The sequence below is a fragment of the Puma concolor genome, chromosome D1 (assembly GCF_028749965.1).
Source record: "Puma concolor isolate L17-30 chromosome D1, mPumCon1.1.hap2, whole genome shotgun sequence".
Classification (NCBI taxonomy): domain Eukaryota; kingdom Metazoa; phylum Chordata; class Mammalia; order Carnivora; family Felidae; genus Puma; species Puma concolor.
In genome coordinates this window covers 115,428,566-115,571,522 of record NC_141676.1, presented here as the reverse complement: position 1 = coordinate 115,571,522, position 142,957 = coordinate 115,428,566, and the positions used below count along the sequence as shown (strand labels likewise).

At 46.7% G+C, this 142,957-nt stretch overlaps 4 protein-coding genes across 5 annotated transcripts in view; all 4 read right to left on the bottom strand.

The window, feature by feature from the left end:
* The window catches only part of MMP1 (matrix metallopeptidase 1), a 7,159-nt gene extending 494 nt beyond the window's left edge, over positions 1-6,665 (bottom strand). Inside the window, exons 1-10 of the mRNA XM_025929007.2 lie at positions 6,507-6,665; positions 5,842-6,086; positions 5,600-5,748; positions 5,246-5,371; positions 4,929-5,084; positions 4,681-4,798; positions 2,514-2,647; positions 850-1,012; positions 225-328; positions 1-44 (exon numbers count right to left, since the gene is read on the bottom strand). The exon at positions 1-44 is cut by the window's left edge and continues 494 nt beyond it. Coding sequence (XP_025784792.2) covers positions 1-44; positions 225-328; positions 850-1,012; positions 2,514-2,647; positions 4,681-4,798; positions 4,929-5,084; positions 5,246-5,371; positions 5,600-5,748; positions 5,842-6,086; positions 6,507-6,617 — 1,350 coding nt within the window. The 5' untranslated portion in view covers positions 6,618-6,665. The remainder of the gene's footprint in view (positions 45-224; positions 329-849; positions 1,013-2,513; positions 2,648-4,680; positions 4,799-4,928; positions 5,085-5,245; positions 5,372-5,599; positions 5,749-5,841; positions 6,087-6,506) is intronic.
* Positions 6,666-24,861: 18,196 nt separating this feature from the next.
* On the bottom strand, positions 24,862-32,885 carry LOC112866153 (stromelysin-1). The gene is made up of 10 exons (XM_025929196.2): positions 32,635-32,885; positions 31,626-31,870; positions 31,386-31,534; positions 31,136-31,261; positions 29,402-29,566; positions 29,068-29,215; positions 28,044-28,177; positions 27,458-27,617; positions 26,285-26,388; positions 24,862-25,014 (listed from the first exon to the last, which is right to left on the bottom strand). Exons 1-10 carry the CDS (start codon positions 32,737-32,739, stop codon positions 24,914-24,916), a joined length of 1,437 nt encoding a protein of 478 aa, XP_025784981.2. The 5' UTR covers positions 32,740-32,885; the 3' UTR covers positions 24,862-24,913.
* A 14,977-nt stretch (positions 32,886-47,862) lies between these two features.
* Positions 47,863-93,015, bottom strand: MMP12 (matrix metallopeptidase 12). 2 transcript variants are annotated; one of them, XM_025929199.2, is made up of 10 exons: positions 60,547-60,681; positions 59,144-59,391; positions 58,359-58,507; positions 58,146-58,271; positions 55,703-55,864; positions 55,063-55,186; positions 50,678-50,811; positions 50,153-50,312; positions 49,315-49,418; positions 47,863-48,413 (listed from the first exon to the last, which is right to left on the bottom strand). In XM_025929199.2, the coding sequence occupies exons 1-10, from the start codon at positions 60,649-60,651 to the stop codon at positions 48,313-48,315; spliced, it is 1,413 nt and encodes a 470-aa protein (XP_025784984.1). In that variant the 5' UTR covers positions 60,652-60,681; the 3' UTR covers positions 47,863-48,312. The 2 variants fall into 2 exon arrangements, with proteins under 2 accessions (XP_025784984.1, XP_086532572.1); XM_086676446.1 differs by lacking the exon at positions 60,547-60,681 and adding an exon at positions 92,831-93,015 and having other exon boundaries at positions 47,864-48,413.
* An 11,693-nt stretch (positions 93,016-104,708) lies between these two features.
* MMP13 (matrix metallopeptidase 13) lies at positions 104,709-118,679 on the bottom strand. The gene is made up of 10 exons (XM_025929197.2): positions 117,333-118,679; positions 117,004-117,245; positions 115,929-116,077; positions 115,643-115,768; positions 113,527-113,688; positions 111,658-111,775; positions 110,510-110,643; positions 109,414-109,573; positions 107,206-107,309; positions 104,709-106,048 (listed from the first exon to the last, which is right to left on the bottom strand). The coding sequence occupies exons 1-10, from the start codon at positions 117,447-117,449 to the stop codon at positions 105,948-105,950; spliced, it is 1,413 nt and encodes a 470-aa protein (XP_025784982.1). The 5' UTR covers positions 117,450-118,679; the 3' UTR covers positions 104,709-105,947.
* Between the last annotated feature and the right edge of the window lie 24,278 nt (positions 118,680-142,957).

Genomic DNA, 142,957 nt, shown 5'->3' with positions numbered 1-142,957 from the left:
ATCAAATTCGTATTGCCTTGTTCCATGAAAGAAATAGAAAAATCCTAGAAAGAAAAGAAAAGAGACTTACTATGTTATACAAATGGTTTCTAGGCTTGACTTGAATTCTTGAAAAATCCTGTCATTTGTGAGAATATTTTTGGCGTCTGCCATCCCCCAAATAACAATACTGATGTTATTCTATCACAACAACATAGAGGAAATATATTCATATATTCACTTACCATCTTTCTGGAAAACAGCATCAACCTTACTTCCAATTCCAGGAAAGTCATCTGCTATCATTTTGGGATAACCTGCATCCATGGATTGTTTATATTCATCATACCTGGTCAAAAAATAATTGGAGGCATCAGAATGCATCAGATGTGTAGACTTCGCAAAGTCATCACAGGGAATTTGGCAGCAGGAGTGTTTTAAGAACTTTTAACTGCAGAGATGTTGTGTGGCATAGGGGAGGGTGACATGGGATGCTGGATGGAAAAGATTTATAAGGTCCCTCTGAACGCCAACCACTAATTTTAATTCTCCGGGAAGTACCACACGACATCCCATTAAGGCAAACTGCAATCAAAGATACATTTCTACTGGTGGAAGGGCCCTGTGAAGATAAATGCCCTCCTTCTTAGGTGTCCTTTTTCAAATGTAGCCCCACGTGTTCCCTGGATTCCCAGTATGGGTGTTGCACAATGATCTCTTAAGAATAGCCTTGGATGCTTGCTACAGCCATTCACAGAAACGGCAGCTAGTCAAGGCAGTAAGAGACTCCCGTGGGCACGGTTCAATCTAGAATGTTCCCTCTGTGTAGAAAGAGCTGGTGCACTACCACTTTCTGTCCTCGGTCTTTACCTCCAGTACTTGTTACCGACAAAGAAGTACGTTTTCCCAGTTTCTTCCTCAGACACAGCAGCATCGATGCTCGTCACGGTTCTGGGGAAGCCGAAGGATTTGTGGATGTTCCTGGGGTATCCATACAGCATATCCTGCCCCCGGACAGCCCAGTACTTATCGCCTGCCAGTCAAAAAACAGAGATGAAAATACTTATCCAGGGCGCCAGAAGACGGTAGGCTGATTTCCAGCTAAGTTCTCAGCTACACATGCCAGAGCAGTGTCTCACCTGTACGTTAGAACCATCCGGGGAGGTTTTTCAAGACGCCTAAGCTAATTTTGTGCCCAAGGTCTATTAGGTCAGTATGTTTTTTAAATATCTGCATCTGCAGCAAGCTTGGAAATGGCCCAAGCGTTCATTGCACCACCTCCGTGACACCAGGCTCGCTTCTGCGGTTTCCCCTCGACTCTGAAAGTTCCCGCCAATGGCTTCCCAAAGGCCAGAGTGTTGTAATGACTCACAGTCTGTAATGACTTGCAGCCTTTGTCACCAAAAACCATTGCATCTGGCTAGAATACAGTTCCAAACACTCATTTATGCTGTGTCCAGATCTATATATTTAGACTTAAAAAGCCCCATGTCACATAACACTGGTCTTCCACCTTGAAGCCAGGATTATTCTCATTGCACAGATATGCTCATTGACCCCTTATGAAAAAGCAGCTTGAAACTTTGTGCATCTGACATCCTACTTAAGGGGCACCTGGGGGCTCAGTTGGTTGAACATCGGACTCTGGATTTTGGCTCCAGTCATGATCCCAGTGTTGTGAGATCGAGCCCTGCATTGGGTCTGTGCTGAGCCTGGAGCCTGCTTGAGAATCTCGCTTCCTCTGCCCTGCTCCCCTTCTCACATACACACACCCTCTCTAAACATTAAATAACTAAATTAAATTAATTGATTTCCTATTTAATTTCATGATCTGAGGGATAGAAAGCCGGTTTCCAAGTTTTCTGTCCACCTAAACTGCATTCGATCCTTTGCCTTGAGTGTACGACCGGGTCAAGTACTTTAATGTCTGCGTATATTATTTGCAGAAATAGTGATGTTGGCCACAGTGTCTTCAAAGCCAGGAGCCCATCATTGGATCACGTTTCATTCTGATAGAATCAAAGAAGCTTGTCGCATTCAATTCATGATGATTCAGGACTTCTCATCCCTTAATGTACACGGCAGCTGAAGGACGTGGACAGACCTTGAGGATGTCAGGCTAAACGAGAGTCTGTGGTCTTAACAGACTCCTCAGGGATGTCCACGATACCTCCCCCTCCCTTCATGTGTCTGTGCTATCCTCTCTCTAACTTTGGCCTCAGTCTCTCCTTTTCATTCCTGAGCACCTCCAGGGGAGATTTGTAAAGAGCCCCACACAGAAAACATTTTCAAAATTCCAGGTTCATAAACCAGCAGAACACGGATATCTGTAGTCACATGCTCTTCATGGAAAACAACTCAGAGCTGCACTGTATCGTTCTTAGCTACGGTGATGAGCTCCCACTGGTGTGAGAAGCAAGATCGTCAGATTTCCCAAAGTGCGTGGAGAGAAAGTAGCTACAACTGTCTTCTATCTCAGCCCCGAAGCGGCTGAAACATTAATCCACGGAACGGAACCATCGCAGAAACATTACCTTTGAAAAACCGGATTTCGTCTCTCTCTGCAGCTTCGTAAGCTGCCTCAAGTCCATTTGGCAGGTTTGGCCAGAAAATAGAAATGAAATTCTGCTCAACGTCCGGGGAGTAGTGGCTTATGCGCATGTAGAACCTGATGATTAGAAAGTAAAGAAATTTGAGCTAATGGGGAGCAAGCGTGGGCTGACATCTAAGGGAGTTTACTGCCGGCCAAGCGGGTCCTGGTGAATGTTGAACGTCCGTCGTCCGGGCTGGGGTCCGGGCGGCGGTGGGGAAGCCTGGCCCGTGGTGTCCACTCCCTTGCACGGTGACAGCACCACGGCAGAGTCCTGGGGCTTCCCAGGAGCGCACTGGTAAGTCCAGAGCATTGCTGCCGTCCACGCACGTCCGGCACAAACAACCTCAGGAACCTGGACAGTCAACTGCAGTAGAGTGACTACACAACCATCCGTGTCACTTATCTTTAGTGGCTTTGGTATTAATATGATTTAAGTTACTCAAATGATGGCTGTGATTGACAACCAGCTTGCACCAATTCCGTCTGACAGCTAGCGTCGGAGCCGCGAGGAGCCTGTGGCAGAACACAGCCACGTCCGTGCCCCTGCCAGCCCAGGCCCTTTCCCCCGTCACGCCTTTCCTCACAAGACCCTACGAGAGTGTGCTGCTCGCACCTCACAGAGGAGAGACAGGGGTCAGGGAGGGGAAGGGAGGTGTCTAAGGCAAAAGTCAAGTTTAAACTCAGAGCTGGCTGCCGGTCCCGTTGTCCCCTTGGGCTGTTGGCTCACACAGTCGGTCCTACAGTCCGCAGGGACTGGGTGATGGAAAAGCATAGACTGTAACGCGGCCGCAGAAGAAGGTTCTGGACCGCAGGCCACGGGGAACGATGGGCCCGGCAGTCAGGAGCCCAAGTGGTGGTCCGGCCCCACCTCTGCCTGGCGGTGAGGCCCTGGGCAAATCCACTGCCATCTCCAGCCTCCCACAGCTTCCTGCTTTGGTGCCACTTAAATGACAAAGGACACAGGTAGAGGAGTTCCTGCAAATCCTAGACTTGCTCCTGTTCCTTGAAGAAATCCCTCAAACACTTGCTTTGCTAGGGGTGTCCTGCTCTATTCAGAGCTTTCCTTTAAAGCCAGCTGCTTCCTTAGCTTTCAGCCACACCCTATATGGTTTGCGTGCAGCCTTATCTATAGGGGAGAAGAGAATGGAAAGCATTTGGGACCAACACCCTGCATTCTGGGGTGGATGTGACCACAGAGCAGTCAAACAGCACGGGCATGACTCTAGCAAGAGCGGCTGAGAAGTGAGCCCATCAAAGCACCCCAACTTTCTGTGCCAAAGCCCTGGTCCTTCCTCAGGGCTGTTCTTTCTGTGGACTGCATCATTCAAAAAAGGACTATGTTATACATTTACACGGTCCTTTAGGAATCAGGATGACACAGAGAGCGGGCCTATTCCTTGGGAGGGAGCCCTGGATGTTTTGAGGCCACACACCGTACTGGGGGGTCCAGGACCCTGCTGTGAGGAGAGAAGCATGTCGTGACCCCACATATGTGCTCGAGGGAGGGCTCTCGTGAACTCTGGGGGATTTTCCCCACAACGGCTCCTTGTCCTTCCCTAGGTCTCTGGGGATCGCAGGCTTTGGGGGGGCATCTTTACTAGGATAGAGGAGTGACATTTAAGGGTGGCTACAAAACCCCCATCAGCATAACGGTGCTGTGGAAACCACTGGCTTCTCCTACCAAAGTGCTAACGTGAATCTCATCACGAGAGTGGGCATTAACGAAGAGAGCTCGTCAGTACGAGCCAGCTCAGTTGCTTCTCTGTCACCACTCCGTGCGCCGCAAGGATCTCTTTCCTTCTCTCTGCCTTACTTTACTGATCTGCAAAATGGGACTATATTTCCTGAATTTTCGACTTCAATGTTGTTGTTGTTGTTGTTGTTTTTTCTGAGCCCCAAACAACAGAACGCATGTGGGGGGAGAAGTGGTCATAAGTTCATCACATTGTGCAAATGTATGTAATCGCTTGCACTTAATCAAAATTCTAATTATGCATGCAAGCGTAAGACAAATAACATGTGGGGCAGAGTATAGCGCATGGGTTCCCCTAGTCATGAGTGTTGTTGTGGTTACAGACACAAAACACAAAGAGGAACTGATGTCCTACCTGTCTTTAAAGAACATCACTTCTCCCCGAATCGTGGTGATTGCGTCAAAGGTTAGCTTGCTGTCACACGGTTGTGGGGTTTGGGGGCCTGTTGGAGGGATGGGATTCTGGGAGGGTCCTAAAGGAGAAAGAGATCTGCAGTTAGTTCTGCTGGAAAGCTGCATGAACCACAAAGCCAGCTTCTTAAAGGTCCCCACTGACGGCCTCTCTAACGGCCCCTCGTCCCCAGTGTTGTTCTGTACACTCACCATATATGGCCTGGATGCCATCGATGTCATCCTGAGACAGCTGGACGTCACCACTGTAGATGTAGTTGGGGTACATCAGAGCCCCAATGTCAGTCGAGTGAGAGAGTCCGAGGGAATGACCCAACTCATGAGCGGCCACGCGATACAAGTTGAAATCTAAAAGTTCCAATAGACCCTGTTTGCAATTCTTTGGGAAGGGTGTTCGTAGTGGAAAAATACATACTTCTACTAATGCGCCTTTTCAGTTAAGCCAACCAGTATTACAATGAACTGAGGAGGGGTGGGGGGATCAAGAGAGACAGGATTAGCTGGCTCACCCCTGAAGTCGTCGGTCCACCTTTCGTCTTCATCGAAATGGACATCTCCGCCAAGATTTGGGCCTGGTTGGAAAGCATGAGCGAGGTTCCCTCCAGGTCCATCGAAGGGAGAATTGTCATGGTGATCTGCCGGAAACAGAATTCAACAGGTGTCCCTCCTGGCTCTAACTCCGGCTAACCCAGGAGGGTCAGCTTTGCTGAGAGGGCAACAGATTCCCACCCAGTGTGGCATAGTCCCTCCTTCAGCCTGTAAAAGCAACACTCCTCTTGAGCAAGGTCCTCCAGCAGCTGAAGGGATCTAGGGTCAAGGCAAAGGGAAGGTGAGAAGAGTTTCCTGCTACAAGAAGGGCTTACCTCCCCACACAAAGGATAGCATTATGTCCGCTTGACCCTCAGAGACCTTGGTGAAGGTCAGGGGTGAGACATCACTCCAGAGTTGAAAGGCTTTCTCAATGGCACGGTCCACCTGTGCTCTTGACAGATCTGGTGTGTAATTTTCAATCCTTCACGTGAAATAAAAGAGAGACATGTCAGACCTCCTCTGCCATGGCTCTGATGGGGAATAGAGTCCTCGCTCTGGTGCCCGTTCTGGTTACCTGTAGGTCAGGTCTGTGTGCTCCCATCGAGGGTTCCCCTCAGTGAGGACATAGGAAGCCACGTCGGGCACCCCACACCTGGCCTGCTGCATCACGTGCAGGGTCTCAGCATCTGGCCGCCCAGTCACCTTCAGCCCAAAGAATTTCTGCATTTGCTTCAGCTTCTCAACCACTGGGCTATGGTTTCTCTGCTTTACCATTTTCTTCCCGTCGTCCTTCAGATTGTAGTAGTTTTCCAGGTATTTCTGATGAAAGATAAAGGTACTGAAACCACCAGATGAGAACTTTCTCTTCTCTGAAGATTGACAATATGAAGTTTTCACAGAAGTGGAGAGCCACTTTTAAAGATTGTGCTTGGATTTCAGGGTCCTTGTTATTGGTGGAAACTAATCTCAGAGTAGGAATCTCCTGACCTCTCAATAGCATGAAGTCAGAATTACAATTGGCTCCTTTAGTTCCCTCCGACAGGAAAAGGGAAAAGAATCTGTTCTGGGGAGAGGACCCTTCCCACCACAAGTTTCTCTTCGTAAGAAACCCACCCTTTATTTATTAATAAATAAAGCTCATTTCTTAAGCCCTTTTATGCTACTACTGCTTCTCTATAAAGCCATGGGAAAATGCAGATAAAGGCTCTTCGTTTCTGGCATGTGAAATTCAGCATTTACCTGGACCATCTCCACATCTTTCTCTTGTGTGTCTGAGGTCACTGCTGGGAAACCGTGGGACCCCACGCCCCAGAGCAGCAGCAGCAGCAGCAGCAGAGGAAGGCTGGCCATGCTGACCTTGGCTTTTCTTCTCTGGTGAAGGCCTCTGATTGCTCTCCACCTGCCTGCTGTTGAAGTACCTCAACTAGGAAAAGCTCCCTCTTTATATAGTCTGTGTTTCCAGAAAGCTGGGGGCTGGCTGGCTCACATTGCGTAACATCCTCTTTGATTAGTGATGAATACCTCCGGCAATTATCAGAAACGGTGACGCCACACAGATTATTTGGATCCACTCGGTGTCGCAACCTTATGATTAATATCAAACAGTCCGTGTGTGTGAAGGAGACACATTGGTTTTCTCCAGTTCCTGTCTGTCCTTTTTGAACAGGGCCTTGTCAGAGATCGTAGAGTAAGTATTCCGTGATCATGTGAAAAGCTAGGCTTTGCTACCTTTTGCCTTTGCCAAACTGTCTAGTATACTATTTCCACAGCCCACGGTCTCCGTCTTTACGTGGGCCCAGGATTTGAGAACCTTGGCTCAGAAGCCCTCATCCACAGGTCTGGTGAGATAACTCCCACCCTGTGCAGACACTGCCCATTGCCATCATAGGAGAAATATGACCCTTCTCTGAAACCTGTCACAACGTACCAGAGGAGGCAGGGGCTGGCCAAAGACCAAGTCTTATTGTCTTATTTTGAGTCTTCTGGGGCAGAGAGAGAGAGAGAAGTGGGGTTCACCTGATGGGTCAGGGGCGTGGGTCTCAAGCTCATCACCTGCTAGACTCGAACTCACGAACCGTGAGATCATGCCCTCAGCCGAAGTCCGATACTTAACGGACTGAGCCACCTGTGGCCCCTCTGCTGTCTTATTTTTAATCATCCTCATTCCCGTTGATGCGAGCACATGCTCGTTAGGGCTGGGCTGCAATTATTCTCTCATGTATGCATTCGTTCACGTATCTTTGCATTCATTCATCCACATGATCGTATTCAGCATCTTCTGGGCACCAGTTCCCATGGGAGGGAGTTAATTAGTAAACAGACATCGTATGAGATATCTTAAGGTGGCTTTAACAGAAGTCCATACAACGCTGCTCAGATTAGATTTACCAGGAAGTGCCAGGATGCACGAGACTATAGAGCTGGTCCTACCCTAAATTTCCTAACGTTCACTAACCCTCCTATCTCTATCATAGTTTTTGCCAAATCTTAGTGCCACCTGGAGTATTACTTTTGTATTTTTCCTTAAGTTACAGTTTGCCTCATTATAGGCTATCATGTCTGTAAAAATCATCGTTTAATGGTTATTAGTTTTGTATGCATATTGAAATAAATACATGGCTATGTCATGAAAATGTTCATTTGTGTGTCCATGTGGGAATATGTGTCTTGGGGGCTGTCCTTCTGGCCCTTGGTGAGAAAAGCTGATCTAAGTCCGTGGATTCCTCTGCTCACACCCCAGCCTCCTTCCTCCAAAGTGTTTAATGAGATACGAAGCTGAGAAACACCTGTGTCCTCTTTCCCCTCCAGCACCTGATGGTGCCCCCTGCCTTTCCCACCCTGGCAAGACAGCTTTCTCTGGGCTTTTCTCACCGTACCAACTTCTGCTTTCCTCGCCACACTAAGAACAACACCTTGTGTATAAATATTGCTTCAATATCTTTTGGACTGACGTGAAAGGGCTCATTTTCTCCCTAATTACCTAGCCACAACTTCCTCATAAGTGGACTAGTATGTGAGTTCAAGACCGTGAGAGGAATTGGAAGAAGTTCTCACCAAGGTCAAAGCCTCTCCTTCTCATGGGCATCAGATGAAGGGGGGGGCTGAGACCAAAGAACACCAACGGTTGAACTGACTTCAGTACAGGCAAGGAAAATACTGGAAGAAGCTTTTATGTCAGAGGTTGTGTGCACAATGTCAAGGGATAGCACATCCCCCCTGACTCCTAGGGAATCTGGTCAGTGTGAAGAGGATGCACCCCACCCTCCGGGCCAGTGAGAAGCAAGGGTCACGAGGTTAACTCGAGAGCATGTGACCTTCTGGGATTGGGCAAGGCATTACAAAGATATCACCCAGGACGAGTCTCATGAAATATTCAATGTGGCGAGAGCTCACGTACCCTATGGTCCACAGGTTTCCCCACTTTTGTAAATGACAGTATCCTTTAAACAAAATCCCTTCTGGGAAATCTGAGGGACACAGAGCCTCACCTGCCTCACTCCCACCTGGTCCCCTGTCTCCTCTCCACTAGCAAAGCCCCGACGTCTGTGCCACAGGGAGGATCCAGTGGAACGAAGTTCAAAAACCACGGGTCTAGCCCAGCACTCTGGTCTTCCCCACAAGACCCTGGGCAGCAGGGAGGTTGCCCACAGGCCCGCGGCCATGGCTCTGAAGGGACAGGGGTGGGGGGAGGACCTGGTCGGAGGAAGCACGTAGAGCTGGGACTCAACCTTCTGCTCCTGGTCTGGGTGCAGAGCTCCCGATGTAAAAGCCGTGTTTTTCCCTCCAACTTCAGGAATGCTGACGTGGATCGGACACTGGTCACTTAAAATAGCTTTTTGTTACATCTCTTCCCAAAACAACAACGAGTTTTAAATTAAGTTTCAGTTCAGCAGACAGCTTCAAAGACTCATGGTGTCCTGAATCTTGAAATTTCCAGTTAGGTATTCACAGCAGAACACATGAGCTCCTTGGCTAGTGCCGGCATGTGAGAGATTTGAAAGTGGAGAGGAAAACATACAAATTGGGACCAGAAAGCTGGGGATTAAATCCTACCCAAAGCCTAGCAATGCCGAAACTTTGTATAGTTTCCAAGAAGCCCAAGACGTGTTAGAATTTTAGTGCTTTTCATGTCTGAATGTTTTTTTTTTTTTTCCTCTGGGAGCTTCTCTTTCCCCCATAATCCCCTTTCGGATGTAGTTTTGTGGAAATGACTCCTCCATTGTGTATCCCCCGGGGGGAATGGCAGATTTAGGAGGGCTTTTGAGAGTGTGAGCACGTCAGCTGACTCCCGACTATTTCCAAATAGGCAAATTATTTCCAAGGTTTTCTTGGTCACTTCGTGCTGCTCTGGGCAAGGACTCAAGCATGTTTGTGTCTTTGCATATGAAGTTGAGTCTTGGAATATCCCTCTTGCTTCGTATTTTTTATGCTTGGAAATTCAGCCTCTTTCATTTTATAATTAAATTTGAGTCTCATTTTTTTTTCTAGTTTTTTGCTCCTACAGGTCTTGAAGTGACCTTTAGCCAGAGGTTTAATGTTTTAATAATTTTTGTTTTGGGAGTGACATGAGGGAAAGCTTTGCCCCGATCCGTATCTTCTCCCTCCCCGTGGCCACATGGTGGCTTCACGGACAATCACTTCGTGTGTGCCAGACATCTGACAGACACGTTGCACCTGTTGGTTCCTTCAGACGTCATGGTTTCCTTCCGGGTAGAAATGATGGACGCATCAACCCGGAGGCACTTACTGTCACGAGTCTGTGCAACTCCAGTCCACCAACCTCCACTGTGCTCTGTCGCCGGATAAGTCACACACACACTCTGGGTATGGAGACTTGGCCTCCCTAATGGAGAAATGCTGTGAGACACCAGGCCGGTTCTGTTACTTGTGTCATGTCTATGATAACGTCTCCATGCCACCACCCAATCCCTCAGGCCTGAGAGAATCTTAATGGATCCCCGCAGACCTCTTCATATGCTTGACGCTGGGATGCATTTCTTTGTTCTCATAGGAAATTATTGTTGAAAAGCCGGTGATGTGGCACCATCCCTCTTTGCTGAAGCTGATGTTATGGTTCCCCTCCATGGTTTGGGGAAAGGAAACTAGGGATGTTCCCAGGCCATACAGCTTTCGAAAGGGGAGAATGTGTACAGATACGGTGACTGGGGCATAAAGGTCTTTAGGGAAATAGTTTCCAAAGAGAAGAGCCAGAAGCCCTTAGAAGCCTCTATCCTACAAGCTACGCAACAGAGCATTGGGGTGCTTTCTTCCCTGTCCTTGGAGATCAGCCCGAGATCACAGAGCCCCTCAAATCCCCCGGAGTCCTCTGCCCTCTGCCAAGGTTGCAAAAGCAAGCCTACATCGTCATTTATACCACGGGGTTAGCACAGTCTCCGTATAAAAGGGGACCAGTGTGTTTTGCATATTTTATATATATGTGTAGATATATATTGATCTTCATGACTCGGTATCTATAAATATGCAAACCTGTGTAACTTTATATACACAGATATACTTAGCACAGTGCCTGCAAAAGAATATATACATACAATTCTATAGACAATAGATGTCATAGGATAATATATTGGGATGTAAAATTGCATTTTTTGTCTCATAGTTTGCCCTGACCTTGCCAAGAGCTCTGTATGCCCTAGTTCACAGGTGTCTTCAGGACTGCAATCAAAAGCGACTTGATCGAAGGCAAGATCTCTTTCCAACTGTGGAAAAACCTGAGAACACTTGGGGGAGGTTATGACAGGCATCTTTGGCGAAGAGGGGAAAGGAACCAGTTTTGAGGGAAGCATGAGACAGAACAGCAGTTCCCTTAAACGGGAAAAGGGAACGTTTGGTCAGTTCCACCAGGCGTAAAGACCCACGCTTGGCTTCCAGCACCCTGGAAGCTGCTGGGGTGGGGGTGGGTGGCCACAGGGAGGCTGGATGCTTCCACACTTTGGAGATGGAAACACACATCACCTCCTCCGAGGCACCAGCGTGTGGCTGTCCGTTTCCAAGATCAAAGTGCATTTCGACACCGGCGTTTGCTCACACAACAGTGGCTTCCTACTGTAGGAAGCGTGGACAGTCACCTTGTATTTGGGGAGGGTATGGATAAGAGAATTTTCTTTCAGGTCCCCTCCAAAAGGTGTGGTAGAAAAAGCACAGCATTTTGACTCAAACGACATGGGTTTGAATCACAGTTGAGCAATCTTGGATGTTATCATCTGCAAAAAGAAATTATAATGCCTAGCCCTTTTTTTTTTTCTTTTTACGATGTGATTGAACAGGCAGGTACTTTGTAAATTGAATGACTGCATATGGTAATTATCATTACCTCCCGACCTTTGAGAGTATCTGCACCATCAGGTACTACCTAGTGATACAAGTTAACCAGGGTTCACAGACCCGAAACCCATTTTCTGGGTCTGCAGTTAGTATTTTCTTGAAATACGAAGATAGATTTGCCCTTAGAATATTAACCAAAATGTATGCGTGCATTACAAACTCGATTGACTCCCACTGACTGACATTCCAGGCGGCTTGATCGCAAACGTAGACTTATAATAGATGTACACAGACACAGAACACAGACCCGGCGGCAGCACTGTGATGTGAAGGAAATCTAATCTCCACGTAAGGCAGATTTGAATTCAAAACTCAATTTCGTAGCTTTTTAGGCCTTGGGCATATTAACCTTTCCGATACCTCATTGTCTCGCATAGAAAATGCAAACAACAACATTATGATTTTCCGTGACGGTTTTTTGACGATACTGAATCCCCAAATACAAATATACATCATGCTTACTGTGTAATAGCTGCCCATTGAGCATTCATTGCTCCGAGAGGGAGAAGACACCTAAAATCATCTACGTTGGCCATTTTACATTGGACACGAGGAAATCGAGCCCCTACGTTTTTATTTGTTTTAATTCTTGGAAGCAAAACTGTTGCAATGATGAGTCCTGATGAGAACATGTCAATATGCCAAATATTGATAGTAAAAAACTATCTACAAATTAATTATGATTCTTGAAGAAATTGCTATTATGCAGTGACGTACAGCAAGTCAACGTCAACATAATTTTTGGCTACCTGCACATAAACTAACGCAGTGAGTTACCTCCTTTACTAATTTTGGAAGCTCGCCCGAGAAGCAGCCATACTCTAAGGTGTAATGTCATCGTCACCTTCACTGACACCGGCTAGATGTGATTCGAATAGTAAATGGCAAGGCAGCAAATTCGTTAGTTGCGTAAATCATGGCCAGGAAGCCATGTGTCATTACATACTCACCCTTAGTTATATCTCGGGAAAGTGAAACAGTTTCCTCTTAATCATGCTAAGGAGTTTTTATTAATAAATGCAGTTATGTTACGAATCAGCTGTTGTTCTGTGACCTGACACTTTTCAGGACCGTATCCCAGGGCGGGATTTCCCCCAAAGCAGCTTTTTTTCTCCTGACCAATATGGAGCGAATGATGGGTGTGGATCTTGAAACAGCTCTCTGGTGAGTCTGGAAGGCCCAGTACTTATCACCTGATTCTATGCCCCTGTTTTAATCTACTTCAGAAAGGCTTAGGAAATATACTGTGTGTGCAGGAGGTGATGCTTGCTGAAGTTAATAATTCAATGTATTGTTCATAGCCTGATGACTTCTCAAATGAATTTACTGCTGAATTATTCGCTGACAGAATTAATTAATATGTTTTGAGGAGTGTTTTCTCTGTTGTCACCCTTATTAGTTGAAATGCAATGTTTTCAGCTATGTAATAGCAAGTTGAATTCTTAATACTCTTCCCTTTACGATATAACTCAGGGAAAAAAATCTTTTCTTCGCTACAGTCCAACCAATTCTTTGTGATTGCCCAAAATGGATAAAGGTATGTCATTTTTACACCACTGCACATGCTGTTCCCTTATCCTCCATGAGTGGCCTGCTAGACTCCGACTGGCTGAAGAACATCTAGGATCAAGCATTGCTTCCTTCCCAAACTCCATTCATTCATTCAATAAAAACTTAATAAGCAATTGTTAAGAGGCAGGCATGGTGCTGGGCACTGAGGACAGTCCAACGTAGGACATGTGTGAGGATAGTTACTGCACATTGTGGATTACTGGGTACACATAAGAGGAAGACTGAACACAGCCAGAAGGCAAGGTGGACAGGTCAAAGAATGTGTTCCGGAGAAGGCAATCCCTGAGCTGGATCTTCAGGAGCAAGTCAGCTGGGAATATGACATCTTTGTTTTCATGGGGAACCATTTCATTGGAAAGAATGACTAACTTAATTAAGAGGAAGTTTATTTTAAAGAACCTGAGGGATCTCGTGAAATGCAATAATGAGAAGAGATTTGAAGGGATAAGTTGAGCAGGTAGATCCCTCCCAGCCCTCAAGTTCTCCATGTCCCCTGTCCTGTTATCATCCTGAGAACACCCCACTCCTGCTGACACCCAGGAGGGCAGAGCATCAAAGTGCTGTGGTTGCTCCCTTTAGACATTTTCATAGTTTGAATGTGAATCACAGGCTGGAAGGGCTTCTGGCAACAGAGTTATTTACTGTTTTCCCCTTATTTCCAGTAAGGAAACATGGATCGTAAAATATGCCTTTCCAGGTAGACTTTAGATGACAAGAAGTAACCAACAACTTCAGACACCTTTACTTTCCATCCCAAGACCCTAAAACTTTGCCCTCAGAGAGCCCACAGCTGGAGTTTCAGTAGTGGAACCAGCTGCTTCTTCTCCCCTCCAGGGCTGTTGGCTTCACCTTGACCAGACATTTTCCTCTGCCTTGCTGGGTCCCCACCACCAATTCCACACGTTCTCCGTGGTTTGTGCCCACTCCCACTTATGTCTAAGCCAAGAATCGTTGTGTTGGGAGGTTAATTCGAGTCGATCTACAATAAGAGGCTTGGGGACTCTCATGGAATACAATCTCGGGACAGCCTTCCTGAGGAATGGGAGGGTTCAGCCTCTCTGTCTCTGTCTCTGTCTCTCCCTCTCGTTCTTAGCCTGAGCCTGAATGTTTGCTGCTTTTCCTTTTTCCATAGACCAGCTTTGCTCCAAGGATGATGCTCCCCTATGAATCAGCCTGTGTAGGACTTTGAGCTACCATGGTCCTAATCCTGGTTCAACCCGAGATGACCTTGTAGACCCTGTGCCCAATGTGGGGACAGGAGGGCTGGAGGAGCCAGAGGAAACCGGCTTACATAGATAACTCCAAGCGGTTGGGTTTGTCTGGGGTTAGCGCTGAGGGCGGGACATGGTGAGATGGCAGAGGGCCTGAAGTTCTGAAGTTCCTGGATGCCATACTAAGGGGCTGACGCGGATAGAAAGCCGAGCTGCATCCCCTTTACAGCTTTGCACATGGTGTATGTACCTTGCACCTGGACGGGAACCCTCTTCCTCTTTGCTCAGGAAGTATTTACCTTGTGAGCTTCAGCTTAGAAGCACCTCCTCTGAAGGTCTTCCCTGACCTCCCCAAGCACGGTCAGTTGCTGTGTGTCTCCCCAGCTCTGCGTGATGCTCTGGGACGTGTTCACCGCCCACTCGGTATTCTAGCGGCCCGTTCACTTTTCTGTCTCTTCTGCTGGAGGATAAGCAGGAACCTTGTCTGAATGCATATTCCTCCCTCGCCCAGGGCCTGGCCATCTTAGACATTCAGTAAATATCTGCTTGAGGAACGAATAAATCACTGAACGAACGACACAAAAGAAGTCAAGTCAGGGTCGTATCCCTTTTCTGGCCTGAGGGCCAAGTCTGGCTTCACTTCCTGGGTGGACCGGCCAGACAGTTCTTGACCCCCGGTCCGTGGGGAACGCACACCCTCCTGCAGGTCTCCGGGCTCAGCTCTGGGACCCTGGACCAAAGTCCTCTGCAGACACCTCTCTCCTCTGCGTTCCTGACCCACTTCCTACAATACCGATCGAGCCTCCTTTCCTCACGTAATTCTGTCTGTTGTCACCTTAATCCGTTCCCTTCTTCACTCACGTTTGCCCAGTTTTCTCCTAGACCCGCTGAGACACTCTTACCCCCATCACCTGCTCATCGTTGGATGCTCCTTCAGAGTTTACAGGCTCCGGCCCCAAACTGCCCCTCTCCAGGTCAGACACACTTATGTACAGACAGTAACCCCGGGCTCTCACAAGTAGCAGGAGGAGGCAGCCTGTCATTGTAGATTACGATACACCTGCTGTATTTTATTGACGACTGTGATGCTTCAGGTCTGTCCTTGGATGAACACACACGTCGCAAGCGTAACACATGCCGGAAAGTGAGCCCGCGGCGTTCCCCCACAGCCTGCTCTGCCCTCGGCCCCCACGGCGTCCCAGGTGGTGCCAACTTGGTGGCCTCTCCTCCAGCTGCTTAGTCGTCCTGACCCTTCTCTTGTTCTCACGGTTCACAGCCTGTCCGTCACTAATCCTGTGGGCTCTCTGTTCATGTAAAGCCAAATACATGCCTTCACTTCCACGCTGCCCAGGCAGGAGCCCCCTCCCCGAGCTCTGGTCCCCTGCCCTTGGGGGACCCTGCCCCTCCAATCACATCCAGCACAGCCTGAGGACACTCTTCTGACCCCCCCCCCCCCCATGCCCTGCCGGTTCACTCAGAGTTAGAGCCAGGTACCCCCCCCCACCCCACCCCCTCGTGAGGTGCTCCAGCCCTGGCCTTACCTCTGACCGTGTCTTCTAGTCCCCCCTCCAGTCCCGGCTGGAAGTGGTTCTGTAACCCAACCATCCTCCTTCCTCGATTCTCTCCTGGGTGAGTCACGGGTTCAAACAGCAGCTGCCCTTGTCACACAAAGGACCATTTATTCTCAGCAAACAAGGAGACGGTGCGGAATGAGTCCCCGGATGTGACTCTCCGAGCAGGGGCACGGGGGGGGGGGGGGCCTCTGTCGCTCAGGGTTAGGGGCGTATGCGGAGAGGGGTTCGCCGTGCATGTACAGGTGGGCTGGTCGTGCACACGCACGTAGGACACGAGCCTGGACACGCACCGTGCGTGAATGAGCTTCCTCCTCGGGCACAGGCACCAACAGTGGAGCCAGGGGGTCACCGTGCGACACGCGTGGTCAGCCCAGCATGTGCGGTCCTGGCCCCTGCAGCCCTCCCTGGTTTTCGCCTCAGAAACATGAGGTTAACATTCCCGCGACAAAGCGGGGGCGGCAGGGGCAGTCCCTCTGGTGACGGTCTCCATCTCATGAACCCAGTGGGGCCTGGTTTCCAACCTGCAAAGGCCACCTGAGAACGCATGTGAGGGCAGTCTTCACTTCTGGGACAGCTCTGCGAGTTTTAGCACCGATGTACTGTCTCTGCTGTGGCTGGGCTACCTCCTGGCCACATAGAGACGGCTCGTTTTTGCATTCGCGGCTGGAGGGTTTGCTTTCCTGCGTCCCCAAAGCTTCCAGAAGCTTCCACGAGCAGCGCGCTGGGGGCAGGGAGGGGGAGCAGGGCAGCACAGGTCACGGACAGCGGCTGGGGGCCTACGGTGACTCCCTGTGTCCTGAAAGCCGGGTCTCGTCTTTCTACTTCCGGGGGAACAGCTCGCGTTGGCCACGCTCCTTACGTTGCCAGTCCTACAGTCCTACGGCCTGCAGCGCTCTGTGTTTGCAATTCCCTTCCCTCGTGGTTTTTCTTTTCCCCCCGAGCGCACTTCTCCTAAGGTCTGATACAGTGTGTTTACAGCCCATCATTCTGGTTCTTGTCCGCCTTCCCCCCGAGGGTCGGTCTTAAGCCAAACGTCTTCGTCTGTTTTGTTCCCTGACGGACGCAAGGTCTTTGCAGAAGGCCCGCACCCTGCTATCGCCCGCAGTGTGAACAGAGAAGCAAATGAGTAGCTCCCGTCAGGGTCTACCCTTTATGTTTGTCCCCACGTCGGCCCGACCGTCCCCACACCGGGAGTCCCAAAAGGGCAGCGAACATTTCTGTCTGTGCCTAGCAGAGCAGAATTCTGACCCGATGGCACGCACCCTGCAGTCTTGTGATGGTGGCTCCTGTCTTACGTGCATCCGCACAAGGGTGTAATCCGAGCCTGATTCATCACAGGACTGATGTGGGCTGAGAACATTGAGACAAACACTCATCTGCTTCAGAGTCAAATGGTGACAAATTAGGGCTTTGTGGGAAAAGAAATTCAAAACCAGTTAACGTACAGAAAAAAATACAAGAATTAACTTGTCATTTTCAGGCACAGAACTCAGGGGTATTGATGTGAGGTCCTGTGCCAGGTCTGTGAAATATTCTCTGGCTTCAGAAATGCACTTGTGGTTTCAGGAGTGTGGGGTCCCTCCACGCTGGGGATTTATGAGTCACCACATCTCTTCCTGTGGGTCAGGTTTTGCAGTGATTTCTTAATGAATTAATCCACTGACAAATGAGCAGACACTCTTGAATTATGAAACAGTTGCTTTATTTATTAATAACAGACCATATTCCTACTCACTTAGATGCACACGAAATACTCCACTACATGGCTTAACATTCCTCATCTAAATAGAAAATAGTAGCAGCACTTATCAGAACTTACAGGAACTTCTCAAGTTGTGAGCCCTCGACTTTTGAAACGTTTCAATGTCTGCATCATGTACCCACTCGTGGATCAGTCCGACCATCCCCTGTTGAGTCGACCTGCGATAAAGTGCCAGCCCCTTTGTCTCTCTTTTCCAACTCTGGCCCTATTACCTCTGTCAGTCTCGGCTCCGCTCTCTCCTTCTTGCTGTTAATCACGTTGGTAAATCAGTTCATGTCAACACTCAGAGAAGAGAGGCGGCAGAGAGGATCGAACATAAGCCTGGGGTCAGACAAGATGGAATCGACCCCCGGCTATGCCATTTGTCGTGTGCACGACCTTGGGGATGCGGCTTAACCTCTGAGAGTGACAGCAATCCTTCTGTGGGTAAAGTTGGTTTAATAATACCTACCTCGTAAATGAGAATTAAATGAGATAATATATGTAAGGGATTTGTGTCCTTTCTGCATTAAAATAGGATTAAGTAATATATGTCAGCCTTTCAGCTGGATTCCTTAATGTCTGAGGGCAGCATTTTTTGCATGCCCATTACTACAGTTTCACTTGTCTTATAATTACTATTCAGTTTATTAAAAACTTACAACTTACTTTTTTTTTTAATTTTTTTAACGTTTTATTTATTTTTGAGATAGAGAGAGAGACAGAGCATGAATGGGGGAGGGTCAGAGAGAGGGAGACACAGAATCTGAAACAGGCTCCAGGGTCTGAGCTGTCAGCACAGAGCCCGACGCGGGGCTCGAACTCACGGGGACCGCAAGGTCGTGACCTGAGCCGAAGTCGGCCGCTTAACTGACTGAGCCACCCAGGCGCCCAGGTTCTTAAGACTTTAAATTTAACTTTCTAATCTTGTTACTCTATCAATCTAGGAAATGTGCATAAAAATAATTATGATCACTTTCATTGGGTCTTTGATATTGATTCATATGGTTAAAATTGTAAAGTATCCTTAAACGTTTAATACTATTTGCACTCATAAATATTTTCATCAACACTTCAAATTACAATTATGATTTTAAAATAGCTGGTTCCTTCTAATAATCCAAATCTTCTTGTGCAGAAGAAAATCAAACAAGCAGAGTATTTGTAAGTATTTAAGTAACTCTTGCTAATATAATAAAGGAAAGAATTGAGTTAATTCTACCCAAAACCCAGGTTGGCAAGCTAAATTCTCTCTTGCTTTCACAGATGAGTCCTGCAGCACTGGAGAACATTCAGCGGGCTCTTTCGCCTGAGTCTCTTCACAGGGGGGCTGGGCTCACGACCAGTCTCGAGGTGGCTCTAGCCTTGACAATGGGCTTCTGGGATAGTAACCATCTGTACACCAGGTGCTGAGATTCTGTGCCTTCTTTATTTGTTGTTTTCTCACTGGTGTTCAATCCACCATTCTGTGGGTTTATCGCCAAGTTCCAATCTGGTTCCCAGGTCCTGCTTTCCTTCCCCCATCCCCCAAACTAGACTCACTTCCTGTAATGCAAATGTACTCTGAATTTCCAAGGCAAGAGAAATCAAGCCAGTTCTTGAACATCATCCTGGGATTCAGCGTCACGTCACCTTTAGGGCTGGGCTTGTCTTAACATGGGCTACAAGTCTGCCCCCCGGTGCTTGGCCTCCGCTTGGTGTTAAAAAACACGAGCGAATGGCTTGTGGGCACACAAGCACACTCCAGTCCTTCTGGAACAAGATTGCTTGGGGAAATTACAGAGGGGGGCAATAGCAGGTGTGAGGTCCCCCATTGTCCGTTATAATGTTGGATAGCACAGGGGAATTTAGAAAGGCCAGATGTCAGATGTAGATGCAAGAACCTTGGCCTTCGGGCCGTGAGGGTCTTAAATTGTAGGACTGAGGAAGAATCAGCTTCCTCTCTGTGGTCGTGCGGTATGATAGAGCACAACATCTAGTTCAGAGCGCAGTCTAAACTCAACGAGATATGGCCATCTGGGCTGGGTTATTGTCGGTTACTCTAAACAAAATAAGAACATGATCTTTGGACCAGGAAGAAAGGAAATCAGGTCCTGACTCTGCTACTTGCTCTGTGACCGTGGCAGAGTCCCTGAGCCGCTCTCAACTTGCGTTTCTGCACGATGGAAACACGGCCCCGACCCAACGGTCCTTACAAAGACTAAATGGACGCTTCACATCAAGCCCTGGGCAGTGCCTGGAAAATCCAGGCGTTCAGCAAACGAACAGTTGCTTGGTTCCAGTTCCCCAAACCAGCAAAGACACGCAGAAGGATGTGAATCGGGTCTGGTAGGACAAGGAACATGTGTATTGTTTCCCTCTCTCCCAGCCCAACTTCGAAGCATTATCTGTACGTAGTGCTTCCACTTTCTCACCTGTGCAAGCCTCTTTGTGGTGGATGGACAGAGATTTCTGCCTCAGTGTCTCCCCCGACCCCACTGCTGCGGCACCGTGGCTGGGTGAGATGGCTCTTCTTCACCACGGTGACCGTTACGGGATGACCCCACCATTACAAAAGATCCAAACAGGGGCGGCTCAGCAGTGTGGTTTGTGGTCAGCTTGCTTAATGGCGGGAGGTCTGACGCCCGGGGAGCTATCACAGGCGTCACCCCCCACCCTGAGGAGCACCAGGGTGAAGGTGTGGCTCACCCGCCGGCCAGCAGGGGGACCAGAGTGCGGGGAGGGAGCTGGGGCCACAATCGCAGCGAAGCCACCATCTCCACGACTGCTGTGCTTTTAAGTAATGTGAGTCCTCAAGCTCTTTTATTTTTACTTTGTTTTACTTCTTAACATTTTTCCCGAGTTGTCGTGAGGTATGACTGACAAATAAAAATGCTGTATATTTAAGGTATATATACAGCACGGTGTTTGCATATTTGTACACATCGTGAAAGGATCACTACGGTCAAGCTAATCAACACATCCACCACCTCACAGAGTCACCTTTTATTGTGGGTTTGTGTGGTGAGAACAGTGAGGATCTACCTTCAGCAAATTTCAAGTCTACAATACGGAGTTAGTAGCTGTGGTCACCATGTGGTACCTCATCTCTCTGGAACCTATTCGTCTCACATAACCGAAATTTTCTATCCCCTCACCAAAATCTCCCTATTTCCTCCACCCCCTTGGTCCCTGGCAATCACCATTCTTCTCTCTGCTTTTATGAGGTTGACAATTATTTTTTTTTCTGATTTCACATCTAAGTAAGATTATGCAGTGTTTGTGTTTTTCTGTCCGCCGGATTTCACTTAGCATAATGTCCTTGAGTTTCATCCCTGTTGTCGTAAATGGCAGAATCTCCTTTTTTTTTTTTTTTTTTTTTTTTAGGGCTTAATAATATTCCATTGTGGGGGTGCCCGGGTGGCTCAGTCAGTTGAGCAGCAACTCAGTTCGTTGATTTTTGCACTTTGACTCTGATTTCAGCTCAGGTCACGATCCCAGGGTTGTGAGATTGAGCCTCGCGTCGGGCTCCATGCTGAGCCCGCCCTCTTTCCCTCTCCCTCTGCCCCTCTCCCCGACTTGTGCACGTGCTCTCTCTCTTTCTCTCAAACAAAATAGAAACTAAAAAAAAATAGTATCCCATTGTGTATACATACGACATTTTCTTTATCCAATCATCCATCAGAGGACACCTAGGCTATTTCTGTGCTGGCTATCGTGACTCATGCTGCAAGGACGGTGGGAATTCAGATATCTCTTTGAAATATTGATTTCATTCTTTGGGATACACACCCGGAAGTGGATTTGCTGGACTGTAGTGTGGTAACATAGTAGAGATGGTAAGGTAGTTCTATTTTGAACTTCTTGAGGAGCCTCCGCACTGTTTTCCGCAGCGGCTGCACCCGTTTGCACCCCCACCAACGCTGCACAACGGATTCCCTTTCTTCACACCCTCACCAACACTCTTCTTTTGTCTTTTTGATAAACTCTCTTATTTTTAAGCCAGTCGGCAGTTACTGCTACCTATAACCCAAGGCATCCCAACCTGCCAATGTTTGTGCCCTTTCAGCCAGCATTCAGCTTCATCGCTGCACCCGCACTGCTGGAGTAGATGGGGTGCAGCGACCTGCAGGGTGGAGACCCCCCCCCCAACCAGGCCCCCTGTTCCTCCCTCTCTGCGCAGGCTTTGGAGGCTGACTTTTTCACCAGATGCGCAAGTACATGTATGGGAAGGACAGTAAAATATTGAAAATAACCTACTGATACGTCGCCAGCCGAAAATAATCTACGCGTCCACATAATTTTATTTGATGCATTTTCTATTTTTGATTTCAAACAAATTATATTCAAGTATATTTTTCAAATGTATATTTTATATATCATTAAATTATTTTCCTGATTGAATATTTCTATTTATGTCAGCTATATTTATTTTCTTCACTTTTGATGACGTTGTATTTTTAAATTTCATTTCTTCGATGTATGCATTTATTGAAGTATTGATTTAGTCACCGAGAGGGGACTGAATACACAAATTACGTGTTTATGTCATAGACGGCGGCCAGCGAGAGGATGAAGCATGTACTTGTGTGGAATGGTTGCCAAGATGCGTTAAGTGAACATAGCAAACAGCAGTGCGAATTTGCACGCCACCATTTTAGTTTCAAGAGACAGTGCTGATGTTTGAGTCTCTACAAAACAGCTCTGAAAGCTGCGTGTACGTGCCTGTGGTTATTTGCATGAGCTCTTTCTTGCTGGACTATAATCTCGATGAGGGCAGGGGCCGGGTCATAATAGCTCTCCGTGGTGGTCTCAGAGAAAATGCACTAGCTGTTGGTGATGGGTGTGAGAAAGGTTAACTCTGCAGTTTTCTACCTTTTGGAATTGTGTTGTGACCACATAGGACCCTGCAAAAAAAAAAAAAAAAAAAAAAAAAGGGAAAGAAAAGAAAAAAGAAAAATGAATAAATTCAGGTGATTTTGAGATAAAGAAATGCTCAATTCCTAGCAAAATGCAATCTCACATGTAGTCTCTTTTGTATTCATGGTTTTAAGGAGGATCTAAATGCTGACAATCCGTATATTTATACCTCCCCCTTTTTTTTTTAACATGAAATTATTGTCACATTGGTTTCCATACGACACCCAGTGCTCATCCCAACAGGTGCCCTCCTCAGTGCCCATCACCCACTTTCCCCTCTCCCTCACCCCCTATCAACCCTCAGTTTATTCTCAGCTTTTATGAGTCTCTTACGGTTTGCCTCCTTCCCTCTCTGTAACTTTTTTTCCCCCTTCCCCTCCCCCATGGCCTTCCGTCAAGTTTCTCAGGATCCACATAAGAGTGAAAACATATGGTATCTTTCTCTGTATGACTTATTTCACTTAGCATCACACTCTCCAGTTCCATCCACATTGCTACAAATGGGTAGATTTCATTCTTTTGCATTGCCAAGTAGTATTCCATTGTATATATAAACCACATCTTTTTTATCCATTCGTCAGTTGATGGACATTTAGGCTCTTTCCATAATTTGGCCATTGCTGAAAGTGCTGCTATAAACACTGGTTACAAGTGCCCTGTGCATCAGCACTCCTGTATCCCTTGGGTCAATTCCTAGCAGTGCTATTGCTGGGTCATAGGGTAGATCTATTTTTAATTTGAGATACAATCGACATACAACATTGCACTCATTTTAGGTGTGTGAGGTGAAGACTCCATACATGTCCATGTTACAAAATGGTCACCACCGTGGGTGTGGTCCACACCCATCACGTCCCACAGTCACTGTGCCTCCTCTTTCCAATGTAGACTCCTTATGTCATGGCCTACCTGGATATCTCGCGGACATTTCAAAACTTGGAAAACCTAAGCAACTCTTCCCAATTCTTACCTTTTCCTCACAAAGCTGTGCGTCTCCAAGTCGTCCCCCACCTCAGCAAAGCTGCCGCCATCTGTGACATTTGTCCTTAGGCTCTCGGAGGCCATCTGGGAATTACTTCTCTTCTCAGCCCCATCGTGAAGTCCTGCTCTCTTCCGTATTCTTGTCTGACTCTGCAGTGTGACCGCTTCAGTCCCAGCCACAATCCCCTCACCCGGTTTCACACCTCCCTCAAAACCTCCCCAGTGCCATTCCCTCAAACGTTCAAAGCAGCCCAAAACAGAGTAGGTCTCCCTATTATTCTGTCAAAGACACCGATGGTTTTCCTTTATGACTTTTATTACATTGATGGTTGCATGTACATGTTTGTGGCTATCTGCCTATATTTTTTCTTGCCGGATTATAATCTTGATGAGGGCAGGGCTGTGTCCATTTTCTGAGATCCCGATGCCTACAACCCAGCACAGTGCCTGGCACACGGAATATGATCGACAAATTATTCCCCAATGAGCAAGTTAAAGTGTGAGTACGCTCTTACTGTGTGGTTGCCCAGACATGCCACTTAGGGGCAATAAATCTACCTCAGGATAAGCATTTGCCCGTGGACTTCTCGCACAGACAGCCACAAAATGAGTACAAGAGGATACTTTCATGTGTGGGTGGACATGAGCAGACCACGAGGTCAGGCAAAGGGGCTCCACGGAGGGAACAGATACGTCAAAGGAAAAGATGAAGAGCGGGTGTGTTGGATTTTCTCCACCTGAAAAATAAAGTGCACGAACGAGGTGACTTGTGCTAACCGTAGGACCCCGCTTCACAATCTTCTCTAGAGCCTTCCCTGCAAGATCACTTCCCTAGATCCTTCTCCTGGGGTATAGCAGGAACACATACGACGTCTGGGGGGTGGACATAGGGACACCTCTTCGTGGAACACCAGGGGCACATTGTCTTCAGTTCGGGATGGGCTCGTGGTGAGGCTGCCGCCATGGAGACCCTAGTACTGACACCACTGGCCAAGGATCTCAGGCTGCCTTCTGTTTCGCCCCTACCCCACCCAAGATTGTGAGGACGACTCATTCTCGAAGCAAACGAAACAATAAAGCAACTGGCTGATCGTCTTTATTAAATAACAAGCAAACAGTCTATATACAGTCAGTCGTCTCGCACACGAGTGCTCTCCCTTCCCCTGGGGAAGCTGCTCCGTGTGACCCGAGTGCGCGCCGAGCAGCCTGCTCGAAGGGCCCGTCATAGGGGAGGCTGACCAGGAAGCGAACCGTGTCGGTTCACAGAGACTCAGGTGAAGAATCATCGGCTTCCCTTCAAATGCCCACGTGGTGCTTCTAGACACGTCAACAGTTCAACCAGCTGTTGGTCTTCAACACGTGTGTCACTTTCTTTGCGTTGGGGTCAAACTCCAACTGCGAAGATCCACTGAAGAAATAGTAAAACCCTGGAAATGCGGACAAGGGAGATAAGGGGATATCTGTTCAAAAACAGAAGTTGGCAACATGCAGAACTCAGAATAGTAGATGATGAAAATTACAGAGTGTTTGTGGAGTTTCAATATGTGTCAGGGACGATGATAAGCGTTTTAGATGATTGTTTTTTCACTGATTTCTGCAACAATCCTATGAGGGAAGTGTATCTAAGTCCATTCTATAGATGAGCAGGTGAAGGCTCACAGTCTGCTTGCCCGAGGTCACCCCTGGGCGGGTTGGAGACGGCACTCCATTCCAGCGCATTCTGGCAGTAAAGCCAGGTTCAGGTCATCAGGTTATTCTGCTCTGATCAGACAAAACTCTCTGCTTCTGTGGAAACTGTGATCTCTTTACGTTCGTTTTTCCTGACAGCCCTCCTCCCCTTTCCTCGCTTCATAGCCTGAGGGTCACGTGTGGCCCCAGAGAAGCACAGAAACTCTTTCCAAACACCACAGGACCCTTTACGGCTCTTCCATCATGGTGCTTGGGTTACCTTTCGAGAAGGATCACCAGCCACCAGCCATCTCTCTTTGATTAGGGGAAAAAAATGTATCTTTTTAAAAACTTTGTGCACACGCCAAAGCAATGACAGTAATGCCTTGGTTTGTGAGCATAATTTGCTCCAGAATCATGGTTGTCATCCAAAGCAGTCGTACATCAAACCGAACTGCAAGGACCATTGGCTCAGTTGCGATCATATGACATTCGGCATCATGTACTACTCGTATTGCAAGACATCACTTGTGTATCAGGTTAAAACGTATTAGAAATGTTCGCTTGTCTTGCGGAATATGCGCAGAACAAGTTACTCACAATCCAAGGATTTACTGTATTTGCAAGTGAGCCCTGTGGGCAATGGCTGATGACTACTCAGGAAAATCTCCCAACAGGATGGAGGGGAGGAGAAAGCCAGCCAGTTAAGAAACTTGGCCACACCCCCGAGGGGTTTTATAACGACATGGGAATCTGAAAGACAACTACTCTAGAGGTGAGGAAGTGACCCTCAAGCACTTTGGTTTTATCCACATGGACAAAATATAGGGATTTGTGTTGATTATTGTTCCGATTCAAATCAACGTACTATATAAAGTCGTCATAGAAGTGGTACAGAACTGCTCATTGAAATCTAGGGGAGGGAGGTGGAAACTGGTTAAAGGAAACCCATCATCACAAATCAATCCAGCTGCCCCCTTCCCTGTGACACCGAGTGGCCCGTTGCCAACGGAGCAAGTACCCTCTTACCAAATGCTTCAAAAGCAGCATCAACCTTCGAGTCAACCCCTGGAAAGTCGTCTGCTATTTTCTTGGGAAAGTCTGGCTCCATGGACTGTATCTTCTCATCAAATCTGCATCCAGTCAAAGAAACACAGCTCAGCATTGCACGGAGGCCACGTTACCCACATTCTTAAGTCATGTTTGGTTTCATGTGGAATTCTAGTAAACTTTCTAAGTACTGCAAATAAATGTCAAACGTGTTTAGCACTACAGAAATATGTGACTTGAATGGAACTGCACACTTAGTTCTTAGAGCTGTGTCTCCACCAGGACCAGAGTCAACAGCCCGATCTGGAAGATGTTTGTTACCGTATTTCTTAAGCCTGGACAGAAAGAACCTTAATCGTCTTTCAACCACAAAGACACGAAGGTATGTACGAACAGGTACATAAAGCGAATTGGCTCATTTATCTCAAATACACATCTCAAGTTCTCTAGCATGCTTGACTCTTATACGTCCTCCCCACCCTGCACATCTGGATTTCCTACGGCAGCCTGTTAGGAAAAGGCAGAGTGGCGAGAAGGAAATCACCGTGAATGTGTTTTGGACTCAGTGGCTGGACCTTGGTTGGTCTGCCCAGTTGTGTGGGCGGTCGGCCCAGGAATCAGCCTCTGTGTGAGTCCTGGGTTCTATCCATAAAACTTAAACAGGCAGCACTAATGAGGGGTGGAGCTTAAGGGAAGCCCTTCACAATCATAGGGTAAATTTGGGAAGATGAGACAAACACCCAGGGAGGCAATGAGTCCACAGGAAAGGAATGCTAAACTGTGGCCTGGATTCCTGAGGCTTCTTTCAAACCCATCTGGGTTTGGAGTCCGGCAGGAAAGGTCCAAGGGGGGGGGGGGGCGGCGGCGGGGACTCGAGCCAGGACTTTAGGGGGAGTGGGCTGGAGGGAGGGGCGAAGGAGAGAAGAGGCCGTCCAGGCGGGTGGGGCAACAGCAGAGGGAAGGTCCATGGGCTCAAGGCAGGAGCGCTTAAGAAATGCCGATTACCAGGCGCTGCTGCGTTGGAAAGTAGGCGTGTATCCGTCCTCCTCGGTGAGACGGAAGCAGGGCTGAGAGTGAGGTGGGGGTCCCTCAGGGAAAGAACCTAACGTCCCTAATCAGGCTCCATACAGAGTCATTCCAGCCGCGTCTTACCGCCAGTATTTGTCCTCTACAAAGAAGTACGTTTTCTCCTTTTCCTTATCAAAAAGAGCAGCATCTATTTTCGTTACGCTCGGAGGAAAACCCAGGGTGTGGATGCCTTTCGGATAACCTGCTTGTACCTCGGTTCCTCTGATGGCCCAGAACTGGTTTCCTGTTAAGAAAAATAACTCACGGAATTACTTCATTATTTCTACATTATTTACCTAATTACTTACAAACGCATTGAATTTGTAAAAGTTAAGCCTTTGAATTTTAGAAATACTTGTTAGCGCCTTTGGTTTTCGTAGTAAAAATGTAATCCCCGGCTCAAAGTGGGCATTGAACAACAATGTGTGGATTGAATGAATGAACACAAATCAAAGAGGGGAATTTACAACTCTGAGCCATGTATGTTGCTATGTTCATTTCTATCATTTGTAAAACAAAGAAAATAACATCCCTTCCAGTTAGTTCTTAGTTGCCTGAGAGCAACAATGTAGACACAATTTGTGATAGTAGAGAAAATCAAAGTCCTATTCAATTTTCCTGTGAAAGGGTTTATTTCAACAAGTTAGAGAAATTATCGTATAAGAATTACCTTTGAAAGTGAAAACGATATCCTTGCTAGTCTCTTCGTATGCGGCATCCAAGCCCGAAGGTAGAGATGGCCAAAACGAGGAGATCAAATAAAACCCAGGTTCAGGCGTCCTGAGGGATTTGCGCCAAAAATGTCTGCAATATGAATAAAAAGAAATGAAAACTGAAACCCAGACCTTCGCCTGTAGCACATTTTTCTCATTGACCCGCCTCACCCATCTTCCCGCATTCTCTCATCCTCTGGCTGCATGACAGGCAGAAATTAGGTGTACTTCCAATGGGAAAATATGTTTTCTTTCTCCCGGGAAGCCTGCACCAGACCTTCTGGCAAAGAAAAGTGATCCTGCGGCGAAATTAATTAGCCAAGTGTAACCTCTAAATACCTACAATTCACGCACACTGCTGTGTGTGCGACAACATGGCTTACATTTTCTTTTTTCTTTTATTTTTAATGTTTATGTATTTTTGAGAGAGAGAGAGAGAGACACAGACTCCGAAGCAGGCTCCAGGCTCTGAGCTGTCAGCACAAAGCCTAACTTGGGGCTCGAACCCACGAACCGTAAGATCACAACCTGAACCAAAGCCAGACACTTAACCAACTGAGCCATCCAGGTGCCCCGTGGTCTACATTTCTGAAAAGACAGACCGGTGTGTGCATGTGCGTATCTGTGTCTGCAAGTGTTTTTTGGTGTATGCATGGAAACCTTCTGGAAGGATGTACAGGGGTCCTTGAGTACGGGGATACCCTAGGGAACCCAGATTAGTGTGGTGAGGGAGACGTGCTTTCTACTTTCTGCCTGTTTGTGCAGCTTGAATGTTCTCTTAAGTGCATGTGTATCCGGCAGACAGGAAATTATTGATTCAATGTAACACTCTCCTGACTCCATTTTTAAAGGAGGTGAAGATAAAGTTGTGATTCTGAAGCTGGACTTTTGAAAAGCAAGCGTGACTTATAGGAACAACAAGGAGAGGACAAGAATGTACGTCAAAAGAATAGATAGGGAAATAGAATCTTCTGGTCTGACCTGTCTTTAAAGAACAGGATTTCTCCCCTCAGAGAGCTGACGGCATCGAAGGACAAAGCAGGATCGCACGTGGCTGGCGTCCCAGGTTCTGGAGGCACAGATTCCGTGGGCCCCGCGGGGCCATCAGGGGATGACATAGGGGGAGGTCCTAAAGGAAACAGATGTGGGGGATCAAACATGAGGCGAAATGCGATGCTTCTGTCGATTTCTATGCTTCCCAAACACTCTCTGAGTGCATTGAGACGAATTGCAAATGCTTTGTGCAGCATTTTAAAGCTTTCCCGAAGACCATGGCTGCAAAGCTCCAATGCCTCCTTTTTCGAGCATCACTCACCATACAGGGACTGGATGCCGTTCACATCATCTTGGGCAAGGCGGAAGCGGGTCAGGTCTGTGCGTGGGTTGTAGACGGGATACATCAAAGCTGTGGGGTCGGCCGAGTGATAGAGACCCAGGGAATGGCCGAGTTCATGAGCAGCAACGAGGAATAAGTTGGTCCCTATTTAAGAAATCATAAATAATAGTTCCTAATCCCTTAAGCACATGTACATCACACAAGTCAGCTGTATTTTATTGGCTTACTTACTGGAAGCACAGAGGGCCTTCTTTGCCTTGTTTTTTGGTTGACTGATTGATTGATAACACACTTAACGGAAAGCCTAGCGTTTTTTAATGCTTCTCATTCTCGAAATCAGTCTTCGAGACAAAACATCCAGTGTGTCCACCTACTGCCCTCTCCCACCTCAGAAGCCTATTTACTTCATGAAAACAAGGTCCTCTTTCTCGTACTCCGGAAGGGAACCGACCCACTTGTTTAGCACATTCATAAATATTTCTCTTCATTTGTCAATGAAAAGCTAAACACTGTCTCAACGTATTAATGTTTGCCAGTTATAGTCTCAGTTAAAGGAATCACAATTTATTCAACTCAAATCTGAAACCCTAAACAATCATACTTTTGTATGCAGACTGTTGCCTGCATAATTTTTCAACCCCAGGATCATTATTAAGTACACATTGGGTCTGGAAATATTAGTAATGATAATTGTCATAGGGCTTGTTAAGATTGGTCTAAAACATAGCATGCCTAATCATGCCCAGCATTTGTCACAAAAGAGACTTTGACCACGCGAACACTAGCTGCATTCATATTTTCTTTTTCCGCGTGTTATTAAAAAAAAAAACCCAGGATGCTGACATTGGAAATCGTTGGGTAATTACGTTTGACACGCGAAGTTTACTTTTGCGAGCATTATCTGTGTAACTTGTGATCCTACTAAAGTCCTCATTTGTGACTTTGCAGGAAGAAGTTGTTACTTCGATCAAACCAAAGAAATTTATCCGGCACTAACCTCACATTTGTACTCCCTATAGATATTCTGTTTGCATTTTGATTATAAATCCCGGAAAATTTCAGAGGCTAGTATTATTTGTTTTAGCCAGTTGTTTGAAAACGTTGGAAGTCAGTCCTCAAAGTATACAGCTATGAACTGAGAAATACCGTCCTACCTAAAAAAATTGGGCATTGTATTTGGGGGCTAGTGTCTCCCTTTAGAACAAGTCCCTAAAAACTCCTCTTAACCTAGAGAGAGTAAAAGGCTGATTTACCAGAAAAACCTAAACGGGGACCTCAGTTTCTGGAATTTAACTCCCATCTCCATTTTGAAGAGTATAGAAGACATTTCCCCCAATTTGGATATAAGCACTGTCAAGGGCCCATGTTAGCACAGAGGCAAGGCAACACGTGGTCCCTTGGATATCTGCAATTCAACGCAATGAGAAAATACTCTTAAGGATGGTCCTAAGGTCATACTAGAACCATCGTCCTCAAAGAAGTACTTCAACGATGCCTCCATAGCGTGCTTACCAAGACAGAGAATAAATTTTTTAGACATCTGAAAGTGTTTTCAATAACGATCAAAACAAAAATACATTCTATTTCTTGAGCCATTTGGGAAATCTAGAACACACCACTTCTCGAAGATTTGTAGCCTCTCAGAATTTTCTAAATCTAAAAAAAACAACAAAAATAACCCACCCAAATCATTCTGAGAGATGTGCGACTCACCTGATGTATCCTTTGTCCACTGCTCATCATCGTCAAAGTGAGCGTCTCCATTAATGCCGGGCCCCGGCGCGTAGGCATGACCCAAAATATTTCCAGGTCCATCAAAAGGGATAAAGTCTCCATGATCTGACGGAGAAAGTGTTTTTATTTGAAAGACAGGTAATTAAAACACCTTTGGAGTCTTCCTACCTCCACCCCTCACAACAGCACTAAATAAATGGATGCATTTCATATTGTTTTTGGTTTTTACCTCTAACTGCAAAAAAGATCATTATGTCAGCTTCTCCTTCGTAAATCTTGGAGAAAGTAAGTGGTGTCACCTCCTCCCAGGCTTTCAGAGCCTTCTCAAAGGCAGAGTCAACAGCCTCTCTTGGCAAATCCAGTGTATAATTCACAATCCTTTAAGAAAAAAATTGAAGAGATCATTTTCTCCTGCGATGGTACTTGGTAAAATCGCAGTGCGATGTGAACACCTCTTTGGACCCGTTACCTGTAGGTGAGGTGTGTTTTCCTCCACTTCGGCAGGCCAGGGAAGGTGGTGAACTGGCCCACGTCGGGAACGCCGCACCGGGGCCTGCGTATCATCGCCAGAGTGTCAGGGTCCAGCTTCCCTGTCACCTCCAACCCGAGGAACTTCTGCATTTCTCGGATTTTCTTAACGACAGGTCCGCTGTCCCTTCTTCTGACGAACTGTTTCACATCCTTGGCGAGGTCGTAGTAGTTCTCCAGGTATTGCTAGTGGGGTAGTAAGTATAGTCATGATTTTTAGCCTTTCGTGCTAAATTGCAGCTGCAGCCCTCATCTAGTTCCGGTATTCCTCCAGTGGCTAAAATCAGAATAAGTGTCATATTCCCTTCCACTCTTCAATTCAGATTCTTCCCTGCGTCTGTTTTGTCTCTGTAACCAACTAACGTCTGGAGCTTAGTCTACTCCCCAAGCAATGACAATGGCGTGGAAGCTGAGACCAATATCTAATGAACTTAAGGCAGAAACACAAAGCCAAAAGGCTTCTTTGGGCATATTTGTGTTTCAGTTACACTTATTCAAGCCCTTCAACTTTCTACTTTGTGCTTCCCCCGGGGACCTGACTTACGAGAGAAAGTTGGACAGATCTCTGGGTCCGAACACGACACCGTAAGCCATGTAAATAGCTAGCTTAACTTCCCCTGGATTAAAATACCTAAAGAAGTTCCATTGCAAGATACATTTAATTACACCCTCCTCTTGTACTCCTGCCCCTCGAGCCCCAGTGCTGCTGTTCCCAGGGGGTCAGGATCTTAGGCAAACACCTAAGGTTTCTGGCCTCTGTTTGCTCCTGCATGAAAGGAGACACAGTAGGCTGGGGAGACCCCTCCACATCCCACACTTCCTGACCTCCTGTCCCTGAACTTCTCCTCCACAGTGAGCCCGAAGCATCCCGTGTGTTTATGAATGGAAAGCAGGGGTGGTGTTCCCACTCGGCCCTGCCAATGCCTGTGGGAGATGCGTCCATCAATTACCTGAAGGAGGTCCATGTTGCTGTCCTTGTCCTCTGCGGCTCTGTCCACAGGATAGGCTGAGCACACGGCCACACAGAGCAGCAGTAGAGCCGGAAGATTCTGCATTTCCACTGGCTCTCCTTGGCTCTTTGTCGTCTTAGAGCTTTCCTCTCTGCCTACCTTCTCCTGGGTCCGCCGAATGGAGCCCTGACTTTTATAGGGTGACAGCGTTGGTTTAGGTCACCCACAGCTTGACTCATGACTGCTTTCATCCGAATGGCAGCAGGACCCTGTCCAAAAATTCCAAATCCAAAGTAGGATGATACAACCTACTTTACTAATTTCTCTCAACCTTTCCAATTTTGCAAATCAAAACAGTGATTAAGCTCCAGGAAATGCTTCCTGTCTTCGTAAGATGAAAACCAGGGCTTTTTTTTTTTTTTATTCTGGAAAGAAAAAGTGACTGGAATTTACTAGACAATTTCTGTTTGCGGTGTTTGAGAGGAGAAATAGGCTGACTCGGTAAAAACTCAGAAGTGAGTAGGACTTCTAGATGCGGTCTCATTTTAAGAAAAACGTACTTAAAATCAAATGTAACGAGATGTGAGTAAATGAAAAGCTGTGCATCCGTAGCTAGAGTCTTATTAGTTTCTGTCAAAACGAAAGAAGCAAGATCTAGAATAAAGCTGGAAGGGAGAGTTCAGTTTTTGAGTCTTTGATTTGAAATACGTGCTGTTGGTATCTCCTTGGGTTCCTTAGTTTTTGAGGAGAGAAAGCTCAAGGGGAGGAGAGAACAAAGATCGCGAAGAAGGGAGTGTATGCTTCTCTTCTGGTCTGTGCGGGTCTGTGCCCGGTTTATTGGCAGGTGGCCTTCCTGGGCTCTGTGAAAACAGTGGCAGCATCCAATGATTTACTTTGCGCAGGACTGGAATTCTCCGTCAGTATCTCCTACACATTTCTTACTCTCTTCCAATCCCTTTCCCTCCACCTTCCATTCAAATTCGTAGATAGTTTGAACTTCAAAAACAAAAGCCACCCTGAATGGTCTCCCCAGGGTGCTCACCTGTTTTTTCTCTCTTCTTCCCTTTCTCTCCCTTCCCCTCCCCTGCCTTCCTCTCACTCCTCTTCTGTGACCTGCGGAGTGCTGCTCACGCGGGCTGTGTAACAGGTGCTCGTCTGGAAGACAGGAGACATCCCCAGGGGGAGACCTGGTTGAACGTCTTACAATCCTCCGGCCCCCTCTCCCCGACCCACCCACCTCCCTTACCCTTAGGAAAATAAAACAGCGAGAGAAGTGCAAACCCTAGAGGGCGAAATTCACAGTTGCTAAACGTTGGCTGAGGGCACATTTTATCCGTCACCACACTTTGGTTTTCCTTTGACTGCTTGCCTATCCGCTGGCCACGCGACAGACGGCCGGCCAGTGCGAACCTGTGAAATGACCCACGTGCTGTCCGTGTCCAGAACATTCAGTAAGGGCAAGTGCTGCTCTCGATGCCTTACTGGCTTTACCTTTTGTCTGTTGCTGAATAAACACCAGGGGTAGCTCATCGAACGTGCATCAGAGGTGTGGTAAGACCCTGGATGGAGGCGCCCAGGTGACCGATGGCCACCGGGCAGGGGCTGGGCATCGAGTGTGAACACTGGCGTTCGGACTCAATTCTATCGAAAGACACCTCATTCCTTCAGAGGAGAGAATTTGGACCTCGTCTTGACCGAAATCAGGGGGAACGCTGGTCCTCACTGACGTCAGCATAGCTGAGGGGGCTGGGACTGGGGAAGCGGGTGGGTGGGCAGGGGAGGTGGGGGGGGGGACATGAAGCACTGGTCTCAATTCCTTCTGGATCAAGGGTTTTTTCTACATTTTCTCTGGTGTCATAACTCAGAAAACACATTTCAAGGTTACGGGGAAACCTTACAGACATCACGTTTATTTTCCCAGATGTCCAAACAGGATTGGCACAACGGGCCGCGCTGTTGTTCCTGAAATAAACGCAAGAGTCTGCTCGTCCAGAGTTTGTCCTCTTATAAAACGGCGTCTGAGAGGTCTCGGGAAGTCTCGAGCCTGCAGAAGAGTTCGTTTTTGGTTTCTTAGTGGTGCCTTGCACCCACGTCTCTTGCGGATTTTTCCTGCTGGACTGTTGACCTGTCTGCCTCCCCTCCATCGCCGGGGCTCCTCGTTCATCTCTGAGCTCCTAGTGGTGAGCATAGTGTCTGGTGAAAAGCAGATACCCCAGAACTGCTGACAGAATTCATTAATGTATTAGTTATGAATGAAGGGCTCACAGGAAAAAGCAAAGAGGTGAAGGAAAAGTTAAAAAAAAATACTCACAAATCATGCAGATGTTTCTAACTCCCCAGAACCTACATGTCATATTTACCGAATACCCTATTAACTGAATTCTTTTGCTTCACTGTCTTTGGAAAACAATCAGGCAATCATCTTGAGTCTCTCTAGTAAAGAATAAATCGAAGGCTTGTGTACTCATATCCCTCGTTCCTTTGTCTGTAAAATACTCAAGATAGCAGCATCAAGGGATTTTCTGACAATGGGTGAGAGTCAATTTGCATTTTGGAGATTAAATTTTAAAAGGCAATGCGTCAATGAGGAAGATAGGTAGGTTATGAGGCAACTGGGTGGAAGAAAGAAGGAAGAGACAGAGAATAAATACCCCAAAGGTGGAGGGGAATCTGTGAACACTAGGAGAAAAACACTGGCTTTTCCAGCACAGCGGTGAGAACGGCCATTCGCCGGATGACCATTTATCACAGGGCTGAACACGTACAAGGGCCACACGCCAGCAGGTTACGGAAAGCTAGCCTGAAGGGATCGGGCCTGGCAGGAAACTTAAATTCGATCTGATCCAAACTTGGGTTCAAAAGCTGGCAGCCAGTGCAAGCCTCATTCCTCCCGATAACTTCTCCTTTCTGTCTTCCCACTCACCACGCTTCTCCATGACTAATGAGACAAGATAATACATGAGGCTTGCTGAGGCCAGCTGATACAATCATCCCTTCGGCTCCAAACTCATTTACCATGTGTCCGAGTCTCCGTCTTGAATGTTTCAGGACTCCCAAACTAAGAGTGTACATTTGGAGGTAATAAGCAAAAGAGAAATTCAGAGAAAACATGACCGAATTATCTATTTAAAAAGAGGAAACAAGGAAGGGGGAGAGGACATGAAGGAATGAAGAAAGAAAGACAGGGAGGGTGCCATCTAGCTGAGGTGATTCCTGCATAATTAGCTCTGCACGGAATAAAGAGAGGAGGTGTGTGGGAATTGTGCATAAGGGAAGATGTTTCCTCCAGGAAAAGCCCACTGAAAGAAAGCCGTGGAGGAGCAGACACGGAGGAAAGTCTGGAAACAGAAGAAACAACTATGCAGAGTTAAGAAAGTTGAACGTCTGTTTGGGAAAAGACAGAATTAATTTTTACTGAAATAAAAAGTGTGTGAAGGGTAGTAATGAAAAGTGAAAAACGAAGTTGTGGGCAGGCAGGTCGGAGCTCATTCGTGGAAACCCGTTAGTCTCCAGCTGAGACGTCGGTTTATTCTGCTGGTGATGGGAAGCCATGTTTCTACAAAGTGTTTAAAATAAAGTTTTATGTCTTTCAATAAAATTTCATATTCTTGTCATGGGAAAATACAGAATATACAAAAAGTTAAAAGTAGAAAAGAAATCATAAATAGTCATGCCACAAAGAGAAAAACACAGTGAACGCTTTACTGTGCTTCCTTCTAAGTTTTAGTTTTTTACATCATGATGATCAGGGGGAATTTAGAAAATTGTATCCATTTTTTTCCACAATTGTGAATCTCACCAGCCAGAAAGGAGTACTTATAAGGCAATATATCTCCTTTGAATTATAGGATAAAGCATGTTGCTAACAGGGTTTTTTTATTTTTTTTTTTCAACGTTTTTTTTTTTTTTTTTTTTTTTTATTTATGGGACAGACAGAGACAGAGCATGAACGGGGGAGGGGCAGAGAGAGAGGGAGACACAGAATCGGAAACAGGCTCCAGGCTCCGAGCCATCAGCCCAGAGCCTGACGTGGGGCTCGAACTCACGGACCGTGAGATCGTGACCTGGCTGAAGTCGGACGCTTAACCGACTGCGCCACCCAGGCGCCCCGACAGGGTTTTTTTAATGTATGTTTTTCATAGTTGAAATCTGACCACATATGCTAATTTTCACAAGTATTTTGCCCCAGAAACTTCCAAACATTTTAGTTGGAAGATGAGCCAGAACAGAAAACGGAATTAGGAACAGATAACATGGGCACGTGGATGGCTCAGTCTTTCTTCATTTCTGAGAGCATAATGACTCAGATCACCCAATGTGAGTGGTAAAAATGTCGAAATCCATCACTGACATTCCTGGGTAGTGGCAACGGCCTTTATGTGGCTCCGGGCAACTCTGATATTATGGAAAGAAGGAGAGTGTTTTGTAATGTTCTTGGCATAAATATTCCAGTTATGCAAACAGAATAACATGAACTGAAGTTTTGAGTGGTACTCCGACAGGCAGCATATTCCGACCGATGGAAAAGACGCCTGAGAAGCACGTTTTCTGATGTGATGGTCACAGGGGCGACAGCACGGTGGGGGCACGGCCATCTTTCTGTTAGAAAACAGACTTGCTGGGGCGCCTGGGTGGCTCAGCTGGTTAAGCATCCGTCCGAATTCGGCTCAGGTCATGATGCCACAGTTTGTGGGTTTGAGCCCCACGTCGGGCTCTGTGCTGACAGCTCAGAGCCTGGAGCCTGCTTCGGATTCTGCGTCTCCCTCTCTCTCTGACATTCCCCTGCTGGTGCTCTGTCTCTCAAAAATAAATAAACATTAAAAAAAAAGAAGACAAGAAAACGGGCTTTGCCAAACTAACTGTGGAAAGAAAGCTCTGTTACACTTCCTAGAGCCTGACCTATACATTCTGGAAATGTTCATTTTGAGCCAATTGGCCCCAATTTATGCCTGTATGTAATTTTTTTTCCAAGGGTGGTTCAAGAGTGAAATTTGCTGATTCCACCATGTCTGAGAGCCTCTTTCATTAAGCTCTCCTACAGGAGGTGCCTGGGATGGTTATGAAATGGGACACAATTTTTTCTCTCTTTCCAAGTCAACACTCATCCAGTAGAGACATAGCTTCATGTTGTCTAGTGAGAAGACAGTGAGAGAAGTAAGTGTCCTGTGCCCGAGTGCACACGCGAGGAACAAAAAATACCTTTCTAGTTCCTTCCAATTACCAGAGTTCCCGAGGTTTCCAAAGACAAAGATGGGCCTTTATTCCTACATAACTTCACAGCCTCTAGAAGCAGCTGAACAATTCATTTAAAGAGGCAACTTTGTTTTCAATGTCACAGCTTTTGTTTCTTTTCATTTTGTGTGCAAGTCTGGGAAGGGTTCCTTCAGTGACTCCTAGCCAGGGTCACTTTTTTTTTTTTTTTTTTTAAGAAATGCTTCTTGTAAGGATAGATATAAATATAGAGACAAGTAAGTTTCAAATTTCTTTCTATCTTGGAGAGTAAATTAACATCTATATGGGCTGCTTCCCTTCAATAGATCCTATCCATGGAGTATTAGGGTTTTAGGAGGAGGACCACTTCATTTTCTCACATTAACTTTTTTTTTATTAAAAAAAATTTTTTTAATGTTTTATTTATTTTTAAGACAGAGAGAGACAGAGCATGAGCAGGGGAGGGGCAGAGGGAGAGGAAGACACAGAATCCGAGGCAGGCTCCAGGCTCTGAGCTGTCAGCACAGAGCCCGACACAGGGCTCGAACCCACGAACCGTGAGATCATGACCTGAGCAGAAGTCGGATGCTCAACCGACTGAGCCCCCAGGGACCCACTCACACTAACTTTTTAAAAAGGACTTTATTATTTCAGAGAAGTTTTGGTTTCATAGCAAAATTGAGGGAAGGTACAGACATTCTCCACATACTCCCTGCCTCCAAACATGCACAGTCTCCCCAGTTGTAAACATCTCCCACCAGAGCGGTACACTGGTCATCACCGATAAACCTGCCCTGACATGTCGTGGTCGCCTGAAGTCCACAGTTTACATGTGGCTCCTCTTGCTCTTGTACATCCAGCGGCTTTGGACAAACGTATAACATGCATCTGTCATTATGGTATCATACAGAGAGCATTTCCACCGCCCTAGAAGTCCTCTGTGCTGTATTCATTCCTCCCCTCACTTCCACCCCCTTGGCAACCACTGATCCTTTTACTGTTCCCACAGTTTTGCCTTTTCCAGAATGTCATGTGGTTGGGAACATACAGTATATAGCCTTCAGACTGGCTTCTTTCACTTAGAAATATGCATGCGACTCTCTGTCTTGTGACGTTTTGACAGCTCATTCCTTTTTAGTGCTGAATAATACCCACTGTCTGGATGGACCACAGTTCCATCGCCTATGGAAAGACATCTGGGTTGCCTCCAAGTTTTGAAAGTTATGAATAAAGCTGCTAGAAACATCCACGTGCAGGTTTTTGCGGGGATGTAAGTTTTCAACACCTCTGGGTAAGGATCGAGGATCATGATTGCTGGATCATATGGTAAGAGTATGTGTAGTTTTGTTAGAAACTGACTGTTTTCCAAATGATACCCTTTTGCATTCCCACCAGCAATGAATGAGAGTTGCTATCGCTCCACATCGCTGTCAGCATTTGGTGTTGGCAGTGTTCTGGATTTTGGCCAATTCCAATAGGTGGGTGGTGGAGTCTCGTCATTTTTAATCTGCATCTCCCTGATGTCACGTGACGTGGGACATCTTCTCGTACGCTTGTCATCTCTGTATTCCCTCTGATAAGATGTCTGTTAAGGCCTTTGGCTTTTTAAAGGCTTTTTACATTGGGATTGTTTTCTTATTGTTGAGTTTGAAGAGCTCTTTATATCTTTTGGAGAACAGTCCTTTCATCGGGTGTGTCTTTTGCACATACGCTCTCCCAGTCCGTGGCTTGTCTTCCTGCTCTCTTGACACTGTCTCGCACTCAGCAGAAATGTTTAGTTTCAACGAAATCGAACCTAACACTTCTTTCTTTCTGGATTGTGCCTCTGATTGTTGTATCTAAAATGTCATTCTACACCCAAGGCCGTCTGGGTGTCCTCCTGTGATTTCTTTCAGGAGTTTTATACTTTATGTTTCCCACTTAGGTCTGTGGTCCATTCATTTTTGTCAAGGGTGTAAGACCTGTGCCTGGATTCACCTTTTTTGCGTGTGGACCTCCATTGTTCCAGTGCCACTTGCTCAAAGTGTTATCTTTGCCCCATTGCACTGCCTTCCCTCCTTTCCCAGAGATCAGTTGACCATGTTTATGTGGGTCTATTCTGGGCTTTCTGTTCTGTTCCATTGATCTATGTATCTTCTCTTTCTCTTATACCACACTGACTTACTTTCAAGTAAGTCTTGAAATCAGGTAGTACCAGCTCCAACTTTGTTTTTCTCCTTAAATATTGTGCTGGCTTTTCTGGGTCTTTTTCCTCTCCATATAGACTTCAGAATGCAATTGTTAATGTCTATACAATAACTTGCTGGGATTTTGATCCAGATCACTCGTCTTCCTAGACCGAGCGCTTCGCCAGTTAGAGTTCCTGGCTGGGTATGTGACAGCACCAGAACTATGTTCTAGAAGATTTATCTGGTAGCAGTGGTTGAGGTAGATCAGAATGTGAGGAAAGTGAGGTCGATGGGGTTACGGGCCATTACAATCATCCCAGCAAACTAGAAGGAGCACCTGAAGGACTACAGACACAAGTGAAAAGAACTGAGAAAGGAAAGGGATGGTACATAGAGAAAGGACAGGCAGGAGGGAAAAGGCAGGGCATGGCAATGAGTCTTGTCAATTGAGAAATATGGAATCCAGCTGGTCTGCAGTTAAGGGTGAGTTCTCTCTTTGGGACTTGGCACGCTTTTGCCTGGTGTGGAAATAAATGAAGACCAACCAAGTGAGAATAAGAAATGGTTATTTGTTCAGAGCTGGCGGTAACAAGGGAGTCAGCCACCATCACTTGCGTTTTGGCAGACACGCAACGGCAGACAGAAGAGGAGGAAATGTTATTGTGGAAAGAGAAAAGGCTTCACATACACCTTGATCAGAGCTGTTGGCATGAGGAGGCTGGAGGTGAGCTAACTAGAAGCCGGGCTCCCATGCTGTGTGTTTGGAGCTCGTGTTTGGCTTTTTCTGACTGGTCTGGACTTGGAAACAGGGAAAGAATTAGAGAAGCTATCAGTTGTCAGTTAAGTCCTGGCTATTGTGGACTGATTGTCACAGAAGTGACTGTTTAGATTCTTGGATTATTACTAGAGATAACAATTGGGCTTCCTGCAAATTTGATTAGTGGGCTGGCTTCTGAGTTGTTGATTGTAGATAAGAGAATGGGTTTCCTTGGCAGGTTGCTGTGGATTGTGGGTCAAAGTTCTATTTTTATATAGGATCTGGCCATTGTCCATGTTATATTATTTTCAGACTCTCACTGGAAAAGTTGTTTCCAACCTATGGCTTATGTGGCTCTGTAAGAGATCAAAGTCTTGGGAAGGCATCCTTGGCTGAATGGCCTCTTCTTTTCCTATCCACATATCTTTGCTTGAACCCTAGAATTCATAAGTGCTTTACTCTGGGGAGTAGGTCTCTTCACATTTTTCTCAAATACCTGAAACCAGTAATGCCCACTGCCCTGACAAATCTGTGGACCTGCGGTCCCAGGCACTGCTTTGCCACAGCTCTGAGATGCCTCACTTTCTTCTGAGTCATGAGTTGTTAATGTTGACGCTTCTTTGGAGGGGTCACATTATGTAAGAATGACAAAATGAAGTTTTGTATTGTAGTCATAGCTAGAAGGAAGGTTGGATAGCTACCAAGGCACGGCAGACTCACAGCCTCACTGGTGGCATTGTTCCAGTTTATTCTCCATTAAAACTATACCGCGACAAAGATGGAATCAAGGGCCCTGAACTTCCATTATTTTATATAGTTTTAGGTAATAAATGTCTCTGCGTCTTCCAGCACGTGTAATACAAACAGATGTCTATTCAGAACCATTCTTTAAGGAAGGAAGAAACTGCATATCGATCATGTACTATGCATCCCATGTGTTACACGGAGTATGTCTTGGCATTACACCTGCACTGCAGGTCAAGATCAGTACCCTCATTTCACAGGTGAAAACCTTGACGCTCAGGAAAGTTAAAACACTTGCTCAAGTCCATAAGCAAACTAAGTGACAGAGATAATGCAAATGTCATCGAATCAAAACCCGAACAAACAGGAACGCGAGTTTGCAGTGTCTGCAGACTAATTTCTGCCTCTCGTCTGTTAGTAAACCCTTCTGAGCCTGGACTTAACTGTCCCACAAATGTTATCTTTCGAGCTTTCACATTCTTGAAAACTGAATCCTCTATGTGTTTCTTAACCTGGTGTCTGTCTGATAATCAGGCTTCAGTTTGGGGGGCAGCTAGCTCTCATCGATTTTAGACCCCTGACTTCTGTCTTCCCTTCTCAAGTCCAGCCTTTCCTGCTCGTTTCCTTCACTCATGCTGCCCAGATGTGACCCAGTTAGGACACATATCTGTGAGCAGTCACTATGCATCACTAAGATTCAGAAATCCACAAAGCCTCCTTATTCACCAAGGTTAGTCAACGTTCCAATTCCTGAAAAAGTTAGCAAAATCCTGCTGGCCATGAATTCCTGAGTGCTTGTCAAAAAATCCAACTCTAAGGTTCTGAGCATAAACACCCAGTGTGATACCTTTGCGTCCCAAAACACATTTCACAATCCTGGTTTCTTTTCAAAATTGTATGTTATTCAGCGACGAGAGGGGAACATGCTGTTCTAAGTCATGAATTCAGAGCTTAAGTGGAAAAACTTCTCTTCGAACCTTATTTTCACATCTCCCTTAAGATACTTTATTGCTAACTTGGCTGCTCCAAAAAAGCACAAAAGAGGACTAGAATTTTTGGTTTGGATGATAACTTATTGACTATTTTATCTTGCCGTTAGTAATGGGACCAAACAATATCAGATCATGCTCCTTGTTAGTTGAAAGATTATCAGCCAAGAGAAGGAGAGTGCCGAACTAAAAAGAGCATGAGTTTGGGGCTGAACGGCCCTCCGTTCCAGTCTTAGTCTGGCACCTACTAGCTCTGTGACACCAAACAGACTGCTGTCTTCTCTATGCCTTTTCATTTTCATTCTAGAAATGGCAATAAAAATCTGTCCTGTGAGCTTGATATGTGACAGAAGATACGTAGAAACTTCTAGGCATATAATAAACATTATTATTCATTAAGAAATGGAGATCTAGAGTGATAACAACAAAATTAGGTGACTTTTTCTAACTTTGAATGGTCTTTAGTAACTGGGGATGAAGGAAACATGGAGAAAATGGAAGAGGGGCCCGGTGAGCTCCCTGCCTTTCCTGAAAGAGAGGTTCTTGGGTGTGAACATGCCTATGGGGGAGGGGAGCAGCAAGTCTGGGAGATTCTGGGTCGGGGGAGTTGAGATGGGAGGAAACAAGCTTCAGGGGAGGAACTATGGAGTGTCAGGAACTTCGCCTACAGTATCCCTCAGATCAGACCTACGAGACATCTACGGTTTTCCTGGAGACTCAAAGAGGTCAATTACCTTTGTTTCAGATCAGACAGTGAATCACAGCGCAAACTTCCTAACTTATCAATATTAAGGACTTTATACAACAATTCACTGCTGACATCTCTACTTTCCAAGATTTTCGCAACTGGTCAAGAGAAAAGCCACACTTCTACTTCCTGCAACCTAGCAGATGATGTACTCCAAAGGGTCCTTTCACTGTAAGACAACCTCACACTTATTAAAACTCACTTTTCTATGCTTTCTTGGGCTTGAAGGAGATATCGGAAATCTCTAGGGCTCCCCCAGCCCTGCTACACACACGCACATGCATGCACACAGTGAGCTGAAGCTAAATTAAGGATGAAAGCACAGGTGAGCAGCTAGCCAGAACAAATGGGGGGGGGGGGGGAAGGGAAATTCTCCACGGTCAAATGCTTATGTCAGAAGGACCTTGAGGGTACTAAATCCTGAGCAATTTGCAAGGTAGAGATTCTGCATCTAAAAGTCCCGGCCACAAATCCTAGAAAGAGACCCCAGAAAAATCCTCTTGCTTCCTAATAGACGCAATAACCACTATTCTTAAGAAGAAAAAAAAAAAAAAAGAATTACTCCAATATGGCCAGAAACAAAAATGCTCCTTGGAAGTCATATTTATGTACACCTTTTTACTGGGCCTGGATGCCATACCATTGTCTATTGGACATCCTCTTCTGAATGTCCTGAGGCTCCCAGACTCAACAGATCCAATGATCTCCACTGCACCAACCACATCACTACCCTCTCCACGACCCGCTTTTCCTGGTCTCTTCCCTATTCAAGATAATTTCTTAAACCAGATCCTTAAAGGTCATCCTCTATTAGTCCTTTTCAGCCATAACCCACATGCAAAGCAGTCACCAGACTCTATTAATTCTCTCTTGTAGCTGTTATAATATCCCCTCTTGAACGTCACTTCCACCCTCCCCATGACTTCACTTCTCTCGCATGGTCTAGTGGTGATAGCAGAGAAGTGGTTCTCCTTTGCATCTAGCCCTAATTCCTTCGGATCTACTTTTGAAACTTCCATCACAAAAGATCTTCTAGGGGCGTGTGGGTGGCTCGGTCGGTTAAGCATCCGACTTCAGCTCAGTCATGATCTCACAGTCCGTGAGTTCGAGCCCCGCATCGGGCTCTGGGCTGACGGCTCGGAGCCCAGAGCCTGCTTCGGATTCTGTGTCTCCCTCTCTCTCTGCCCCTCCCCTGCTCATGCTCTGTCTCTCTTCGTCTCAAAAATAAAAATAAAAAACATTAAAAAAATGTATAAAAAAGATCTTCTGTATGCAATTTGCTCATTTCCATTTTAAACCCCTCCAATAAGGCCATGTCATTTACGAGACAAAAGTCAAACTCATGGCAGGAAAGGTCCTTTGTAGTCTGGTGTCTCAACTCTTGTCATTCCTTCCTTCGTATTTCACGCTCCAATTTTGTAAAAGCTACTCTTTGTGCATCGGGGGCCTCTGAAGAGGCTTCTGCCGCTGCTCTCAGTCCCCTCGGCCGAACACTCTGCTGCCTGACAACGTTCTCTCATATTTCAAAGCACAGCTCCGATACTGTTTTCCACAGCAGGCATTCTGTGTCCTTGAATTTCTGGGCAGAGACTGACTGAGTTTTCCGTCTTGTGCTTAAACTTCAGTTACTCCACCCACTTGACAACATGGCAATCTGTCATTAGAATGTCTGTCACCTTTTGTGCCTTTGGGGGCAGAGACTCTCCCAGTTCTCTCTGGGCTCCTCATACCCATCACGGGGTCGAGAATCCAGCAGATGATAAATATTCTTCAGTGAATGAGCGAAGGCAACACAAGTGAACGGGCAAACTGACTGCCACCCAGAAGTGGCACGCTTTTCCCCTCTCTTCTGCAGCGGTGACGTCCTTCGCTACATTAGAGGGCAGGAGGGAGACAGGATCAGGAAGACTAGCTTCTGGTTCTGTCTGGGTTGAGGATTTGCTTTAGTGGCATGGGGGCTTCTCTACCTGGTGGCCCCAATGGTGGGCAGCCTCTGCTCCTTCCTGTTGGCTAACTAGCGCCGAAGCGTAATTTTCAAAAAAGTTAAAAGTGTCTTTTGTGTACATAAAAGATGAACACGTTGGAGATATTATCCAACTCACTAACTAGCGAGGGAATCGGTTTTAAGAAAGATTTGAAAAATACGTATGCAGTAAGATACGCTGAAATGAATTTTCTTTTCTTAAAGTTTACTTTTGAGAGAGAGAGAGAGAGAGAGAGAGAGAGCGAGCAGGGGAGGGGCAGAGAGGGAGGGAGAGAGAGAATCCCAAGCAGGCTCCAGGCTGTCAGCATAATCTGACACAGGGCTCAAACCCACTAACAATGAGATGATGACTTGAGCCGAAGTCAAGAGTCAGACACTTAACCGACTAAGTCCCCCAGACGACCCTATAACGAATTTATCTTACAGGGCTATGAAATGTAATGTTTGGGGTTGTCTCTTCTACAAGGCAGAAATCAATTATATTTATTTTTTTATTTTAGAAAGTGAGAGAGAGTACGAGCAGGGAAGGGGCAGAAGGAGAGAGAGAGAGAGAGAGAGAGAGAGGGAGAGAGAGAGAGAGAGAATGAATTCCTGACATGGGGCTCGATCCAACAACCCCAGAATCATGACCTGAGCTGAAATCAAGAGTCAGAAGCTCAACTGACTGAACCATCCAGGAGCCCCTCAATTAAATTTCTAAGAGGTAACATTTATTTGCATTGCTACAGACAGGAACAATTTGCGTTATTGCCATTTTTATACTATTTCTATCTTTACAGATTTATGGATAGCCTGGTCAGTGCCAAGTCAGAGGTGCTCACCCTCGTAAAATCAGCTGTCCTCCAGAGGATCTGCTAGACAATGTGAGTCACTGTATCGTAAAGACAATCGTCATTTCCAAGTCTTGGGTATTTGCTCTCTGTCATTAGCAAGATAACGCTACTACATTTCCCAAAGCAAAATGATACTCCGTGGACTGGACAAAGAATCCTTATGACGTATTAAAGACCTTGTAACTGAGAGGTCAAGTGGAGGTACAAAGTGCTACAGAGTGGGTACTTTGATTTTTCTCCACGCAATGATTTTAAAAGGCAGGGTTTTGTGGTGGTTAATAACAGATTCTGGAGTCAAACTGACTGGCTTTGAATTTCAGCTCCAAGACTGTGTAGCCTCGGGCGAGTTGGGTTTACCTCTCGGTGCCTTGGTTTTTTCATTTGAAACAAAAGAGGAAGACAGCATTTGCCTGGAGCTTGGGATGAAAGCAGCGAGGGGTGTGTGTGTGTGTGCGCGCGTGCATGCGCGCACATGCATCACTTAGAACAGTGCCTGGCACACGGTTCCCATTCTAAGGATTTGTTAAACAAAATTTAAAGATGCAGCACAAACAGAGGTAGAGGGAGGAAGGGTCCACCTGTAAATCTGTGGAGGCATTTGTCACGAGTGCCGCTGAGACTGAGAAGGGCACGCTCTTGGCTTTTACTCCAACACACTCATCTGTTAAGGGAAATGGCTGCCCCTGAATTACCTAAGGCCAAAGACAATCCAACCCAGATACCACTGTTTTCTTTTGATGTTAATCCCGTGGGGAAGTTTCTTCTTTTGAAGGATGTCCAGCGTATAGTTTGCTGTGGGGAAATAACATTCCTTCTCAGAATGGCTTGACCCTGTGCCTTGCAAAGACAATGCCAGGATTATTATACTGAAAAAGCACTTGCTAGAGAATGGATCTAAGCCCCGAAGGACAGAGAACTCCATCCCCATCTAGAATCGATCTGCTCCTCATATTTTCTGACCTCAGTTCCTCCCACTAATCAAAAGGGATCATCTGAGCTTAAATGGGATTCACTATTGCTTGGATCTTGCCATCAGCAGTGATGGTGTGCAAATAAATGGAAAGCTACAAGCATTCCACAAACCCGTATCATACGAACTGGAACTTTAACATGTGTATATGCAATCCAGAAATAGGGAAAGTGTGGGTCAAGGCAGCGAACAAAATCGACACTAGGCAGAACAAGCTACCAGCGTGACGTGCTCATCATGTATCTTGTTTTCTCAATGAATAAAAACCTTGAAAGAAGGTAACACTTTCTAATACTTTTTACTAAATTTGGGGAAGCTTAGATTTAATGCCTTGTCAAGGTGACACAGTAATTACAAGGCCCACATGGGGTGACTCGAGCCACAGTGGGAATCACAGGAGACCAGGAAGTTCCCATTACATCTTTTCTCTCCAGGCGCATGGTCGTACACTGGGCGTGCCCCTCGGGGTCACACGCAGTCCAGAGAATGCTTTCCTGCCTTGAGACCAGGGATTTAGGTAGCCTTAGATAAGTGGCCACGGCAAATATGACCTCTCCCATTTGCCATACTCCCATTCACACCTCACTCATGTAGAGACTCTTTATTTAGGAGTAGGTCCAAAACTATTTTCAAAATACAGTTTTTCATGAAAAAATTCCCAGGAACCAAATACTTTCTTTCAAAGTTTTTATTTGAGCAAAAGGAAAAAAAAAAAAAAATATATATATATATATATATATATATATATATGTATGTATATTTCAGATACGATTTAGAAAAGTCAACACTGACAACAGAATAAAATAACATTATCACCATAATTATATAATTTACATATATTACTTACATTAATTGTCATTTCCTGGTATATTCTGTTTTTACTCCAAAAGAATTAAAAAAATGTACTTGTTGAAACCTTCAATGGCCACAGAAACAAATTATTTCTTAATATTAGTTAAGGCAAAGAAATCATGATAATGTCTCAGTTGTGGGATGGTCAGGGACCAAGATAGTCTATGGCCCCTTGAAGGTGTCTGTTTTGAAGCTGAATAGTTGAATCAAGTAAAAATTGACAGTGAGGGTTTTCAAAATCGAAAAATCTTATGCAATTTGTATGACCATTTACATGTATGATCGTTTATCTCTGGCCTATAGACTTTACCTTATTTTATGAAACGCACCAGCATGCACTGTTACTCTGGCCACAGAACAAGTAAGCAATAAATTCTTATTTAACTGAAGTGAATGGACAAACATTACTAATTACACCCTTCCTAACAACCTAAATTGATATCGTGTTTCAGCCTTTTGGTGACACGATGGGATAGGACATCATATTCCGATACATGAGATCCTTGGAAGAAATAGTAGTGTCCTGAAAACGAAAACACATTGAATAGCTTAAATCCCCACTTGCATTTTTTAAAAAAAGAAGGTAACACACATCTGTGTTTTTACAGAATATCTATATTAGACCAGACTTATAGATGGTTTATATTAGCCATTTGAGAATATAAACGTTGGGTCCTGGCACTGGGTATCCTGTCCCTGGATATGTGTTTATCATCATTTCACCATTAAGTATCTTCAGTAATTTTATTGAGAGGATTGCTTGGTCTTAGAAACTGACTATTAAGAGGTGAGTTTTTGAAAAGTAACACTTCAGGTGGAGAACTCAGAGTGAGAGGGAAGACACTGGGCCCAGGCAGGGCACACGGAGGCCTTGATGGAGAAGGAAGACAGACAGGGGCATTGGCATAGAAGCCAAACGCCTTGGCCCAGCCAACAATTTGCTTAGGCTGACCTTGCCTGAGGATATTCCTCAACACAAACGCAAACAAGCTCAGTTTTTTTTTTATCCCACCCTTAGCCCTGCTCCATGAAAACCCACAAAGGGTGGAGGGGGCTGCCAGGAAGGGAAAAAAAATGCACGGCACAAATAAGTGTGTGAGTCCATTTTGCCCGAGACTTGCATGTGCTTACTTGCACAACTGCAAAGCTTGATGGGAACAGCAACTCCAGAGACTCAGACACATAGACGGGGCAACAACCATATGCTCCCACCTGCTAGACCACCCTAGAAATAAACTGTTGGTTCTAGCTCCCTCATTCTTCAAGCCTACCGATTCTCAACTAAGCAGACTATGAATTTTCTGTCCGTGGCCCTGTGGAGAGATTCAGGGTTCTGTTCTTTTCTGATTTGATTCCACATCCTCTGACCTTGGAGCCTTTATAATCTTCAGTGTTTTAAAAAGGGATTCCCATAATCTACTTACTGTTATTATAGTAGACTGCATCGATTTTAGGCCCAATGCCCAGAAAGGCTTTGGTAATGAATTTGGGATAACCGGGGTCCATGAGTTGTCTCCTCTCATCGTACCTGAGCAAAAAAACAATCAGTAGGACCTCCACTGAAAAATGGATTTCATGATGTAGACCTTGATATTTTATGACATGAACCACAAAACCCACCTATTCTCTCTTGAAAGGCTTTTTCTGAACAGGCTTAAACTGCGCTGATAAGATCAAAGACCTAAGCAGTTCACTGATTTATTCCTAGTCCCCACAGGACTCGGACCCTAGGAGTCCCAATTTCTGGTCAAGAACTTCCCTCGCTCCTGCGCAAGGCTTTCACCAGGACCTGGTCTTGCGTTACAGAGCCAGACTGTCTAATTTCCTGTTAGGGAAGACCTTGCAGGATTTGCTGTCACTCAGAAGATGGTCTCCTCATTTTGTCTTCCTGGGTCCAAGGTTATAAAAAGGAATCTGAAAATACCCACACTCCCTAAAGAGACTGTGTAAATTCTGGGTCTCGTACATTATACCACTATTTCCCAATGTGTCTGCACTATGATTAATAATGGAACATTTTATTTAAGGTGTTCCTTTAAAAAAAAAACACATCGTGTGCCATCTTACAAATCAGAATCCAGAAGTCCCGAGAACTGACCCAGGATGATAATTAACTATTCCAGACGTATGTTCTCTTGATCTCTCTTCTAGGAAGGTCAAGGATCCTTAGGAATTTAAACAGAAAAACTACCTACTGGAAAACCCCACTCCCTGCCCATTCCACAAATTTTAGGAGTCAAATAACCAATCATTAAAGCTCACCTCCAATATTGATTACCTACAAAGAAGTAGGTCTTATAGAGAAGTGGATTAAAAACAGCTGCATCAATTTTTTCCACAAAGTTAGGAAAGCCCAACGAACGTACATTCTTGGGATAGAGTCGTTGTGGTCTTAAGTTGCTAATTACCCAATACTTATCATCTGTGAAGATAAAGAAAAAGAATACACTGGAGTCATATAAAAAGAGTCACAGAAACACTGACTCACTACAAACAACATCATTCTTTATCCATAGTTCTAAAACATACTGCTCTTTGTTCTTGAACATGATTTGTCTCCAGTGGTTCTGTATATTTTTCACAAGTATTGTGATTGATATTTGACAAACTTTTCCTGAAATTTTTACACATTACCTAGGTATTTAAGCTATTTTTGGCTCATAGTTCAGACTCACCATTAATTAGATCTGGGGTACTTTTTTCTATGTTTATAAAAATGAGTAGTATTTCCTTCATGTATTCTCTTCCTTGAAGTACACTCAATAGCAAACTAAACATGAGAGTTACCTTTAAAAAGAAAGACTTGATTTCTGTCTCCAATTTCATAAGCAGCTTGAATGCCAGATGGTAAGGTTGGCCAGAAAGAAGAAATTAAACTAATATTGCTCTTTGGACTCTCAGGATTCCTCCACCCAAAGTATCTGATGAAAAACATTTAAAACATGTTAAAAAATCACTGTAGACTCAAGAGCCATGAAATGTTCAGTGGGAATGACCTAAAACAATGCTGTTTTTCAATATTCTTACATTCTGTTCCATGAATGTCTCTCTAGGAGCACGAGGAAAGGACCTTAATCAAGTCTTTCATAATAACAATGATCTGAATGGGCAAACCACCATATGCAAGCTTTGATACTTCAAGGGATCTAGGTTTTCATCTGCACCCACAATTCATTCACCAGTTTTGTAATCTAAATGAAGTTATTCAACCTAAATGTCCAGTTTTGGGATCTCAAGAATGGAGAATAACGAAACTGGAAATCATTTACAAGAAGAAAATTGGAAAAAAACCCCACAAATATGTGGAGACTGAGTAAGATGCTACTGAACAACCAATAAAGAATGAAGAAATCAAAAAAGGAATTAAAAATTGCCTTGAGACAAATGAAAATGAAAACATAACAGTCTAAACTCTTAGGGAAGCAGCAAAAGCAGTTCTAAGAGGGAAGTTTATAGCGATATAGGCGTACCTCAAAAAAAACAAGAGAAATCCCAAATAAACAATCTAACTTGACATCTAAAGGAACTAGAAAAAGAGCAAAGAGAGCCCAAAGCTAGTTAAAAGAAGGAAATAATAAAGATCAGAGTGGAAATACATGAAATAAAGACTGAGAAAAAATTTACAAGATCAATGAAAGTAAGATTTTGGCCTTTCAAAAGATAAACAAAATTGATAAGCCTTTATCCAGACTCACCAGAAAAAAAAAAAAAAAGAGGGCTCACATAAATACATTCAGAAATGAAAGGGAAGTTACAATGGATTCCAAAGAAATACAAACAATCACAAAAGACTACTATTAACAATTATGTGTGAACAAACTGGACAACCAGAAGAAATGGATATAATTTCTCAGAAACATACAATCTTCCAAGATTGAATCAGAAAGAAATAGAAAATTTGAACAGATGCTACCAGAAATGAAATTGAGTAATCAAACGCTCTCAACAAACAAAAATCCAGGATCAGGCAGTTTCACAGGTGAATCCTGCCAAACAATGAAAGAAGACTTAATACCTACCCTTCTCAAATTATTCCAAAAAAAAAAAAAAAAAAAAAAAGTGAAGGGGAAGGAATCTCCCAAACTCATTCTACAAGGCCAGCATTACTCTGATACCAAAATCAAACAAACGCACTACAAAAAAAGAGAATTACAGGCCGATATTCCTGATGAACATAGATACAAAAATTCTCAACAAAATATTAGCAAGCCAAATTCAACAACACATCAAAAGGATCATATACCACCATCAAGTGGAATGTATTCCAAGGATGCAAGGATGGTTCAATATCCACAAATCATTGTAATACATCACATGAACAAAACGAAGGCTAAAAAGCATATGATCGTTTCAATAGCTGCAGAAAAATAATTGGACAAAATTTAACAGTGATTCATGAGAAAAACTCTCAACAAAATGGTTATAGAGGAAATATATGTCAACATAATAAAGGCCATGCAAAGGCAAGGCAAGGCAAACCCAGAGCTAGCATTATACTAAATGGTGAAAACAGAAAGCTTTTCCTTTACCATCAGGAACAAGACCATGAAGTTCACTATTATTGGAAGTCCTAGTCACAGAAATTAGGCAAGGAAAAAAAAAGGGAGACATCCAAATTGGAAAGGAAGAAGTAAAACTGTCACTATTTGCAGATGACATAATACTACCTATACAAAACCCTACAGACACCACCAAAAAACCAGTACAATAATAAGTGAACCTAGTAAAGATTCAGGATAAAAAACCAATACACAGAAATCTGTTGTGTTTCTGTACATTAATAATAAACTATCAGAAGAAATTAATAGTACATTCCAATTTATAATTGTATCAAAAAAATAAAGTACTTCAGAATAAAATTTGCCAAGGAAGTGAAAGACCTGTACTCTGAAAACTTTTAAGATGCTAATGAAAGAATTGATGATGACACAAATAAATGGAAATCTATTCCATGCTTGTGGATTGCAAGAGGAAATATTACTAAAATATCCATACTATCCAAAGCAATTTACAGATTCAGTGAGATCTCTATCAAAATAGTTACATCACTTTTCACAGAACTAGAACAAAGACTCTTAAAATCTGTATGGAACCACAAAAGATCCTAAGTAGCCAAAGCAAACTGGAGAAAGAACAAAGCCGGAGGTAAAATGCTCCAGATTTCTACACAGCAAAATTAATCAAACCAGTATGGTGTTAGGACAACAGTCACAGAGATCAATAAACAGATTATAGGGCGCAGAAATAAACCCACACTTATATGGTCAATTAATTTATGACAAAGGAGCTGAGAACATACAACAGGGAAAGGACAGTCTCTTCAACAATTGGTGTCAGGAAAACTGGACAGCTACATGCAGAAGAATGAAACCAGACCACTTTCTTACACCACATACAGAAAAAAAACTCAAAATGGATTTTTCTGTAGAACCTGAAACCATAACACTTCTAGAAGAAAACATAGGCAGTGAGCTCTTTGACACTAGCTTTAGAGATTTCTTTTTTTTTAATCTGTCCCCTCAGACAAGGACAACAAAAGCAAAAATAGACAAGTGGGACTGCATCAAACTAAAAACCTTTTGTACAGTGAAGGAAACCATCATCAAAATGAAAAGGCAAACTATTTAACGGGAGACTCCTGCCGGAGATATATCCAATAAAATGTTAACATCCAAAATATATAAAGAACTCATACAACTTGATATTTAAAAAAAAAATCAATCTGATAAAAAAAAATAGAGGCCTGGCACAGATATTTTTCCAGAGAAGACCTACAGATAGCCAACAGAGACATGAATAGATGCTCAACACCACTAACTATCAGGAAATGCAAATAAAACCACAACGAGCTATGACCTTACTCCTGTCGAAATGACCGTCATCAAAAAGACAAGAAATAACATGTGGTGGTGAAGATGTGGAGAAAAGGAAGCCCTCAAGCACCGTTGGTGGGAATGCAGATTGGTGCAGCTACTCTGGAAAATAGTATGGAGCCTCTTTACAAAGTTAGTTATAAAAAAAAAAATGCCATATGACCTACCAGCTCCACTTCTAAGTATTTATGCAAAGCACACAAAACGCTCATTAGAAAAGACATACGTACCCTTATGGTCATTGCGGCATGATTCACAATAGCCAAGATACAGAAGCGACTTAAATGTGCACTGATAGATGAATGGATAAAGAAGATGTGGTATGTATACAACGGAATACTGGCCATAAAAAAAGAATGAAATCTTGCCATTAGCGACAACAGGGGGGGCCTAGAGCATATCAGGCTAAGTGAAGGGAGTCAGGCAGAGAAAGAAACATCATGTGATTTCACTTAGATGTGGAGTCTACAAAACAACAAAAACAAATGAACAAACAAAACAGAAGAGAAGCAGACTCACAGATACACACTGATGGTTGCCAGAGGGGAGTCAGTCAGGGGTAGACAAAATAGCTGGAGGGGATCCAGAGGCATAAACTTCGGTGATGAAATAAGTAAGACACAGACAGGTAACGTACAGCATAAGGAATACAGTCAATAATGTTGTAAGAACTTTAAGTGGTGACAGATGGTAACTAGACTTACTCTGGTGACCTTTGGTAATATACATAAATATGAAATTACTGTGTTGAGCACCTGAAACTAATACGATGTTGTATGTCAATTACTCTTCCATTTAAAAAATGGAGAATATTTGTCCCATCCATCAAATACTAATTTTCTCCACTCCTCATACCTCCAATACCTGCTTCAATCTGTGCTCTAAGGCAGAAACCATTCTGTTATCCTGGAATTACTTTCTCTGTAATCAAGAATCAAGACTTTTAATAGGTACTGTCACACCTGTAGTCCCAGACTTAACCATTTTTACCTGTGATTAAAATAGCCTTGTTCCACTTCTTCCTGTCTTGTCTTTCCTCACCCCAGATTCATACTGTAAATCCTTTTTTTTTTTTTTTTTACTTACTAATCTTATCATTAAACACAAATGCAATCACACCATTCTCTTCCTTCAAAACCTTCAGGCTGTCTACTTCCTACAGAATTCAGTCCAAGTCCCTCTTCATTTTCATCTACGTCATTCTCTATCATTTTCCACGATTCTCTGACCAAAAGAAAAATAAATAAATCCAAGGACAGAGCCTCCCATATTGGCTAGATGTAAGGAGGATTCTTCTACCTGTCTTTAAAGAAAATGATTTTATTTCCCACAGTAGTGGCAGCGTCAAGACTCAGACTGGGGTTGCAGGTGGCCGATTCTGTAGTGTCAGCATGTGATGGGGGTTGGCGCCTTTCTGGACCTCCTGAAAAATACATTTCAAGAAGCATTAGGGAAAAAAATCTGCATTTTAGCTGCTAAAGGGAAGAATCATTCTTTTACAACATTCACTCTTCGGGATGAGAAATGCATAAAAAGCAACTTAGGCTTCCTATAATATTCATAGGAAGCATATAATAAAGATCTTTCTCCCACATGGTTGCAACATCATGGGAGGGGAAAAATCTGATCACTCCAGTTTTCCTGTTCCGGTCAGATTATTTCTCTGTGTGCCTTCGTCAAAGGCAATGGTATGTTGGACAGAAAGAACACGCTTGAGGCCAGAAGACTCAGAATGTGCCCCTGTCACTGGCATTAGCACACCGGGTCTCCGTGCTTTTCTGTAAAATGAAGATAATATCTGGGTGACCTACCTCACAGGGTTTTCAGGGGGCTCAAGAGAAAAGATCCATGTTAAAGTTTTTTCAGATGCAGATATTATGAGACTATTCATGAGAGTGAGTATCTTTGTGAAGCAAAATGGTAAAGCAATTCAACTCACCATAGAGAGACTGAATGCCACGTACGTCATCAGAAGAGAGGCGAAAGGTGTTGGGGTCAACGTAACTGTAAGTAGGGAACATTATGGCTTTTGGATCACTGGAATGGCCAAGACCCAAGGAATGGCCAAGCTCATGAACAGCAACTAGGAACAAGCTTGTGCCTAAGAGGAAATCAGAGGGGGGGAAAGAGCAGTGAAATATATTTGCATCCAGAGGACAATGACACAACTGAAATCTGACACAATGAAAGGGACGCATTTGCGAATGCTTTACTTATTTCCTTTCTCTCTTACATAAGGTTTTTTGATGTCAGCACTATTGACTTTATAGGCCAGATAATCCCTTGTTGTTAGGGCTGTTCTGTGTATCACAGATGTCTAGAAATCTCTGGGTCTGCCACATAAAATTCTTTCTTGTTTTTTAACATTTATTCATTTTTGAGAGAGAGATAGAGAGCGTGAGCAAGGGAGGGGCAGAGAGAGGGGGACAGAATATCTGAAGCAGGTTCTGTGCTGACAGCAGAGAGCCCCTTGTGGAGCTCGAACCCACAAACTGCGAGATCATGACCTGAGCCAAAGTCGGACGCTTAACCGACTGAGCCACCCAGGCGCCCTCGGGTTTGCCACTTAAATTCAAGTAGCATACTCCCTCCACTTCGACAACCAAAAATGTCTCTCCACACCATCAAATTTCCCGTTGGGGGCAAAAAGGATCACAGCAGCAGCTCACATGACATGTGTTCTGTCGTGAACACTTCTAGAATGTTGTCTTGTCGCTGTGTTTACTGGTTCTCACCACTTCTACAACATTCCTGTTCCATTCCGCAGGTACGCTTGATCAGACTTCAGTGGATATGGAAATGTCTTTACTAACCATCCTTTACTAAACCCAAATAAAAGGCCAAATTAAGTTCCAGGTCCTCTGAGCCACCAAGGAATGTATCATACCCTGTCTGTTCCTTGCGAAACTCGAAAGGAAGCCAGCACTCAGTCTATTTACGGACGAGGACACAGTATCAGCAAGATTAATGGACCAAATTAAGGGCTTGAACCAAGAATCAAATCTAAATGTCTTGGCTCAAAAGCTCCTTTTTTTACTATACATGACTCAAAATGAAGGCAAAGTCTATGCTTACAATGTAGACACAGTGACGTCACCAAGTTACAGTCTCACCTGTTCATTTTTTCTGTATGTTCTAGAGAGATGCACATTTGTAGGGAAGAGAGAAGGGGCGTGTCCTTTCTCTCACATTTCTCAGTTTTCAGAAGATTTGACTAGCTCCGGACTGTTATGATTTTTTTTTTAAATCTCTGTTCTACTCCCACGCCTTCATTTCTATCTTTCTTTTTCTACGGCACAACTGAAGCTCAGAAAAATAGATTTTCCCAGAGTCACACGCCATTTAGCTGCAGGGTGTGGCCAGTACCCAAGAGCGAGCATCTCTGGGGTGGTCTTCAGGAACACAGACCCCCTAAGCATTCCCTCTAACACTGGGCTGAGCAACTAACTCACTTCTCTCCAATAATGAGAAAGAACCAAAGACTCATTCTCTGCATTCTGCCTAAAACCGGGAAAAGTAAACAAAACCTATTACATTTTGACCTAAATCCTAAATTTATCCTAGTCTCCATCCCTGTAATGTGTTGCGCACAAGACCACCACCGGTTCTTATCTCAAAATCCTGGGTGTCTGTCTGTCCTCTGTTTCCCACCCCATCGTGTGCTTTTTGTCTCAGTGCAAAACTCCTCTTCTCGATAAAGAACTTAATAAGCCTTGGGGCATGCATCAGACTAAAACAAACAGCCTTTCTGGTCTGTAAAAACATTGCCATCCGATGCATGTAGTATCGGCCAGAGAGAGGGGGATGCTGAGAGGAGCTCATTCTTGAAGACCTTCCTTCCAATCACTTCCCTCGTGAGTCAGTCATACAGCATAGAATTTCCCACAGAGAGATTAGGAAGGCTTGTGATAGGATGGTTTGAATTTTCCAGTGGGTAGTGATTCCTTCAAACAGGGGAGAGTAGTTGTTCCTCTTCCCCAACTGCCTGAGAGGGATGGTGAGTTACAGCCTCCTCCGTAAATACACACAAGGTATTGCTTTGTTCAAGGGTCAGCTGGGCAACCTGAAATTTCTATCCCGGAAGCTCAGGAGACTATGTGACCATATAACCTTGTGTTTTGCGACAGGCATTTCTAAACTTTCTATTATAGAACTTCATCTTTCTGCGCCACTAGAAACCTAAGGAAACGTCAGCATATGATGACATGTGTGGATGACCACGTACATGAGGACGGCTGTATGCCCAGGGTTGGCATCTGCTTTTGCTGGACTTCACGGACTGTGCCGTCAAGAACTGACCGCCTAAATGCTTTTACCTTTCCAAACTATGGCTTCTCAGCTTCCCGAGTTCACACTCCGGGTGAGCTTTTATTTTTGCCTACCTCTGTAGTTCGCAGTCCAGGTTTCAGCCTCGTCGAAATGTGTGTCTCCCCCAATACCGGGTCCGGGTCCGAAAGCATGGGCTATGATTCCCCCTCTGCCGTCAAAAGGACTGAAGTCTCCATGAGCTTTTGAAAGAGTAAAGACAATTAGTCCTTCTTTACAGACAACAGGTCGTGCCAATGACACAGATGAAAGAAGTCCACCTCCTTTACCTCCAGAGGCAAATCCGATCATAATGTCAGCCTCTCCTGAGTGAATTTTCCTGAATTTCAGGGGAGTCACATCACTCCATACTTGAAAAGCTTTTTGGATGGCATAGTCAACATCTGCAGGCTTCATGTCAGGAGTGTAACTGTTGATTCTGTATGAGAGGGAGAGGGAGAGGGAGAGGGAGAGGGAGAGGGAGAGGGAGAGGGAGAGGGAGAGGGAGAGGGAGAGAGAGAAATATATGGGAACCATGTGTTAGTTCTTATTGTGACACCTCACTTCTGTCTGCATCGCTGGAGAAAGAATCACCTCGTAAATCGATACTCTGGATAACCAAACCCCACATCATTAACTACTAAAACATGTATCCTTGGACAGCTTCCTCCTGAAACAGAATCTAACTGGATTTCTTCTCATTTATGATTTATGGGTTTTCTCTGCGAAGGACTTACATTCATAGAAGCCTATGCCTTTTGTCCCCACTCCCAGACGTCTGGATTTATTCACCTTGACTATCCTATAAAATGCTCTCTTGTCTCTTGTTTATCATAGATATAGCTTAATTCTCCTTTTATTTGAAGGCTTTCTACTCTGCTCTGGGTGGACAAGCCAAACAGTCCCTCTTTGAGTGAACAATCCCCCCTTCCAGGAAGAACGAATTTTAACACAGGGATGGCGTTGACAATCGAGAGAGGCTTCTCACCTACTCTCAGACTTGGGGCTATATCTAAATGGTTCGGGCTTCTGGAAGTCAGACCTCAGGGAAAGGAGAAAACCGCCACGACGTTACCTGTAGGTGAGAAAGCGTTTCCTCCACACTGGCCTCCCTGCCAGTGTCCTGAACTCGTGGACATCAGGAACCCCACATCGGGGCATGTGCATCATGTCCAGAGTAGAGGCGTCCAGTCTCCCAGTCACTTTCAGCCCCAAGAACTGCTGCATTTCCTGAAGTTTATTCTTCATCAAGTTCGGACTGACTTTCATTTTTGTCACTGGAACTCCATCCATGACAAAACCGTAAAAGGATGCCAGGTACCTCTGGAAAGATGTACTTCGTTAGACGCTCTACTTTAGTTAGACATTCTACTACACGGAAAGGATTCTGAGGCACCTCTGTATATATGACTCAACGGTACACTGATGCTTCTGAACCAGGTATCAGACAATTAATTATAATGAGAAAAAAATCTTTATTTTCTGTGCCGTCAAGGTGAAGTCATAAACCATTAGCGATATTGATTGCTGGAAGCCCACTGAAAACACCTTGATGTCTCCCTACCTCTCTGAATGGGCTTCTATTTTTTTAAAATATATTTCAGCATCTAGCACATCACAGCATCAAGTAAAGAGCAAGACCTTCATTGTCAGGATGCACAAATTATTAGTTTAAGTTGGGATAAAATTTTCCTGCTTACAAATCCAAAGCTCAACACAATGGACAACCACGACAAGTTCAAAGTGAAAAGAGTCTTGGAAAACGGGGAGAGCATCCAAACTCATAATTAGAGGAAAGAGACAAATGGAAAAAAAAAATCCTGTTTTTTATTTTTAATTTTTTTAACGTTTACTTATTTTTGAGACAGAGAGAGACAGAGCATGAATGGGAGAGGGTCAGAGAGAGGGAGACACAGAATCTGAAACAGGCTCCAGGCTCCGAGCTGTCAGCACAGAGCCCGACGTGGGGCTCGAACTCATGGACCGTGAGATCATGACCTGAGCCGAAGTTGGCTGCTTAACCAACTGAGCCACTCAGGCGCCCCAAAAAATCCTGTTTTTAAAAAAAAGCTCATGAAGAAACAGCTGGGATGACTGAAGGTAACAAGTCGTCTTGAAAGATCATGGTGGGCTGAAGCGGTTAAATAATGAAGCCACTGCTTAAACCTCAGATTGTTAAATGACATTAAACGATGATTGTAAGACACAGACCAGATGTACGACTCCAATTATTTTTTAACTAAAACTCTTTGGCCACAGCATTTTAGCAAAAGAAACAAAGTCATCCCCCAATTTCATAAAACTTTCAAAACCAGTACTTCTCCTACATTCGTCTGTGGCAAAGAAAAATACAGCGTTCAAAGCAAAGAGCCGCCTAAACCGGTTTGCAACTAGTCCGTGTCAAGAGAAAACTGGTCAATGGGATCAATTTTGAAGACAAAAGTCAGGCTTCGTAAATGCTGTGGGGTCAGTACTTACTTCAGCGAAGAGCACATCGTTCTCCTCAGAGCCTGTGGAGTTAGTCAGAGGAACGGCTCCAGAGGCAGCGGCCTGTAGGACCAGCATCAACAGAGGAAACTTCATTCTCCACTTCTGAAGGGTTCTCCCCAACTAACCCTGTTCCTCCTCCGTGCAAAGTTCCTCAAATGTCCCTGCTTATATAGCCCTTAGGCCCTGTTCTGTGAATATGAAATCCTGAGTGACTCACAGTTGATATCATCCCTTGACTTATCTCAAAAACCCGCAAACACCAAGCACAGATATTTTTCTAGGACCAACAATGGGTCAATTAGCACCAAACTCATGACTCAGGCAATTCAGAGTATATTTCCTCAAAATAAAGAGGCCCTATGAAATAAGGCATTATATGAGGACCACTAAGCACTACAATGTTACAGTAACTTAGAAACTTATGTCTAGAAAGCTCAGTGTCTGAATTTTTGCTATAATAATTTCCTTTTATTTATTATAGGCAAAATAAGCTTTTTAAAAAACATGTAAAAAGTTGGATGCATAAAGGCCTTTTTTCTAACTTGGAAGAATCCTCTCCAAGCTGAGTCTAGCTCCCTAGAGAACTGTGATGTATGGAAACATCGTGTTGAACAAGGAAAAGTCTGTAACATCACGATGCTTTGATGTTTTGTTCTGTGTGCAGGCTGTGGAGACAGATCCCAGAGGCGGATCCCCGTGCCTCCCTAACTGGCTGGAGTCAGCAGCTTACGGTCAACTGTGTAAGGGGAAACGTTTGCTCCCGGAATTGATCTCCCTCTCCGCTCAGCTCCCCCCTTTTCCCTTGATGTGTTGCTCTGTTCGCACAGCATCTGCCTCTCAGTCAGTAGGGAATGCTCGAAGACGAGCATTAGATTCCATCTAAGAATCCAGGAATAAACCACGATGGTGGAAGCGTGAGCGGTGGGGCTGTCCCCCAATTCTGTGCGAACGGTCTGGTGGTTGAGGGGTCGCATGACACTGGGTTAGGGTTCAGCCATTGCTGTCACCCACCTCCCAGTGGGTCCCCAGCACTTCCCTGAGGCTGATGCTCCGGGAAAACAAGGGATGTGTCTGCCCTACAGCCGGCATCCCACCTCCAACTCTGCCCTTTCAGGCTCTCTGATTTGACCTCTAGGATCTTCAGCTGTTTCGTCTGAAATGAGGCTGATAACCTTCACCTCCTTATGCTTTTGTGATGATTACGCAAGACGGTGTATTATAAATACCAGCGTATAGTCATATTATCCGTCTATAGTGGTATAGACGAATATTCACGTCCTTTCTCTCGGCCCAAAAGGAGAGCATCATGCACCTTCAGGGTGCACCCAGGTGAGGCTGTATGCCCCACAAAAACGAGGATCAAGCACAAGTACTGGAAGGCAGTTCTGTCAGATACTGAACTTAAGAATCATTGGAGAAGCATGATGGTCTGTCTAGGAAGAGGCAGAACATGGGATTTAGAGAAAACATGGGAGGGGCTGGTTCTTTGGCCGCAGAGCGTTGCCCCATGAGGGCAGGGTCTGGCTGCGTTGTTCAGCCCTGTATTTCTGGTGCCTAAAACCACCTTGAGGTTAGTAGGTGCTCAAGAAATAGGTATGGAGCAATCTCATTGGAGAATAGGGCCGGTAGAACAACAGTAGTGAACTGCCTTTGTGGGAGCCGTTGTTACACAGCAGGTGTGCCCCTAAACCTCACTTCAAAGCACACGAGAACCCGTCATATTCCTAAGCAGGAAGGGGTCGGGTACGGGGAAGACTTTCAGGAAGTCTAGAAAGCGTAGGATGTAAAATACAAGGTAAAAGCCACCCAACTACAAAGGAAGTGAAAAATGTCCTCACTGGAAGCTGTCTTTAAAAGCAAAAAACAAAACAAAACAAAAAACTGGGGTAGCTCGTGGCTTAGTAGGTTAAGTGTCCGACTTTAGCTCAGGTCATAATCTCACGGTTTGCGGGTTTGAGCGCCACATCAGGCTCTGCGCTGACAGCGTGGAGCCTGCTTGGGACTCTGTCTCTCTCTCCCTCTCTCTCTGCCCCTCCCCCACTTGCTCCCAATCTCTCTCAAAAATAAACAAACATTAAAAAAAAAACAAAATCCTGGGGCACCTGGGTGGCGCAGTCGGTTAAGCGTCCGACTTCAGCCAGGTCACAATCTCGCGGTCCGTGAGTTCGAGCCCCGCGTCGGGCTCTGGGCTGATGGCTCAGAGCCTGGAGCCTGTTTCCGATTCTGTGTCTCCCTCTCTCTCTGCCCCTCCCCCGTTCATGCTCTGTCTTTCTCTGTCCCAAAAATAAATAAACGTTGAAAAAAAAAAATTAAAAAAAACAAAAAAACAAAAAAAACAAAACCCTATACTCAAATTGTAATAGTTTCTGGTCTTGGCTTATCAAATGCCCCAAATGGGTTAAGTAGGAGCGATAAGGGCCATTTGGGCAGCCATTGAATGTTACAGGGGGTGCGACCTTAGGTTCTGGGGTCAAGTCAACAAGCTTGAGAATCTGAGCTCATGTCACGATCTTTCACAATCACTGATCTCTTTAGGACTTAATGTCTTCGTTTGTGAAACTGGAATAAAAATAGCAGCTACCTGCAGAGTTGTTACCAGGATTACCTTAAATTACAGGGAAAAGTACTTAGTCTAATGCCTGACACACCTTATGGTTTCAGTGAGACTTCGGGAAGTCTTGCTTCCTTTACTGCACGCTTAGGCGAGACACTTAAAAGAGGGTGGTATTGGGGACGAGAAGGGAAATCATGTGCATGTCCAGACCTCCCTCCCACGTTAGGGTCACAAAAAGATGGTGATCCAGGCCCAGCCTGGGAGCTGAGGGTCCCAGCAAGCACATGGCTTCCAGGGGATGCACTGAGGGGGGTCAGAATCAAGGGCAACGCTCCCTGTAAAGAACAGTGTGTCTGGGGCGCCTGGGTGGCTCAGTTGGTTAAGCGTCCGACTTCGACTCAGGGCACGATCTCGCGGTCCGTGAGTTCGAGCCCCGCGTCGGGCTCTGTGCTGACAGCTCGGAGCCTGGAGCCTGTTTCCGATTCTGTGTCTCCTTCTCTCTCTGCCCCTCCCCCGTTCATGCTCTGTCTCTCTCTGTCTCAAAAATAAATAAACGTTGAAAAAAAAATTTAAAAAAAAAAAAAAAAGAACAGTGTGTCTACGCAAGTACAGAAAGCACCCCAGGTCGGAGACCCTCATAACGGGGACAACTTGCTGGAAAGACCTTCTTATTGAAAAGCAGATCCAATAGCACAAAGCTTCCCTATTACGCTGTTTCCCTCCTGAGCCAGATACCAGGACATTCTGAGGCATGTCCCCGATATAATCACCTTCAACTATTCGGGGCGTCGTCCCTAAGGATCTAGAGGCAAAGGGCAGTGTGGTCATCGGTGAGGACCAGGGAGGAGACACGTTCCCCAAATATAGAAAAAAATCCCCCAGCTGACCCTTTCACCAATCGCGGGGAGAAAACTTCGGCTAGTTAATCCTCTCCTTTTATGGATGAAACTGGGAGTCCAGAGAAAGGAAGTGAATTGCCTGAGGATGCATCAGGGAGGTCTCCTGACTGTCCTGACTTGTTGTTACAACAGCCATGGTCTGTCCCACCTCACGGGTTTTTCTGCAGAGTTCTGTCTTCCCGGGGTTATCTTACTACCACAAACCACTACGCGTGTCCCTGTGATGCCCTCAGTCCTTTCCGTTGAAGCCACGCTCTCCCCTTGGCTGCTGTGGGGCCCGGAGGAAGCAGACAGCCTGAGACGCCGCAGGGGATCCGGACGCCCAGCAAGGTGGCAGGCCCCGTCCGTCCCTGGAGAATCACCTCGGCACCCCTCCCCCCTGCCCTGGCCCGGGCAGTGGCCACTGCCGAGGTGGCTAGCTGCCAGAGCCCCCCAAGAACTGGCCCAGAGCACCCCCGAGAAGCGCGACGTGAAGAGTCAACCAGTTGTGCGCACTTAAACCTAACTTCTCCGTGTCCCTGCTTCGTTTCCTTCATGGGTAAAGCGGGGACGATATTAAGGTTGTGTAAAGAACAAATGACATAATTTGTGAAAAGCATTCATCTTCCTATGACAGCACCTCAAAAATGTTCATTCTTCGCCTTTTCCCTTTCCCTCTTGTCCCTGAATGTCGGTCATGTTAGGGTTGGGTTAGACCCGCTAACTTTTTCCACTTGGGAGAAGAGTTCACCTAAAGACCAATTTTCACCCACAAGAGTATCCACGTACATCCAGCACTGAATCGAAAACAGCCTGGAGAAGAGTGGATGTTGGTGGGGGAGACAGCTTGAAGAGTCCCCTCCACCTTCTTCCAGAATGACCCGGAACTTGACCCGACCTGGAGCTGCTACTAAGCCCTAAGGCAGAGAATGTCAGAGTGACTGGTCAGAAATCTGCTGCCTTCAAATGGCTGCTCGGCCCCGCATCGTACCCCTGAGTTCACCAACCCCAAGCGGAAGGTTGTGGCGTGTTGGTGAGAAACCCAGAGCGTGTTGGGTTCGGGAGTGGGGCCGGCCCCACGGGGTGCAGCCCACAGAAGGGGCGCAGAGGGAGGAAACACGGAAGGTGAAGGTCGCCATGGTTTCTTTCCGTGGTCCCTTTCCTCCCCCCTGCAAGTGGCTCCCCCTCAAGCGACCATAAGCCAAGGCACAAACTGCAGCAGGAAGCCAATGTCTGACGCGCACATCACAGAGTAGACACAGTGTGAGAACACAAACACACGTGCTGTTAGCTGTCTACTTTCCTGTTCTTGCTCTCCAACAACACGGTAAATACCCAGGGGTGGAGATAAGGACGCAGATATCTCCCCACTGGCTTCAGTTGTAAGGCCTGGCTTCACAGGAGGTTCAAAGCTTGGGAAAGAGACTTGGCCTCAGACCTCGGCTACGCGACCTACGCACTGTGTGGCTTTGGGCAAGTCATTAACATGCAGCTCCCAGATCCATAAATGACTGTTGGGAGGATGAAATAAGATGATGCGTGGAACCGCCGGGCACTGCTCCCGGCACCTGAACGGTCTGTCCGTAACCTCTTGTGCCACCCACGCAGGGCCCCCCATAAACAGACAGTTGAGACCTTTCCCCATGAAATGTTCACACCAGAGATAAACTGTATCTGTTCAGGGGCGCCTGGGTGGCTCAGTCGGTTGAGCGTCTGACTTCGGCTCAGGTCATGATCTCGCGGTTTGTGGGCTCGAGTCCCGTGTCAGGCTCTGTGCTGACAGCTCGGGGCCTGGAGCCTGCTTCAGATTCTGTGTCTCCCTCTTTCTCTCTGCCCTTCCCCCACTCACTCTCTGTCCCTCAAAAGTAAATATATGTTAAAAAATTTTTTTAAACTGTATCTGTTCATATGCCACATGGATGTCTGTCCTTTATACATAAAAAATAAGATTTTTTTGCCCCCAGGGACCAATTTCACCCACTGAGGAGTGCACTGCTCCGCTGAGAATGTATGTCCTATATGGCACATACTCCACACTCCCGGGTCGCTACCAGACCTGTGATACCACTTTCTGCCTGGCCTGACACGACACCTCACGGCTGATCTAGGCAGTCTCTGGAGGAGCGCATCAAGCCCAGAGGCCTGGATCTCAGAGAGACTCTTTAGGCCACAGAAGGCAGAGCTGTTGAAGCGTCATTGAAAAGTATCTGCATCCGCAGAAAAGACGGACTGGCTGTATTTGTGGGCCAGATCAACGCAGAGGGAAAACAAACCAGCGGAGAGAGAGAGGGGAAGAGATTAGAGAGAATCTGCACAGTTCCCTTCGAGAGTGGGACAAGGTAATTTTTAAACTACGTGATGTTTTCCTATGTTTCTCTCCTTTCCTTCAAGCTCCACTCAAGCCGCTAGCCAACTCTGTGGTTTTTGCCTCAACCTTTGTGACGTTGAACATATTATTCTCATTCTGACTTTTTCCCAAGAATCGAAATCCCCCGAAATGGTTACCGTTTGGGAAGAGAGGGATGTTTTCTTCACCGAGCCAGTGCCGGAGGTGGTTGGGGAGCCTATGGGTTCCGGGCACCATGATGAACTGGGCCCCGCTCAGTGGGATGAGGTGGGACCACAGAAGCTATCATCGCAAGGTGCAGCAACGAAGTGAAACCCCGGGCCTGAGGCTCTGGCTCCCCTCAGGGGTCCGGGTCCTGTGGCCACAGGAGCCACAGGCAGCAGAAGTCAAGAGCATGCGGGCTGGGCGAATCGATACAGAGGGCGCGGAATGCCAGCACGACTGACTGAATTTCCTGCCAGCCCAATGATGTGGAAGCTCAGACTTGAAGTTAAAAATTTAAAAACGCATCGTCCCTGGCACAGCTGGACTGAGGTTCATGCGGGCTACATGTACCAGCCACTTAACACGATCCTTTCTGCAGAGTGGGTGTGGCCTATCATCACCATCATCATCGTTGCTGCTATCGGCATACTTTAAGCATAATTTTTTGAATGTTTTGTCTATCTTTTCCAGAAAGTGTATATATCTTATTAACTAGCGATTGTTGTAGACCCTGTCTTAGCCCTCAAAGAACACAAAAGGATAGTGTTACTAAATAATCAATACCTAGGCATCTGAGTTTAGAGGAATTCAAATAGAAACATGGAGGCATCAACATAGCCCAGGTCCTCTGGGTCCTCTAGCCTGGACCTAGAGGAGGCACGGGCTCACATTTCCGCAGCAGGAGTCTCTCGTCTATGCATGTCCTTAAATCAGGGATGATCCCAGGCAAACTTAATGAAATATCGAGATGCCTGCCCACCTCAATTCCTGAGCCGTTTCCATCCAAACAAGTTAGAGCCCTCGGAAGCCCCTCTTGCTCTCAGCTGCCTTTCAGCAAACTTTTCTACCAGATATTGTTCGAGGTCCCCTGAAAGAGCTACAGTATCATGGACCTTTTCATTGCCATAAAGCACTCTAAAAGACATAAAGAACTTCAAAATATTGACCTAAGACTCTCCGCTGGAAAAATGTGGAGTCATAACCAGTCTCTACTGGAAGATTCGGAATCAGCACAACTAGCCTGTGAGGGAGACGGTTTCTGAGTGAGGACTCTTCCATTGGAAGCCCTCTTATCATCCAAAGTTGGGATATGCCAGGGTCGTGACCAAAAGTGCACCGTATGGGATCCTGCTGGACAATGACATGGGCCCACACAGAGAAGGGAAGGAGGGTACCTAGGGAAGGGAAGGCAAAAAGAAGGACGGGGACACACACACACACACACACAAGGAGGAACCGAAGGAAGCCACCTGGGCATGGCTTTACAAAATTCCGTGTGGAACACTCTCTGTGCATGACGGCTACCTAACGTAACTTAGACAAACACAGAGAAAGATAGGCTCTTCCTTAGCACCAAGGAAATTCATGAAGTCAAGTTTCATATCTTAGTTTCACTATGAATAACAAAGCTCTTGGGATTTCCAACCCAAGGTGGCCCTAAAAAGATCTATTCTGTGGAGACAGCAAGGAACTTCCTCCTTTCCGACACCAACTCGATCAGATGATTAAGAAGTCCTGCAAGGAAGCATGAATCATGCTGAGAATTCATTTTACAGATGGAAAATATCTCACAGTGAGTGACAATAATGTCTAAACAACCATGATTTAGGCATCCATCAAGGAAGTTCAAGAAGGTCCCTTATACATCTAATCACATTCTTGTCTGCTTCTGGAAAGACCAATCCTGCTGTTCATCAGCCCCAGGGAAGCTGGCCTTCCGGTGCCTGTCCACAGGTATGTTCTGGTCACCCACCACCCACGAAGCCCAGTCCTTTGCTTCAAGACCTGCTCAAGCCTCTAGCACGTTCTGTTTCTCGTTTCCACATTTGGGACCGAGCAGATGATCCTCCTTCTGACTTCTTTCCCGGAGCCTAATTCCACTGAAGGAAACCAGATTATGTCACCCCAAAATATGTCTCTTTGGCATGAAAACTGTTTTGGGCTGAAGACGATTAAGCAACGGCAAAGGCAGAAAAAGTTCCCCCTTTTCTGCCTAAGGGCAAGATCCAAATCCTCCTTTTACCGGAGTCAGAAGCCCGCACACACAAACCTCACTCCATTAACTTCCCCCCACATTTACCTTCCCACAGCTTGCCACCCTGGGGACACTAAAACTGTTTTTCTCTGTCTTGTCATTTCTCTGCAAACATACTGTTCTTTCTTGAACATGGACGTACGCTGGACTTCTAAGCCAGCGTTCCGAGTTACTTCTCTTCTAGGTTTTTGCTGTGTGCAGTCCACAGCTGCTGCTTTTCTCTTGGGAAGTCTCTCTTACTGTTCAAGAGCTCCGGCTGAACGCCTAAGGTCAATAGAGGTGAAGTTCTGCCTCCCCTACACCACTAATGTGGACTTAGTGGGTTTCATCTCAACTTTTAATCTAGTCCGTTGGTGCCAACGACATGCCATTTCCTTGTTGAATCTGCCCAAACAAGTTACATGACACAGAGACCAGGATTTATGTGCTTTCTATGTCCGAGTTCTTTACATAATACTTTTTTTAAGTTATTATCTTGAGAGAGAGAAAGCACGGGGCGGGGGCAGAGAGACAGACAGAGAGAATCCCAAGTAGAGAATTTCTGTGCTGACAGGGCAGAGCCTGACGCGGGACGTGATCCCACGGACTGTGAGATCACGACCTGAGCCAAAATCAAGAGTCGGGCACCCCCTGAACATAATTAATTTAATGGCTACTGGATTTATACACTGAGAATGAGAACTGCCACCTGAAATAAAAATAAGCCAATATTTTTCATTTTATCACAAGGAAATTTAAATGTTTTTCTCTGATTATATAATAACGCATGCGAGTCATAAAATATTTGAACTACAAAAGATATAAGGAAAAGAATGGGGCTCAACTTTGTGAAACATGAAGAACAGAACATCAGTCAACGTTCCATGCGTGAGATCACTGCTACTGTGGTCGCTGTGCTTTGCATGTCTCCGTGCGTAAATGCACACGCAGCTAAGTCCATTCAGAAGACTTCATACCGTGCATGCAACTTATATTACGGACACCTTCTTTTTTCAGGGCAGGGGACTTGTTTGTTAGTGTGTTTCACACGTGTGCCCCTCGTTTCTTCTCTCTCCACTGAATAACTCACCTCTTCCTGCTCTCTGGTTCCTCTTCATTAACAATCCAGATACAGACTTCTATATTTTTCCTTCTACATATATTCTGTATTTTTCCTTCTTGATCATATTGTATCGTTAAAAAGCCATTCATGAATCAGGCAGCATCCCATCCAGCATGTAGAGGGGAGCTCTACACAAGAACTCTGTCGAGCTACAGAAAAGGAAAGTGTTTTCAGGAGTAGGAAAAAGGAAATTATTAGCAAAGGATGTGTTGTTTTAGGCGAGGTTGCCTTCCTAGGGGTCGAGGGGCAGATTACCTCCTTGTGTTGACCAGGACATTCCAGGCTGGCTGGTTAAGGTCACACTCCGGGCACACTTCAAACTGTAGTTAAGTTAGGCATTAAGTCCGAGTTTACTGAGTGAGGTGTTAGTGTAAGCAATGCCATTGCCACTGTGGGCCTGTGGTTTGCCTTTTAACAGAACACACACACATCTAAGGGAGAAGGAAGTTTGTCATGATTTGTTCTACGAAATGGAATTATATTACATACATTTCTCTGATTCCTGCTTTTCTCACTAATGACTGCCACATAGAAACACCTCCAAGGCCTCCAGGATAGATTCAGACCGCCCTTAAAACATCCCATTACTATACTCCAAAGTTTAGGTGCACTGCACTCTTCAAGGCTTTTCTCACTGGCACGTGTGCACTGTTTCCAGCTCTTCCCTCCACAGAAGGGAAGGGGATCCTAAATCCACAGTACCAGAGCACTTGCCTTCCCTCTGGGTCCCAGATTTGGGAAGTAATTTCTGTTCTTCTCCATATGGCCGTCTAGTGACTTTTGTGGAGCAGTGGCTCCGAACACTTGGAGATTACGAGTGTCTTCAAAAACCTCTGATGCGGTTTGTATATACGACGGAACACTACTTGGCAATGAGAAAGAATGAAATCGGGCCATTTCTAGCAACATGGATAGAACTGGAGGGTATTAGGCTAAGTGAACTGAGGCAGAGAAAGACAGATATCATATGTTTTCACTCATGTGGATCCTGAGAAACTTAACAGAAGACCATGGGGGATGGGGAGGGAAACCATAAGAGACTCTTAAATACTGAGAACAAACAGGGTTGATGGGGGGTGGGGGAGAGGGGAAAGTGAGTGATGGGCATGGAGGAGGGCACCTGTTGGGCTGAGCAATGGGTGTTGTATGGAAACCAATTTGACAATAAGTCATATTAAAAAATAAATAAATAAAATAAAATAAAATAAAATTCAATCGCTAAAAAAAAAGAAACCTCAGCAAAGCGATAAAACCTCTTAGGAAAATGTACTTATCTTTTTAAAATTACTTATAATTTTAGTGGCCTTGGTCCCTGGTGAAGAATTCTTGAAATTGAGAAAAATCATGCACAGCAAAGATGATTCTGCCATGGTCCTAATCATCCCCTAAATCTCCAGACCTCTTCCTTGTGATGGTGGCCTGTAGCAGATGATGGGCTCATAGCACAGAACAAGCAGGCAGCTGAGAAGGCGATGCCCACCCCCTTCTCTGTAGAAGGAGCAAGGGACCTCACAAGCCATTGGACAAATGTTCCTGCACATCCTGACATGTGTGAGCTTAGAGGCTTCTAGCAGGCGATTGCTGCCTTCCGTGCAACCTGATTAGTAAGCTCTTATCACTTGCGGGTCCCTTTATTCTCACAGACTGTCATGCCACCTGTCACTGTTGATGTTGTTTCGGTTCTCATTCTGATAGCGACAATGGGCATAATGACTCCTTAAACCCAGATCATTCAATGATGTGTAGGGGACAAGGACAGGTCCCCCCGACACTGGTCACTTTGACATGCAGATTATTTTGAGCCGTAACGATCAGGAAGAAACTTTGAGCTTCCCCCTCACTGCCTAAAAGAATAGAGAGGACCTGTTCCAGGAAGAGAACGGTCACCACACATGACCGCGTTACGATACGAACGAGTGACAGTGGACAGGGAGGAACCCGGCGAGGCCTGCTTGTTCAAAGCCTTCTCTGCGTCCCACTCTTTCCGATCACCCAGCAAATTCTGTTACTAAACATGTCCTTTTTTTCATCCTCCTGTGAATTCATTCCTCCCCTTTGAAGGCCCCACCTCTACTGCCTTCTGCTTTTCCAGGATGACGTTTATACCTCACTGCGCCTGACTGCCTTTAGAATCTCATGTCTGTGTGGGTTCCCCACACAAACGAGATTAAATTTTGTTTTCTCCTGTGAATCTGTCTCCTGTCAATCTGATTCTTAGTCCAGTTGGAAGAATCTTAAATGGCAAAGGAAAATTTTTCTCCCCCACAGATGCACACAATCTGAATTCCCCACACCTTTGATGCTTTGCCTGTTGGCTGGAGTTCTAATGGCAAAACATAATCCCAAACTCCAGCCAAGAGCTGCCTTCACCCCCCTGTTCCCATCTCCATAGGACAGGAAGAGCACTGGTATCACACACTGATGGTTGACAGACCAAGAGCCTTCCTGAGTACCAGCCCCTGTTTCTGTAGTAACAATCAACAAATGGACTGGAGAGGCTAAGGTCAAAGTACTTGACTCCATGTGTCACCTCTTCTGTATGTTTCCCCTTCCTCGGGTGTCTCTTCAAAGGTAGGGACTGGCCCAAGGCCATAGGGCATCAGGGACAGACCAGGTCAGATGTTCCACTGAGCCACGGATGGAACCCTGGTATCCACGTGTGGTATCACCATTGGAGTATCGTTTGCGTTTAAGCACTACGTAATTTTCAATAACAAATGTCCTCTAAGTCACAGTTTGGTGGGATCGATCATTACCTTACAATGAAGTGAAGGGAAGGAAAATTTCTTCCTCTGACCTTCAAGGTCTTCCAGCTGGACTAAGAATTAAATTTACATGAGACAAATTAACAATAGAAAAAACCAGTTGTATAACGTGTACGTGGAGGCCCAATAATGAAATTGAGACCCAGAGAAGAGACCGATGCAGACAGCTGTTGTAGTTTCGAGACAAAGAAACCATAAATCTGTGAGGCATTGACCGAGAAAGGAAAACTGAACTGTGGGATTTTTAATTAGTAAGGAATCCTCAACAGACTTTGGACTGGGGGAGCACATCAGTGAAAAGTAACAAGGGTTGTTTACACAGCCTGCTTGGCTCTGAACGTCCCATCTCTGGTGATGAGGATGTGTCTTTACGTCCCGGTACAAGGACGGCAACTTTCACCTGGAGATGTATTCCTGTGTCCAGGGCGGCAGAGGAGGGTCTCGGCGTCCTTCCTGCACAGGCTATCTCTTAAGTAACTTATTTCAAATAACTGATATGCCAAAGTGGCACATCTTGGGGCAGACTGCCCTTGGCCCCCACACAAGAAATACACAAAGAGAAAGATGCCACCTACTGGGGTCTAAGGTGGCATAGTATTCAAGAAAACAGCGACCTCCTCACCCCAAGGAGACGAGGTATCAGTGGGGGACCACTGAACTGGTGATGTGTGACGAGGAAGGGATCCCTCAGGTCACCCACCATTCAAGCACACCAATCTGCAGCTTATGGCCGGGGTAAACCTGACGTGAAGAAGGCACAGAAGAGGAGACACGACGAAGGCAGGAGGGTCCCCAGGGAAGGAAGGGAGGGAGGAACCTGGGGAAGTTTTAGAGCTAATGACCGTGCAGATTCTATTGCTAGATGAACCTTGATCGAGTTACCTTAGGCACCACGTGAGGGAGAGTGGACAACTCAGGGGAAACCATTTTAAGAAAAGCAAGTTCATGTCACAGGCTGCTGACGACAGGATATCCCAATTCCCCAAAACCCCATGTCAGAAGATGGCACACACCAAAGTTGCCACTGAGTGGATTTTAATGAGTCAACCAAACGTTCCTGTAAGACCGGTACCGAAAAGTAACCCCAGATTCCCTGCTATACTCATACCCTGGGAAAATCCACTATTTTGATAGATCATATTGCCGTTTTTTGACCTACTCCTCCTAGTTTTCTGTGGGGAAAATCTGCGCGGTGAGCAAATACTCTAATTTCAGCTTCTCTTGTTATCGTTGGCACCCGAGCGGCCGCATCTGGCCGGGTTTCGACAGTGACAGGGATCCCTTCACATTTTCCTTGTTATTCGTGAGTGCCAGCACCTGGCTGACCTCGGCTCATCCCGGGGCCTCTCCTGCCTCCCAGTCCTTGGCATATTTGCCCCTTAGCATCTCCCTTTGGCTTCCTTGGGAGCTCAGATGGAGGAAAGCCCATGAAGGTGGGAAAGAGGGACATCGTTGGAGCGAGTGAGGACCCAACATTCATGAGGGGGTTCTGTGCAGCAAAGCCTCGACCGGACACTGTAAACACATCTTCCTGTTCGAGCCCGTAATGACCCCGAGAGAGTGATGTTATTCCCATTTTGCGGATGGGTTCCACGAAGCTCAGAGAGTTTTAATAATGTGCCAGCGGTCAACCGGCCAGTGAAGTGGAATTAGGATGTGGTGTGTCCCCACTGACCGAGCCCAGAGTCTGAAGCCTGGAAAGTTGCCTCAAAGGTTCTGCCCTAAGTCTGCAACCGTTCTCCTCATCAGAGAAACAGAGACGGATTCTCCCGGTTTGTTGTGTTCTTGTTTTTTTTTTGTTTTTTTTTTAGAAGATGCTGTATCCAGAGCAATTTTGCTTTTAGATAAAATTTGTATTGCTATGTAATATATGTACAGAGAAAAGTATCCAAATCCTAAATCTCAAATGATTGATCTCAAAGTACCACTCATGTAACCCTAATGGGGCCATTTAACTTATTTAGTGCTTTTTTCTTCTGAAGTTTCTTAAATTTTCTAGCTATTGACTATTAAGGGACTTTTTTATTAGTGAGACGGATTCCCAATTTTCCTCACAAAGGAATCTGGCCCGTTCACATCTGGCACCAACGAAAAAGTAGCCATTGCACAATCAGGGGTTTTTATGCCTCTGTCTCAAACAAGTGTCTCCTATGTCTCTGGCCAGGAAGATGCCATCTCACCACATGTGTCACAGCCCTGAACACACATTCCTCCCATCATCACCGCGTATGCTCGGGGGGATTGAAGGAATATGTCTGTGCTTTGAACAGTCTTTCATGGACTTTTTTTTTAAGTTTATTCCTTCGAGAGAGACAGAGAGAGCATCTGCAGGGAGGGGACAGAGAGAGAGGGACACAGAAAATGCCCAACAGGCTCCACACTGTCAGCGCAGAGCCCTCCCCACATGGGGCTTGAACTCATGAAATCACGAGATGATGACCTGAGCCAAAACCAAGAGTCTGAGGCCTCACCTACTGAGCCACCATGGCGCCCATTTCAAGGACATTTTAGCGTTCCTTGATGGCTCTCCAGACCTAAATCTGAGAGCTCTCCCAGAGGCACCACATTCCCACCACCAGAGCTGATTCTGGACAAGGCTGGGGGCTTTGCTGATGTGTTCACTGATGCACCTGTTACCCTGAGGACGAGGGGCTGCGGTTCAGAGGACACAGGTCCAGATCGAAACCCAAGCAGTGCCCCCACATGCGGGGTGGAAGCAAGGGGACGTGTGAGGAAAAGGAAGACACAGCTACATGACTTGGAGGAAAACCATTTCCTACCGGGGCCAACAGACTGAGCTGTTCTGTGTTACACGGTGATGACTCCTGGCTGCTCCTCCAGAAAGCTCACAACCGCCAGTCCACAATCAGCATGTCTGTTCTCTCATCAACTTCTCAAGAAGTTGCTTAAAATGTGGTCACCGTGGGGGCGCCTGGGTGGCGCAGTCGGTTAAGCGTCCGACTTCAGCCAGGTCACGATCTCGCGGTCCGTGAGTTCGAGCCCCGCGTCAGGCTCTGGGCTGATGGCTCGGAGCCTGGAGCCTGTTTCCGATGCTGTGTCTCCCTCTCTCTCTGCCCCTCCCCCGTTCATGCTCTGTTTCTCTCTGTCCCAAAAATAAATAAAAAACGTTGAAAAAAAAAATTAAAAAAAAAAAAAAAAAATGTGGTCACCGTGGCCAGTGCAGGGGTGAAGGCGAAGGGCAAACAAAGCCGTGTGGCCGTGTGGTGGCAGTTCTTCCGCTTTCCCAGTGAGCAGACCAGTGCCGGGTGCAGAAGACATGCCCGATAAATATTTGATGAGGGAGGAGATGAGGGCAGGACACCTCCGTTCACCCAATCTCAAAATCTTCCATTTATTTAGCTGCGTATTAACCTCAGGTCAGCAGACGGTCCTCCCACTGGCTCACCACCGCCCCGAATCAATTTCCAGGCCCGGCCACCAAACATCCTGGTAACCACGTGCATCTCAGGCTTCCCTTTGTCCCATCTGGTCCACACGCTTGTCATTTTATACCTGGAGTCTGGACCCTCTTCTAACTGGTCTTTTAATTCCATTCTCTGTGTGAGACACGGTGTTGCCAGATAGTTCCCACGGTCTCCATTTTACGTGGTGTCCCCTTTCTCAAGATTAATGCATCGACTAAAAGGGGCTATCTCGGAGTAGGGGGGATTACAGCTGATTTGAACTTCTTGCCTTGGGCATTGTTGTGCTTTCCAAATTTTCTAGAATACAAGTTTTATTTCAAAATTCCAAAGTATATATTTTTTAATTTTTTTTAAATGTTTTATTTATTTTTGAGACAGAGAGAGACACAGCATGAGCAGGGGAGGGGCAGAGAGAGAGAGACACACACACAGAATCCGAAGCAGGCTCCAGGCCCTGAGCTGTCAGCACAGAGCCTGACATGGGGCTCGAACTCACAAACTGCAAGACCACGACCTGAGCTGAAGTCGGACGCTTAACTGACTGAGCCACCCAGGTGCCCCATATTTTTTTTTTTAAAAGGTAATATTCTTTCAACCGCTAATTCCATAAATATTTGCTGACTGTATGCTAGGCCTGGTGTTAGGTTCTGGGGACACAGTTCTTGCTCTCAAGGGGCTCATGGTGTAACGAAGGAGGCTGTCCTGGGGTAACTGCCCTGGGGGCCCTATGGGGATCAAGCAGTGAGTATGTTGTCGTGGAGTCTGGGAAACACACAGGAGGGGCAGGGAGGGCTTCCCAGAGGAAGTGTAAGGGGAGTCTTAAACCAGGCGAGCATATAGACGGAAAGCAGGGGCTGAGGCAAGTGAACTGGGAAGAGAGTGTGCAAAGCCAGAGAGAATGGCTGGAGCCGAGGGGAGTGTGTGCTTATGTATGTGCAAGCATGTGTATGCATGCTTGCATGTTAAGTGTGTGCGTGCATGCGTGCATGTGTGTGCGTGTGCATGTGTGTGGGTGTATGTGTGCATGCATGTGTGTTGGGGAGGGAAGGTATCTCTAGGGATGGGACTGCAGAGGAAATCAGGAGCCTCGATGATGCAACGGCTCCAATTCAATCCTAAGGGCACTAGGAGGAAATGAAGAATTTAAGCAGAGGCAGGAAAGGGTTGAATTTTGATCAGAAATGTCTTTCTGGTAGCTGCATAGACAATGCATGAGAGAAAGCGGAGTTGTAGCCCAGTTTTGCAAGGTCAAATTTCTTGGTCATTCAAAGTATGACAAAGACATCTCTCCGATCTGGCCTCTCCCTTCTTTTGCGGACTTCTCCCACATGACCCAGGAGGGGTATGAAATACCCACCTGAGATGGGAGTGTCCCCAGTGGTGGGTGTGGCGGTACTGGGTGATTTCCTGGGGGTGGGGGGAAAGCTTCCTTTCCATCTAGGTGAACCCCTAAATACTTACCAGAGGATCACCCTATCAGCTCACAAATTATACTCCCTCTTAAAGGCTCATTCCTTAATGTGAACCAAAGCTTTTATCAGTTATTTTTACTTCAATTTGAAACAATCTTAGATTCTTTTTTGGTGATTCGATAGATGCTTTTTTTCTGCTTTAATCCTCTTTTGTCCTAGCCAGAGGACAATGATGACATGGTTTACTGTCCTACAGGACAATAAAACCACCACCATCGGGGTTATCTTTCCTACTGGACAGAAACCACTGATAGTGCTGAGAGGCAAAAATTATAAATTAACACGTTGCTTCTCTAAGCCTAGATTTTAATCAATAGTGAATAACAGTCCAATAAAATTGCATTCTCCTACCTGATTAAATAACCCATGGGCAGACCCGTCACATGATGCCCTGATAGGACACTAAAAGGACACGCTGTCTTCTGCCCGAGTTACAAGTTTTGTCATTTTTTTAAAACAAAGGCTTTGTTCCCAGAAAATGTCAAGAGGTGAGAATGCCTATAGGTTCTTGGGCCTGTGTGGGAGGGAAAGTGTTGAAAAGTAGGAGCCAGGAGAGCCGGCCGTCCCTGGGAGCTGGGTGTGGGGTGCGGCTCTGGCACTGCCTTCCCGTGTCTAAGCAGCTGTCCCTCTCTCGGTCAGGTGTCCAACCTACACTATGCATTTGACCTTCTCACCCAGTAGCCCCCACCTTCCAAAGGAAATAATAAATTTCACATTATACTTTGAAAAGAACTTAAGAAGGCAACGTCCAAAATACACCCAAAGAACCAAAGAAATGAGAAAGCGAACCCGTGTTTGCCCATCTTAGCAGTAAAATAACGGCATCTTATTCCTGGCTTGATTTGAGGGCTACTGGAGAGGTTCAACATTTTTACACTCATGCTTTCCTTTGCATTTCCTGCTCAGGTCGTTAGTTTTCACATTTCTTTCTTTCTTTCTTTCTTTTTTTTTTTACTGAGTTAATTTCTTTCATCTTACAAACCTGTAAAAGCTCTTTTATAATTATAAAGGAAATGACTCTTTATTTACATTCACAGCCAATATTTTCTCCTGGTTACCATTTTGAGTCTATTTATAATATCTTACGGCATTCCAAACAGTGGAGAAGGTTTTTTATGTGATGATACCTGCCCATCTTTTCTCTTTTGGCTTTTAGTTTTCCTACATGGTTTAAGTGCGTCTTCTCCACTCTTAAAGTGACCGGCATATTCTCGTAAACTTTCTTCTAACATCTTTTATATTTGCTTGTATACAGCTCTTACATACGGATCTTTAACCAAAGCTGAATTTAATTCTATATGTAGCATGAATAGGAACCTAACGTTTTTCTTCTCATAGCCAATTGTCCCAGGATTGCTTTTCAAATTAACCATCAAGTCCCCAATAGAATTAAAATGCCACCTTTGTCCTACACCAAGTTCCCTTGGACGCTTGCCTCTTCTTAACTTTCATCTTGCTATAGATTAATTCCTAAGCTCTTGCTAAAATCCCCATTTTGGACACAGGCCAGAGTTTCTTCAGGTTCCTGTAAGTGTGCATATGATTCACTACTCACAGCTGTCTAGACATGTCCACTGGAAACAAGCCTGGTTTCCCCGAAGCTCTGGGACCATACAGCTGTCCGGCCGAATAACACCGCTGTGGTTCTCGGTTCCACATCCATCTCTACGTGGGCTCTTTCTACAGGTTAACCCTTTCTAAACATGACTCAGCTAACGAGCAACATGTTTGAAGGAAAGTAGATAAAACATCAACATCTGGGTTGTGGTTACCAGGGGTGCTGTTTCAATGTGGACACTGGGTGAACGCACGTTCAGTGCGCAATGTTGGTTCCGCACCGGGCACGGGCTGTGTGACAGGTGCTTCCCAGACACTGAGGATACAGCAGTAAACAGAACACACACCAATCCTTACCTCATACCATACACGGTCAAGCACACGGCTCGCTTAACATTCACATATGCATATACCTCTGTAACCGCCCCCCACGGCAAGAGAGAACGGTCCCAGCCTTCCAGGCTTCCTGTTCTCCCTCCCTCCACGGGAAAGACCCCCCCGCAATGTAACTACTACCTGATTGGTATCAGTAAATATTTGTTTTGCCTCAATATCAATAGAATCCTAATATGTACCATCTCGTGTCTGACCTCTTTCACTCATGTTGTCGCGCGGAGCTGAAATTTATTCTTTATGTTGTGTGGTATCCCATTTTATGAACATGTCATCAGTTTTTTAATCTCTTCTAGATATGTCATTATGTCCAGTTTGGGGATATGGGGAATAAAGGTGGTATGGACATTCTTCTAAATGTGTATGGGTGATCATATAACTCATCTCACTTCTCTGAACTCAGGAATGGATTGGGCTGGTTCAATTATACATATGGTATATTGATATATACAGTCAGTTATATATAGTCAATTATACACACTATCTATATAGTATCGTCTATAATATGATGTCTTCGTGTCTTTTATCATCCTGAACACCAAAAATTTTGGGGGGATGTGTGATGGTATCTGTCCACCTTTTCTCTTTTGGCTTTTAGACTTCCTGTGTTGCTTATAAATCTATCTGTATGTTTGTACATATAATAAATGTATACATGTGTTACATAAATGACAAAGAATTCATATACAAAGTACATAAAAAACTCCTACCGATCAATAAGAAATTGGTAAGACAATTCAGTTTTTAAAAAAATAGGCAAAAACCTAGGACACTTCATAAAATAGAGACTATCTAAGTGGTCAATAAGCATATGAAAACCTAGCAGCCGGGAGATGCAAATTAAGATCACAGTGAAAGACGAGTACCCACGAGGATGGTTAAGATGAAAATGTCTCAACACACTGCCCAAAGCCAGCTAGAGATTTGGAGCACCCCCCATCAAAGCACCACCAGCACTGTTCACAGAGGTAGAACAATGAAATTTGTATGCAATCGTAAAAGTCCTCAAACAGCCAAAGCAATCCTGAAAAAGAAAAAACTGGAGGCATCACAGTTCCAGATTTCACGTTACATTATGCAGTGGTAGTGATTAAAACAGTCCAGTACTGGGGCGCCTGGGTGGCGCAGTCGGTTGAGCGTCCGACTTCAGCCAGGTCACGATCTCGCGCTCCGTGAGTTCGAGCCCCGCGTCGGGCTCTGGGCTGATGGCTCAGAGCCTGGAGCCTGTTTCCGATTCTGTGTCTCCCTCTCTCTCTGCCCCTCCCCCGTTCATGCTCTGTCTCTCTCTGTCCCAAAAATAAATAAACGTTGAAAAAAAAAAATTTTAAAACAGTCCAGTACTGACAAAAAACAAACAAACAAAAAAACGGACACATAGATCAATGGAATGGAACACAAACACAGAAATGGACCCATAACTATATGGTCAATTAATCGTTGACGAATAAGGAAGAATACCCAATGGGAAAAAGACAGTCTCTTCAACAAATGGTGCTGGGAAAACTGGACAGCAATGTGCAGAAGAATGAAACTGGCCCCCTTTCTTACACCATACCCCAAAATAAACTGAAAATGGATTAAAGACCTAAAAGTGAGACCTGAGGCCATAGAAATCTTAGAAGAGAACACGGGCAGTAATTTCTCTAACATCAGCTGTAGCAACATTTTTCTATATAAGTCTCCGGAGGCAAGGGAAACAAAAGCAAACATGAACTATTGAGACCTCATCAAGATAAAAAGCTTCTGCACAGTGAAGGAAACAATCAATAAAACTAAAAGACAACCTATGGACTATGAGAAGATATTTGCAAATGACATAGCTGATGAAGGGTCAGTATCAAAATATATAAAGAACTGATACAACTCAATACCCAAAAAACAAGTAATCCAATTACAACAATGGGCAGAAGACATGAGTAGTCACTTCTCCAAAGAAGACATCCAGATGCCTAACAGACACATGAAAAGATGCTCCACATCACTCATCATCAGGGAAATACACATCAAAACCACGATGAGGTACCACCTCACCCCTGTCAGAATGGCTCACATTAACAACTCCGGCAACAACAGACGTTGACGAGGAGGTGGAGAAAGAGGAACCCTTTTGCATTATTGGTGGGAATGTGAACTGGTGCAGTCACTCTTGAAAACAGGATTGAGTTTCCTCAAAAAGTTAAAAAGAGAACTACTCTGCGACCCAGCAATTGCACTACTAAGTATTTACCCAAAGGATACAAAAATATAGATTCAAAGGGTTCCATGCCGTCCAACGTTTATAGTAGTGTTGTCAACAACAGCCAAATTATGCAAATAGCCCAGCGTCCACTGACTGATGAATGGATAAAGGAGATGTGGTATGTATACACGCACGCGCGCGCGCGCACACACACACACACACACACTGGAATATTACTCAGCCATCAAAAAGAATGTAATCTTGCCATTTGCGACAACATGAAAGGAGCTAGAGACTATAATGCTAAGTAAATAAATCAGTCAGATAAAGACAAATACCATATGATTTCATTCATATGTGGAATTTAAGGAACAAAACAAATGAGCAAAAGGGAAAAAAAAAAAGAGAGAGAGAAACCAAAAAATAGACTCTTAACTATAGAGAACACACTGATGGCGGGGTGCCTGGGTGCCTCAGTTGGCTAAGCGTTCGACTCTTGCTTTCGGCTCAGACCATGAGCTCATGGTTTGTGGGACTGAGTCCCGCAGTGGGCTCTGCACTGACGTGTGGAGCTTGCTTGGGGTTCTCTCTCGCTCTCTCTCTGCCCCTCCTCTGCTCTCGCTCTCTCTCAAATAAATAAACATTTAACAAGAGAGAGAGAACACACTACCAGGGGTAGTGGGAGGGGAGGCGTATGGGGAAAACAGGGGATGGGGATTAAAGAGTCCACTTAAAAACAATTTTCAAAAGAAGAAAAAGAAAATAACCTCATAGCTCCAAAGGCTGGATGTGGTTTGGAATAGTCAGAATCTCCTACTTGCCTGGGAGCTGCGTCAACGGGTACAACCATTCTGGGAACAAAATTGGTAACATCTATTAAAGCTGAACGTGCCTTACAGCTGAATAATAAATAGAATTTTTCAAATTAAAAAAATACAGTGTATGGCGTATTTGACGTTTACATACCAGGAAGAAAAACAAAGCAGTGACAAAGAGCAGAGAGGACAGGGAGAAGTCTGAGATGTATTTTCAGGGACGCGGCATTTGCCGCGTGGCAGGTCTCATGTAAGTAACTGGGTCTATAACAGAGGGACAGGATGAGCCACCTGGTGCTCATGCATTCCCAAGAAGAGACGGCCCATCAACTACCCCTTGCAGCATCGTGGGGCGAGCGCTCCTCTCCACCTGGCATGGCTATAAGAAGGGGCATCTCGAAGGTCTGGAAAATTCAGTCCAGTCTCCAGTCCGAAACTGTGCAGGAAGGCAGAGCTTTGGAAGGAAAACTGAAAACATGAAGCCAGAGGCAACGTCACGGAGCCTATGGAAATGTGACAGGCCGCGTCCAATGCTCCCAGGCGAATTTTGACTTTTTCTCGAGGCAGAACTGACACACTATTATGCTAGAAAACAAACACAATCTTTCTTTCCAAAAGAGGGAAGGATGAAGAAGGAAATCAGTCTTGTCACAAAAGTTTAGGGTCCGATGGCCCTGAGTCATGTGCCAGTCTTTCTAATGCGCCAGCCTTTCGGTCTCCAGGTCTGCTGAGAGCGGCCAAACGGGTCTTGGAGCTGGGTGTCATGCAAAATCTGAGCTGTATCAGCCCTCCCAGGATTGAGGAGCCAGAGAGCGAGCCTTCTGCTAGGCCAGCCTCAAAGGAAGAGAGAACAGGAGCATCCTAGGCTGATCTCCAAACCATACTCTTCGGGAGCTTAAATGTTAACCAAGTAATTTTCAGTCAGGCATGCCATTACCCTAGAGCAGTGAGTCAACTTCTAGTTCAAACAGAAAACTCCGGATCCCTGGGACGTGGGGAGCTTCAGTGATATCTGTAATATTTTCTTTCTACCATAAATAGACTATTTAGGGTAGACATAAAATTATAGAAACAACGAATGCAACAAATTATTACAATATACGTTAAATATACGCATCATAATACATATCATATATAAATATATAATAGATTAGTTTTTAGAAAAATAAAGAAAACAAGGGCGTGAGGCAACTACCACAAACTCAGAGCATCTAACAACACGCCCACTGCCTGGGTTTGCAGGATATGAACTGGAGTTTGCCTTTTGTGACAGTGGATCGCGGGTGGCAGAGGCGAGGTCCATGACTGGACGGTGGATGGTGGTGGGACGGAGACCCACGGGGAGGAAGTCGAGACTGCAGAGCGGAGGCTGGAACCAGAAGCCACCGCCCAGAGGTACGAGCACTGGAGAAGCATGAGGAAACTAAGCCACAAGCAAAGTACGATACGAACAGATGGCAGGACACTCCTCCACCGGGGCTCCGCTCTCATGTGCCGCACGGGCACCCGGTCGGCCAGGGAGAGAGCTTGGCGAACGTGGAAAGCAAGGGCCATAAACACCTGATTACAGGAGATTTATTGAAGGTTCCTGTTTGTATCTAGTTCATGTTAGGCACTGCCAGGCTCTAGCAAACCATGGACAGTAGAAATGAGTGATGCAATTAGGTTGGGGGGAGAAGGACAAAGTGTCGAAAACACCAGTCTAGTCGGCATTTCAAGCATCCCGAATGTGGATTGGAATCGACACAAATGCTCCGTAATCAGCCAGATAAGATTGTCGGGTGAGAAGAACCAATGGGAATTCTTGTCCAGGTGACAACACTCAGACGATGGAAAGCTGTCTTTTTTCTTTAGCTCTTTTGAAGCTCACTTTATGAGTTGCTGGATTATTATCATCCCTGTTGACACGGGGGGGGGGGGGGGGGGAGTAGACGAGGCTGAGACCGTCTGAGACCGTACCGCCCCTAACTGGCAAAATCAAGGATCTGACTGTAAGGTCTGGTTCTCTTCACTCTTTTGACAGTGGATTATCAAAGAAGAAAACTACATCCATTCATTCAAAGAAATGTTAACGAATCTCCACTACGTATCAGACGTTTGTTTAGGCACTGAGCAGTGGTACATGTAGGATGCAACCCACTTTTTATTTAGAAATGGTGATCCCTACGTGACTTCCTCACCGTCCTGAAAAAGAGAGTGTGGCTGGAATCAATTTTGAGAATAAAGAGAAAAAAAAAAAAAGAACAGTAAAAGCAAGCATAGCCTATATATCAGAAAATTTTGTCTATGCAAGGCTATTTTCTAAGTGGAATTGAATGACAGATATATAAATTGTTTGGTGCTGAAGGATGGTTTCTAGGAGCAGTTTACAACATACTGCTGGCTTACAAATTTTTTGTGACATTAAATTTTTACGAACTTATTTTCGTCTCATTTACTGATGTATAGTTTTCATACGGTAACATGTGTATTTTGGTGAATTTTGGGAAATGGACACAAAGCAGCACCACAACGAGGACGTAAACCGCGTGTGCGGCAATATCAGCCGGACGGCAGCGGGGGCACCCCCACACTCGCCCTCCCCACCTGCAGACACGGATCCAACACCACCACCCGGGCCAAGTCCGTTCGTGAGAAATCCGGAAGGCAGCTGAGTGGCTCCTGCATCCCAATGAGGGCAAAACTGGCAGGTACTCCCCAGAGGACGCCCCTCCCCGGATCGGCACGGCGGGTAAGCAGAAAAGTGCCAGCTCCCAGCACCTCCCTTGGGAGAAAAAGACTAGACACTGTTCAGGGGGCCGCCAAGGAGCTGGTCTCTGTCTGGCTCCACTCCAAGCACTGGCAGGAAGGGGCACAGGTGTGGGGGCCCGGGAGAAGGAAGGGTGCGGTTGGGACGCTCATCGCTCCGCCCGCCCCTGGCTCAGCGCCCTCACATCGCAGTACTGGTGCACAAAAGACATACTGATAACTGATGCCCCCCACAGCAAATGCGACACCTGGGCAGCAGAAGCCGTCCTGAGCCACAAGCGGGTTCAGAGGGAACTCGTATCTGAAGTCAGGCGGACTTTGCTGAATGAGTCTGTCTGCTGACTCCAGACACTCTTCCTTGCCTGTCTCTGGTGGACTGAGTCCGGTCCTCTCCGAACCCAGGTCCTTCCCCCACAAGACGGGAACGGCAGCAATGTGTGCACCTGCGACCTAGGGAAACACGGTTTGGGCTCCTGGCTGGAGTGCGGAACAAGAACAAATGTAAGCGTCTCATCCGAATCACTGGCTTCAACCCTGCCTGAGCCGGAACACGACCACTAGAATCTGAGAACACGAGCACTCGCCCGTCCTCGCCCCTGACTTTGGCCTCAGAACCTCCAGGTTTGTGCTAGAGTGTGGGCATCTAAAACACGGCGGTTGGCCCCAGGGAATAACCAGAGTTGAGAATCCCATGTTGAAATTCTCGGTTCTGAGAACTTGAATTCTCTAGTGACAGGAGACTCAAGCTTCATCTCTTCTCAGCTGTTTCCACCTCTTTTCCCAAGATAAGGCAAAGACTTGGGGACAGGTCGCCCGTGGAGAGGCGGGTGACATCCACATCCACACTCTGTAGAAGTGGCTGCAGGGAGTCAAGAACCACGACCCTGGAGGGTCCTGGGGGGGCCCATGACCCGATCCCGCTGCCCCCGTGGAGGTGGAGGGCAGTAAGGAGCCAGTGACAAGCACGAAGAAAGACCGAGGTCAACTTACTGGCTTACTCTTACGCACGGCACAGGACTCACAGTGATACGAGCCCCACGGCTTTACGAAGGATGGTTAGGTCTTTGTGACCAAACTGCTGGGCTGAAAACTGGGCAGACGAGTTTGTGGGCAGCTTAATGAGCGGATTATAGAAGCTCTGTAACTCACATTATGTATGAATTCTACAAAAATAGTCACTACAAGTGCCCCAAACTATTGTGTCATGCAAAGGAATTAATCTGTTGTCTATATATAGACATGGTTTTTATCCCCTGTCTTAATTTTATGGTGACCATTGGAGAGGAAGTGAAGCCGTTCCTGGACACATGAGCCACTGCTGATAACAGAGTGAATTTACAGTGAAATAGCTGACCACATCTTCCTAAATAATCTGAAACACTCTACAGCGGGTACTGAAGTTTGAAGAGTTCTTATTTTTCCTTCCTCTTTTGCAGAAGACTCCGAATGATCTAATTTAGACTCTTACACCTTTGCTTAGCTGGCGTGGTTTAGGTGAGGATGAGAATAACCGCATACATGACTTAAAGCAAGTGGGCCTTCAGCGGGCGAAGGGAGGCCGCAGGTACGGGCTGGGCGCTCTGAATGCCCAGCTCGCAGCCCCTGTGCAGCCAGCGCCCAGCATGGTTTTCTCAGCCAAGGCCGCCACGCTGCTGTGGACAACTGACCTGCCCTTGTGGCCACAGAGGTGCCACGACGCTCGTGGGCTGGCAGATGGTCTGGAGACACGGGCACTGGAGGTCTGCCCCAGCGGGGCTCCGGACGCGGGGTGCTCAGCCAACCGGCAGGATCCCCTCGGAGGGACCTTGGACGTGAGCAGCTCAGGCGGGAGTGGAATCTACAGAAGCACGTGTCCAAAGGCGAGTGACTCCCTGAACAGCAGGTGACACGGAGTAATGATGCCCAGTGACCTCCAAGGAGCCAACTAGCACAGAGTCCTGGGCTATGAAGTGAAATCCCGTGGGGGGAGCACCAGGGAGGATCCAGTGGACGCCCACCTACTCCTCGTCTAAATACTGAGAGGTTATAAATCCTCTCTGATCCCCGCCCGACAGCCCGCGGCAGAGGTGGGCTCACGGGTCGTGGCCCCACAGGTGCCAGCGGTCCGTTGGCACGAATGTGGCACACGTCTGCTGGGGCAGGATGGAAGCTGGACTCTGGCCAGGACCCTGGGAGCCGCGGGCCCTGTCCAGACCTGCGATGGGGGCTCACGCGGCTGAGCACTTCGGGCCCCACCCCCCCAGTGCCTCACTTTCCTGACTCAAGATCTCCAGACTACGTGACAGCAACAGAGGAGCAAAGGAGAGAAGGTATCTGGGGGCCATCTGCAGAGATGCACGCATCAGAGACGAGGGGTCTCCCCACCACACGCACACATATAGCCACACCCCAGCCGTGCCTCTCCCAACGCGGGGGCCGCGTCCACGTGAGCGTTCCTCTTCAAGATGCGGCTCACTCAGGGGGTAAGAGACTTGCAAAACACCTTCTAGGGATGTCATGTAGAAAGAAAGCTTCTCTATTTCAGTGTTTCCATATTCAAGACTCCCGACAGCATGGGGCCCAGTTTGGGGCCCAGACGGTGGCACTGGCTGTGTGCCCGTCTCCTCCAGTCCACAGCAACCTCCCCATGAACTAACTCCCTCTCTGGGGTACCCCAGGCTTTCCTGCACCCAGCACTCGGAGGGACCTAAGGACAGGGCACCGGATCATGAGAAGTGACACAAATCAGTTTACCTCTTTCCTGTTCAATTTGTGCACACATGTGTGTGTGAGCATATACACGGCTCTCACCTCCCTGCCATAATCCAAGTTTACGATCTTAGCCGAGAATCCGGAATAGAAAACAGGCAATTATATGGGAATGCAAGCTGGCGTGGCCACTCTGGAAAACAGTATGGAGGTTCCTCAAAAAACTTAAAACAGAACTACCTACGCCCCAGCAATTGCACTACTAGGCATGTATCCAAGGGATACAGGTGTGCTGTTTCGAAGGGGCACAGGCACCCCCATGTTTATAGCAGCACTATCGACAAGAGCCAAAGTACGGAAAGAGCCCAGTGTCCATCGATGGATGACTGGATAAAGAAGGTGTGGTATATATACAATGGAGTATTACTCAAGCAATCAAAAAGAATGAAATCTTGCCATTTGCAACTACGTGGATGGAACTGGAGGGTGTTATGCTCAGTGAAATTAGTCAGAGAAAGACAAATATCATATGACTTCACTCATATGAGGACTTTGAGACACAGAACAGAAGAACATAAGGGAAGGGAAACAGAAATAATATAAAAACAGGGAGGGGGACAAAGCATAAGAGACTCATAAATATGGAGAACAGAGGCTTACTGGAGGGGGTGTGGGAGGGGGGGTGGGCTAAATGGGGAAGGGGCATTAAGGAATCTACTCCTGAAATCATGGTTGCACTATATGCTAACTAATTTGGATGTAAATTTAAAAAATTAAATTTAAAAAAATGCAAAAAAAAAAAAATCAGAAAACAGGCAATTATAATGAAAAAAGGAGTCACACCCTTAACCCAGACCTAAGGTCAGCCGAGGCTTCCCAGATTAAGTGACATTGAAAGTGAGATCCGGGGGCACCTGGGGGGCGCAGTCGGTTGAGTGTCCGACTTCGGCTCAGGTCATGATCTCATGGTTCATGGGTTCCAGCCCCGCGTCGGGCTCTGTGCTGACACCTCGGAGCCTGGAACCTGCTTCGGATGCTGTGTCTCCCTCTCTCTCTGCCCCTCCCCTGCTCATGCTTGCTCACTTGCTCTCTCTCAGAAATAAACATTTAAAAACTTTTAACAAAAAAAAGAATAAAGTGAGATCTGGAGGTTGAAGAGGGAGTTAGCTGGGACAGGAAGAATGGCAAGTAAGGGACAGGTGTGGAGTCTTCAGGAAACTCAAGCAAGAATCAGAGAAGCAACGAGGGCGCTGGGAAGGGGGAGGGACGTTAGGGGATGGAGCGCACGGAGCCAGAGACGGCGGCAGGTGCACGGGGTCAGACCCCGTTTGTAAGCCACGAGGGCGAGTGTGCCTCTAGTCCCGACAGCTGACTGGAACCACCGGTGGGTTTTAAGCAAGGGAGTGACACATCGTTCAAGAAGGAGGAAGTGCTCGGACCCTCCCCTCTCCTCCCTGAACAAAAGCTATGACTAGTGCCTGACTTTGGCCTCTGGTGTTTGCACTCCTGACTACCTTGGAGCTGATTTGAAATTTTGCTTTTCTGTGAATTATTAATAAAAGAAAGCAACGGATAGGCCCTCATTTTAAAGTAGAAGGAAGCAACCGTTTCACCTCTTTAGATCATGTTCTAAGTAGAATTAACTGAGCAAAACGATGCCTGAGAAAACAAAGGTTTTAAAATTCCGTTTTATGGGGTTTTTTTTCCCAGTGTGTTTTGAATAATCTATATAAACTTGGAAAACCTTCTCCGTTTTTCTGAAAGGTTCTTTCAACCTAGAAGGTACTTCCGTCTCATTCACACCCAGCCCTGACATTCACGTGACGAGCACGAAGGAACAGTTTCTACCGACTTCTGGCCGATCGGGACCCCTCCGGCACACGTGTGCACATGTGAGGTCTACCTTCAGGACTATAAGCATGTCCTGACATCAGAGATTACCATGTCATCGGAGGAAAGAAGGGCAGAGGAAGGAAGCCCGGCCAGGAAAGCACCCTCGGGGCAGGAAGCCCCATCTCACACCGCAGGAGTTGTTGCCTCTTGCTGTGAGGCCCGTGGGCGTCCACTGGACGCGAGCCCCTGGGGTGTCACCTACAATCTGCATTCCCGGTAAGGACCCCGTGTGAGACACACGCCGCCTTTCGAAGGAAACGAAAAGGAAGGAGCGAAGATTTCATTTTCCCATGGTCAAAGCGGAGCGCGGGGTCGGGTCGGGACGAGGGAGGGATGAGTCAGACTGTGGAGGAACCCACGGTCTTCCACGGAACCTCTCCCTTCCCTCAGATCGTCCCCTGTTTTAGATGTGGGCCAACCTGTCACGAAGGAAACACTGATCAAGGAAATTTTCTACTTTAAAAAAAAAAATTTTTTTTGTACATTTAGTTGAGAGACATAGAGAGACAGAGCACAAGTTGGGGAGGGGCACAGAGAGAAGGAGACACAGAATCCGAAGCAGGCTCCAAGCACAGAGCCTGATGCGGGGCTCGAACTCACAAACCGTGAGATCGTGACCTGAGCCGAGGTCGGACGCTTAAGTGACTGAGCCACCCAGGCGGCCCGGAAATTTTCTACTTTTGACGTCTGTGGCCCTGCTCCTGGGCTCCCACGGAAGCCCTACGTTAATATTTGACATTTTGCAATTTTTTACGTTAACATTTAACATTTACCAAGGTCAAAATGATTCCGTGAAACCTCACAGCACGGGCTCTGTTTCTGCCCCGAGCACACATTGCAGATCTGCTTTTTTATTATTTAAAAAATATTATTATTATTATTTGTTAAAAAAAAAAAAATAACCAAAAAGCAGCATTCTAAACACAAAGGTGAGAAAAACCAAAAACCTCCCTTAAGATTACACTTGAACATACTTGCACGTATTAAAACGTAACGTAAAGTGTGTGACTTTCTGGAATGTCCCTCGTGAGGATGGTTTGTAAGTCTTTATGTAAGAGCCATACATAACCCTGTGCCAAATGTCCCCTCCCGGGAGCCTCTCTTCGTTGTGAAAACCGTGTAACCCAGGCACCTGTCCCTACCGTGGCTCGAATAACGCTCTTTTCCGTTCTCTGTGACATTTTTAGAAGGTTTGTCCCCGGCGGGGATGCAGCACGGAGCGAGACCACGGCTGTTAGTTGTGAAGGCCAGCGCACAGGGCAGGGTCGCCTGGGTTCCCAAAGGACCTGGATTCTGTCCGTTTGTGACTGGTTCTGCCCGGATGCCTCTGGCCCCTCCCCAAGCCCGCCTTCTACGAACACGGGTGACACGCGAAGTGTCCCTGAGGTGGGCACGTCCAGCGCGGCAGTGTCACCTCCCAGGAAGGAGTCACGGTCTCGCGGCGAGAGGCAGGTTCCGAGTCCCTCCAGCCCGGCCAGGTGGCGCCGAGGCTGGGACCGGGACTCCACCACCTTCGACCCGCAAAGGGACAGACAGCCCCCGAGGGCCTTATCTTCATGTGAACCCCAGATCCGTCTAAAACGTGTTGCTTTTACTTAACGTTTCCGTCTGTTCTATGTGCGAGAGTCAAAATAACCCAGTCTTCTCTGTGCGCGGAGACTTGCTGTCTGCAGAAGGGCCCCACGCACAGCCCAGGTGTTTTTCACAACCCGGGCCGTCCCTTAGTCCACGGACACGGGGTCCACCGGACCAGCCACCGAGGGGATTCACCTGAGGGTCATTTTGCTTTTCAGACTTCCTTTCCGCCACCGTTTGCTTCCTTGCCGCCGTCGGCAGCCTGTCCTCCCTCCCGTCTTGGCCAGCGCGCCTATAACCTGTGTGGGCTGCGGTTTTCTCCAGGGTAAGGGGGCTTAGTAACACAACTACCGCCAAAGTCAGACGACACGCGGGACGTAGGACGGACCCTCGGCCGGTTCGCAGCTCGCTGTGTGCCAAGTGTTCTCCAGAAACGGGAGTCTTGTGAAGGTCGAAGGGTCCAACAGACTTGGTGAACGGACCCTGCCCTGGAGGGGGGGGTGGTGCGCGCTACCCGCCTCCGTGGGGCGGACGCGAAGACACCCCTGCCAGCAGTCGCGGGCAGAGGACGGCGCTCCGGTTCGATGTTCTGTGTTTGCCCGCAAACATCCTTCCCCCTTCCAGAAGCAAAACGCAGCCTTCCTTCGTACAGAGCGGCTCGGCTCCCCGCTCCCCGGGGTCACCCAGCTGTGGAACTGAGCGTCGGTTCGGGTCCGGGGTGGCCGAGGGGTCAGGCCAGGAGAGCTGCTGGACTCTTCCCGGCCTGTGACTCCCTGGTGGGGCAACGGAGGCTGGAGGCAGGGGGTGGAATCGTCCCTTCGCCGCCCGGCGAACGCCGGCCCCCTCCCTCCTGTCTCTCAGGCCCGTGTGGGCCTTGCCGAGGTGGCGCTGGGTGGGAGGGTCCCAGAGCCTTCCCACCAAGGCCCCCTCTTACCAACGCCCCGCCCTCCACACGTGCCTTAGGGGGCCTCCCGGATGGTGCACAGAGTGGTGGGGGAATCACCCTCCATCCCTCCCAGGGAAGACTGCTGCCCTAACAGGCAAAGTGCGTTTTCTCAGGGCTCACAGCTGATCAGCAGGACGGCGGCCCAGGTTTCCTAACGCACAATCCACTGGTGGACCGTTAGGGCGCACGGCCCTGCACGGGTGCTGGGGCTGCGATGTGACAGACCAGGTGGGCAGGGGACAGGGTGGCCCGTCCGGGACCCACCCACAGTGCGAAGAACCAGGGGACTGGGCTCCACGGAGCAACGGCAGGTGCAAGGACCCTGAGGCAGACATGAGCCTGCTTTGTGCCAAGAGCAGAAGGGCAGAGGACAAACGAGGGATAAATACTACGGGGCGCGTGGGGTCCGAGGAGCAGACTGGAGGGTCAGGCACCGTCCTGCTGCGTGAAGGCCGGTGTGCCAGCAAGACTGCTGAATGCCCCGGCGCGCTCCTCCAGGAGGGCTGGCCCCTGGAACAAGAGGGGCGTCCCGGAGGGTCGCCAGACAGGGGTACACAGGCGGTCCTGGAAGGACTGGGTTTGAACGGCACGGGTCCACTTCTACGCTTTTCTTTCTGTAAGTGCTGCCGGCAGAAGCCACAAGGCCTTAGTTCCCAACCGCACCCCCTCCCCACTCCGTCGGGCACAAGACCTTACCAGTCCGGGAGCGCGGGGGTCCTGTGCGCTGACCCTTCGCACCGGGGAGGAGGGGCCTGGGCTGCAGGGGCCGGTTCCCAGGGGGAGGTCAGGCCTGGAGACGCTGGGGGCCGGGTCCTCCCCGACTGGGGGTCCTCCGGGGCTCCCCGGTCGGGGTGTCCGGGGCTGCCGCCGCCAGGCGACCACTACACGTGCGGGCAGGCCGTGCGGGCGCCTCTGCTCATGCGCAGTGTCTGGCCCAGCCCCGCCCAGCCCGGCTGTACCGCCTTCCAGTAAATACACCCGCGGGACTGTAAACGTATTTTCCTTCTTTAGGGTTGTCTTAACCACGTTTCCTCTTCTCTAGCGGACTTCATTAGGAGCATACAGTATATAGTACGTATAACATACAAAATGCGTTATCGTTAATTGACTGCCATGCGTTGCTGTGGTTAATTGACTGCACCGTGTTGTTATTGTTAATTGACTGCATTGCGTGACTGTTAACTGACTGCATATGTGATCTATCCTAAGGCTTCCGGGCAACGGTAGGGTATCAGTAGTTAAGTTTTGGGGAGGGGGAGTCAAAAGTGAGATGCAGATTTTGATTAGGGTATCCCTAATCCCCACATTGTCCAAGACCCTCCTCGTCGTCTTGTTCCGAATCTCCTGGATGATATTCCACCCTCCTGGAAGGGGACCTTGATGGTAAAACGCGTGCTCCGGGCTGGTAGGTCAGGTATGTGGACTGCCACAAGAGACGCAGCATGGAGCTCGAGTGTCTGGGTTATTCGTGAAGCATTTGCTTTAAAGCATATCTCTGTAATAAAATTGGCTTATGCTGTAAATTGGTTTTCTTTTTTCCCAAATTAGTCACTTTTTTTTTTTTTTTTTTTTTTAATTTTTTTTTTCAACGTTTATTTATTTTTGGGACAGAGAGAGACAGGGCATGAACGGGGGAGGGACAGAGAGAGAGGGAGACACAGAATCGGAAACAGGCTCCAGGCTCTGAGCCATCAGCCCAGAGCCTGACGCGGGGCTTGAACTCACGGACCGCGAGATCGTGACCTGGCTGAAGTCGGACGCTTAACCGACTGCGCCACCCAGGCGCCCCCAAATTAGTCACTTTTAACACTACAAATGACGTACAAGCTTCAGCCTGTTCCAGGGCTGTATCGTCTCGGTCCAGTTTGTCTTGGCTCAGCCATCATGCAGTAACAAAACTCGTCCTAATTCATTGTTACCACGAGATGCCCACTTGAGAGTCAGCAGGCTTTCCAGAAATAGGTTTTGCAGGACTGGAGACAGAAAGGGCAGAATATTTCTCACTGTGGGCAATACACCAGGTGCTCTTCTGTAAAGTAAATGAGCCCTAAATGCAGTGGGTGGGCTCGCTGTGTTTCTCTTCCTTCCTATCGGTCAGGGTCTGATACCTGAGGAAAACTTGGGTTAACTGTGGGGGGAAGAAGCTAACTCATCAGAGTGAGATAGTGTAACATTAACTTCCCGGGATGGACGCTGACCTCCCCTGTGCATGGAGCCAAGCCCTTAGCTTGCGGAGGATGTAGGATGTACGCACCCCTTCTGTGGCCCACGCTGTGGTCTAGACGCTCCCAGCACCTCCCCTGCCAAGTGCACACACACAACACGCCCCCGACAACACTCTCCACTTCTGTGCCGTTGAATCTGTCCGACTTTGGGCAGATGCATTTCCCAGGTGTCATTTGGGCACAGCTGTCTCCAGCAGGATAAAGAGCTGCAAAGAACAGAGGCCTTCTAGTCTCCAGGACCCTCATGCCCTCCACCCCCAGGACCCCCCGGGGTCCTCCAGGCCACTGAGCCTACATATACACACAACATATACGAAGGTCTTTCCGAGTTTGAGCCAGGAGCCTGGGAGGCTTTGCAGTCAGTCTGATTCTCGCACAAGTAGAATGATGGCTGGATGCGACTGGCCCTGGCCTGAAAATGATGTTATCCAGTCCCCAACTCACCATCATCCTTGGGATGGTGGCCATGGGGACCAGCAGCCATGAGGACCAGCACCCATGGGGACCAGTGACCATGGGGACCAGCAGCCATGGGGACCACCGCCCATGGGGACCACCACCCATGGGGACCAGCAGCCATGGGGACCACCGCCCATGGGGACCAGCAGCCATGGGGACCAACAGACATGGGGACCAGTGACCATGGGGACCAGCAGCCATGGGGACCACTGCCCATGGGGACCACCGCCCTTGGGGACCACCACCCATATGGACCACCACCCATGGGGACCAGCAGATGTGGGGACCAGCAGACATGGGGACCACCACCCATGGGGACCAGCAGACATGGGGACCAGTAGCCATGGGGACCAGCAGCCATGGGGACCACCGCCCATGGAGAACACCGCCCATGGGGACCACCACCCATGGGGACCAGCAGACATGGGGGCCAGTGACCATGGGGACCAGCAGCCATGGGGACCAGCACCCATGGGGACCAGCAGACATGGGGACCAGTGACCATGGGGACCAGCAGCCATGGGGACCACCACCCATGGGGACCAGCAGCCATGGGGACCACCGCCCATGGGAAGACACACTGAAGTTGCTGTCCTCTGCTGCAGATAAGGACTGAAACTGCTCAGTGCCACATAAAACCATAAGCACCTGTGTCTAGTCTGAATTTGGTGACTGCCTAGACATTACATGACAGCTCCAGGGCCCCAGGGAGCAGCTGGGTAAAGACTCACTGGCCCAATCAATTCCAGAGACACATTACTTTCCACCCTCCTCACCCCTTGAGCGCCAGCTGTGTTCCCTGTGGTCAGGGGCTTTATTCACCTACTGTGCACGGCTGTCCAACCCTCTTTTTAAAAATAACCTGATATTTTGTGACTCCAACCTGCACATCAATTCACATGATTGACTAATTATGTTTTTGTCACTTTTTATTTGAACTCCTTGCTTGGGTGGCTTGGCTCAGGTTTACATCCAAACCTAATTGCAGCTCCTGTCTGAGAAATACACCAACAGCCTCAGTAAAGCAGAAGTCAGCTATGTACACAGAGTTACCGCAGAAGAGGAACGAAGTTGAATTTTACTCTAAGAAATGTGGGTGACAGGTAGTCTGGAGGGCATCTAGCGAGGGCCTTGCCGAGCGTGACTCAACTCTGATTACTGTGATTTCGTGTTCACTAACAGGCATTCAGCGGGTGTAAAACCCGGGCTCCTGCTGGGTGTGTTTCTGCCCCCGGCACCAAAGCCTTAGCTCTTCTTCAGCACGTAAAGACTCATCAGTGATTGTACCTCCAAGGGAAACACCTTCTTCTTTCTCTTCCCAGGGAGGTGGGATTAAGGAATCGAAGGCTGGAGATGGGCACAGAGATGGGCCAGCACATCCCCCCGGCAGCGCTGGACAGGCTCCCCGTGCCGTAACTGAGGGCGAGGCCGTGTGAATGTGCGGATTATGGAATGACTACATCTACTCCACATGGTTTTATGACGATGGGATTAGACTCCGGATTTGGTGTTCTGGACTATGTCATGAGTGCTCAGTTGATTGAGTTCCCGGTGCGCAAATAAAGACAGGCACGTGGTTGGAAAACGTGACCGCCTTGTGCTTCAGCGGACGGGTCACGGGGCATGGCTGAGCTGTGTGGGTGCGGGAAGTTACGGGTTTAGTAAAGGGCCAGATGCTAACAGCCCCCGTCTGTGCCCGTCCTGAGGGCTCAACAGGGTTTGAGTCTCAGGTGGGCCATATCCCAGAGTCAGCGTCTCCGTCACCCCATCGAGTCCTTACCCCTCCTCGGGAGAAATCCTTCATGACCGGCTCATCTCTGTGCAGTTAGAAGCCACTGGGTCTTTCCCCTAGGATAGATCTAGGAAATAACAGATCAGATTTGAAACTAGCCTAAATAACACATCTAGTTAAAAAAAAAAAAAAAAAAAAACCTATTTCCTCCAATAAGCCTTACGACATATTTCACAGACAAATAATGGCCAAATAATAATAAATCCTTATTGGATACTCTTGCCTTTTGTCTGCATAGTGCGTTTCTGTGCGGACATCCGCTCTCGGTATAGACTGCATGATTGTTCACCAGTCGGTCTCCACCACCGTAGGAACAACCCTCACTTTGCCCAGAACCAAAGGGAGGCAGGACTTCTGACTGTAGAGAAGTGGATGATGGATGTTTTTATTGTTAATTCCATAGTGCTCCTTCTTGGAAGTTTTGAAATAGAATTTCAGATCCTCAAGAAGCAGAGCAGATACACAAACACTCATTCAACCAGACCGAAGAGAAGTGGCCTGTACGTTGTGGGAACAGGAAGTGCTTACAAATCGCGGCTGCAAATCCGAAAGCGTGACTTCAGTTCCTGCTCTGACCATGAGCTCCACGTCCGCATCTCTGGTTTAGCGGGAGCCGTGACTCCGCCGCCCACAGCCCACCCCCACCCCCACCTGGTCTTCCCCGGTGTTCAAGTAGCAGCCTGGTGCTTGTCCTTGCTACGTGCCTGGGGGTCCACGGAGTGTCAGACCAGGCATTATTTCAGTCTGAATATCCGGGATTTAAGTCCCAAGCCTCCCCCAACAGCTGTATGACTAAGAACAAGGCCCTTACCCTCTCTGTGCTTGGTTGCTCACTTCTAAAGTAGGAAGGGAAACGGAACTTCTGTGACAGTAAGTAAACGAACACACGTGAAACACTTCAACAGTTGTGGCAGCTGGAAAAGTACCAAGGTCCAGTACTGTGAGTACAACCTCATTTACGACGGGATGTGCTCTATAGCTGAGACCCGAGAGGCCGAGTCTCCCTGCGGGCTGTGCACCAGGATCCCGGGTGGGTTAGGCACTGCCTGGGTGCACACAGTTTCATAGATGGTACCTGTACCCGTTATAGCACCAGCTCTGGCCTCCCTACTACAGTGTTCCCATCACCCACTCATCCTCCAGAGGTGGGGACTTCATACTCCCATGGTTGTGCAGGTCCCTCCGACAGCCCCTTCGGGACCTCGGGAAGAGCAAAGGGTTGGTAGGCTGGGGTGACAAACTGGACAAAGGAGCTGAGGGCTCTCCTCAGTTGGGATTAGATGCGGAATCACAAATCTAACTTGGAAGACAGCAGGCAGCTAATAGAGGAGAGAAACTGAGAGGATGGACAGCGAGAGGCCACAGTCTTCCACGGTGCCGGCCACGTGGCCTTCCTGCGTCCACACGCTTCCTGCCGTGTCTCTTTCATAGCCACTAGGCTACTGAGCACTGGACATGCGGTTAATCAGGACTGAGATGCGCTGTAAGTGTAAAAATACACACTGGATTCCAAAGACTTCATACGAAAAACACAATGTAAATATCTCATCATTAATTTAAAAAAAAAATTTTTTTTTCAACGTTTTTATTTATTTTTGGGACAGAGAGAGACAGAGCATGAACGGGGGAGGGGCAGAGAGAGAGGGAGACACAGAATCGGAAACAGGCTCCAGGCTCCGAGCCATCAGCCCAGAGCCCGACGCGGGGCTCGAACTCACGGACCGCGAGATCGTGACCTGGCTGAAGTCGGACGCTTAACCGACTGCGCCACCCAGGCACCCCTCATCATTAATTTTTAAAAATTTTAACTGTATTTGAAATACTGATATTTTGGATATATTGAATTAAATAAAATGTATCGTGAAATCTCATTTTATCTGTTTTTAAATTGTTTAATATGGCTACTACAAAATTTAAAATTATGTATGTGAATTGTGTTTTATTTCTTGTTGCACAGAATTGCTCTAGATCATGGGTCCTCTGAATTCCCCGCTGCCATGGCCTGGATGGGCTCCTGCACTGGCCTGTTCAACCAGGGTGGGCCCCTCCATGTGTTTGTCCCGAGTGCTGGCCGAGGGGCTGCTGCCTACAGTGGGTGGGGATGGTCCATAGGGTCGGGCGTCCGTACCTATGGGTTGAGATTTCCTGAAGTGCCAAACAAAGCCACAGAGAGGAAGAGAAAAGAATCTTCTAGAAAGAGAGGCTCTCATAGATGTCAGAGACAGGTATAGGCTTAAGGTGGTTGTGGGTTGTGAGGGCATCAGAGAACCTGGATAGTTCTGGATAGTTCTAGGAGCCGACACTGATAGCCGGGAGGAGCAAAGGTTGTGATCGGCTTTGTGCTGACGCTGTCCAGAGTAAGGCTCCAGGTTGCGTGCCCGAGCATCGAGCAGGGGCGGGTCTTTGCAGCTGACAGCTATTTTCTTTGTGAAGAAGCTGAGTTGACCTCAGAGAGCAAGAGGGAGACGAAAAATTTAAGACGTTCAGGACGGACCAAACAAAGCTGAGACAGGTGTATGTATTTGTCTCAGTATTTATGTCTTCACCGAAGGAAAAGGCCCACCCCTCATTGATAAATTGGGGGACCCAAACTCAGGGTGGAGGCAAGGACCAGAACTTGAGTTACCCAAGTCTGGCAAATCACAAACAGAATGTGCTGGGCACAGAGTATTGAAAAGTGGGGACGACGGTATGGGGAGTGAAGAGGGGTACAGTTTGTAGCCAAAGTAGGGACCCCAACTCAAGAAGAACACAAAAACCGAGTTGTCAAAATTGGATGCAAAGCCAAAGTTGTCCTGGCAGAGAAAATATTTTGCTGGGTCCCAGGAGGCTGAACTGGCTCTCCCTCAATCGCTCCTGACCAAGGTCAGTCAAGGTCAAATGACCTCGTCTGTGGGGAGATGATGAGCCACAAAGGCTGAGAATCTGGCCCGGACAATTACCCAAAGTCATATAGATACAGCTCCCCCTGAAACATCGCGTTACTGGTCTCCTTTCGGAAGAAAGAAGTGTGTTTCATGAGCTTTGACGAGTCGTGGCTGTCTCCACACATAGTATGCTGGCCCACGGAAGGCGGGGGAATTGACAAGCCGAACAGAGACAGGGCGGTGATGATTTCTATGGAAAGTCTCCAAGACAACTGTATGATCTTGGAGAGACCATTCTTTCCCTCCGGGCCTCAGTTTCTCATTTGTAAAATGACAGACTTGAATCAGATGATCTAGCCGGTTCCTCTAATTTTTTTCATCTTCGGTAAACAAAGGACACACAATATCGTCATATCCCCACACCCCCAAATTGGCCACATTGGAAGATTTCAGGAAATGTTTTAAACTTAACTGTAAAACATCAAACGGAAATAAAACACGTGTACACAGTGCATAACGCAATTCTAGGAAAACAGCTGACTTATGAGTTCCTTCTCCAGCTAATCCTACAGTAAGTCCTGAGTCCGTGTGTCGCCCAAATAGCCTGCTTCCATTGCTGCTGCTGTAAAATATGGCCCAGCATTTCACTTCCGCGTGGCCCCGCTTCCTTGGCCTTCATTTTATCTTGCTGTTACTCAAGCCATACATCAGTTTATAAGTTCCCTATGAAACTGGGAGCAAACTACTTAGCAGGGATCTTACTTATTAAGGGATAAAGCCTGATGAGTAGACTCCGAAAAGTGAGCGTGGCTAGAGGCGAAGATTCTGTTCGGTGTCCAGGCCCGCAGCTCAGCTTGAAATGGTCCAGACCAGGACTTTCCAGAAACAGAGCCAACATAAGCATACACACAGTACCCCATGTGCTCAGAGGTACTTAGAGCTCTCAGAATCCTTTTTCCCTCTCATTGCTTTGCCAGCACAAGCCACTGGGGACCCAGCCAGCTGAGGCACAGGCGGGCTAAATCATACGACCCGGAAGGTCCGTGCCTTTAACCACAGAAAGTAAGTCCTTTTGAGATAGAACTGGAAGGGCCACAGGGGTGCCTGGGTGGCTCGGTCGGTGAAGCGTCCGACTCTTGGTTTTGGCTCAGGTCATGATCTCGTGGTTCATGAGTTTGAGCCCCACATTGGACCCTCTGCTGTCAGTACAGAGCCGGCTTTGGATCCTCGGTCCCCGTCTCTGCCCCTCCTCACTTGTGCTTTCCCCTAAATAAATAAATATTTTAAAAATAATAATAATAATAATAATTAAAAAACAAATAAATGAAAACACACTTTCATTACTGATTTTTTTAAGTCTTTTTGGCATAGGAGGTAGGGACATAGCTAGGGAAGCTTGGATGATGTCTTGAACTCAACGTGGAGCTCAACAAACAGGAACCGTAATATCTTCATTCCTGAACAACTATTAACATTTAGCAGGCGGATCCGTGTTAACCCAGCTCCGTTACAACCAAGACTTCAGACGCTCAGCAACTGGCTGGATACCGCGTACTTAACGATGTTTCTTGTTCCGTTGACGTGTGGTGACATCATGAAAAGATTGGTTCCAGAGTGGGTTATAATGAATTTTAAACATATGCACATTTCCCTTCTCTGAGTATGTAGTCTTAGGGCATAATTCTGCCCATCAGGTGGAATCAAAGTGCTCTATGAGCAGTGAGGAATTCTAGATCAGCATTTGGCACACTCCGGAACATCAGGTATGAAAAGTCCAAAAAAATGAGAAAAACTAAGTCACGTGGGAGAAGGAAACTTTGGAAACCTCAAGCATTCTCTTCCTCCGAGAAGTGATTGTCCCAGGTGGTCGGCCCAGCGGTTTGGGGACTTCTTCCTCTTTGCTGCCGGCTGCTTTGCTTCCTCTTTAGCGGGCAGCTCCGTGTTCTGCGAACGTTGTGTATTTTTGTGGTTCGCTTTCCAATCTACCCTCCAAGGCCTGTGGTGACTCACAAGTCCCGGCTCCAAGTGTTGGCCACAGTCTCAGTGGCTTGGCAGGACACCCCACTCTGACTCCCATCTCCTTGAAGGAAGCCTTGCAGCTGAGGGAGTCCATGACAGGGGCACAAACCTTATCCAAAATCGATGGCATTGTGTCAGGAATTAAACCATCGGTGATTTGGCTGTGCTTCTCATCCCCACGCTAAACAACACAGCACTATTTTGGTGACTTAATCCAATTACAGTCTTTGAAAGAGTACTGTCAGTGCCACCTAGTGGAACTATTGTAAATCCCACCGCCTCGTGATGAGTCCCTAAAATCAGGTTGTTTTCCGGTTTCAAAACCGTCTGGCCTACGGATTCACGTCAAGAGGTTCTGCAAACTTGTCCCCCGATTATGTGCTACACAGAGTCTTACTAGCCGCAAGGCCACTTGAGTGATGTTGGACGGTAGCTCTTACTCGGCCTCCAACGTTTGTAGACGTGATATTCCTTCTCAAGAAAAAGTCGCTTCGGTTCCTCACGGCATTCACGGATATCTGTGTGCACAAGCCGGCTCTCTGTGCTTTAGCCAACATATTCTACAGCAGATCCTACAAGGACCAACTGCCCAACTCATAACGAGCTTCTCTTGAATACCACGCTTACCCCCATCGGTAAGCTCCAAAGAGACATTTGGTATTTGGATTTGATGATCTGGCCACAACGGAAGGACACTGATCCAAGTAACACCAATCAAATTGGGAATTTGGAACTGAGACTGGAGCAGAGACAGGAGTTGGGAAATAATCCTGATAGTAGGTCTGTATCTATTTATGTCTATGTATCTACCCATCTATCTATCATCTGTCTATCCATCCATCTATCTATCTATCTATCTATCTATCTATCTATCATCTAGCTCTCTAATCTAGAGAAGAGAAAACAAACAAGCAAATGAGGAGGTTTTTTTCTGAAATCAAGTTAAAGATTCTCTTTAAAAATGAAAGTGAAAGAAAGAAAATGACCTTCCATGTTCAGATATGTTTGGGAAATCTTGTTCCACAAACTTAAACAGTTTATTCTCCACGGGACCACTTATAGCCTTTCGTACGCCAGCGCGCACCATGAATCTTCTGGAAGAGGGGTAGAACACTGATCTCAAGATCTTTCCAGGAAGCTGGGAGCCCCAGCAACAGTCATGCAATCTCTCAGAAGCGCTGCTCAGAGTGCTTCCTTAAGTACTTCCTGAGGGCCCGTGGAACCCCAGGGCTTACTCACACATAGATTTCCGAATCCCAGGCAGGGTCCCTCGTGCGGCAGGTCTAGGGTGGTGCAGAATGTGCTTTTCTAGCAAGTTCCCAGGTGATGCTGATCTGCTGGCCTGAGGAACACATCAGAGAAGAACTCTCTAAAGCAGCCTTTCATATTCAGAGAGGAGCTGGAGTGTCCCCCAGCACGGAGTCATCTGCTGAAGACCGAGTCCGGGGGCAGTGAGTGGCCTTGAACCACACCAGGGCAATCCACTGGCGCAGGACTAGAGAGAGGCCACCAGGAGAGACCTCGAAGCTTCTTACAGAGACAGGTGCCCACCTTCTTCCAGAATAATGTTGAAAATGCACCCATGTGCTCAACAAGTCAGGATTTCCATCAACTGGCTAAATTACTAAGAACTAGATAGTCATATGCTGATCCTTAGAATGACCTCCCTGTATTGTTTTTTCAACTAACAGGCCTCAGCACTCCATAAACTTTCGGTTTGCTTTCTTGTATGTTTGTCACAGAGAAACGTGCAGATTCCTCCGTAGCTTCGGGAAAAGTAGGAGGAACAGGGTGGAATCCAGGGGCTCCTTGGTATAGTTTACCCATTGCGGGCTGCGCAACTCATCATAAACACCCCTGTGACTCTCTACTGGGCTCCAACAAGTCTTTTTTAGTCTGGAGGGCTGACCTGGAGCCCTTTCCCTGAGTCTCTTCGCCACCCCAGAGATGCTCGTGCTGGATGCTCTTGGGCGTCTCTTCCACGGGGAGGACTTCCCCAAGCTTCCCTCCTGTGCCCCTTGCCCCATCCATACAGTAGGTAAAATCCCTCTTCCTGGAGGGTCTCTGAGGACTGTGTGTCTTTTCTTTACAGCGTGTATCATAGTTGTATTTCATGCTTATTTGATTAATGCCCATCTCAGCAACCAGACTGTGAGCCCCAAGAAAATAGTAAGGTTCTACTCTGCATCGTATCCACGGCATCTACTGAAGTTCCTGACACAGCAGAGGTGCTCAAGTAAGATTTACTGGGTGGATGGAAGGAGGGAAAGGGAGAGGGAGGGAGGGAGAGAGGGGAGGATGGACGGATGGATGGACAGATGGACGGATGGATAGATGGAAAGATGGATGGATGGATGGATGGACGGACACATGGACAGTTGGATGGATGGATGGATGGATGGACAGATGGATACACAGGTGGATGAACAGATGGATGAACGGGCATGTTCTACTCTGATAGCAAGCCTTAGAAATCAGGAACCCTATGGCGCAGTCAAGGAAGACAAAATGGAGTCCGACTCTGAGGGGCGCCCTGGGAGGAAATAGCCAGCATTGCTTCTGCACCCGCAGCCACCGGTCATGCTCTCCTAAAATCATTTAACTTACTGAGTTTTGATCGTTTTGCCTCCACAGTAGGATATAAGTTCTCCAGGGGGTAGGCAGCAAGCTTTTCTTGTCAGTCTCAACGTCTCGGCTGCCTGACCTGTAGTGGACCCTTACCGAATGTTTGGGGACGGCAGTGTTTGCCCTCCTCCTGAGAGGCCCCTGTCCCCCATATTCCCACAGCCTCACCAAGTGGCTGTGTCTCGTGGTAGACATCACGACAGTCAGGCCCCAAGAGGTTCAAGAACTTGTTTAGGGTCCCCCGCCAGGGGTCATGGCAGAGAAAGTGGCAGAACTCTGTCTTCCTCGCTCCAGATCCAGGGACCCTCACACTTCCTTCCCAACAGTGCTCTCAGCAGGTTGAGTCTGAGGAACCTGTGCTCCACGCAGGGAGCTGCCCGCCCACCAACCCCACCAGGGATCTTGTTAACACAGCCTGGGACAGTTCATTCTAAATTCTGGATTGAGTCTCCCTACAAACACACAAAACAAAAACAATGAGCGAACTACATTCACCGAGAGATGGGCAAGAAACAGGAATGATTTAAAAGGACCCTCTTTGTGTGAGTAAAGTCTAAAATTACACCGAAAGGCAAAATACACTGCTCTCTGTTCAAAACATGTTTTTTATTAGAAACAACATAGACGCTTCCTAACACATTCTGCAAATATAATACACTTTATTTTCTTTGCCTGAACTTCTGTGAACAAGATGTTCCTCCCTCGGTGGTCATTCCTATATTCAGGGTGAACTCTGTGCCAGGCAGGGAAACGTGCTGAGGGATCACAGGAATGGGAACGAAGGAGACAGAAAGCTAGTTCGCACCCTCAAGAAGACTGCGGCCGTGTTGAATGCAGAATGTTTTTATTTTGGATGTGTCCGTTTTAGCATACTTCCAGTTTATAAGATATGTTCGAGTCTCTATCTTCGGAACATATCCTGTGCATCCAAGGTAAACTGGACAATTAAAACAATTATCTGGGCGAAATAGGGCTAAAATACGACTTTGAGTCTTAATCAGATGAGTTATGAAAGAGTGATACCATGGCCTTAGATCATCGTGATAAGAATTTTAATGCTCTGATATTTTTGAGAGACCTGAAATGTTTGGATACAAAAAGAAACTGTCTCTCTTTATCTTCTATAACAGGCAAAAGACGCCTTCTTTGACAGTAGCTCTGGAATCACGGTCAAAGGGAAAATTAAACAGAACCCACAGGCACATGTATTATCCTTAGCCTTGGCCTCTGTCTCTCCTCTATAGTGACTTTGATACATCCTAGTGTTATGAACGGGGCCATGTACATTCAGATGTTGTCAGTGCAAACCCAAAATGGCTTCTTTGGAAAGTTGCCCTGCAGTATCTTTATGACAGATAGTTCCCTCTGGTTTTTATCTTTTCTTGGTTCCTTACGCTCCTGGCAAATTCCACTTTCATACTCTTTGATGCTTTTTCATAAAGACGATTCATTAATTACGTAACTATGATTTACTTCTATACCTTTGCAAAGTTTCCTTATAAATATATTTTAAAAAATGATGCTAACTGTCTCTGACACCCCATATGTCCCATTTCTGCTGCGGCAAGCACTGTTGAGTACGACTTCTGCAGTGCGCAACGATGAGGCGGTCCTTACAGAGGATCCGTTCCATCACTTGAAGATTCACTGTGGTTCCAGCCACGTCTAGCTATACACATCCCACCCATTCAAAGATAAGTTACTGACGCTTGTTCACAGAACGAAGCTTTCCCCTGACACCCCGTCATCCCCCACACCCAGTATCACTGGAAGTGTTATCTCAAATGCTCTCCAGGATTTAAATAACAGCAGTATTTAAACGACAATTAACACCACAACAGGGAATTTGCTGGCAGGACGCGAACAATACGGCTACTCCAGATGCTGTATTCAAACTGGATGGGCCCGTTGAAAAAATAGATGTAACCTGTAAGAAAAAGACCAAAAAGAAAATTTCACCGTCTGGAAACAATAAGGGTTTATGCCAGCTCACGTTAACAGTGCAACCTGTGGGGTCCCATTTTTTTTTTAACATGGCAACGTTTATGTTTCAACCCTTCTAGGGGCGCCTGGGTGGCGCAGTCGGTTAAGCGTCCGACTTCAGCCAGGTCATGATCTCGCGGTCCGTGAGTTCGAGCCCCGCGTCAGGCTCTGGGCTGATGGCTCGGAGCCTGGAGCCTGTTTCTGATTCTGTGTCTCCCTCTCTCTGCCCCTCCCCCATTCATGCTCTGTCTCTCTCTGTCCCAAAAATAAATAAACGTGGAAAAAAAAAAATTAAAAAAAAAAAAAAAGAATCGGGAGCACTTTGGGGGCGCCTGGGTGGCTCAGGCGGTTGGGCGTCCGACTTCAGCCAGGTCACGATCTTGCGGTCCATGAGTTCGAGCCCCGCGTCGGGCTCTGGGCTGATGGCTCAGAGCCTGGAGCCTGTTTCCGATTCTGTGTCTCCCTCTCTCTCTGCCCCTCCCCCGTTCATGCTCTGTCTCTCTCTGTCCCAAAAATAAATTTAAAAAACGTTGAAAAAAAAAATAAAATAAAATCCTTTAAACCCTTCTAATGCTTTACTACATTGCTGATGGTTTCAGGGAGGAACAAATGTACAAGGTTTCCCGGGTCTCCTGAGTGGTCACCTTGAAATCGTCACCTTGCCACGAGCTCCAGTGTGGATGCTTCACGTGTCGATATTAGTTATTTAAGTGGGGAAGAATACCCCTTTTCAAGATTAAAGCAAAAACAACAATGTAGTGATTAGGGTCATTTTCCTTATAAACAACACCCCACTCTGCCCCTGATTTAAATTATGGCAATAATCTTTGCCTCTTGGCACGGTTAAGCACAATTCAAGATAATGTTTCAAGTTCGGCACCCTTTATTTGGAGAATTCGCAGTCATTTAAGCACCGTTTTCATTTATTCTAACTAAGCGTGTTATGTTTTGTTTGCTGCCTGTGTGAGTAGTCACAGTAATTCCTTACCTGCCACACATTTACTAGCACATCTAAGTCCTGGATAAAACTTCTGTGTAGGAGAAATGATTAGGAGGGGTACAGAAGCCCCCCGTTAAGGTCCGTGTGATGGAACTCATTACCGTTTTTCTCGTAGACGGCGTCCACTTTATCACCAATCCCTGGAAAGTCCTCTTCGATCAGCCTGGGGGAGTCCTGATCCATGGCGTGGTTGCTGTCATCATAGCTATGTGGCGAGGAAAAGGAACTCTTCAGTAGGTCGTATTGCTTAGAAATTCTCTTAAAAATGACTCAAAGGATATCAGGATGCCTTCAAAACTGACAAAAGTATTAAAATTTTTAGGCGCGTTTAAAATATCTGGGAGCCGGGGTGCCTGGGTGGCACAGTCGGTTGGGCATCCGACTTCAGCCAGGTCACGATCTTGCGGTCTGTGGGTTCGAGCCCCGCATCGGGCTCTGGGCTGATGGCTCGGAGCCTGGAGCCTGTTTCCGATTGTGTGTCTCCCTCTCTCTCTGCCCCTCCCCCATTCATGCTCTGTCTCTCTCTGTCCCAAAAATAAATAAAAACGTTGAAAAAAAAATTTTAAATATCCGGGAGCCTTTTCAAATGAGTAATTACGATACGGAGTGCGCGGTGGGTGTTTCCTGAGTATTTGCTGACTGGGCAAAGGCCATCTTTGTAAAGACAGTTACCAGCTCGTCTCCATCTCCCAAACGGCATATCTGTTATAAAAGTGGGTTATTAGGAAGGGGTTCTTAAAGCAAAATAAATCCATGCTTGTGCCCTGAAAAACTGTGTCCTGATCTCCAACCGTGGGTGAGACAACTCACTAAGTTGCAGTAAGGGACGCAAGGATATTGGACGTGTACTTTCGGTAACTAAAAAGTCACAGGGGCACATGATGGCACTGACGCTAGGGAGGGGAGCACAGCGCTGCCCCCCATAACTACGGTTCAGCATCCGCCACCCCTGCACGGGCACCCCCGCCAACCACACACATCCTGAAGTCAACCTAGAGCGGCCGTCCAACATGTACTACTGTTACTGTTGCTGATGAGTCTCTTGTCCTTGAGGGACGTTCCGATTGGTGAGAGACCAGAGCCGCTGACCTATGGAGACAGCTAGGACCTGGGCACACCGCAACACTAAGCAACAGAAGCTAGGCATCGTGACAAGGATGCAGAAAGTGCCATGAGAGTACATGAGGAGGGAGAGAGCCTCAAGGGTTCCAGAAAGACTTTGAGGTTAAACGGTATTTCTGGTTAATTCGAAACAGTGGGTAGAGTTTCAAAAGGGAGAGATGCAGGGAAAGACCCTCCAGCCAAAAGGGGGGATGAGAGCACGGTGCGTTTGTGATCTGGTGAGTGATACGCCCTCAATGAACCACAGACCTTGTGTTGGGCATGGGGACCGGCATGGCAGCACTAGGAGAACTTTAGACAGTAGTGAATGTCACTGTCAGAAATACAGAAGTCAAACGGCAAAGAGGACATATACAGGGAATGTGTGTGTGTGTGTGTGTGTGTGTGTGTGTGCGTGCACATGTGAGTCCAGATAAAGTAGAGCTACTGATTTAAACATTTTAAGTCTGGGATCCCTGTGAGATATGAATATTCTCTCTCTCTCTCTCTCTCTCCATATATATATGTATGTGTATATATATATATATATATATATATATATATATATATGTATATATATATATATATATATAGGCATGCCCTAGCCAACCAAAGACATCCTAAAATCATATATATATATATGAAATATATATATTTTCATCTATCTACTTATCTATCTATATCTATATCTATATCTATGTCTATATCTATATATCTGTCTATCTGGCTCTAGAATCTTCAATGTTGCCAGTATCAAAGCTGCCTTGATATCTACGTATGTTCTAAATATTCTAACTCCACCTGTCCTTCAAAAAGGGGCTGACTTCAAGAATCGTAGGCCTAGCAGCTTCCTGGCCAACCTCCCCTTGCGTCTGGGTGAGCAGACACGAGGAAGGGGCGGCCTTCTCTCTCTCAGTCTTCTCCTCCACCTGCTCTTGTGTCTTCTCCGGCCACAGAAGGTGGAGCTGCCTGTGAATTACAAGCTGACAAGAAAGAGGAGCCAGGAGAAAGACCAGTGAGAACGAAGATGTCCAAGTAAAAGATGGCTTCAACAGAGCTGAGGTACAACAAGTGGCCACGAGAGAAAAGAACGGCTCCGAGGAGGTGGGCACTGTGTGTATACATGTGTGTTTTCAAGAGCACTGAGACGATTAAATCCCTGCCACGGGATCTGCCCCCAGGCAAATCAGTAAACATGGCGGCCATACCTCCAGACCTGGTTTCCCGAGAAGAAGAGCGTCTTCCCTGTGTCCTCAAAGTGGACAGCAGCACTTATCTTTTTAACATCTTTTGGAAATCCCAGTTCGGATATTTTTTTGGGGTAACCTTCCAGAATGTCATAACCATTAAGAGCCCAAAATTTTCTGCCTAGAATAAGTGAAAGAACGGTTTTATTATGCAAGGGAATCTATTAGGACACATTATGTAGGTACGTACGTTAACAAAGAAAGACTCATTTTATACATTTACAAATAAATTAGCATTTGTGGTCACCATGTTTATGAAGCATAGAAATAAGAGCATTTGTCAAACAAAAACAGGATCTAAGATACTAATTTCCTAATTCTGAGCATAATTAGCAATGAAACCCCATCATTAATTGGTTATTTATTACCTTTGAATGTTAATCTGGAGTTGGGTGAAAAGGACATTGAGATTTCTTCGTGAATAACGGTGGGAACAGTACATTAGATTGAAAGCTCAAATATTAAACCAGATAGAAAGTTGTTACATCCTTCTCTTAAAAGTGACTTTATTAGAGCGCTAATTATAATGGTGAAACAACAGAAACAATGTTAGTAGAATGCTTGTAGCCTTTACAGATTATGATCACGAAGACAGAGTAGCAGTTTGGAAAACTGTGATTTTATGTCAAGGGAACAAGTAAAATATTAAAATGTACATACGCTATGACAATAAATATTCAAAAATATACACTACCTATGGCGAAGAACTACTAAAACAAGTAAGGAAATGAAATAAATCGACTTTTCAGAAGTGGGAATTATGGATAATATTTTTTCCCATTTTCCTGATCAGGTTTGCTCAGCAAATAATTTCTAAGAGGAAATAAGAAAAAACTGGCATGATCACTATAAAACAAACAGTAGATTTGTAACGATAAGTAATACCGCAGACTTTTCACTTGTCGCATTTGGGGACGCTTGGTAGAAAGGTTCCAGGTACGGTCGGCTTCCTATTTTGTTACCGTGGGTTCTTCTTTGGGGTACTTTGGAGGAGGGTCATTTTGCTACGGCTCTCGCAGCATCAGGCTCCTCTCTGCCTCACTGGGGAAAGGCTTACCTCTAAAGATGAAGATAAGGTCACGGGAGGCGTGCTCGTAGGCGGCGTCGATGCGGTTGGGAAGTTCCGGCCAAAAGGATTTTGTTAAAAACAGCTCTGCGTCCACCTGCTGGGGGTGCAGGCGCCAGAAGAATCTACCGGAAAAGGAGAAGCGCACAGTTTGCTGTCACAGTCTTGAAGTGTAGGTATTTCTGGTCCTGCTAGCCGCTCCCCCCCCCGCCCCCGGTCTCCACATCCACACAGGGAAGTTGGGGCGATCATCCCCCTCACTTGTGGACGTTTCCCTTCCGTGCCAGCTGGATAAAGCTGCTGTCTAAAGTAGGAAGGTTTGAAATCTCACAGACCCTCGAAGGCCCCGCGGCCTTCGTGAGTTACGGCCACGCTTTGTTCAGTTTTGGAAATGGTGCAAGCGGTGAGCGAATGCGCCAGGCGCTGTGTTAGGCTCCGGAAAGAAACCCGGGGTTACAAAAACTATGTCTTCCAAGATTTTGGGGCCTAGACGCAGATGCCTGAGAAAATGCCTGGGCTACAGTGTAACCAGAGCTCTACTAGGGGAGGTAGGAAGGCTATTGGACCACAGATAAGGGAGCGGTTAATTGATGGATGAATAAATGAACAAGTTAACAAATCAGCATATGAGAAGAATGTTCTAAGGTGAAGTTAAAAATTCATTGTTCGCTCCCCACAGGGAGGTCTAGGTTTTAAATAACTCGCTCTCCCAAATTCCCACATACGTTACCAGAAAAAAAGTCTTCCCAAACCAAAAGGAATTCATGTGGACACTGTAACCACTTACTAATACAGGGATTGATTTCAAAATGCGTGTTTTTAAGACAAACAACCTGGTTTTCTACATTTACTTGGTTATCTTTACAGGAACGAATGTAACCAAAGTCATAAAGAGAGGCTACGTTAGGCCAATAATCCCCATTGAAAAGTAAGGTGTGTATCTATCAGTCATTCATTTCATCCGAAACACGTCAAAAAAACACCAAAAACTGAAAAAGAAGAAAACCAAACTGCCCAAAGATGCCTTATTTTCGCTGTTAACTTCACATGTGGAAATCTGCCTGGATGTGCGGCAATGCACGGGTCTAGCTGATGAACGTCTGTGACCCGCAAGTTGTGCAAACTAGAATCACAAGCACCTGTCTTTAAAGATCATGGTCTCTCCTCGGAGACTGGTGATGGCGTCGAGGGTCAGGGACGGGTCACATTTGTCCGGCGTTTTGGGATGTTTCGGGTTGGGGTCCTCATCTCCCGGGCCTGCAGTCGTGACACAAAGGGCAGAAGGTGACGAGGATGGCCTCTCGGATGACCCAACCCCGCTAACGCACAGCAGGCGGGTCCCCTCCAGGGAGGGCGACAGGTCCTCAGCCTCTGCGTCATGATGCACACATGATGTGACCCTGCTCCCTGCCCCCACTCTTGCGGCTCCCCCTGCTCTCGTCCTTCCAGACCCCTGGACACCCTTCTCAAGTACAAGTTCAGGTTTGAGGCTGGTGTTAGGGATGGGTGGGCTGTGGGAGGGCACCCTCCGTGGGCTTTGCCCCAGCTGCAGATGGGCTGCTGCCGAGAGACACATTCGAGCCACTCCTAGTGGCTCGTCATCCCCAAGGGAGCCTCGCCCCAGCTGTCACCTGCTGGCAGCGTCCCGTCCGCGCTGGCTGCCTCCCCAGTCCACCCCAGCACCGCTCTGCATGCCCAGCCAGGTTCCCCAGCCACACTCGCGTGCCACAAGCATGTGGCCCCTGCACCCCCCGGCTCACGCGCGTGCCGGGCACAGTGACAACTCTGAGCTGCCTTCTCCCCACTGAGTTCGTCCTTTGCCCCATCAAGCACCTCACTCCCAACCCTGGAGAAGTAAGGAGAAAGGCTGGCCCATGCCCACGCTGGCTGCCCCCGCAGACTTGAGCGCACAGGGGGAAACAGGAAGTGTCCCAAGCTCTGTGCTCAGAAGCATTTACACCGACGACCCTTCACTGCGGCTTTAGCCCTCTTTTTTTTTTTTTTTAACGTTTATTTATTTTTGAGACAGAGAGAGACAGAGCATGAACAGGGGAGGGGCAGAGAGAGAGGGAGACACAGAATCTGAAACAGGCTCCAGGCTCTGAGCTGTCAGCACAGAGCCCGACGCGGGGCTCGAACCCACGGACCGTGAGATCATGACCTGAGCCGACTGAGCGTCCTGAAGTCAGACGCTTAACCGACCAAGCCACCCAGGTGCCCCGCTTTAGCCCTCTTTACAGCAGGCAAGTGTGCTTGTTTCGGGAGAGGTTTAATTACTTTGTAAACGTGGCTGAAAATTTGGAAGGAAGAAAGAGGAGATTCTTACAACAGTCGCTGTAGATGTTGGTTAAGTCACCACAGGCCGCTTGAACGGTTTCTATGGTGGCAAACTGAAGGGGTTGAAGGAACACCCAAGATTTACGGAAGCCGGTCAAGACCTCACTGTCACCCTTGGCCCCTGTCCTGCAGATTCTCTACTTAAGCTCCGGGGCTTAGTTGCTTCATTGGCCAAATGGGGAATTAATTAAATATTTTCCTTCCTTATGGCAGAGGTGTCTTAAGGGTATCAAAATACAAAATACAAATAAGAATCTGCAAAATCTTTGGAGAATAGAACACTTTCTACTTGAGCAGGTCATCTGATTCAGAAAAAAAAAGAAAAAAAGGGTGTGTTTTTCCAGGTTCTAATAACAACCAGGAGGTGCCTGGGTAGCTCAGTCAGTTAAGCATCCGACTCTGGCTCAGGTCATCATCTCACGGTTTGTGGGTTCTGGCTCCGTGCTGATACTCAGAGCCTGGAGCCTGCTTCAGATTCTGTGTCTCCCTCTCTCTCTGTCCCTCCCCTGCTCGTACTCTGCACCCCCTTTCTCTCCCAAAAATGAATAAACGTTAAAAAAAAAAACAAAACAGAACCAGGACAGTAATTTTGGTCATGAGAAATTCACTAATGATTTTGAAAATAAGTGCCTGTACCTATTCTGTTTCTAAACTGATAAATTAAGAGTTACCATAGAGAGACTGGATCCCTTGTACATCGTCATCAGGAAGCATGAAGTGGCTTTGGCCAGTGTAGGTGTAGATGGGAAACATGAGTGCTCCTGGGTCCTTGGAGTGGTCGAGACCTAAGGAGTGGCCAAACTCGTGGGCAGCGACAAGAAACAAGTTGTAACCTGTAAGGAAACAGGGAAACGATGAGAAAACCAGGTCGTCTGATAACCAGTGGACAGAATGCTATTTTCTTCATGTATTTCTCTTTCTTGGTAATTTTACTGTTTTTTTAACATTAATACTCAGTTGGCTGAAGGAAGATTCAAAATATGGATTTAATTCTTATAAAGAATTGAGTGTTTTCTTTGATTATCGCTGCCTACATAATTAGAGTATCAACAGATTGCTCTCGAATAAGTAGTCATCAGTGGGGATTTACTGCGAAGACACTAAAAATCATTGTTCTCTCAGGCCAGGTGAGGAAAGGGGACAGTGGTGGCCTTAAAGGAGGAGTCACGGGAAGTCACATAGGGCGGTACAGATCAAGGGTGTTTCTAGAACATCATCAGAACAAGAGGCACCATGACAAGGGATGATGGCCAAGTATGGTGGATGCACTAAATATCATCTCTGGGAATCTACTTGGGAACAAATCCCAACCAAACGATCCTTTCCAGAATGTCTGTAGACGCTACAATTTAAGAAATACAGGCCCTGGAGATGATCGGTCCACTGTCCCCTATTTTAGCAGGCCACTGTGTCACCATTTCTACATGACTTCCTCTAGTCATTCTTTCTGCCAATATCTGAGCCTCTTCGTACTAGTATTTTAAACTGGAAAAAAAAAAAAAAAATATATATATATATATATATATATATATATATATATGGTTGGAAAAAACACATGGAAGCTGGAGTCGGTGGTTTCAGTTTGACCTTAAACACCACTTGCCATCAGAGCCTGTACTCGAAGAAAAGGTACAACCAACTTAGTAACACGTGCAGACCGTAGGAGCAACGAAAGCTCACGTGATCCGAGTGACAAGAAATTCTTCACTGAAACGACCAGCGGTAGACCCATTCCTGGCCTTCCCATGAAACATTAATCGTGGCTTGTGTGTGAATATTTTCTTCATTTCAGCTAAATATTTCAAACCCAGGATTTATGCAGGAACCCAAAACTCAGGTTCAGTGTGGTTCTATCTTAACAGCACTAGATGTTATTCTTTCTGCCTAAAATCATTCTTACCTGTGTAATAATTCAGAACACAAATATGCAAAGTCTCACCTTTCCTTCCAAAGATAGCTTGGAGGCATTGGAGCTCAGGCATTGGTCAGGCAAGGCCCAGTTTTACTCTTTGGAAAAACAATCCATCTGATTTAAGTGAAGAACTTTAGCCTCTATGAGGACTACCTCTAATTATCACAACCAACAGTCAATATAGCTCCATACTTAAGTCCTAGTTGGAACAATCTGGCTTTTCTTCCTAAATTAATATTTTGAATTCTTTTCAGTTTTGAAGATTCAACTACCGACTGAATTCATTCAACAATGGGTTTCATTTTGCTTTTATATGCTCCGTATATTTATCTGTTTCATGCCGTTTTGAGTAAGACATATCTTGATCTGTTGTAAGGGTGTTTGTAAAATCAGTGACATACACATGTCTCAAACAAGTAACACATATAACAGAAAACAGAAAATTGACTGCACTTGTGCTATTTCTGTCAAGGAAAAAAAAACTATTTCGACTCACATCCAACTCATCTATGACTTGCCTATCCAGCCCTAATAGTTTTTAGGTACGTGTTTGTAACAAACTGTACTTCCTTAACATGCCAAAAGGTAATCTGTAGTAACACCACCTTGGCTGACAGAAGGACATGTTGGTCCTAATTTAAAGTTACTAGTATCCCTCAGGCTGCTAAACCGAACTGCTCACTTCTAATATTTCACACAGGTTTGTAGAAATGTCACTTATAGAGACTAATAAACATAAGACACATTTGTAATTGTTTTGAAAGATAGAAGCAACTATCAAATATAACTTATGGTATGCTCCGTAATTTCTTGTCAGTGGGATCACTGTCTCATCTAATCTAGTAATCGTGACATATCTTCATCAGAAATATTACCTTTGGAAGTACTTGTCCATGTTTCGTCATCATCAAAATGGGCGTCGCCTCCATAATTTGGCCCAGGAGGAAAAGCATGAGCCAGCAGACCAGAGGGTCCATCAAATGGGTAGAAGTCGCCATGCTCTACACACAAAAGCAAGAGTTCAGCATCTAATTATACCCACTAGTGCCCGGCACAATGCTGGGTGGATTCTGTAAAAAGTGATGAATGACCGAAAGGAGGGAAAAAAGAATGGAGACAAGTAAGGACCAGCATGTAAAAATGTCTCCACAATGTCCTCACCTTTAGTTCCAAAGGAGATCATGATGTCAGCAGTGCCGTCATGGAGTCTGGTGAAGTTCAGTGGTGTCACATCAGACCAAACTTTGAGGGCTTTTTTGAATGCCTTTTCGACTTCAGAATGAGTCAGATCAGGGGTATAATTCACAATCCTATTTAACAGAGAAAGTTTCGATTACATTTCTGGAAGGCAAAGGGTATTTGAGAACATATTTTCTTGGAATACTGCTTTTTGACTCTAATGCCATGCCTTCTCTGAAAGTTCTGGTAAAGATCCATCATTTCAAAGAACTTAGCAATTAGGAGCCCATACAAAGGTAACAAAATGAATTCAGTCAGACATTTGACTATCTCCAAATAACTGACCACTTGGAATCTTACATTTAAAGTATTCACATATTTAATTTAAAAAATTTTTTTAATGTTTACTTATTTTTAAGAGAGAGAGACAGAGCATGAGCAGGGGAGGGGCAGAGAGAGAGGGAGACAGAATCTCAGCAGGCTCCAGGCTCCCAGCTGTCAGCACAGAGCCCGAGGCGGGACTCGAGCTCACGAACTGTGAGATCATAACCTGAGTTGAAGTCGGACGCTCAACTGATTGAGCCCCCCAGGCGTCCCAAAGTATTCATATACTTAATAAAACTTATACTGAATGATACAAGTTTACAATTGTATCGCTATACCCCAAAAATGCAATAGCTCTGTGAAGTTCCTAGAGACAGTAGGACTCTCCACTTTTAAGCACTGTTAGTAAATATGCCTGATGTAGTACATTTGTAAATTTTATTAAACCTACTTTTACTTCTAATTTGATCTCTTTTCTAAAAAAAAATACTTTGAGGTTTTTAACATACAGTAATGCTGGGTTAACAAAACAATAATAGATGTTAGGAGACGTTCTCACCAATAGTATTAACGTCATCAGTGGAATTCTTTAACTTCTAGTTAAATATTTAAAGCCGATCTTTAAAAAACGGGACCAAACATGTTCTGTCCTCTACAGCCTGTGCTGAAAATTAGGCATTTCATGCTGCTTTCTAAAGTAGCAAATCTTAAAGAAAGATAACCTCGGACGTACCTGTAGGTTAAGTTCGTCTTGGACCACTTGAGCGTTCGGGGGAAAACGTTGTACTCGCCCACATCGGGGACCCCACATCTCGGTTTCTTCATGATGTCTAAGGTGTTGTCATCGAGCTTGCCGGTGACCTCTAAGCCAAAAAAGGCTTGCATTTCTCGGAGCCTGTCGGCCACGGAGCTCGTGGCCGCTTTCTTCAGGATTCCAGCGGGATTCATCGGGTAGTAGTAGGATTTCAGGTAGCGCTGGAAGACAGAACAGAAGCACCTGCTGCAAAAGGGAAGGTTTTCGGGGAGACGGGGCGCACCGCTGGGACCGGCCGGATACTGTACCTCTGCCAACTGGAAGTCTTCCTCGGACAGGTCGTCGTCACCATCGCTGGGAAGGGGCAGGGACCGACAGCGAGCCCAGCTCCAGAGGAGGAGGGCGGCGAGGAAGGCCCGGTGCATCCTGACGGTTGTGCCCGGAGGCTGCTGGCCGCCCGCAGACGCGCACCTTTATTTTATAGACCTGCAGGGGTGACTCATCGTCTGAGGACACGCTCCGCTTCCTAGGGAGCTGAAAGTAAACATGCTTACAGGGCGACTTTTCCTTTCCTCCCAAGAAGTGTGGTTTGTGGGAGAATTTGAGGGAAATAGGAAACGAGGCCATCTCTCATTTCAGCAGGGGCCCAAAAACCATCTGGCCAAACAAACGGCCTCAGCACATTTACGATGCTGTGGGAAGAAACAGACTAGTGAGTTGTTCACTCCACTGGGAAAAAGGTTGTTCCCTCCGTAGGAAAGCAGCCACTTTTACTTTTTTCGGAGAAGAAAATCAAGACGCTGCACTCCTTCCTTACAGGCACACTGAGTCCTGCTTCTACAGCATCTGTACCCCTGTGACCTGCAAACATCACTGTCCCCGAAGCAATTACAGAGGGCAACGCCGTCTACCTGAGGCCGCAGACTGGACCAGACCCACGCTCGGAGCCCCGGAGGCACCAGGGGACATCCACGGCGTTGATGGGACGGTTGAAATCTAAAGGCTCTGGTGTGACCCCTAACAGACGTGGAGTCCTGCTCAAATGCCTGGCAGGTCCAGGACGAGGGAGGAGAAGATACTGGAAGGCAGCGTAACGGCTACCACATATCGAGGGATCACTACCCGCGAGGCTTAAAAGGCATGATCTCATTTAATCCGTATGACAGCCGCGTGAAGTAGGGACCGCTGGAAGGCTTGTTTCCACCGTACAGATGAATAATCTGAGACACAGACAAGTTAAATGCTTGCTTTGGGTCACAGAGTTAATAGACAGTCCTCTCGGCATTCCAATCCAAGCCATTAGACTCAAGACTTCGTGTTCTTCACCACCATCCAGCCCGGCCTCTACCCCATTAATTCTCAGAAACCGAACTGCTTTGTTCCCACACGTCTGGGAGTATCCAGGAAAACTGGGGGGGCTAGGGAAGCTCATGGCCATTGTCAAGTTTCTCAATTTTTTTTTTAAATTTTTTTTTTCAACGTTTATTTATTTTTGGGACAGAGAGAGAGCATGAACGGGGGAGGGGCAGAGAGAGAGGGAGACACAGAATCGGAAACAGGCTCCAGGCTCTGAGCCATCAGCCCAGAGACCGACACGGGGCTCGAACTCACGGACCGCGAGATCGTGACCTGGCTGAAGTTGGACGCTTAACCGACTGCGCCACCCAGGCACCCCAAGTTTCTCAATTTTTAAGTTTGCACAGTAGAAGTGCCTTAGGTCCAACACTCAGGAAAGCCGTCCACGAGGCCTGTTTCTATTATCCCCTTCAGAACCTCACACAGTGAGTTCCATGAAATCAGAACGCCGTCTTTGGTCCCCCGGCGATGTAAATGGACAGAAGAATATGAGTCATGATCTTCAGATCGAACGACAGAAATTGATGCAAGTTAATTTAAGTGACCAAGAGTCAGGGCTCAGGTCCGGAACAGGAAGAGAAAAAGAAGGAGCGTGAATACAGATTCGGGTGGGTCAGGAAGGGGCACCCGCGTGTGAGTAAAAACGCCATCACCTCCTCTGGCCGGTGCCTCAGGGTGAGCAGAAAGCCTGTGAAATGTGGGCGATCAGTTGAGGAATTTGTTTTCTTTTTTGAGAGAGAGAGAGAGAAAGTGCATGCAAGTGGGGGACGAGCAGAGAGAGAGACAGAGACAGAGACAGAGAGAGACAATCTTAGGCGGGTTCCACACTCAGCACAGAGCCCCACGTGGGCCTCGATCTAATGACCCTGGGATGATGACCGGAGACAAAATCAAGAGTCAGATGCTTAACTGACTGAACCACCCAGCTGCTCCACTTGAGGGAAATTTATGCTTTCCCCAAAACAGAGCCAAATAGATCCTTACAATAAATATTTCTAATGAGTCCAAGATGAGGTTTGGGCTCAACCAGCAATGCAAAACAATAACTTCAGTCTCTTTACAACAGCATATTTTAGATTAAGTGATAATTATCCAAAGCTTTGATTCATGTACTAAGTGTCTAGGAAATCAGTTCATTAGATACCATTTATTTTTACCAATAAAATAAGGCTTTTCAAGCCTCAGATATTTAAAAAGAAGCCCAAAAGACCTCTGGAAACAAATGACATTTTATGTAACATGTGGAAGGGGGAGAGACACATCACATAGGTTAAGTACTTGCAGGTTCTCATATATCTGTAGACATGTTACCACGTTAAGCTAGAATGTTTTAGTACGTAGGGGCGTCTGGGTCGGTCGGTTAAGTGGCTGACTTCGGCTGGGGTCATGATCTCATGGTTCATGGGTTCGAGTCCCGCCCAGGGCTCTGTGCTGACAGCTCGGAGCCTGGAGCCTGCTTCAGATTCTGTGTCTTCCTCTCTCTCTGCCCCTCTCCTGCTCATGATCTGTCTGTGTCTCAGAAATGAATAAACGTTAAAAGCAAAAATGTAGTGTTTTAGTCTATAAGCAATGAATCATGGGAATCTACCCTCAAAACAAAGAGCACACTGTATACACTGTATGTTAGCCAATTTGACAATAAATTATACTTTTAAAAAAAGAAACAAACAAACAAACAAACAAGAATGTCTTAAAAAGCCGCTTTAGTTATTAAACCAGCGATTACTGATTGGGCATCAACTCTGCGGGATACCGTGCTAGTCCCTGCGAAGGTAGAATGAAGATAAGAGCCTTTTTCTTGGGTCAATTACAATATTACCTCCCTGCAAAGACACATTTTTTAATGAGAAATGCCGATAAGTAAATGCCATGGTATTTCAACTTCACAAATAATGCTAATTACAAACACGTTAGTATTTTATTAGTCTCATTCCACTCGAGAATATAAACGGCGCAAAATAAGAAACAGGTTGATGAGAAGACACTGTCCACTTTCTGTAGTGTTCTTGGGAAGGTAAATAAAAGTTGCTCAGAAGGTTAAAAGAGAAATTGATTCCTTAAGAAAACAATCAGACTGCTTATCCGTGGGCTACTGTTCACAGAGGAGTGCGCTTGGCCGGTGATTAGGATGTGTCATCACAGGGAAATGTGTGGGCAGATTGCTTGTCAACACGAGTCCTTATCTCTGGCTGTTAAGCGTTGGAATGAAAGCCAGTCTTAACCGCCGGTGAAGTGGTTTATGGTGTCAAATGACACCTTTAACACAATTAGCTGAGCTGGTATTTACAAGCGGTTCTAAAGAGCCTACTGGACACTGGAAGTTTGAAAAGCTGTAGAATGAGCAAACAACACTGGACCCAGTGAGAAATGTGTATCTCCTGCTGATTCAGACAGAAGCAATATGGGACTTTTTAAGACCTACATCATCATCTAAGCTCAAGACATCACCCAGGACAGAACCAGAGATGTCCATGACCAACCCCTGAGTAAAGCACAGGAAGGTTCCAGAACAGGAAAACCGGGAACAAAGGGTCAGCTGCGTTGGATTACAATTCTGAAAATTCTAGAAGTCAAACAATCTTTAAGACAAAAAGTCAGGTTTCAGTTTAGAGCGCGGTAAATCGACAATGTTGGTGGTGACGCTTGGTGTCTTCATTCTTCTGCAAGTTAAGGATTTGAGTGTGCAGAAGCAGGAAGCAATGGTTGGTGGAAACACATCCGATGGTTGCCTAGTTTCTGACCCCCCTGCAGCCCCACGGCATGGGTTCCATGCCTTTAAAAACAGAATTTCTGATTTAAAAAATAATACACAAAAAAAGTAAATAAACTTATTGCATGGTGGCTGGAAACTAAGGAGAAACCTAGAAGGGAATATTACCGTAATACCTCGAGATTTTTTAGATAATCCCCTACATATATATTCTGAAAGTTGATTTATTTAGACAATAGTCAATCTCAAACGTTTTTTTTTTTTTAAAAAAAAACAGTAGTTTCTGGAATAGAAAAACTTGCCATGTTGTTGCTTTGTTGAATCTGCCTTTATTTTCAATTCCAGGAAGGCGACGGGAATGAATCAGGTACGTGCTGCCTGGTTCGCCCTTCCCTGAGCCTGTCGCAAAACTGAGAAGGAGCTCAAAACTGCACACGATGTATCTTAATAATACTATGTGTTAAAGAGGTTAATACCTGAAAAGTTTTCATAAGCTCCAGTTGGATAATTCCGGAAAACCGTAGGCAGGAAGTATACACTGTCAACGGTGACTCCCCGTGAGTCCCGCTACCAGGCTGGTTTCACACCTCCATGCGCAGGAAGAAGGCAGTCATCCCGGCCTTAGGATCGGGGCCAGCGTCCGGGCCTCGGGTGTGCAGTAACTTCACTCATTTCCTTGGGGCGTCCACCAGCGCGATGTGAGGGCCCCCAACTTTTTCCCTGTTAATGACAATGAGTCAAAGAAAGGCCTTAAACTTGGCGGGAAGGTTATGACCAAGCACTTAAAACACGTCTCAGGCAAGAAACATTATAAGCTGACATCTAAATGGAAAAGGACTGCAGGATGGGTGTTTGTTTCTTTTCCCTCTCCGTCGATTCAGCTCTTCGCTGAGTCTGCGGAGACCATGCAGAGGGGCCTTGACGACCGTTACACCCGCCCCAATCCCAACCCTGCCATGCATTAGCCCTGTCACACGTGCCACCTGTTGGCTGTCACTGATAACAGCAGTGAACAAAACACGTCAGAATCCCGGTCCTTAAGCGGCTAACACTCTAGTAGGGGGAGAGAGGTAATTAGAGAGAAAAACAGAGCAGGAAAGAGAGAGAGAGAGCGAGTCGGGGGTCAAGGGGGAGTGTTGCAATTTATATAAGGTGGCAGAGGGGCTCACTGAGAAAGGGACTTGTGAGTAAGAATCTGAGGGAGATGAAGGTTATTGAGTGATCTGGGGCAAGAATGTTCTCAGCAGAAAGGAGACAAGTGCAAAGGCCCTGAGGTGAGAATGCGGCTGGCATACTTGAGGAAAGCGTCAGGAAGGCCAGTGTGGCTGGAGCAGAGTGGGGAGGAAAGGCATTTTCTTCGCTTTACAAATGGGATCATCACAGGACCTATCTTACAGGTTACATGATCATTGAAGGACGTATGGACTGGAGACCGTTTGCGACCGTGCCTGGCACATAGTAAGCGCTTGATACATTTAACTAATTCACGGTAAGTAACCACAGAGCACCCAGCAAAACCTGGGCTCAGCACAGGGGCCACATCACCACCAGTGTCCGCGGGGAGATATTTCAAGGAGGTATGTTTACAACCAAGCCTGGAACGACACCCGCACCTACAGATCTGCAGGTCCGCCCCCCCACCCCTCCCCTGAACATCCGTAGGTCCAGCACCACCCCCCCACCCCCCATGCCCCCCAACTGCAGATCGCTCAGCCTTGGACTTGGTCATGTCACCTGCTCCCAGGTCCCCGAGGCCCCAGGGGCTGCTGGGGCTTTTGATGTTTCTAATTTCTAGGTTGATTCACTCTTTCCTGTTTATCTTCTTAGCTCTTCCGTCACCTGTGAAACTCAGTCCTCTGTGTAATGCCTAGAGTGGCTTCTGGTCCTGATTGGATCCCGACTGATACAGGTGACAAAATGAGGAATAAAATGGGAAACAGAGGTACGTTTTCAGTCCCAATCAGCACTGACTTACTGTGTCTTCTTGTATAATGTAACATACATCTTCATGTAGGAATTATAGATTTATTTTCAGATATGAATAAGGATAATAATAGCTCCCTGTTCTTAAATTTCAGAGAGTGAGAAAACCATATGAAATAAAGGTTTTATTTTGAAGTCAAATATAATTCTGTTCTACCTTATCCCCAAAGCGTACGAGCAAGGAACATCTTATCCTGGTCTGGCCAAAGACCGAGGCCGTGTTCCTCAGTAAAAACATTGCACATTAAGTCAGCCATGCACTCCCGAGATGGGAAAAAGACTCGGAGAGGCTTAGACCAGATGTATAAAGATCATTTAATGAGTACAAAATAAGTTCTTTGAGACTAGTTAAAAGTTGGGAGGAAAAATAAATGGAGGCCAAGCTGCTAAGCCTGATTCCCTCAGATCCAGACGTCCCAAAGTCAGGGAGAAAGACTCCTCACTGGTGTATGTCTTAGGACTGCATTTCCCACAGGGGTGCTTTGAACCCCAATTCCATGCGATGTCAGAGGTGTTCTGCTAATATTGATAATAGGAGGAAAGGAAGAGGGGAATTTCTATGGTCGAGCAAGTTTAGGAGGTATTCAGTCACACAACCATGAGTAGTTTTTTCCTGGAGGACTCCTCAGGGCTTCGACACGGCATGCAAATCTAGGAGGGGCCTAGAGCTTAGAACATGCTTTCAACATGCAATGAAAATTTAGGAGAAGGCTAGAGCTTGGAACACGCTTTCAACACGGCGTGCAAATCTAGGAGGGCGCGAGAGCTTGGAACACGCCTTCCAGGTAGCTTCTCGCAGCACTGGGGCCCCGCGGCACACAGACCGGGTAGAAGAAGCTGTTTTAGGGGATTCGCAAGGGAAATGAATCTTCAAGAATGGGAAGAGTCAAATGGTAGCAAACCACAGAGAGCTAGAGGCCTTTGACATCAACCCCGAGAAGATCCTTCTCTTGCCAGGGTGCATGTGCACCGAGCGGTACCTCTGAGCCTTGTGGGTCCCTGCAGTGACGGAAGCCCACGGCGTGGCCAAATCCAAGCGTAGCAACAGCCAACAGGTATAAGTCCACAGACACACCGTGGATGATCTACACAAAAGCCACCCAAAACCAGCTCTTCTAAAAGACACTTTCAGACGTCTTTTCCAGGCCTTAATTACGGCCCTCCCATATTGCACATTTAGGGAAGGGGGACAAAAGGCAAAACCTGTAAGGACAACCCCCTCGGTGGCCTGCGGGAGTGACCCTGAGCGGGCATAGCGTCCAAGGGGTGCAGGCTGGAGCCGCTGAGACCGCATCGCTGAGGTGTGCGTCCGGACGGCTCAGTCGTTAGGCAGTAGTGAACGAGAGAACGGTCATGGCCGCTTTACTTCCAGCGAAAAAGTGGACCACATGGGCACCACAAGCTTTAAATTATATTTAAACAAACTGAATTCGTTTGAAGTATGTAAAAGAAGCAGCCAACCCTGTGCTGGTAACAGGTATGGGCCCTTTAGCCGGGGAGGCCAGAATGCATTTCGTCATTTGTGCAGGGGGGATAATAAAATCAGCCTTATAGGATTAGTGACCGGATTTAGTTGTCAAGCACACGGCACATTATAAGACTTCAGTTAGCTTTTGTTGTTACCTATATTATTAATACCCACAGCACCCGGCAGTTAGTAAATGCTCAGTGTAAACTGTCCGCAGAGATTAAAATCCGAACTGAGTGACTACGGAGTTTCTCCAAAGTTCGGTTTTTTGGTGCTATGTTTTAAAGCAACACTAACATTTGCATAAAAATGATACACATGCCAATTGCAAGAATTTCTGTTGATTCAGGAAAGCCTTCTGGCAGAAAGCACTTGGCAAATATAAATATTAGTACGCGGTGGATAAAAACACACACACCTTCCTAATTCCAAGCTTGCCCAAGTTAGGGAAATTTTTACACCCGGTTTCCTGAAGCCGGCTAGGTTACTATGTGGGATGTGTCTTCTGTGCCAGCTGGGGCCACAATCACATGTTCTGTTTCTAACAAACAAGTAGAGAGGTCGAAGGGAGACACTTAATGCCTCTATTGCCTAACTCTCAATAATATAATATTTAGTCAATATTTGATGAAGGGAAGGAAAGTGATAGCAGCGAAACATGCAATAAATATCCTTGTTTTCTATCTGAATGACATGTTCTATTAGCAAATCGCTATAAATAATTTTCACCGCATGAAGTTTAAATGACCAACAATTGGTAAACTCTGTTACACTGTTTTCAACCACAGGTGGAAACCGGGTCAGGATGAACTTTCTAGCGTGACCACACACCCCCTGTGGTGTCAGCTCGACCCTCCAAGACCCCAGAGAGCATGTGGGTTGATTCTGTTTTATTGTTGTTTGGGGACAGGAGATGGAAAACACAATGTTTTGGCCCCTTATGTACATGAAACGAGCAAAGCAATTTTCTCCCGAGGGAGAGAATTCTGTAGCTTTGACCACTCTCCATGTTCAGTGACTACCCAAGCCCAGTGACCGGGATCACACAGTCTTAACCAAAGAACGTTCACCGTTACCTGAGGAATCACTTGCCTGGAGTTCACTGTCATCCCAGTGAACCCTGTCTCCCAGGGGGGCACCTGGAGGAAAGGCGGGAGCCGGCTGGCCAAAGGACCCGCCAAATGGGACAGGAAGCGCCATGTTGTAACAGGGACGCAACTCAGAAAGCAGCTGGGAGAATTGTCAAAACAAGAACAAAACCTATCTCTTCGAGGAGAGTGCATTAGAAAATTGGGAAGTCTTCAATAAAGACAATCCGTTCACCATTACTCTCTGTCTCCAAAGAAGGTGTTGATGCCGGCAGTGTCCCGGAAAACTCTAGAGCAATTGGCTTGGGTCTCATCTCCGCAACCTTGATGCTTTGACAGCAAAGACCTGGAATGCCACTCGCTATTCTGACAAACACACGTGCACACAGAGGCGTTTCAGGAAGCCCCCGAGTGTCACCTTTTAAAGACAGTTGCACTTTGAGCATCTATCCTTTTGATGATTTCTTTTTTATTTCCTTATGGAATCAAAAATCTAAGATACACCACAGTATAGTAAAGATGGCCTCAAGTTTGATGTGTTTACAAGTATTCTTGGTTAAAAAGAAATCCAAACTGTACTGTCATCATCCAAGATGTAACCACTGTGAGACATTAATGATGTTAAGTAAGAATGGGAAAATTCCAGTTATGATAAAACATGTGAATTTTGTTTTAATTTCATCAAGGTGTCAGGCCAGAGATAACTGAGAACAACTAATAAATCAGTCTTCAACCTACCCCACGACCAGTAAGTGATACATTAGAAGACTGAACAGGTGGTCCTAGAGTTCTGAGTCACCATCTCAAAGAAATACTGCTTTAAAAAGCTGAAAATCTTTACATTTATAGATTCTTAGAAAGAATCAGCTCCTGAACGCTCACTCACTTTCCCTTTCAAGTACGACGAAACGTTAGCACATAAAGACACTGACGTGTTTCTTTCTCCAACATTTTGCTGAGACTTACACACACTATGTGTGTAAATGTATGTAACCATGTTATGTGTTTAACTATGTATGGATTTAAATGTATGTATTTAACTATGTTATCAGCCTTTAAGTCGATGCAGGTTTACTTTAAATTTTTTTTTTTTCAACGTTTATTTATTTTTGGGACAGAGAGAGACAGAGCATGAACAGGGGAGGGTCAGAGAGAGAGGGAGACACAGAATCGGAAACAGGCTCCAGGCTCTGAGCCATCAGCCCAGAGCCCGACGCGGGGCTCGAACTCACGGACCGCGAGATCGTGACCTGGCTGAAGTCGGCCGCTTAACCGACTGCGCCACCCAGGCGCCCCGATGCAGGTTTACTTTAAAGGGCATTCACCAGTAGAGAAATATCTTTCAGATGCATTTGAAATTGAACACAAAGTTTCTTACCGATCTTTACATCCTTAAGGATTTGGCTCATGCTTCTCACACGTTAGGAGCTCAATTGAGATGTGTCGAATGGATGAACAGATGCAAAGAAAATGAGTGGACACAGATAAAATGAGTGGGCTCAGGGTGATTATCTGCAGCTTTCTTGCTGAATTATCTCAGTCCTAACTGTTTGCTTCCCTTGAGGTGTGATTTAGCCGCTTGAGAAGGAACCCAGCACAGAGGGGCTGTGGCACGTAGCTGTCCCACACCCTGCAGACACCTTTGTCTGGGGGTGTGGGTTTGGGGGGAGAGAACTTGAACAGCCGCCTCCCTGAGCTGCTTTTACAGGGTCAAAACTTAGCATATGATTTGTTTCTTGTCCAGATTTTGTTTGCATTACTTTCTGTTCAAGGACGGGGCAAGTCTAGCACATTTGTTTTTATCCAAAGGAGAAGCTTATCAATAAATACAGAGGCTTCAGTCTCTGTTTCATGACCTTAAATTGTAGAACATAGCTCTGCTTTTTTTTTTTTTTTTCTGGAGGATTTTATCTGTCAAATTGGTTATGCAACAGGGAGCTTGTTATTTGCTCTGTGATGGAGGAAGGGAGGGAGGAAGGGAGTGAGGAAGGGAGGGAGGAAGGGAAGGGGAAGGAAGGGAGGGGAGAAAAGAAATGGTATTTATTCCAAAACAGCCAAGGGCCAAACACTGTCCTTCTGTCTTCCCTCTTACTCACTGGAGAGTGGCCAAGAACCTGAGTGGGGCCGTCCCAGCACCCGGGTGAGGATAGGAACTAGACAGGACTGCAGGGCTCGAGGAACTGTCCCAGCAAGTGTCACTGCTAGTGTGGCTCAACATGGACCCCATCTAATCACCTTGCTGCGAGGACCATCTTCACCATGGGCCCAGCCCTCAATGGGATAACTTCATCCAGATGTAGGAAATGAGCCATTTGCCCGGTAAAGCATCCTTAAGGCTATGTGTCAAGTTTTTCCAAAACCAAAATTCTTTCCAGAATTTCCAAAACACTGACAAACACAAATGATTAAGTGCAAATGTCCAGCTGATGAGATTGATCAAGAAAGAGGTTAAATACTGAATTTGATCTATTCTTCTTCCAATGATATACACATTTACACATTTTGGAAAGTTCTACACCCGCTGGCTTCTGACTACCTTGCAAGTGCTTTCAGCTCGAAGGGTCAAATATGTTGCATAACTGGTAAAAATGGAAATATTCGTCCTATTTATTTCATTTGCTCCCAGGGTATTTTTCCATATCTGGATTAAATACACGATCTGAACCTGTGTGCCCCATCATTAACCAGGATCTTATTACAGAACCACATCAGTTGATAGGGACGGAGGCAGGTCACAAGCCCCCAAATTAAGATGACCCTCTCCTCCAAAGTGAGGCACGAAATCGGGAAGCGGTTCCCAGAAACCAGTGGTGGTCACACATGGCTTGCTGGTGAGAGATGGGTTCACTCATCCATTCTCAACCTACTTTCTGCCGTCCCAAGGGACGGCGGACGGTCAGATGCACATTTCCTCGAACTGTACAAGGCACTGCCTCTTTCTCTCCGTTGCAGTGACAGTGACATCATCATAAATGATAACCCAGAAAATGACAACAAATTTTAAAATGTCAGGCATTTTATTATTATAATGTCAGCACTTTATTATTATTATTCCCCATGACTGACCTCACATAATTAATGGAGACAACGTATTGAATTATAACCAACATCAAAGTGGAAGATTTCCCCCAAAATGTAGGATATGAAGATGAGAATATTGAAAATCAATGCGGGAAAACTTGATCTATAAATGGTGAAATGAAAGGCTATGCAAATAATTTGGTCTTTTATTTTAATCATACCCTTTTTAACTATTTTGATAATTTATTTTGGAAAGATAACACATATTTCAGTGTTAATACATTTTATGTTCTTATAGTGTTCATAAATTTTTAAAGTAAAATATATTGGGGTGCCTGGGTGGCTCCGTCGGTTCAGTGTCTGACTTCGGCTTAGGTCATGATCTTGAAGTTCGTGAGTTCGAGCCCTGCATCGGGCTCTGTGCTGACAGCTACTCAGAGCTTGGAGCCTGCTTCGGATTCTGTGTCTCCCTCTCTCTCTGTCCCTCCCCCACTTGTGCTCTGTCTCTCTCTGTCTCTTGAAAATAAATAAACGTAAAAAAAAAAAAATTTAAACTCTCTCTGCCCTCCCCCACTCGCACTCTGTCTCTGTCTCTCAAAAATGAATAAACGTTAAAAAAATTTTTTTTAAATTTAAAGTAAAATGCATTAACTATTTAATTTCAATGATTTTTAAATGTTATGAATTCTGAACACATTTTTAAAAATATGAGTATTAAACAGAATTTTACAAACCAAGTATTCTCATTTTGTTCATTTTAGAAATTTATTGAAACCTCTCACGCGCTAACGGATCCTCCTAATCTCTTGGGTTCCATTGGGCCTTACAAATCTTATTCCTTCTATATCATTTTTTTTTTTTTTTGGTATTTTTTTTTTAATTTTTTTTTTTCAACGTTTTTTATTTATTTTTGGGACAGAGACAGAGACAGAGCATGAACGGGGGAGGGGCAGAGAGAGAGGGAGACGCAGAATCGGAAACAGGCTCCAGGCTCTGAGCCATCAGCCCAGAGCCCGACGCGGGGCTCGAACTCACGGACCGCGAGATCGTGACCTGGCTGAAGTCGGACGCTTAACCGACTGCGCCACCCAGGCGCCCCGGTCTATATCATTTTTAAAGAGGAAGGTTTATATATAGGCAAATTTGCCTGCAGCACTCACTGCGGTCTTCGGCCCGGGTGCCTAGTCTGTCAGGGAGAAGATCAGGTCTGAAGGAGGCATCCTGTAAGGTCACGCAGGGCCCTTTGCTCTGCCTTCAGATAAGCTATAAAAACCCTACTCTTGGTTCTATTTCTCACATATGTATCTGTCAGTGGAAAAGAACATGCAGATTACTGGATAGAATTTTCCATTAGTCGTATTTGTCCCTAGCAATTGCGTTCCTCGGTCCATATGAACACTGAGGTGCTGACCCGTCAGCTGCTGGTGAATATTTCGGGTCCACGTTGAGCTGCTATGGTGTGAAGATGGTCTTCAGGGTAAGGGACGTTAGAGCAGAGGAGACACAAGAAGATGCTGAGGTCCCGTCTAGACCAGCCTGACCTACGTTCCCTGTGCAGAAGCGTATTTACGTGCCCTGCCACAGAAGTGTGGCCGCCCGTGTGGTGCACGTACACGTGAGCTTCAGGAAAACCGACAGTGGACTGTGACACAGCTCCCTGGTCAGGACGCGAGTAATCAGCAGGAGTCTGAGAGACTGATTGTCGCTGTCTGAAGAGAGTCCTCTGTGAACCTCCTGATGATTCATAATCGTCTTCCCATGGGCTGTATACTATTTGTAATTATTTTTTTAAGTCTTGAATTATGAAGTCGGTGCTCAAGAAGGACTTGGTCGATAGATGGATTAAACATAAAAATCACCGGGGCGCCTGGGTGGCTCCGTCGGTTGAGCGCCGACTTCGGCTCAGGTCACGATCTCGCGGTCCGTGAGTTCGAGCCCCGCATCGGGCCCCTGTGCTGACAGCTCAGAGCCCGGAGCCTGTTTCAGAGTCTGTGTCTCCCTCTCTCTGACCCTCCCCCGTTCATGCTCAGTCTCTCTCTGTCTCAAAAATAAATAAATGTTAAAAAAAAAATTTTTTTTTAAACATAAAAATCACCTAGGCCCAATTTCCATTTAAGTTGTAATTAACGTAATATCCAAAATATATAGGGCACTTATACAACTCAACAGAAAATAACCCAATCCGATTAAAACACGGGCAGAGGACCTGGATAGGCATTTTTCCAAAGAAGACACCCAGATGGCCAACTGACACATGAAAACATGCTCAACATCACTGATCATCTGGGAAAGAGAAATCAAAACCACGATGACATATCACCTCACACCTGTCAGAGTGGCTAACATGAACAACTCAGGAAACAACAGGTGTTGGTGAGGATGCGGAGAAAGGGGAGCCCTCTTGCACACGTGGTGGGAAGGCAAACTGGTGCAGCCGCTCTGGAAAACAGGATGGAGGTTCCTCAAAAAATTAAAAGTAAAATTACCATACGATCCATTAGTTCCACTACTGGGTATTTACCCAAAGAAAACAAAAACGCTAATTCAAAAAGATACATGCACCCCTCTGTGTGCCTTATTTACAATGGCCAGGATATGGAAGCAACCCAAGTGTCCATCAACAGAGGAATGGATAATGTACGTACACGCGCGCGCGCGCACATACACACACACACACACACACACACACACACACACACAGATATGCATCCTTACCGAGAAGGATGCGATTGCGCCATGGGCTGCAACATGGATGCAGCTACAGGGTGTTAGGCTAAGTGATACAACTCAGACCAAGAGAGAGGCAAATACCATGTGATTTCACTGGTAAGTAGAATCTAAAAAAAACCATGAATAGACAAACAAAAAGCAGACTCAGACCTATAAATACAGAGAACAACCTGAGGGTTGCCAGAGGGAAGGAGGTGGGGGTTGCCCAGCATGGGTGGAGGGCAGTGCCAGGCCCAGCCTTCCAGTCACGCCATGAAGTCAGGGGCACGGAAGGCACAGCACGGAGAGCACAGTCCGCGGTACTCGAAGTGTGTTGCACGGTGACAGGTGTGGCACACGGGTGGTGAGCACGGCATAGCCTACACATGTGCGAATCACTATGTCATACGCCCGAAACGGATGTGACCCTGTGCGTCAACAGACTCAAGTCAAAATGATCAATCCAGAAGTAAGCCAATTGTCAGTAACCCTCTTGATGAGAGTGTTCGTGACCTAAATACTGGTTTCATACTATTGACACGAACACGTACGGTTTGAAAAAGCTGTCTATAATGTCTTGTACGTTGATAAGATTCAAGGCACCCAGAGTCACCGCACAATATGAGTCACGTTGTGTGACTTCGGCTCGAGACAGTATTTGTGGTTTGCACTGAAGGTAGGTATGAACACTCTGTGGGCCGCGCCCTTGGGGTAGGCAGCACAGAGCTGCACACCTTTAGTAGAAACTTTGAGGTTGGTTTTATGTGTCTGAATCACCACTGGACTTTCCAGAACTGCAAAACAGGGAGAGAACTCTAGATAACAAATCAATGATTTTCTGTTTCCTTCAAAGCCATTGAAGGAAGAGATGTCTTAGCTCAGAAAGGCAGAATAGTTTCAAAACAACGTATAAGGTTGTTAAGCTCACATTTCGGTCTCTAAGTCACAGCAGCACCTGAGACACAGAGTCCCCTCAGAAGAGCACGGAAAACGTGAGCCATCAGTGTGCAAGAGAAGCAGGCACCGAGTTTACTCTCAATCGGGGCACTCGAAAGCTGTGCCACTTTGGTAAAATCACGGAACCTTTCTGACTTTCATTTTCCCCATCTGCAAACTAGGAATGAAAAATACTCTTCTTTCAGGAACAACATGAGGAATAGAGACGAGGTAAGTAGAGCCAAGCAGCGTATCTGACACAGGGCAGGGTCCCCACGTTACGTCGTTGGCATCACTTACTGCTGCTATCTGTTACAGCGAACACTGGTCACCACACGTGGGGCGTCAATCATGCACGAAGCACGGGACTTGAGGTTTCAGAAGCCACGCACGAAAGAGAAGACGGAGCTTCTCAGACACAAAGCAAGGGAAAACGCGGGTGGACGGAATCCTCTTTGCAAAGCAGGATTTCTCTTACCACATTCCTTGATATGGGACGGCAGGAATAACCAAGAGCTGGCACACGCAGGGGCAGGCCTGCCGGCTGGAGGCTGTGAATTCCCATCACGTTCTGTGGGGATCTGGAGGGGGGCTCGGACCGCCGGACAAAAGGGCCAAGAGCATTTTAGGTGGCCAAAACGGCACACGCGGCCGTGTACGGAGATAAAAATAGGTGTTACCCCAGTACCCCGCACCCCCCGGTATACACTAACGCATTTTACCACGATCACAAGTAGCTGTCTTGAAGACATAATGCACACCTAAGTGTGCTGCATAATTCTGAGCTTGATCATGTCTTCCCTACATCAGATTTTGTCTTGTAGGAAGCCAAACGTGTCCACATCAAAATTAACATCCCCCGTGGCAATGACACACAACGCTACCTGTCAGCCTTTGGGGAAACCTGCCCCAAATAATCACCGGGTAAGAGCTCTTCCAACTCCGGGCAGAAAAAAATTCCAAGTCAAAATAAAGAGGGCTTGTCGCCCAGGTCCCATTCTCTGTAAAATCACCAGCAACAAACAGACCAGGAGAAAAACACGAGACTGACAACAAGCAAAAAGCATGAAACATTCATCAAGGTCCCATTACAAGGTCTAGAATATTGTTACTGAGTCAAACATTTCACTGCTTCTGTTTTGAAGAAAGTGTCACATTAGGGAAACAGTTTAACATAATATTTTTCTTTAGGTTCCTGGAAGCCACTGTGCCACGAAAACCTGGCATCACTGTACTGCGGGATGAGACGCCCCCCACTTATGGCTTTTCCTCTTTCCCATACACCACAGCATATAATTGTCACCATACAGACATTGAGCAATGCAATGGGTCTCTGTTTGTCTGGGAAGAAACCTGACGAAATTTCCGTATTTGCTAAACCATTGGAGGGTCTCTCTGAACTCCTGATTCCAGACAACTCATGAAGCTAATGGAAATTGGGGTGTAAACCACCCAGCAGCTCTCCCTGTTGACGGTTCACCTCTTGTCCCAGCCCTTGGGAGGCCACATTCCTTGGGCTTTTCTTTTTTTAAGCCCAGAGGGTAAGAATTCAATACCGACACTAAACTGATCTCCTGACCTCATTCTAGCCCTAGCTCTGCTAACTGCGAAAAACAAAACATTCCTGACCTGAATCTTCACCATGTTGACCCAGTTCCTATTAGCGGTCACCTGTCTTCTCACTGGACAAAGCCACAAGAGATCCATTCAGCCACTGGGTAGGAAAGTCCCCCGGGGAAAAAGTCAGGATCTGAACCATCAATCAGGAGACAAAACCTGGGGGTGGCAAGTCACTTTCAGGAGGCTGAACACGGGGGTGGCCAACTGATAGGACATTGCTCATTGCAAGTCTGAAGACCTGAAAAACAGTCTAATGGGGCCTGTCTCGGGGCTGGCCCATTCCATTGAGATAGCAAAGAAAGGTTACAGAGCAAAGGATTATGACTCACATCCTGGCATCAACATTTGACAACACCTCAGGGTTAATTAAGGAAATAAAAAACAAGTACTCAGGCAAAGTCATGGTGTATTTTCAATTTGCCTTGGCAGGTCGGGCGTATTCTCATTCTCATCTTATGAATTACTTTCTTTTTTGAAGAGTTGACATGAACACAACGTCTATACAGCAAAATGGCCCTAGTTCCTGGTTCAGTTCTCTTGTCCCCTTTGTTAAACGTGTACTAGGGACAGACAGGAGTCTACTGCTCCGCCTTTGTGTCTTCTCTTCGCACACCACGGTGTGTGTGTGTGTGTGTGTGTGTGTGTGTGTGTGTCACATTGGGTCAGGCACCCTCCGCCACGTCCTCAACCGCAGACATGTGAGTTCTTTAGCTCAAAGAGGCAGTCCTTCTTACCTTCTCACTACTGCCCATCATTATTTCTACACATATTAGGTCAAAACATATGAAATTGCCATGTTTCCTAGGTAAAAAAGGGTCAGTGCCGGTGGTGGGTGAGCCTGTGTATGGATTATATAATGTGTGTGTTTGCACGTGTACGTGTGTGTGAGGCGGAAGCCCTGTGCATCCTTTACTTCAGTGACTTTTCACAACATCCCATCAGGCCGGTCAGTTTCTCTAAGGTACACGTGTGAAAACAATAGCTGGGAAAACACAGTAACTTGTCTATCTCCCGCATTCCGAGTTCCAGCCCCGGGTCACATACTCCCTCTTGGTTCCCCATATGGAGCCGAGAGCAGGGTCTAGTTGGTTCAGACTACGGAATCCTCTCGACTTCAGAGGCATCTTGAGAAGATACCCGGCCGAGAGCTCCCAAGCTTGCAGACCTCTCTTCCCCCATCTTTTCCCAGGATGTGGCATCACACAGGGGGATACGTCAGCATGTTCCCTGTGTGCTTGGCCCACTCGCAAACACTGCTAAAACTACTTTGCAATGTTTCTATGACTGAATGCTTATTTCTACAAGAACCTGGGAATAAGTTCTTTAGATCGCTTTTTGGGGGAGGCCCAGGTTTGGGCAAAATCTTGCATTTACTTCAGAAGAATGCTAGTTTTCCCAGAAACTTGAAGGGGAAAAAATGTGCTTAGGATATAGTTGAGCAAAGGTGTCCAAACACTGTGAAATTTAGTTTCTGTCTTCTCCCAAATTACAGAGCGTGAGAAGTGGTTTCCTTGGCTTCTGGTTCCTGCTCTGTGCATTTTGGGAAGTGAGACCACAGAGTCTAGATTTACATTGTTGGGAGGTTTTTTGTTGTTGTTTTTTTTTTCAGTAAATTCTGTACAAATCCATCCTTTCCTGTTGGCTTTTGACTAGTTTGCAACTCACATTCTTGGCTGAACTGAAGCGATTAAAGAAAAAAACCCTTACACTAGGTTACGAGAACATTGCATTAAACCCCACTCATGGCTCACGTTTTTAGGGCCACTGGCAGCAAGAAAGCTGCGTTTGCAAGAGAAATCACACCATCTTGAGGATTCTCTGAGCAGGGAGTAGGACCAGAAGAGGTCAACGTAACACAGACGAGGACAGCAGAGCGATGACACCAGGTATCTCTGTCCCAATGATCTCGTTCACGAACTGAAAAGCCAGGAAGAGAGAGAGTCACCCCCAGTGCAAACCTTCGGGACCACACTGTGGTCAAACTGAGTTCACTGCATGCTCGCTGGTTTGTTCTTAGGGGTCTGCAAGGTCCCCGAGAGATTTTGTGTGTGTGTTCATTTTAATGGGCACCTAAAAGGAATCAGCATAAGTATATCCTGGATGATCTGGATGACTGGCCGCCTCGTCACCAAGAACTAGGCAGGATTTCGGGGCCCATGTTTGAAGCTGTCCTTACAAATGACTGAGAATCGTTGAAAAAAAGAACAGGGAGAATTGAATAGGGCCAAACAGTGTCAGGAGCATTATGGAGGAAGTTTTGAGGGGAGCAGAAAGGTGAGAGAAATGCATCCCCGCCCCGTACACTGAGGAAAGTCAGAAACATAGAGGGGGCGTCATGACATGGTTGCGGCAAAATTATACCAATTGTCACACTAATGTAATGTAGATTATTTAGAACTGGTTGGACTTATAACGTTAAGTGCATGCACGTTGTCCATTTGTGTTGCTTTGATGGGTATGAAAGGGCCATAAGCACTTGGAGTGTGTGACCAGTACCAGTCTGTGCAGCCATAAATGTACTTGTTTGCTAGAGCGGCTCTAATGAAGCGGCTCGGGCTGGGCAGTTCTGGCTACAGAACATCGCATCTCACAGTTCAGGGGGTTAGAAGTCCAAACCAACACGTTGGCCCTGAATCGGCCCTGAAGGCGTCGGGGAAAGATCTGTTCCAGCTCTGTCTCCTGAGTCTCGTAGTTCCTTGGCTTATGATAGCGTAACTCTGGTCTTCACATGAGGCTCTCCCTGAGTGCACGTCTGCGCCCAAATTCCCCCTTTCTAGAAGGATGCCCAGTCACACTGGAGTAGGGACACACCCTGCTCCTTTGAGCATGACCTCATCTTAACTAATTACATCCTCTACGATGCTATTTCCAAATAAGGCCACACTCAGAAGTACCAGCATCAGGACTTTGCCATATGGATTGGGGGGGCGGGGGGAGGGTCACAATTTATCTATAACAGGAAATCACACAATAAAAATAATTTAAAACATCATTAAAGAGCCCAAATATTTTTCCCTTTAAAAGTAGTCTACATATTCCTCATTTTGAGGAACCAGGAATTATAACTTCTCATTTGCCCACAAGAAACCTTATAACAAACCTTTAGCCATTAAAAATAAATTCCTGATGGATCACTTCATAGAAAATCTGGAAAAATATAGAATTGAACATTCAGTCACACCTCTTCAAAAGGATGAATCTCTCAGCCTAGAGGAAAAAGAAGAAATTATGATGGAAAAAGACAAATAAGCTTAATGGTATAAAAATTTTGAGGGCGCCTGGGTGGCTCAGTCAGTTGAGCTGTCGGCACAAGAGTCCGACGTGGGGCTCGAACCCACGAACTGTGACATCGTGACCTGAGCTGAAGTCGGACGCTCAACCGACTGAGCCCCTCCAGGCGCCCCGTGCTCCAGCACAGGTTAAAGGTCACATTTGCTTCATTCCATCCAGAGAACACACATCGAGCACCTACCATGTTAATCCCTGAGCCAGATGCAGTAGAGACAAGATGACTCTGACACAGTCTCGGCTCTGAAAGTTAACAAATAATGCTGAGAAGACAGGAATGAAGGAAGCCCAGTAAGTGGCACGTCTCCTCTGCGAAGCCAGAACAAACTGAGAAATAGCATCAACAATAAAAAGTAGGTAGGTAATATGTCAGCTGTATCAACAACAAAGACTGGGTTGAGAGCCAAACTGGGTGCAGCTCTTTTTTTTCTCACCGCGTTCTGCCACTCCTTTATCCTGTAGTCTAGACCTTGGAACAGCCCAACAGAGGGGAAGCTTGAGCCTGCAAAGTAGTCACACACACTTCAAGTCTTACCTCCCACTGGTCCAAGTGGACAGGAAACGAGACAAGACCAAACAGGCACCCTCAGGACCACTGGTGGGTGCACTCCTGTCAGCTAAGATACATGGACCAAAACTGGCACCCAGTGAGCAGGACTTCCTCCATGAGGAAGAAAGTCGGGGAGCAGCAAGGAGCCAGGAATGTTAAGGGAAAAATCCTTCTTGGTGGAAACGAGGAGTGGAAAAGAGACCTTCACCCCCACGAAGACACACACACAACTCTGTACCTCCGGTCTGACTATGATGTCTGTTCTTTTTTTTTTTTTTTTTAATTTTTTTTTTCAACGTTTATTTTTATTTTTGGGACAGAGAGAGACAGAGCATGAACGGGGGAGAGGCAGAGAGAGAGGGAGACACAGAATCGGAAACAGGCTCCAGGCTCTGAGCCATCAGCCCAGAGCCTGACGCGGGGCTCGAACTCACGGACCGCGAGATCGTGACCTGGCTGAAGTCGGCCGCTTAACTGACTGCGCCACCCAAGCGCCCCTATGATGTCTGTTCTACAAGTGGTATAAGCAATGCCCTTTGGAGACACAGAAAGGAAAGGAATCCATGCTGACGGGGGGAGCAGTACTGTGTGCAGAGGAGGGGGCTGTGTAATTGCACGGAAAAGATGAGTGGGGTTGGGACAGGTCCGACCAGGGCAGCAATGGTGGGGGGAGGGGCGGACTGCAAGGCACAGGGAGCAAGGTGACTCAAGGTTCACATGTGAACGCTCCCGGAGAGCTAAAGACACAAGTATCCAGAGGAATGGACGGGGTCATTTCAGGAGGCCAATTTTATCTGGACGGTTATGGGGTTGGCCTAAAAAGCAAACTTCTTTCAACGTTTTAAATTGTTGAGCAGTGGGCAAATGGACTTCTTATGACACAGGACGGGGTTAGGTTCGAGGCTGGGGGAGACTCAATTAGGGACGTGGGAGCCAGAAGTGGGGATGGGAGAATCTGTTGTCCAGGTGACTGGATGATGAAAAAACAATGATGGATGTCATGATGTGGCCATTTTGAAAGTGGATTGGTCAAAATGTCTCTGACCGCCCGGAATAACCTTTAAGCGAGTTTATAGTTTGTTCCATAGAAAACAGGAAGCGAGAGAGGAGTTTTGAACCGTTATTATATGGCAAGTGCCATACTAGTCACTGGCATAAAGAGACACCAGCCTTCCAAGCGTTCGTATTCTCATCAGGATCCACACGTACGGCAGTGATTTACGTGCACGTGCGTGGAGGCGTAGGGTGACGCATCAGGCACGTGTCAGAAATAGCCCTCTGGTGACAGGGAGAGCCCTTGGTCGCAACGGGGACTGCACAGAAAGCAATCGCGACGGGCCAGGCAGGGATCGAGAGGATCGCGCAGTGGGCTGGGGAAATGAAACCAAACAATAACCCCACGTCATGTCACCTTTCAGATGTGCATGACTTAAAAGGCCCTTTTCACGTTTCGACTCAACAGGCTCTTTTTCAGAGGTTGCGATGGAAAGTATTCAGACCAACTGCTCAGATTCCAAGCAAACAAACTCCTTTTGTGTTGATTTAACTCCAATCTGACCCAGCTGTGAAAGAGTAACTGCGTTGGCCAGGCTGTCTGTTTGTACACTTAGAAAACTATAGGTTTGGTTCCCAGAGGTTTTTATTTTGCCAGGAATCAGAACCACAGTGGATGTAAAATTATGAAACTTGGCGGTCAGGAGGGAAAGTGGCAAGCTCATTGTGAGAGGACAGGGGGGAAGGAAGCACACGTGTCCGTGGGAATCAAAGGTGGCAGACCCCCCCCCGCCCGCCCCCCCCGTGGATGCTTGGACAGAAGCCACTGTCCGCAGGTGGCTCTTCAGCTTCCCCTGAACAGCTCACAACATCAACCGCCCGCAGTGACCCCATCCGTTCAAATCTCAAATGCTGGTGGAATGCTGACAGTGATTCAGGCATTCCTCCAGGGATAAATAGAATAGTGAATGAATACTAGACCAATCTTGCCCTCAAGGAACTTACATTTCAGGAAAGAAGGCAGATGAGCGAACCTGAATAATGGCAGGAATAACCAGTATGGGGAGGGTGGTGACGATTACTGAGGAAACAGCATGGAACTGTTGGAGGGGACGGCCACTGCCGGGGTGAGTGGCGCGTGGAGAATCTTCCTGGGAGGCTGACATTGGCACAAAGACCTGAGGGACGTGAGAGAGTGAATAGGCGATGCCCCTCCGCCCGAGCACCCAAAGGCACCCGAGAGTCTGCAGGCTCAGGACTGGGCTCACCCCTCCCTTCACGGTGAAAGTCATGGGCGTTCCCTGGGTTAGCGACAGGCACCAACACACGCTGGCTCCCAAGCGGTCCTGACCTTGACCGTTCCGTTAGCTCCACACACGGGCTTCCATCAAGGCCTGCCTACTGCGTCCTGAGCCCCTCTCTGCTTTGTCCCTTCATCCTAAGTCAGCATCAGTCTGTCCAACCGCAAAGGCCCCCAAGCGTCTCGCAGGTCTATGCTCCACACCACAGCCTGACTGATGCCGCCCTGTCGAAGCTAAATCCCCACCGTACCACCGCCTTGTGTAGAAGGCCAACCCACGTCCCCATTACCTCTGAGACATCGTGAAGCCCTCCGCCACGGCCCACGAGGCCTCGCAGAGGCGAACCCTTACAAGTTCTCCAGCCAGGTCTTCTTCTAAACAAGTGAGTGCTCCTTCCCAACACACACCATGCTCCAACACTGCGGCCTACTTTTGTTCCTGTGACGCCCTCTGCTTGACTTTGCTCCGTCCGTCCACGTCTGCCTGTCGAGAGCTTCCACACCCAGCTTGAGCACCCTTCTTACAGACTGTTTATGCGCATCTGCTTTTTGCATTCTCCGGGCCACAGTGTTGCTCTCTGAAGATGTGCCCATCTCCCCGCGGAGCTCAGCAGTCCGTGGGCAGGTGGACACGTACCCTTCCTCACAGCTCGTAGCATATTCCCTGTTGAGCTTTTCAAATGAACTCAGTCAGGGCTAAGGTTACTACGGTGCAGGAAGTGCTTATAGTTTAGACCAAAGTTGGAGGTTTTCTCTACTTGTAACTCTGTCTACAAAACATAATCTTAAGGGGGTGAGAAATGGTTCGTTCTTCCCAGTGTGGGAAGCGGGAGAACACTGTTGTTCGTAACTCTCCCCTTGGGCTCAAAGCAGAGCCCACTCTGTGGCCTGCATGTGGGCAGCGCTGGTCTGTGCAGGACAAGGGAGAGAATTTCCTATTCCAGAACTAAGATCGGAGCGGTTGAGGGGTTCAGGGGTGCCCGGATGGCTCAGTCGGTCAGGCGTCCGACTCTTGGTTTTGGCCCAGGACATGATCTCATGGATGTGGGATTGAGCCCCGTGTCGGACCCTGCGCTGACACTGTGGAGCCTACTTGGGATTCTCTCTCTCTCCTTCTCTCTCTGCCCCTCTCCCGCAGGTACACGCTCTCTCGTTCTCTCTCAGGAACAAAAGCAAATAAACATTAAAAAAGAAGAATAAGAGTAATTGGCCACTTCAGGTTGAGCTGGGAGACAGAGGAGACGGAAGCCAGGGGTTGGCAGAGGCCTTAGGTGTTCACCGTGAAAGTCTTGGTAACTTTTCAAATCTTACCGTGTCTATAAAATGCGTGGTGCACAAGTAGGCGGACCGTGTGCACGTGAACATGCATGTCTGCACGTACAGGTGGGCACAGTTTGGGAGAGGGGTGTGGGCTCGTGTGTGGTGACGAGGGGCACGGGAGAGACTGGGTGGAAGCGTGCAGGAGTGCAGACGCTGGGGGCCCCGGCGCTGGCAGCGTTTGGTGTGTTTGAAGCAAGGCAGGCCCCACGGTCTATAGTGATGCAAGCCTTTGGGTCAGAACGAGGCGGGTTCGGGTCCCCACCCGGCTTCCATCAGCCGCTTAACGTCTCTGGGACTTCACCCACATAAAGGGGATAAATCAGACTGCCCTGGGCTGCTAGAGACACGAACGAAGCACTCGGTGCTCTGCCACGGTGGTGGCTTTCGTCAGCTCTGTGCTGCGGGGCGGTGCATCTGGTGGCGGTGCCACCGCGGACGGAAGCCTGGAGAAAGTACAGACACGTGACCAGACGGCAGCGAGCAATCCCTCCGGAGAGAGAGGGTTAGGTAGCCAGACGTAGAGAGCCGGTAAGGGCAGGACTCGGCCGACCGTGTAAGCATACCCAAGAGCAAGGAGGGTCTTCCAGGGAGCCGCGGTGCTGTGCATCTGTGACATGCTGGGTGTTCACCCACCCTGCTCCTCCCATGTTGGCAGAGCCCCCCTCCGATGTTGGCAGAGCCCCTCTGTGTTGGCAGAGGCCCTCTGTGTTAACAGAACCCATGTTGGCAGAGCCCCTCTGTGTTGGCAGAGCACCCTCTGTATTGACTTAGACCCCCCCGTGTTGGCAGAGCCCCTCTGTGTTGGCAACACACCCCTGGTGTTGGCAGAGCCCCCCCAGGGTTGGCAGAGCCCCTCTGTGTTGGCAGAACCCATGTTGGCAGAGCCCCTCTGTGTTGGCAGAGCACCCTCTGTATTGACTTAGCCCCCCTGTGTTGGTAGAGCCCCCCCATGTTGGCAGAGCCCCTCTGTGTTGGCAGAGCACCCTCTGTATTGACTTAGCCCCCCCGTGTTGGCAGAGCCCCTCTGTGTTGGCAGAGCACCCTCTGTATTGACTTAGCCCCCCCCATGTTGGCAGAGCCCCCTCTGTATTGACTTAGCCCCCCCATGTTGGCAGAGCCCCTCTGTGTTGGCAGAGAACTCTCTGTATTGACTTAGCCCCCCCGTGTTGGCAGAGCCCCTCTGTGTTGGCAACACACCCCGGTGTTGGCAGAGCACCCCCGTGTTGGCAGACCCCCCCACCATGTTGGCAGAGCCTTCTGTCTGGCATCTGCTGTCCTTTGCTCCCTCCCGGAGACCCCTCCTGGCCCCTCCAGGCTTAGCTCTTCATTCCCCAATCAGTTCTGCCCTCCAGTTGCTTAAGGACTGGGTACATGACTATGCTTCCTTCTTTGGGTTTTATATCTGATGTGTGAACTAAATTTCCCGTGCTCTGTGCTGAGAACCAAATCTCAACCATTTTTCTATCATTATCACAGCCGGATGGTCCACACCTACTCGTGGCTTCTGTGCCCTCACATTGACCGCTTCCTTTGTTCTGGACCTTCCCCAAATACTTGAGAGTAAGCATATAAATCATGCATGGGAGCCTCA

What these genes read in the sequence shown, in the direction of transcription:
- LOC112866153 (XM_025929196.2), bottom strand. Translation starts at nt 32,739, where the DNA reads ATGCAGAATCTTCCGGCTCTACTGCTGCTCTGTGTGGCCGTGTGCTCA. An exon ending in GCAACATGGACCTCCTTCAG is followed by an intron (nt 31,871 to 32,634) that starts GTAATTGATGGA and finishes CTACCCCACTAG; the next exon opens with CAATACCTGGAGAACTACTA. An exon ending in TGCTGCTTTTGAAGCATTTG is followed by an intron (nt 25,015 to 26,284) that starts GTAAGAGGGTAC and finishes CCGCATTTCCAG; the next exon opens with GGTTTTACTATTTCTTCAGT.
- MMP12 (XM_025929199.2), bottom strand. Translation starts at nt 60,651, where the DNA reads ATGAAGTTTCCTCTGTTGATGCTGGTCCTACAGGCCGCTGCCTCTGGA. An exon ending in CTGGACTGCGAACTACAGAG is followed by an intron (nt 55,865 to 58,145) that starts GTAGGCAAAAAT and finishes ATTTCCTCTTAG; the next exon opens with GCACAAGCTTGTTCCTAGTT. An exon ending in TGGCATTCAGTCTCTCTATG is followed by an intron (nt 55,187 to 55,702) that starts GTGAGTTGAATT and finishes TGTATTTTTCAG; the next exon opens with GAGGTCCAGAAAGGCGCCAA.
- MMP13 (XM_025929197.2), bottom strand. Translation starts at nt 117,449, where the DNA reads ATGCACCGGGCCTTCCTCGCCGCCCTCCTCCTCTGGAGCTGGGCTCGC. An exon ending in AAGACGAACTTAACCTACAG is followed by an intron (nt 116,078 to 117,003) that starts GTACGTCCGAGG and finishes TCTGTTAAATAG; the next exon opens with GATTGTGAATTATACCCCTG. An exon ending in GATCTCCTTTGGAACTAAAG is followed by an intron (nt 115,769 to 115,928) that starts GTGAGGACATTG and finishes TTTTGTGTGTAG; the next exon opens with AGCATGGCGACTTCTACCCA.